This window comes from Mesoplodon bidens (assembly GCF_964165515.1).
Source record: "Mesoplodon bidens genome assembly, contig: HAP1_SCAFFOLD_56, whole genome shotgun sequence".
NCBI lineage: Eukaryota > Metazoa > Chordata > Mammalia > Artiodactyla > Ziphiidae > Mesoplodon > Mesoplodon bidens.
The window spans coordinates 1-144,179 of record NW_027672718.1 but is presented as its reverse complement, the minus strand read 5'-3'; the positions used below and the strand labels follow the sequence as shown (position 1 = coordinate 144,179).

At 41.0% G+C, this 144,179-nt stretch overlaps 1 pseudogene across 1 annotated transcript; it reads right to left on the bottom strand.

The window, feature by feature from the left end:
- Positions 1-78,301: 78,301 nt before the first annotated feature.
- Positions 78,302-137,733, bottom strand: LOC308609788 (coiled-coil domain-containing protein 150-like; annotated as a pseudogene). Its single transcript has 11 exons — positions 137,407-137,733; positions 133,601-133,729; positions 132,544-132,713; positions 131,394-131,487; positions 130,429-130,598; positions 129,382-129,508; positions 117,358-117,427; positions 117,106-117,267; positions 116,296-116,382; positions 78,999-79,109; positions 78,302-78,710 (listed from the first exon to the last, which is right to left on the bottom strand). The product of its transcript is annotated as a coiled-coil domain-containing protein 150-like (transcript).
- Positions 137,734-144,179: the final 6,446 nt, after the last annotated feature.

Below are 144,179 nucleotides of genomic sequence, written 5' to 3'. Positions count from 1 at the left end.
GTAGTAAGTCAGAAACTGAAAGACACATATCGTATGATATCACTTATAGGTGTTACCTAAAACTTGATACCAGTGAAGATATTTCCATGGAGAAGGGCAATCACAGATTCATTAAACAAACTTATGGTTCACCAATGGAAAGGTGTGAGGATTGGATTCATTACGATATTGGGGTTAACAGACAGATACAAACACAGGTGAAATATATAATCACCAAAGACCTACGGAATACCAAGAGAAGACTACTCAACATTCTGTCATAACGTACATGGGAAAAGGATCCCAGGAAGAACAGACATATGTATATGTGTAAAAGAAACACATCTTGCACACCAAAAACAAGCCAAACGTTGTAATCAAACTTGCTGTAATATAAAATAAAAAAATTAAATTCAAAACACGAACAAGAAGTAGTGAGACAAACTTGAGGGGCTTTCTCCTGGCCCATTCCGTTCTAAATTCCAATCTAGAACGTGAATTCCATTGAGGCTCTGCTGCCCTAGTAACCAGATTTGGTAAGGGAGAACTGCTGCCACCTTGTGGCCGTTTCACACAACAGCAGCTTTAATCCCAGCGCTAATGGTCAGTGGATATTCAAAATCATGACAGGCCTGTAAATGACACCTGCCCTGAAAACAAATCCTGGGGTCATATATCGACCAAAAAATTCAAAAGACGTCCATATTTCAAAATGACAGTTTCAAGAGGCATATTTTATGCACATTAGTGTGCTGCTTCTTTTGCTTTCTTTCTTTCTTGGTTAAAAAAACGGGAATGGAAAAAGGCAACCCGCAGAATGGGCGAAAACGGTCACAAAAGAATCAATGGACAAAGGTTTAATCTCCAATATATATAAACAGCTCATGCAGCTTAATATTAATAAAACAAACAACCCAATACACAAATGGGCAGAAGATCTAAATAGACGTTTCTTCCAAGAAGACACAGAGATGGCCAAGACGCACATGAAAAGCTGCTCAACATCACTAATTATTAGAGAAATGCAAATCAAAACTACAATGAGGTATGACCTCACTCCTGTTAGAATCGGGATCATCAGAAAATCTACAAACAACAAATTCTGGGGACGGTGTGGACAAAAGGAACCCTCTTCCGCTATTGGTGGGCATGTAAATTGATACAGTCACTATGGAGAACAGTAAGGAGGTTCCTTTAAAAAACTAAAAAGAGAATTACCATAGGATCCAGCAATCCCACTTCTGGGCATATACCCGGAAAAAACCATAAATCACAAAGACACATTCACCACAATGTTCATTGCAGCACTATTTACAATAGCCAGGTAATGGAAGCAACCTAAATGCCCACAGACAGACAAATGGAAAAAGATGTGGTACATATATGAAATGGAATATTACTAAGCCATAAAAAGGAATGAAACTGGGTCATTTGTAGAGAAGTCGATGGATCTAGAGACTGTCATACAGAGTGAAGTAAGTCAGAAAGAGAAAAACAAATATTGTATATTAATGCATATATGTGGAACCTAGAAAAATGGTACAAATGAACTAGTTTGCAGGGCAGAAATAGAGACAGAGGTAGAGAACAAACGTATGGACACCAAGTGGGGGAAGCCATGGGGTGGTGGTGGTGGGATGAGTTGGGAGATTGGGATTGACCTGTATACATGTATATGCATGAAATAGATAACTAAGAATAATCTGCTGTACAAAAAAATAAATAAAATTAAATTTCAAAATTTTTAAAAATAAAATTTAAAAATAAAACAGAAAAAAGTTCTTCCATTCACACAGATGTATTTATATGAATGAATTATTTCCATGCTTATATCAATAAATACATAAAAGAGGAATAAAATCTAACTCGAACCAAAAAAAAAAAATCGGAACCTAACAGTCATACAGAGGAAAACCCTACCAAGTCACTTGCTCCAGCGGTAAACAATTATGAAATTGGTCAGAGGTGGGGAATCACCTCTCATACAGCCAGCAGCCCCGCCCCCCCACGCAAGGAGCGTCCTCATCGCAAAGCTGGGGGACCGTGCCGAGGCCTCTGTGAGTAAACGTGAGCTGAGCCCCAGGCCAGCTGCTGTTGAAATTTTCCCTCCCTTCCCAGGTAAAACACCTGAATATGTACAAGTGCTTGAAAACCTAGAGGAAGGGCCGTGGAGCCACACCAGCGACAGCACGCTGGCCAACTTGGTGCCTGCAGGCCAGCCAGGATGGTCCTGGCCCCGGGCGCTCTTCTGGAAGATTTCCATTTCCCTGCCTGAGATACCCCTCCTGTCCCGGCCCCCACTCCTTTTTTTCCTTCCTCACCTCAGCCCGGAGAGAAAGTCCAGTGAAAGTTATGGGTGACACATCCTCTTCTTTACAGGTGGCAGCCTGGCAACTCCTGCAGAAAGTCCAGCAGAGCCCCACTCACACCGGGCCACCCACAAAGCCGTGGACCCTCACACCCTCCCACCAGCACAGCCCCGAGACTGCTGACGGGGCAGAGAATATGGAGTCAGGCACAGCTGCAGGGGCTATTGCTGCCTGGAGTGCTGTTTATATGGACCTCAACCCAGGCACACCTGGGGAGGGCTTGCCGGCAGGGTCAGGCTGCCCAGGTCAGCTAATCCTCAGCCCTCAGGGAATCACATTGCAGAAAATGGACCTCGCTAAGACAGAATATTAGCCAAGGAAAAAAAGGACACAATGCCATTTGCAGCACCGTAGATGAGTCTAGAGGTAATCACGTGACTTGTAGTAAGTCAGAAAGTGAAAGACACATATCGTATGATATCACTTATAGGTGTTACCTAAAAATTGATACCAGGGCAGATATTTCCATGGAGAAGGGCAATCACAGATTCATTGAACAAACTTATGGTTCACCAATGGAAAGGTGTGAGGATTGGATTCATTACGATATTGGGGTTAACAGACAGATACAAACACAGGTGAAATATATAATCACCAAAGACCTACGGAATACCAAGAGAAGACTACTCAACATTCTGTCATAACGTACATGGGAAAAGGATCCCAGGAAGAACAGACATATGTATATGTGTAAAAGAAACACATCTTGCACACCAAAAACAAGCCAAACGTTGTAATCAAACTTGCTGTAATAAAAAATAAAAAAATTAAATTCAAAACACGAACAAGAAGTAGTGAGACAAACTTGAGGGGCTTTCTCCTGGCCCATTCCGTTCTAAATTCCAATCTAGAACGTGAATTCCATTGAGGCTCTGCTGCCCTAGTAACCAGATTTGGTAAGGGAGAACTGCTGCCACCTTGTGGCCGTTTCACACAACAGCAGCTTTAATCCCAGCGCTAATGGTCAGTGGATATTCAAAATCATGACAGGCCTGTAAATGACACCTGCCCTGAAAACAAATCCTGGGGTCATATATCGACCAAAAAATTCAAAAGACGTCCATATTTCAAAATGACAGTTTCAAGAGGCATATTTTATGCACATTAGTGTGCTGCTTCTTTTGCTTGCTTTCTTTCTTGGTTAAAAAAACGGGAATGGAAAAAGGCAACCCTCAGAATGGGCGAAAACGGTCACAAAAGAATCAATGGACAAAGGTTTAATCTCCAATATATATAAACAGCTCATGCAGCTTAATATTAATAAAACAAACAACCCAATACACAAATGGGCAGAAGATCTAAATAGACGTTTCTTCCAAGAAGACACAGAGATGGCCAAGACGCACATGAAAAGCTGCTCAACATCACTAATTATTAGAGAAATGCAAATCAAAACTACAATGAGGTATGACCTCACTCCTGTTAGAATCGGGATCATCAGAAAATCTACAAACAACAAATTCTGGGGACGGTGTGGACAAAAGGAACCCTCTTCCGCTATTGGTGGGCATGTAAATTGATACAGTCACTATGGAGAACAGTAAGGAGGTTCCTTTAAAAAACTAAAAAGAGAATTACCATAGGATCCAGCAATCCCACTTCTGGGCATATACCCGGAAAAAACCATAAATCACAAAGACACATTCACCACAATGTTCATTGCAGCACTATTTACAATAGCCAGGTAATGGAAGCAACCTAAATGCCCAAATGGAAAAAGATGTGGTACATATATGAAAACAGACAAATGGAAAAAGATGTGGTACATATATGAAATGGAATATTACTAAGCCATAAAAAGGAATGAAACTGGGTCATTTGTAGAGAAGTCGATGGATCTAGAGACTGTCATACAGAGTGAAGTAAGTCAGAAAGAGAAAAACAAATATTGTATATTAATGCATATATGTGGAACCTAGAAAAATGGTACAAATGAACTAGTTTGCAGGGCAGAAATAGAGACAGAGGTAGAGAACAAACGTATGGACACCAAGTGGGGGAAGCCATGGGGTGGTGGTGGTGGGATGAGTTGGGAGATTGGGATTGACCTGTATACATGTATATGCATGAAATAGATAACTAAGAATAATCTACTGTACAAAAAAATAAATAAAATTAAATTTCAAAATTTTTAAAAATAAAATTTAAAAATAAAACAGAAAAAAGTTCTTCCATTCACACAGATGTATTTATATGAATGAATTATTTCCATGCTTATATCAATAAATACATAAAAGAGGAATAAAATCTAACTCGAACCAAAAAAAAAAAAACGGAACCTAACAGTCATACAGAGGAAAACCCTACCAAGTCACTTGCTCCAGCGGTAAACAATTATGAAATTGGTCAGAGGTGGGGAATCACCTCTCATACAGCCAGCAGCCCCGCCCCCCCACGCAAGGATCGTCCTCATCGCAAAGCTGGGGGACCGTGCCGAGGCCTCTGTGAGTAAACGTGAGCTGAGCCCCAGGCCAGCTGCTGTTGAAATTTTCCCTCCCTTCCCAGGTAAAACACCTGAATATGTACAAGTGCTTGAAAACCTAGAGGAAGGGCCGTGGAGCCACACCAGCGACAGCACGCTGGCCAACTTGGTGCCTGCAGGCCAGCCAGGATGGTCCTGGCCCCGGGCGCTCTTCTGGAAGCTTTCCATTTCCCTGCCTGAGATACCCCTCCTGTCCCGGCCCCCACCCCTTTTTTTCCTTCCTCACCTCAGCCCGGAGAGAAAGTCCAGTGAAAGTTATGGGTGACACATCCTCTTCTTTACAGGTGGCAGCCTGGCAACTCCTGCAGAAAGTCCAGCAGAGCCCCACTCACACCGGGCCTCCCACAAAGCCGTGGACCCTCACACCCTCCCACCAGCACAGCCCCGAGACTGCTGACGGGGCAGAGAATATGGAGTCAGGCACAGCTGCAGGGGCTATTGCTGCCTGGAGTGCTGTTTATATGGACCTCAACCCAGGCACACCTGGGGAGGGCTTGCCGGCAGGGTCAGGCTGCCCAGGTCAGCTAATCCTCAGCCCTCAGGGAATCACATTGCAGAAAATGGACCTCGCTAAGACAGAATATTAGCCAAGGAAAAAAAGGACACAATGCCATTTGCAGCACGGTAGATGAGTCTAGAGGTAATCACGTGACTTGTAGTAAGTCAGAAAGTGAAAGACACATATCGTATGATATCACTTATAGGTGTTACCTAAAAATTGATACCAGGGCAGATATTTCCATGGAGAAGGGCAATCACAGATTCATTGAACAAACTTATGGTTCACCAATGGAAAGGTGTGAGGATTGGATTCATTACGATATTGGGGTTAACAGACAGATACAAACACAGGTGAAATATATAATCACCAAAGACCTACGGAATACCAAGAGAAGACTACTCAACATTCTGTCATAACGTACATGGGAAAAGGATCCCAGGAAGAACAGACATATGTATATGTGTAAAAGAAACACATCTTGCACACCAAAAACAAGCCAAACGTTGTAATCAAACTTGCTGTAATATAAAATAAAAAAATTAAATTCAAAACACGAACAAGAAGTAGTGAGACAAACTTGAGGGGCTTTCTCCTGGCCCATTCCGTTCTAAATTCCAATCTAGAACGTGAATTCCATTGAGGCTCTGCTGCCCTAGTAACCAGATTTGGTAAGGGAGAACTGCTGCCACCTTGTGGCCGTTTCACACAACAGCAGCTTTAATCCCAGCGCTAATGGTCAGTGGATATTCAAAATCATGACAGGCCTGTAAATGACACCTGCCCTGAAAACAAATCCTGGGGTCATATATCGACCAAAAAATTCAAAAGACGTCCATATTTCAAAATGACAGTTTCAAGAGGCATATTTTATGCACATTAGTGTGCTGCTTCTTTTGCTTTCTTTCTTTCTTGGTTAAAAAAACGGGAATGGAAAAAGGCAACCCTCAGAATGGGCGAAAACGGTCACAAAAGAATCAATGGACAAAGGTTTAATCTCCAATATATATAAACAGCTCATGCAGCTTAATATTAATAAAACAAACAACCCAATACACAAATGGGCAGAAGATCTAAATAGACGTTTCTTCCAAGAAGACACAGAGATGGCCAAGACGCACATGAAAAGCTGCTCAACATCACTAATTATTAGAGAAATGCAAATCAAAACTACAATGAGGTATGACCTCACTCCTGTTAGAATCGGGATCATCAGAAAATCTACAAACAACAAATTCTGGGGACGGTGTGGACAAAAGGAACCCTCTTCCGTTATTGGTGGGCATGTAAATTGATACAGTCACTATGGAGAACAGTAAGGAGGTTCCTTTAAAAAACTAAAAAGAGAATTACCATAGGATCCAGCAATCCCACTTCTGGGCATATACCCGGAAAAAACCATAAATCACAAAGACACATTCACCACAATGTTCATTGCAGCACTATTTACAATAGCCAGGTAATGGAAGCAACCTAAATGCCCAAATGGAAAAAGATGTGGTACATATATGAAAACAGACAAATGGAAAAAGATGTGGTACATATATGAAATGGAATATTACTAAGCCATAAAAAGGAATGAAACTGGGTCATTTGTAGAGAAGTCGATGGATCTAGAGACTGTCATACAGAGTGAAGTAAGTCAGAAAGAGAAAAACAAATATTGTATATTAATGCATATATGTGGAACCTAGAAAAATGGTACAAATGAACTAGTTTGCAGGGCAGAAATAGAGACAGAGGTAGAGAACAAACGTATGGACACCAAGTGGGGGAAGCCATGGGGTGGTGGTGGTGGGATGAGTTGGGAGATTGGGATTGACCTGTATACATGTATATGCATGAAATAGATAACTAAGAATAATCTACTGTACAAAAAAATAAATAAAATTAAATTTCAAAATTTTTAAAAATAAAATTTAAAAATAAAACAGAAAAAAGTTCTTCCATTCACACAGATGTATTTATATGAATGAATTATTTCCATGCTTATATCAATAAATACATAAAAGAGGAATAAAATCTAACTCGAACCAAAAAAAAAAAAAACGGAACCTAACAGTCATACAGAGGAAAACCCTACCAAGTCACTTGCTCCAGCGGTAAACAATTATGAAATTGGTCAGAGGTGGGGAATCACCTCTCATACAGCCAGCAGCCCCGCCCCCCCACGCAAGGATCGTCCTCATCGCAAAGCTGGGGGACCGTGCCGAGGCCTCTGTGAGTAAACGTGAGCTGAGCCCCAGGCCAGCTGCTGTTGAAATTTTCCCTCCCTTCCCAGGTAAAACACCTGAATATGTACAAGTGCTTGAAAACCTAGAGGAAGGGCCGTGGAGCCACACCAGCGACAGCACGCTGGCCAACTTGGTGCCTGCAGGCCAGCCAGGATGGTCCTGGCCCCGGGCGCTCTTCTGGAAGCTTTCCATTTCCCTGCCTGAGATACCCCTCCTGTCCCGGCCCCCACCCCTTTTTTTCCTTCCTCACCTCAGCCCGGAGAGAAAGTCCAGTGAAAGTTATGGGTGACACATCCTCTTCTTTACAGGTGGCAGCCTGGCAACTCCTGCAGAAAGTCCAGCAGAGCCCCACTCACACCGGGCCTCCCACAAAGCCGTGGACCCTCACACCCTCCCACCAGCACAGCCCCGAGACTGCTGACGGGGCAGAGAATATGGAGTCAGGCACAGCTGCAGGGGCTATTGCTGCCTGGAGTGCTGTTTATATGGACCTCAACCCAGGCACACCTGGGGAGGGCTTGCCGGCAGGGTCAGGCTGCCCAGGTCAGCTAATCCTCAGCCCTCAGGGAATCACATTGCAGAAAATGGACCTCGCTAAGACAGAATATTAGCCAAGGAAAAAAAGGACACAATGCCATTTGCAGCACCGTAGATGAGTCTAGAGGTAATCACGTGACTTGTAGTAAGTCAGAAACTGAAAGACACATATCGTATGATATCACTTATAGGTGTTACCTAAAACTTGATACCAGTGAAGATATTTCCATGGAGAAGGGCAATCACAGATTCATTAAACAAACTTATGGTTCACCAATGGAAAGGTGTGAGGATTGGATTCATTACGATATTGGGGTTAACAGACAGATACAAACACAGGTGAAATATATAATCACCAAAGACCTACGGAATACCAAGAGAAGACTACTCAACATTCTGTCATAACGTACATGGGAAAAGGATCCCAGGAAGAACAGACATATGTATATGTGTAAAAGAAACACATCTTGCACACCAAAAACAAGCCAAACGTTGTAATCAAACTTGCTGTAATAAAAAATAAAAAAATTAAATTCAAAACACGAACAAGAAGTAGTGAGACAAACTTGAGGGGCTTTCTCCTGGCCCATTCCGTTCTAAATTCCAATCTAGAACGTGAATTCCATTGAGGCTCTGCTGCCCTAGTAACCAGATTTGGTAAGGGAGAACTGCTGCCACCTTGTGGCCGTTTCACACAACAGCAGCTTTAATCCCAGCGCTAATGGTCAGTGGATATTCAAAATCATGACAGGCCTGTAAATGACACCTGCCCTGAAAACAAATCCTGGGGTCATATATCGACCAAAAAATTCAAAAGACGTCCATATTTCAAAATGACAGTTTCAAGAGGCATATTTTATGCACATTAGTGTGCTGCTTCTTTTGCTTGCTTTCTTTCTTGGTTAAAAAAACGGGAATGGAAAAAGGCAACCCTCAGAATGGGCGAAAACGGTCACAAAAGAATCAATGGACAAAGGTTTAATCTCCAATATATATAAACAGCTCATGCAGCTTAATATTAATAAAACAAACAACCCAATACACAAATGGGCAGAAGATCTAAATAGACGTTTCTTCCAAGAAGACACAGAGATGGCCAAGACGCACATGAAAAGCTGCTCAACATCACTAATTATTAGAGAAATGCAAATCAAAACTACAATGAGGTATGACCTCACTCCTGTTAGAATCGGGATCATCAGAAAATCTACAAACAACAAATTCTGGGGACGGTGTGGACAAAAGGAACCCTCTTCCACTATTGGTGGGCATGTAAATTGATACAGTCACTATGGAGAACAGTAAGGAGGTTCCTTTAAAAAACTAAAAAGAGAATTACCATAGGATCCAGCAATCCCACTTCTGGGCATATACCCGGAAAAAACCATAAATCACAAAGACACATTCACCACAATGTTCATTGCAGCACTATTTACAATAGCCAGGTAATGGAAGCAACCTAAATGCCCACAGACAGACAAATGGAAAAAGATGTGGTACATATATGAAATGGAATATTACTAAGCCATAAAAAGGAATGAAACTGGGTCATTTGTAGAGAAGTCGATGGATCTAGAGACTGTCATACAGAGTGAAGTAAGTCAGAAAGAGAAAAACAAATATTGTATATTAATGCATATATGTGGAACCTAGAAAAATGGTACAAATGAACTAGTTTGCAGGGCAGAAATAGAGACAGAGGTAGAGAACAAACGTATGGACACCAAGTGGGGGAAGCCATGGGGTGGTGGTGGTGGGATGAGTTGGGAGATTGGGATTGACCTGTATACATGTATATGCATGAAATAGATAACTAAGAATAATCTGCTGTACAAAAAAATAAATAAAATTAAATTTCAAAATTTTTAAAAATAAAATTTAAAAATAAAACAGAAAAAAGTTCTTCCATTCACACAGATGTATTTATATGAATGAATTATTTCCATGCTTATATCAATAAATACATAAAAGAGGAATAAAATCTAACTCGAACCAAAAAAAAAAAAACGGAACCTAACAGTCATACAGAGGAAAACCCTACCAAGTCACTTGCTCCAGCGGTAAACAATTATGAAATTGGTCAGAGGTGGGGAATCACCTCTCATACAGCCAGCAGCCCCGCCCCCCCACGCAAGGAGCGTCCTCATCGCAAAGCTGGGGGACCGTGCCGAGGCCTCTGTGAGTAAACGTGAGCTGAGCCCCAGGCCAGCTGCTGTTGAAATTTTCCCTCCCTTCCCAGGTAAAACACCTGAATATGTACAAGTGCTTGAAAACCTAGAGGAAGGGCCGTGGAGCCACACCAGCGACAGCACGCTGGCCAACTTGGTGCCTGCAGGCCAGCCAGGATGGTCCTGGCCCCGGGCGCTCTTCTGGAAGATTTCCATTTCCCTGCCTGAGATACCCCTCCTGTCCCGGCCCCCACTCCTTTTTTTCCTTCCTCACCTCAGCCCGGAGAGAAAGTCCAGTGAAAGTTATGGGTGACACATCCTCTTCTTTACAGGTGGCAGCCTGGCAACTCCTGCAGAAAGTCCAGCAGAGCCCCACTCACACCGGGCCTCCCACAAAGCCGTGGACCCTCACACCCTCCCACCAGCACAGCCCCGAGACTGCTGACGGGGCAGAGAATATGGAGTCAGGCACAGCTGCAGGGGCTATTGCTGCCTGGAGTGCTGTTTATATGGACCTCAACCCAGGCACACCTGGGGAGGGCTTGCCGGCAGGGTCAGGCTGCCCAGGTCAGCTAATCCTCAGCCCTCAGGGAATCACATTGCAGAAAATGGACCTCGCTAAGACAGAATATTAGCCAAGGAAAAAAAGGACACAATGCCATTTGCAGCACCGTAGATGAGTCTAGAGGTAATCACGTGACTTGTAGTAAGTCAGAAAGTGAAAGACACATATCGTATGATATCACTTATAGGTGTTACCTAAAAATTGATACCAGGGCAGATATTTCCATGGAGAAGGGCAATCACAGATTCATTGAACAAACTTATGGTTCACCAATGGAAAGGTGTGAGGATTGGATTCATTACGATATTGGGGTTAACAGACAGATACAAACACAGGTGAAATATATAATCACCAAAGACCTACGGAATACCAAGAGAAGACTACTCAACATTCTGTCATAACGTACATGGGAAAAGGATCCCAGGAAGAACAGACATATGTATATGTGTAAAAGAAACACATCTTGCACACCAAAAACAAGCCAAACGTTGTAATCAAACTTGCTGTAATAAAAAATAAAAAAATTAAATTCAAAACACGAACAAGAAGTAGTGAGACAAACTTGAGGGGCTTTCTCCTGGCCCATTCCGTTCTAAATTCCAATCTAGAACGTGAATTCCATTGAGGCTCTGCTGCCCTAGTAACCAGATTTGGTAAGGGAGAACTGCTGCCACCTTGTGGCCGTTTCACACAACAGCAGCTTTAATCCCAGCGCTAATGGTCAGTGGATATTCAAAATCATGACAGGCCTGTAAATGACACCTGCCCTGAAAACAAATCCTGGGGTCATATATCGACCAAAAAATTCAAAAGACGTCCATATTTCAAAATGACAGTTTCAAGAGGCATATTTTATGCACATTAGTGTGCTGCTTCTTTTGCTTTCTTTCTTTCTTGGTTAAAAAAACGGGAATGGAAAAAGGCAACCCTCAGAATGGGCGAAAACGGTCACAAAAGAATCAATGGACAAAGGTTTAATCTCCAATATATATAAACAGCTCATGCAGCTTAATATTAATAAAACAAACAACCCAATACACAAATGGGCAGAAGATCTAAATAGACGTTTCTTCCAAGAAGACACAGAGATGGCCAAGACGCACATGAAAAGCTGCTCAACATCACTAATTATTAGAGAAATGCAAATCAAAACTACAATGAGGTATGACCTCACTCCTGTTAGAATCGGGATCATCAGAAAATCTACAAACAACAAATTCTGGGGACGGTGTGGACAAAAGGAACCCTCTTCCGCTATTGGTGGGCATGTAAATTGATACAGTCACTATGGAGAACAGTAAGGAGGTTCCTTTAAAAAACTAAAAAGAGAATTACCATAGGATCCAGCAATCCCACTTCTGGGCATATACCCGGAAAAAACCATAAATCACAAAGACACATTCACCACAATGTTCATTGCAGCACTATTTACAATAGCCAGGTAATGGAAGCAACCTAAATGCCCAAATGGAAAAAGATGTGGTACATATATGAAAACAGACAAATGGAAAAAGATGTGGTACATATATGAAATGGAATATTACTAAGCCATAAAAAGGAATGAAACTGGGTCATTTGTAGAGAAGTCGATGGATCTAGAGACTGTCATACAGAGTGAAGTAAGTCAGAAAGAGAAAAACAAATATTGTATATTAATGCATATATGTGGAACCTAGAAAAATGGTACAAATGAACTAGTTTGCAGGGCAGAAATAGAGACAGAGGTAGAGAACAAACGTATGGACACCAAGTGGGGGAAGCCATGGGGTGGTGGTGGTGGGATGAGTTGGGAGATTGGGATTGACCTGTATACATGTATATGCATGAAATAGATAACTAAGAATAATCTACTGTACAAAAAAATAAATAAAATTAAATTTCAAAATTTTTAAAAATAAAATTTAAAAATAAAACAGAAAAAAGTTCTTCCATTCACACAGATGTATTTATATGAATGAATTATTTCCATGCTTATATCAATAAATACATAAAAGAGGAATAAAATCTAACTCGAACCAAAAAAAAAAAAAACGGAACCTAACAGTCATACAGAGGAAAACCCTACCAAGTCACTTGCTCCAGCGGTAAACAATTATGAAATTGGTCAGAGGTGGGGAATCACCTCTCATACAGCCAGCAGCCCCGCCCCCCCACGCAAGGATCGTCCTCATCGCAAAGCTGGGGGACCGTGCCGAGGCCTCTGTGAGTAAACGTGAGCTGAGCCCCAGGCCAGCTGCTGTTGAAATTTTCCCTCCCTTCCCAGGTAAAACACCTGAATATGTACAAGTGCTTGAAAACCTAGAGGAAGGGCCGTGGAGCCACACCAGCGACAGCACGCTGGCCAACTTGGTGCCTGCAGGCCAGCCAGGATGGTCCTGGCCCCGGGCGCTCTTCTGGAAGCTTTCCATTTCCCTGCCTGAGATACCCCTCCTGTCCCGGCCCCCACCCCTTTTTTTCCTTCCTCACCTCAGCCCGGAGAGAAAGTCCAGTGAAAGTTATGGGTGACACATCCTCTTCTTTACAGGTGGCAGCCTGGCAACTCCTGCAGAAAGTCCAGCAGAGCCCCACTCACACCGGGCCTCCCACAAAGCCGTGGACCCTCACACCCTCCCACCAGCACAGCCCCGAGACTGCTGACGGGGCAGAGAATATGGAGTCAGGCACAGCTGCAGGGGCTATTGCTGCCTGGAGTGCTGTTTATATGGACCTCAACCCAGGCACACCTGGGGAGGGCTTGCCGGCAGGGTCAGGCTGCCCAGGTCAGCTAATCCTCAGCCCTCAGGGAATCACATTGCAGAAAATGGACCTCGCTAAGACAGAATATTAGCCAAGGAAAAAAAGGACACAATGCCATTTGCAGCACCGTAGATGAGTCTAGAGGTAATCACGTGACTTGTAGTAAGTCAGAAACTGAAAGACACATATCGTATGATATCACTTATAGGTGTTACCTAAAACTTGATACCAGTGAAGATATTTCCATGGAGAAGGGCAATCACAGATTCATTAAACAAACTTATGGTTCACCAATGGAAAGGTGTGAGGATTGGATTCATTACGATATTGGGGTTAACAGACAGATACAAACACAGGTGAAATATATAATCACCAAAGACCTACGGAATACCAAGAGAAGACTACTCAACATTCTGTCATAACGTACATGGGAAAAGGATCCCAGGAAGAACAGACATATGTATATGTGTAAAAGAAACACATCTTGCACACCAAAAACAAGCCAAACGTTGTAATCAAACTTGCTGTAATAAAAAATAAAAAAATTAAATTCAAAACACGAACAAGAAGTAGTGAGACAAACTTGAGGGGCTTTCTCCTGGCCCATTCCGTTCTAAATTCCAATCTAGAACGTGAATTCCATTGAGGCTCTGCTGCCCTAGTAACCAGATTTGGTAAGGGAGAACTGCTGCCACCTTGTGGCCGTTTCACACAACAGCAGCTTTAATCCCAGCGCTAATGGTCAGTGGATATTCAAAATCATGACAGGCCTGTAAATGACACCTGCCCTGAAAACAAATCCTGGGGTCATATATCGACCAAAAAATTCAAAAGACGTCCATATTTCAAAATGACAGTTTCAAGAGGCATATTTTATGCACATTAGTGTGCTGCTTCTTTTGCTTGCTTTCTTTCTTGGTTAAAAAAACGGGAATGGAAAAAGGCAACCCTCAGAATGGGCGAAAACGGTCACAAAAGAATCAATGGACAAAGGTTTAATCTCCAATATATATAAACAGCTCATGCAGCTTAATATTAATAAAACAAACAACCCAATACACAAATGGGCAGAAGATCTAAATAGACGTTTCTTCCAAGAAGACACAGAGATGGCCAAGACGCACATGAAAAGCTGCTCAACATCACTAATTATTAGAGAAATGCAAATCAAAACTACAATGAGGTATGACCTCACTCCTGTTAGAATCGGGATCATCAGAAAATCTACAAACAACAAATTCTGGGGACGGTGTGGACAAAAGGAACCCTCTTCCGCTATTGGTGGGCATGTAAATTGATACAGTCACTATGGAGAACAGTAAGGAGGTTCCTTTAAAAAACTAAAAAGAGAATTACCATAGGATCCAGCAATCCCACTTCTGGGCATATACCCGGAAAAAACCATAAATCACAAAGACACATTCACCACAATGTTCATTGCAGCACTATTTACAATAGCCAGGTAATGGAAGCAACCTAAATGCCCACAGACAGACAAATGGAAAAAGATGTGGTACATATATGAAATGGAATATTACTAAGCCATAAAAAGGAATGAAACTGGGTCATTTGTAGAGAAGTCGATGGATCTAGAGACTGTCATACAGAGTGAAGTAAGTCAGAAAGAGAAAAACAAATATTGTATATTAATGCATATATGTGGAACCTAGAAAAATGGTACAAATGAACTAGTTTGCAGGGCAGAAATAGAGACAGAGGTAGAGAACAAACGTATGGACACCAAGTGGGGGAAGCCATGGGGTGGTGGTGGTGGGATGAGTTGGGAGATTGGGATTGACCTGTATACATGTATATGCATGAAATAGATAACTAAGAATAATCTGCTGTACAAAAAAATAAATAAAATTAAATTTCAAAATTTTAAAAAATAAAATTTAAAAATAAAACAGAAAAAAGTTCTTCCATTCACACAGATGTATTTATATGAATGAATTATTTCCATGCTTATATCAATAAATACATAAAAGAGGAATAAAATCTAACTCGAACCAAAAAAAAAAAAACGGAACCTAACAGTCATACAGAGGAAAACCCTACCAAGTCACTTGCTCCAGCGGTAAACAATTATGAAATTGGTCAGAGGTGGGGAATCACCTCTCATACAGCCAGCAGCCCCGCCCCCCCACGCAAGGAGCGTCCTCATCGCAAAGCTGGGGGACCGTGCCGAGGCCTCTGTGAGTAAACGTGAGCTGAGCCCCAGGCCAGCTGCTGTTGAAATTTTCCCTCCCTTCCCAGGTAAAACACCTGAATATGTACAAGTGCTTGAAAACCTAGAGGAAGGGCCGTGGAGCCACACCAGCGACAGCACGCTGGCCAACTTGGTGCCTGCAGGCCAGCCAGGATGGTCCTGGCCCCGGGCGCTCTTCTGGAAGATTTCCATTTCCCTGCCTGAGATACCCCTCCTGTCCCGGCCCCCACTCCTTTTTTTCCTTCCTCACCTCAGCCCGGAGAGAAAGTCCAGTGAAAGTTATGGGTGACACATCCTCTTCTTTACAGGTGGCAGCCTGGCAACTCCTGCAGAAAGTCCAGCAGAGCCCCACTCACACCGGGCCTCCCACAAAGCCGTGGACCCTCACACCCTCCCACCAGCACAGCCCCGAGACTGCTGACGGGGCAGAGAATATGGAGTCAGGCACAGCTGCAGGGGCTATTGCTGCCTGGAGTGCTGTTTATATGGACCTCAACCCAGGCACACCTGGGGAGGGCTTGCCGGCAGGGTCAGGCTGCCCAGGTCAGCTAATCCTCAGCCCTCAGGGAATCACATTGCAGAAAATGGACCTCGCTAAGACAGAATATTAGCCAAGGAAAAAAAGGACACAATGCCATTTGCAGCACCGTAGATGAGTCTAGAGGTAATCACGTGACTTGTAGTAAGTCAGAAAGTGAAAGACACATATCGTATGATATCACTTATAGGTGTTACCTAAAAATTGATACCAGGGCAGATATTTCCATGGAGAAGGGCAATCACAGATTCATTGAACAAACTTATGGTTCACCAATGGAAAGGTGTGAGGATTGGATTCATTACGATATTGGGGTTAACAGACAGATACAAACACAGGTGAAATATATAATCACCAAAGACCTACGGAATACCAAGAGAAGACTACTCAACATTCTGTCATAACGTACATGGGAAAAGGATCCCAGGAAGAACAGACATATGTATATGTGTAAAAGAAACACATCTTGCACACCAAAAACAAGCCAAAGGTTGTAATCAAACTTGCTGTAATAAAAAATAAAAAAATTAAATTCAAAACACGAACAAGAAGTAGTGAGACAAACTTGAGGGGCTTTCTCCTGGCCCATTCCGTTCTAAATTCCAATCTAGAACGTGAATTCCATTGAGGCTCTGCTGCCCTAGTAACCAGATTTGGTAAGGGAGAACTGCTGCCACCTTGTGGCCGTTTCACACAACAGCAGCTTTAATCCCAGCGCTAATGGTCAGTGGATATTCAAAATCATGACAGGCCTGTAAATGACACCTGCCCTGAAAACAAATCCTGGGGTCATATATCGACCAAAAAATTCAAAAGACGTCCATATTTCAAAATGACAGTTTCAAGAGGCATATTTTATGCACATTAGTGTGCTGCTTCTTTTGCTTTCTTTCTTTCTTGGTTAAAAAAACGGGAATGGAAAAAGGCAACCCTCAGAATGGGCGAAAACGGTCACAAAAGAATCAATGGACAAAGGTTTAATCTCCAATATATATAAACAGCTCATGCAGCTTAATATTAATAAAATAAACAACCCAATACACAAATGGGCAGAAGATCTAAATAGACGTTTCTTCCAAGAAGACACAGAGATGGCCAAGACGCACATGAAAAGCTGCTCAACATCACTAATTATTAGAGAAATGCAAATCAAAACTACAATGAGGTATGACCTCACTCCTGTTAGAATCGGGATCATCAGAAAATCTACAAACAACAAATTCTGGGGACGGTGTGGACAAAAGGAACCCTCTTCCGCTATTGGTGGGCATGTAAATTGATACAGTCACTATGGAGAACAGTAAGGAGGTTCCTTTAAAAAACTAAAAAGAGAATTACCATAGGATCCAGCAATCCCACTTCTGGGCATATACCCGGAAAAAACCATAAATCACAAAGACACATTCACCACAATGTTCATTGCAGCACTATTTACAATAGCCAGGTAATGGAAGCAACCTAAATGCCCAAATGGAAAAAGATGTGGTACATATATGAAAACAGACAAATGGAAAAAGATGTGGTACATATATGAAATGGAATATTACTAAGCCATAAAAAGGAATGAAACTGGGTCATTTGTAGAGAAGTCGATGGATCTAGAGACTGTCATACAGAGTGAAGTAAGTCAGAAAGAGAAAAACAAATATTGTATATTAATGCATATATGTGGAACCTAGAAAAATGGTACAAATGAACTAGTTTGCAGGGCAGAAATAGAGACAGAGGTAGAGAACAAACGTATGGACACCAAGTGGGGGAAGCCATGGGGTGGTGGTGGTGGGATGAGTTGGGAGATTGGGATTGACCTGTATACATGTATATGCATGAAATAGATAACTAAGAATAATCTACTGTACAAAAAAATAAATAAAATTAAATTTCAAAATTTTTAAAAATAAAATTTAAAAATAAAACAGAAAAAAGTTCTTCCATTCACACAGATGTATTTATATGAATGAATTATTTCCATGCTTATATCAATAAATACATAAAAGAGGAATAAAATCTAACTCGAACCAAAAAAAAAAAAACGGAACCTAACAGTCATACAGAGGAAAACCCTACCAAGTCACTTGCTCCAGCGGTAAACAATTATGAAATTGGTCAGAGGTGGGGAATCACCTCTCATACAGCCAGCAGCCCCGCCCCCCCACGCAAGGAGCGTCCTCATCGCAAAGCTGGGGGACCGTGCCGAGGCCTCTGTGAGTAAACGTGAGCTGAGCCCCAGGCCAGCTGCTGTTGAAATTTTCCCTCCCTTCCCAGGTAAAACACCTGAATATGTACAAGTGCTTGAAAACCTAGAGGAAGGGCCGTGGAGCCACACCAGCGACAGCACGCTGGCCAACTTGGTGCCTGCAGGCCAGCCAGGATGGTCCTGGCCCCGGGCGCTCTTCTGGAAGCTTTCCATTTCCCTGCCTGAGATACCCCTCCTGTCCCGGCCCCCACCCCTTTTTTTCCTTCCTCACCTCAGCCCGGAGAGAAAGTCCAGTGAAAGTTATGGGTGACACATCCTCTTCTTTACAGGTGGCAGCCTGGCAACTCCTGCAGAAAGTCCAGCAGAGCCCCACTCACACCGGGCCTCCCACAAAGCCGTGGACCCTCACACCCTCCCACCAGCACAGCCCCGAGACTGCTGACGGGGCAGAGAATATGGAGTCAGGCACAGCTGCAGGGGCTATTGCTGCCTGGAGTGCTGTTTATATGGACCTCAACCCAGGCACACCTGGGGAGGGCTTGCCGGCAGGGTCAGGCTGCCCAGGTCAGCTAATCCTCAGCCCTCAGGGAATCACATTGCAGAAAATGGACCTCGCTAAGACAGAATATTAGCCAAGGAAAAAAAGGACACAATGCCATTTGCAGCACCGTAGATGAGTCTAGAGGTAATCACGTGACTTGTAGTAAGTCAGAAAGTGAAAGACACATATCGTATGATATCACTTATAGGTGTTACCTAAAAATTGATACCAGGGCAGATATTTCCATGGAGAAGGGCAATCACAGATTCATTGAACAAACTTATGGTTCACCAATGGAAAGGTGTGAGGATTGGATTCATTACGATATTGGGGTTAACAGACAGATACAAACACAGGTGAAATATATAATCACCAAAGACCTACGGAATACCAAGAGAAGACTACTCAACATTCTGTCATAACGTACATGGGAAAAGGATCCCAGGAAGAACAGACATATGTATATGTGTAAAAGAAACACATCTTGCACACCAAAAACAAGCCAAAGGTTGTAATCAAACTTGCTGTAATAAAAAATAAAAAAATTAAATTCAAAACACGAACGAGAAGTAGTGAGACAAACTTGAGGGGCTTTCTCCTGGCCCATTCCGTTCTAAATTCCAATCTAGAACGTGAATTCCATTGAGGCTCTGCTGCCCTAGTAACCAGATTTGGTAAGGGAGAACTGCTGCCACCTTGTGGCCGTTTCACACAACAGCAGCTTTAATCCCAGCGCTAATGGTCAGTGGATATTCAAAATCATGACAGGCCTGTAAATGACACCTGCCCTGAAAACAAATCCTGGGGTCATATATCGACCAAAAAATTCAAAAGACGTCCATATTTCAAAATGACAGTTTCAAGAGGCATATTTTATGCACATTAGTGTGCTGCTTCTTTTGCTTTCTTTCTTTCTTGGTTAAAAAAACGGGAATGGAAAAAGGCAACCCTCAGAATGGGCGAAAACGGTCACAAAAGAATCAATGGACAAAGGTTTAATCTCCAATATATATAAACAGCTCATGCAGCTTAATATTAATAAAATAAACAACCCAATACACAAATGGGCAGAAGATCTAAATAGACGTTTCTTCCAAGAAGACACAGAGATGGCCAAGACGCACATGAAAAGCTGCTCAACATCACTAATTATTAGAGAAATGCAAATCAAAACTACAATGAGGTATGACCTCACTCCTGTTAGAATCGGGATCATCAGAAAATCTACAAACAACAAATTCTGGGGACGGTGTGGACAAAAGGAACCCTCTTCCGCTATTGGTGGGCATGTAAATTGATACAGTCACTATGGAGAACAGTAAGGAGGTTCCTTTAAAAAACTAAAAAGAGAATTACCATAGGATCCAGCAATCCCACTTCTGGGCATATACCCGGAAAAAACCATAAATCACAAAGACACATTCACCACAATGTTCATTGCAGCACTATTTACAATAGCCAGGTAATGGAAGCAACCTAAATGCCCACAGACAGACAAATGGAAAAAGATGTGGTACATATATGAAATGGAATATTACTAAGCCATAAAAAGGAATGAAACTGGGTCATTTGTAGAGAAGTCGATGGATCTAGAGACTGTCATACAGAGTGAAGTAAGTCAGAAAGAGAAAAACAAATATTGTATATTAATGCATATATGTGGAACCTAGAAAAATGGTACAAATGAACTAGTTTGCAGGGCAGAAATAGAGACAGAGGTAGAGAACAAACGTATGGACACCAAGTGGGGGAAGCCATGGGGTGGTGGTGGTGGGATGAGTTGGGAGATTGGGATTGACCTGTATACATGTATATGCATGAAATAGATAACTAAGAATAATCTACTGTACAAAAAAATAAATAAAATTAAATTTCAAAATTTTTAAAAATAAAATTTAAAAATAAAACAGAAAAAAGTTCTTCCATTCACACAGATGTATTTATATGAATGAATTATTTCCATGCTTATATCAATAAATACATAAAAGAGGAATAAAATCTAACTCGAACCAAAAAAAAAAAAACGGAACCTAACAGTCATACAGAGGAAAACCCTACCAAGTCACTTGCTCCAGCGGTAAACAATTATGAAATTGGTCAGAGGTGGGGAATCACCTCTCATACAGCCAGCAGCCCCGCCCCCCCACGCAAGGAGCGTCCTCATCGCAAAGCTGGGGGACCGTGCCGAGGCCTCTGTGAGTAAACGTGAGCTGAGCCCCAGGCCAGCTGCTGTTGAAATTTTCCCTCCCTTCCCAGGTAAAACACCTGAATATGTACAAGTGCTTGAAAACCTAGAGGAAGGGCCGTGGAGCCACACCAGCGACAGCACGCTGGCCAACTTGGTGCCTGCAGGCCAGCCAGGATGGTCCTGGCCCCGGGCGCTCTTCTGGAAGCTTTCCATTTCCCTGCCTGAGATACCCCTCCTGTCCCGGCCCCCACCCCTTTTTTTCCTTCCTCACCTCAGCCCGGAGAGAAAGTCCAGTGAAAGTTATGGGTGACACATCCTCTTCTTTACAGGTGGCAGCCTGGCAACTCCTGCAGAAAGTCCAGCAGAGCCCCACTCACACCGGGCCTCCCACAAAGCCGTGGACCCTCACACCCTCCCACCAGCACAGCCCCGAGACTGCTGACGGGGCAGAGAATATGGAGTCAGGCACAGCTGCAGGGGCTATTGCTGCCTGGAGTGCTGTTTATATGGACCTCAACCCAGGCACACCTGGGGAGGGCTTGCCGGCAGGGTCAGGCTGCCCAGGTCAGCTAATCCTCAGCCCTCAGGGAATCACATTGCAGAAAATGGACCTCGCTAAGACAGAATATTAGCCAAGGAAAAAAAGGACACAATGCCATTTGCAGCACCGTAGATGAGTCTAGAGGTAATCACGTGACTTGTAGTAAGTCAGAAATTGAAAGACACATATCGTATGATATCACTTATAGGTGTTACCTAAAAATTGATACCAGGGCAGATATTTCCATGGAGAAGGGCAATCACAGATTCATTGAACAAACTTATGGTTCACCAATGGAAAGGTGTGAGGATTGGATTCATTACGATATTGGGGTTAACAGACAGATACAAACACAGGTGAAATATATAATCACCAAAGACCTACGGAATACCAAGAGAAGACTACTCAACATTCTGTCATAACGTACATGGGAAAAGGATCCCAGGAAGAACAGACATATGTATATGTGTAAAAGAAACACATCTTGCACACCAAAAACAAGCCAAACGTTGTAATCAAACTTGCTGTAATAAAAAATAAAAAAATTAAATTCAAAACACGAACGAGAAGTAGTGAGACAAACTTGAGGGGCTTTCTCCTGGCCCATTCCGTTCTAAATTCCAATCTAGAACGTGAATTCCATTGAGGCTCTGCTGCCCTAGTAACCAGATTTGGTAAGGGAGAACTGCTGCCACCTTGTGGCCGTTTCACACAACAGCAGCTTTAATCCCAGCGCTAATGGTCAGTGGATATTCAAAATCATGACAGGCCTGTAAATGACACCTACCCTGAAAACAAATCCTGGGGTCATATATCGACCAAAAAATTCAAAAGACGTCCATATTTCAAAATGACAGTTTCAAGAGGCATATTTTATGCACATTAGTGTGCTGCTTCTTTTGCTTTCTTTCTTTCTTGGTTAAAAAAACGGGAATGGAAAAAGGCAACACTCAGAATGGGCGAAAACGGTCACAAAAGAATCAATGGACAAAGGTTTAATCTCCAATATATATAAACAGCTCATGCAGCTTAATATTAATAAAACAAACAATCCAATACACAAATGGGCAGAAGATCTAAATAGACGTTTCTTCCAAGAAGACACAGAGATGGCCAAGACGCACATGAAAAGCTGCTCAACATCACTAATTATTAGAGAAATGCAAATCAAAACTACAATGAGGTATGACCTCACTCCTGTTAGAATCGGGATCATCAGAAAATCTACAAACAACAAATTCTGGGGACGGTGTGGACAAAAGGAACCCTCTTCCGCTATTGGTGGGCATGTAAATTGATACAGTCACTATGGAGAACAGTAAGGAGGTTCCTTTAAAAAACTAAAAAGAGAATTACCATAGGATCCAGCAATCCCACTTCTGGGCATATACCCGGAAAAAACCATAAATCACAAAGACACATTCACCACAATGTTCATTGCAGCCCTATTTACAATAGCCAGGTAATGGAAGCAACCTAAATGCCAACAGACAGACAAATGGAAAAAGATGTGGTACATATATGAAATGGAATATTACTAAGCCATAAAAAGGAATGAAACTGGGTCATTTGTAGAGAAGTCGATGGATCTAGAGACTGTCATAGAGAGTGAAGTAAGTCAGAAAGAGAAAAACAAATATTGTATATTAATGCATATATGTGGAACCTAGAAAAATGGTACAAATGAACTAGTTTGCAGGGCAGAAATAGAGACAGAGGTAGAGAACAAACGTATGGACACCAAGTGGGGGAAGCCATGGGGTGGTGGTGGTGGGATGAGTTGGGAGATTGGGATTGACCTGTATACATGTATATGCATAAAATAGATAACTAAGAATAATCTACTGTACAAAAAAATAAATAAAATTAAATTTCAAAATTTTTAAAAATAAAATTTAAAAATAAAACAGAAAAAAGTTCTTCCATTCACACAGATGTATTTATATGAATGAATTATTTCCATGCTTATATCAATAAATACATAAAAGAGGAATAAAATCTAACTCGAACCAAAAAAAAAAAAACGGAACCTAACAGTCATATAGAGGAAAACCCTACCAAGTCAATTGCTCCAGCGGTAAACAATTATGAAATTGGTCAGAGGTGGGGAATCACCTCTCATACAGCCAGCAGCCCCGCCCCCCCACGCAAGGAGCGTCCTCATCGCAAAGCTGGGGGACCGTGCCGAGGCCTCTGTGAGTAAACGTGAGCTGAGCCCCAGGCCAGCTGCTGTTGAAATTTTCCCTCCCTTCCCAGGTAAAACACCTGAATATGTACAAGTGCTTGAAAACCTAGAGGAAGGGCCGTGGAGCCACACCAGCGACAGCACGCTGGCCAACTTGGTGCCTGCAGGCCAGCCAGGATGGTCCTGGCCCCGGGCGCTCTTCTGGAAGCTTTCCATTTCCCTGCCTGAGATACCCCTCCTGTCCCGGCCCCCACTCCTTTTTTTCCTTCCTCACCTCAGCCCGGAGAGAAAGTCCAGTGAAAGTTATGGGTGACACATCCTCTTCTTTACAGGTGGCAGCCTGGCAACTCCTGCAGAAAGTCCAGCAGAGCCCCACTCACACCGGGCCTCCCACAAAGCCGTGGACCCTCACACCCTCCCACCAGCACAGCCCCGAGACTGCTGACGGGGCAGAGAATATGGAGTCAGGCACAGCTTCAGGGGCTATTGCTGCCTGGAGTGCTGTTTATATGGACCTCAACCCAGGCACACCTGGGGAGGGCTTGCCGGCAGGGTCAGGCTGCCCAGGTCAGCTAATCCTCAGCCCTCAGGGAATCACATTGCAGAAAATGGACCTCGCTAAGACAGAATATTAGCCAAGGAAAAAAAGGACACAATGCCATTTGCAGCACCGTAGATGAGTCTAGAGGTAATCACGTGACTTGTAGTAAGTCAGAAAGTGAAAGACACATATCGTATGATATCACTTATAGGTGTTACCTAAAAATTGATACCAGGGCAGATATTTCCATGGAGAAGGGCAATCACAGATTCATTAAACAAACTTATGGTTCACCAATGGAAAGGTGTGAGGATTGGATTCATTACGATATTGGGGTTAACAGACAGATACAAACACAGGTGAAATATATAATCACCAAAGACCTACGGAATACCAAGAGAAGACTACTCAACATTCTGTCATAACGTACATGGGAAAAGGATCCCAGGAAGAACAGACATATGTATATGTGTAAAAGAAACACATCTTGCACACCAAAAACAAGCCAAACGTTGTAATCAAACTTGCTGTAATAAAAAATAAAAAAATTAAATTCAAAACACGAACAAGAAGTAGTGAGACAAACTTGAGGGTCTTTCTCCTGGCCCATTCCGTTCTAAATTCCAATCTAGAACGTGAATTCCATTGAGGCTCTGCTGCCCTAGTAACCAGATTTGGTAAGGGAGAACTGCTGCCACCTTGTGGCCGTTTCACACAACAGCAGCTTTAATCCCAGCGCTAATGGTCAGTGGATATTCAAAATCATGACAGGCCTGTAAATGACACCTGCCCTGAAAACAAATCCTGGGGTCATATATCGACCAAAAAATTCAAAAGACGTCCATATTTCAAAATGACAGTTTCAAGAGGCATATTTTATGCACATTAGTGTGCTGCTTCTTTTGCTTTCTTTCTTTCTTGGTTAAAAAAACGGGAATGGAAAAAGGCAACCCTCAGAATGGGCGAAAACGGTCACAAAAGAATCAATGGACAAAGGTTTAATCTCCAATATATATAAACAGCTCATGCAGCTTAATATTAATAAAACAAACAACCCAATACACAAATGGGCAGAAGATCTAAATAGACGTTTCTTCCAAGAAGACACAGAGATGGCCAAGACGCACATGAAAAGCTGCTCAACATCACTAATTATTAGAGAAATGCAAATCAAAACTACAATGAGGTATGACCTCACTCCTGTTAGAATCGGGATCATCAGAAAATCTACAAACAACAAATTCTGGGGACGGTGTGGACAAAAGGAACCCTCTTCCGCTATTGGTGGGCATGTAAATTGATACAGTCACTATGGAGAACAGTAAGGAGGTTCCTTTAAAAAACTAAAAAGAGAATTACCATAGGATCCAGCAATCCCACTTCTGGGCATATACCCGGAAAAAACCATAAATCACAAAGACACATTCACCACAATGTTCATTGCAGCACTATTTACAATAGCCAGGTAATGGAAGCAACCTAAATGCCCACAGACAGACAAATGGAAAAAGATGTGGTACATATATGAAATGGAATATTACTAAGCCATAAAAAGGAATGAAACTGGGTCATTTGTAGAGAAGTCGATGGATCTAGAGACTGTCATACAGAGTGAAGTAAGTCAGAAAGAGAAAAACAAATATTGTATATTAATGCATATATGTGGAACCTAGAAAAATGGTACAAATGAACTAGTTTGCAGGGCAGAAATAGAGACAGAGGTAGAGAACAAACGTATGGACACCAAGTGGGGGAAGCCATGGGGTGGTGGTGGTGGGATGAGTTGGGAGATTGGGATTGACCTGTATACATGTATATGCATGAAATAGATAACTAAGAATAATCTGCTGTACAAAAAAATAAATAAAATTAAATTTCAAAATTTTAAAAAATAAAATTTAAAAATAAAACAGAAAAAAGTTCTTCCATTCACACAGATGTATTTATATGAATGAATTATTTCCATGCTTATATCAATAAATACATAAAAGAGGAATAAAATCTAACTCGAACCAAAAAAAAAAAACGGAACCTAACAGTCATACAGAGGAAAACCCTACCAAGTCACTTGCTCCAGCGGTAAACAATTATGAAATTGGTCAGAGGTGGGGAATCACCTCTCATACAGCCAGCAGCCCCGCCCCCCCACGCAAGGAGCGTCCTCATCGCAAAGCTGGGGGACCGTGCCGAGGCCTCTGTGAGTAAACGTGAGCTGAGCCCCAGGCCAGCTGCTGTTGAAATTTTCCCTCCCTTCCCAGGTAAAACACCTGAATATGTACAAGTGCTTGAAAACCTAGAGGAAGGGCCGTGGAGCCACACCAGCGACAGCACGCTGGCCAACTTGGTGCCTGCAGGCCAGCCAGGATGGTCCTGGCCCCGGGCGCTCTTCTGGAAGATTTCCATTTCCCTGCCTGAGATACCCCTCCTGTCCCGGCCCCCACTCCTTTTTTTCCTTCCTCACCTCAGCCCGGAGAGAAAGTCCAGTGAAAGTTATGGGTGACACATCCTCTTCTTTACAGGTGGCAGCCTGGCAACTCCTGCAGAAAGTCCAGCAGAGCCCCACTCACACCGGGCCTCCCACAAAGCCGTGGACCCTCACACCCTCCCACCAGCACAGCCCCGAGACTGCTGACGGGGCAGAGAATATGGAGTCAGGCACAGCTGCAGGGGCTATTGCTGCCTGGAGTGCTGTTTATATGGACCTCAACCCAGGCACACCTGGGGAGGGCTTGCCGGCAGGGTCAGGCTGCCCAGGTCAGCTAATCCTCAGCCCTCAGGGAATCACATTGCAGAAAATGGACCTCGCTAAGACAGAATATTAGCCAAGGAAAAAAAGGACACAATGCCATTTGCAGCACCGTAGATGAGTCTAGAGGTAATCACGTGACTTGTAGTAAGTCAGAAAGTGAAAGACACATATCGTATGATATCACTTATAGGTGTTACCTAAAAATTGATACCAGGGCAGATATTTCCATGGAGAAGGGCAATCACAGATTCATTGAACAAACTTATGGTTCACCAATGGAAAGGTGTGAGGATTGGATTCATTACGATATTGGGGTTAACAGACAGATACAAACACAGGTGAAATATATAATCACCAAAGACCTACGGAATACCAAGAGAAGACTACTCAACATTCTGTCATAACGTACATGGGAAAAGGATCCCAGGAAGAACAGACATATGTATATGTGTAAAAGAAACACATCTTGCACACCAAAAACAAGCCAAAGGTTGTAATCAAACTTGCTGTAATAAAAAATAAAAAAATTAAATTCAAAACACGAACAAGAAGTAGTGAGACAAACTTGAGGGGCTTTCTCCTGGCCCATTCCGTTCTAAATTCCAATCTAGAACGTGAATTCCATTGAGGCTCTGCTGCCCTAGTAACCAGATTTGGTAAGGGAGAACTGCTGCCACCTTGTGGCCGTTTCACACAACAGCAGCTTTAATCCCAGCGCTAATGGTCAGTGGATATTCAAAATCATGACAGGCCTGTAAATGACACCTGCCCTGAAAACAAATCCTGGGGTCATATATCGACCAAAAAATTCAAAAGACGTCCATATTTCAAAATGACAGTTTCAAGAGGCATATTTTATGCACATTAGTGTGCTGCTTCTTTTGCTTTCTTTCTTTCTTGGTTAAAAAAACGGGAATGGAAAAAGGCAACCCTCAGAATGGGCGAAAACGGTCACAAAAGAATCAATGGACAAAGGTTTAATCTCCAATATATATAAACAGCTCATGCAGCTTAATATTAATAAAATAAACAACCCAATACACAAATGGGCAGAAGATCTAAATAGACGTTTCTTCCAAGAAGACACAGAGATGGCCAAGACGCACATGAAAAGCTGCTCAACATCACTAATTATTAGAGAAATGCAAATCAAAACTACAATGAGGTATGACCTCACTCCTGTTAGAATCGGGATCATCAGAAAATCTACAAACAACAAATTCTGGGGACGGTGTGGACAAAAGGAACCCTCTTCCGCTATTGGTGGGCATGTAAATTGATACAGTCACTATGGAGAACAGTAAGGAGGTTCCTTTAAAAAACTAAAAAGAGAATTACCATAGGATCCAGCAATCCCACTTCTGGGCATATACCCGGAAAAAACCATAAATCACAAAGACACATTCACCACAATGTTCATTGCAGCACTATTTACAATAGCCAGGTAATGGAAGCAACCTAAATGCCCAAATGGAAAAAGATGTGGTACATATATGAAAACAGACAAATGGAAAAAGATGTGGTACATATATGAAATGGAATATTACTAAGCCATAAAAAGGAATGAAACTGGGTCATTTGTAGAGAAGTCGATGGATCTAGAGACTGTCATACAGAGTGAAGTAAGTCAGAAAGAGAAAAACAAATATTGTATATTAATGCATATATGTGGAACCTAGAAAAATGGTACAAATGAACTAGTTTGCAGGGCAGAAATAGAGACAGAGGTAGAGAACAAACGTATGGACACCAAGTGGGGGAAGCCATGGGGTGGTGGTGGTGGGATGAGTTGGGAGATTGGGATTGACCTGTATACATGTATATGCATGAAATAGATAACTAAGAATAATCTACTGTACAAAAAAATAAATAAAATTAAATTTCAAAATTTTTAAAAATAAAATTTAAAAATAAAACAGAAAAAAGTTCTTCCATTCACACAGATGTATTTATATGAATGAATTATTTCCATGCTTATATCAATAAATACATAAAAGAGGAATAAAATCTAACTCGAACCAAAAAAAAAAAAACGGAACCTAACAGTCATACAGAGGAAAACCCTACCAAGTCACTTGCTCCAGCGGTAAACAATTATGAAATTGGTCAGAGGTGGGGAATCACCTCTCATACAGCCAGCAGCCCCGCCCCCCCACGCAAGGAGCGTCCTCATCGCAAAGCTGGGGGACCGTGCCGAGGCCTCTGTGAGTAAACGTGAGCTGAGCCCCAGGCCAGCTGCTGTTGAAATTTTCCCTCCCTTCCCAGGTAAAACACCTGAATATGTACAAGTGCTTGAAAACCTAGAGGAAGGGCCGTGGAGCCACACCAGCGACAGCACGCTGGCCAACTTGGTGCCTGCAGGCCAGCCAGGATGGTCCTGGCCCCGGGCGCTCTTCTGGAAGCTTTCCATTTCCCTGCCTGAGATACCCCTCCTGTCCCGGCCCCCACCCCTTTTTTTCCTTCCTCACCTCAGCCCGGAGAGAAAGTCCAGTGAAAGTTATGGGTGACACATCCTCTTCTTTACAGGTGGCAGCCTGGCAACTCCTGCAGAAAGTCCAGCAGAGCCCCACTCACACCGGGCCTCCCACAAAGCCGTGGACCCTCACACCCTCCCACCAGCACAGCCCCGAGACTGCTGACGGGGCAGAGAATATGGAGTCAGGCACAGCTGCAGGGGCTATTGCTGCCTGGAGTGCTGTTTATATGGACCTCAACCCAGGCACACCTGGGGAGGGCTTGCCGGCAGGGTCAGGCTGCCCAGGTCAGCTAATCCTCAGCCCTCAGGGAATCACATTGCAGAAAATGGACCTCGCTAAGACAGAATATTAGCCAAGGAAAAAAAGGACACAATGCCATTTGCAGCACCGTAGATGAGTCTAGAGGTAATCACGTGACTTGTAGTAAGTCAGAAAGTGAAAGACACATATCGTATGATATCACTTATAGGTGTTACCTAAAAATTGATACCAGGGCAGATATTTCCATGGAGAAGGGCAATCACAGATTCATTGAACAAACTTATGGTTCACCAATGGAAAGGTGTGAGGATTGGATTCATTACGATATTGGGGTTAACAGACAGATACAAACACAGGTGAAATATATAATCACCAAAGACCTACGGAATACCAAGAGAAGACTACTCAACATTCTGTCATAACGTACATGGGAAAAGGATCCCAGGAAGAACAGACATATGTATATGTGTAAAAGAAACACATCTTGCACACCAAAAACAAGCCAAAGGTTGTAATCAAACTTGCTGTAATAAAAAATAAAAAAATTAAATTCAAAACACGAACGAGAAGTAGTGAGACAAACTTGAGGGGCTTTCTCCTGGCCCATTCCGTTCTAAATTCCAATCTAGAACGTGAATTCCATTGAGGCTCTGCTGCCCTAGTAACCAGATTTGGTAAGGGAGAACTGCTGCCACCTTGTGGCCGTTTCACACAACAGCAGCTTTAATCCCAGCGCTAATGGTCAGTGGATATTCAAAATCATGACAGGCCTGTAAATGACACCTGCCCTGAAAACAAATCCTGGGGTCATATATCGACCAAAAAATTCAAAAGACGTCCATATTTCAAAATGACAGTTTCAAGAGGCATATTTTATGCACATTAGTGTGCTGCTTCTTTTGCTTTCTTTCTTTCTTGGTTAAAAAAACGGGAATGGAAAAAGGCAACCCTCAGAATGGGCGAAAACGGTCACAAAAGAATCAATGGACAAAGGTTTAATCTCCAATATATATAAACAGCTCATGCAGCTTAATATTAATAAAATAAACAACCCAATACACAAATGGGCAGAAGATCTAAATAGACGTTTCTTCCAAGAAGACACAGAGATGGCCAAGACGCACATGAAAAGCTGCTCAACATCACTAATTATTAGAGAAATGCAAATCAAAACTACAATGAGGTATGACCTCACTCCTGTTAGAATCGGGATCATCAGAAAATCTACAAACAACAAATTCTGGGGACGGTGTGGACAAAAGGAACCCTCTTCCGCTATTGGTGGGCATGTAAATTGATACAGTCACTATGGAGAACAGTAAGGAGGTTCCTTTAAAAAACTAAAAAGAGAATTACCATAGGATCCAGCAATCCCACTTCTGGGCATATACCCGGAAAAAACCATAAATCACAAAGACACATTCACCACAATGTTCATTGCAGCACTATTTACAATAGCCAGGTAATGGAAGCAACCTAAATGCCCACAGACAGACAAATGGAAAAAGATGTGGTACATATATGAAATGGAATATTACTAAGCCATAAAAAGGAATGAAACTGGGTCATTTGTAGAGAAGTCGATGGATCTAGAGACTGTCATACAGAGTGAAGTAAGTCAGAAAGAGAAAAACAAATATTGTATATTAATGCATATATGTGGAACCTAGAAAAATGGTACAAATGAACTAGTTTGCAGGGCAGAAATAGAGACAGAGGTAGAGAACAAACGTATGGACACCAAGTGGGGGAAGCCATGGGGTGGTGGTGGTGGGATGAGTTGGGAGATTGGGATTGACCTGTATACATGTATATGCATGAAATAGATAACTAAGAATAATCTACTGTACAAAAAAATAAATAAAATTAAATTTCAAAATTTTTAAAAATAAAATTTAAAAATAAAACAGAAAAAAGTTCTTCCATTCACACAGATGTATTTATATGAATGAATTATTTCCATGCTTATATCAATAAATACATAAAAGAGGAATAAAATCTAACTCGAACCAAAAAAAAAAAAACGGAACCTAACAGTCATACAGAGGAAAACCCTACCAAGTCACTTGCTCCAGCGGTAAACAATTATGAAATTGGTCAGAGGTGGGGAATCACCTCTCATACAGCCAGCAGCCCCGCCCCCCCACGCAAGGAGCGTCCTCATCGCAAAGCTGGGGGACCGTGCCGAGGCCTCTGTGAGTAAACGTGAGCTGAGCCCCAGGCCAGCTGCTGTTGAAATTTTCCCTCCCTTCCCAGGTAAAACACCTGAATATGTACAAGTGCTTGAAAACCTAGAGGAAGGGCCGTGGAGCCACACCAGCGACAGCACGCTGGCCAACTTGGTGCCTGCAGGCCAGCCAGGATGGTCCTGGCCCCGGGCGCTCTTCTGGAAGCTTTCCATTTCCCTGCCTGAGATACCCCTCCTGTCCCGGCCCCCACCCCTTTTTTTCCTTCCTCACCTCAGCCCGGAGAGAAAGTCCAGTGAAAGTTATGGGTGACACATCCTCTTCTTTACAGGTGGCAGCCTGGCAACTCCTGCAGAAAGTCCAGCAGAGCCCCACTCACACCGGGCCTCCCACAAAGCCGTGGACCCTCACACCCTCCCACCAGCACAGCCCCGAGACTGCTGACGGGGCAGAGAATATGGAGTCAGGCACAGCTGCAGGGGCTATTGCTGCCTGGAGTGCTGTTTATATGGACCTCAACCCAGGCACACCTGGGGAGGGCTTGCCGGCAGGGTCAGGCTGCCCAGGTCAGCTAATCCTCAGCCCTCAGGGAATCACATTGCAGAAAATGGACCTCGCTAAGACAGAATATTAGCCAAGGAAAAAAAGGACACAATGCCATTTGCAGCACCGTAGATGAGTCTAGAGGTAATCACGTGACTTGTAGTAAGTCAGAAATTGAAAGACACATATCGTATGATATCACTTATAGGTGTTACCTAAAAATTGATACCAGGGCAGATATTTCCATGGAGAAGGGCAATCACAGATTCATTGAACAAACTTATGGTTCACCAATGGAAAGGTGTGAGGATTGGATTCATTACGATATTGGGGTTAACAGACAGATACAAACACAGGTGAAATATATAATCACCAAAGACCTACGGAATACCAAGAGAAGACTACTCAACATTCTGTCATAACGTACATGGGAAAAGGATCCCAGGAAGAACAGACATATGTATATGTGTAAAAGAAACACATCTTGCACACCAAAAACAAGCCAAACGTTGTAATCAAACTTGCTGTAATAAAAAATAAAAAAATTAAATTCAAAACACGAACGAGAAGTAGTGAGACAAACTTGAGGGGCTTTCTCCTGGCCCATTCCGTTCTAAATTCCAATCTAGAACGTGAATTCCATTGAGGCTCTGCTGCCCTAGTAACCAGATTTGGTAAGGGAGAACTGCTGCCACCTTGTGGCCGTTTCACACAACAGCAGCTTTAATCCCAGCGCTAATGGTCAGTGGATATTCAAAATCATGACAGGCCTGTAAATGACACCTACCCTGAAAACAAATCCTGGGGTCATATATCGACCAAAAAATTCAAAAGACGTCCATATTTCAAAATGACAGTTTCAAGAGGCATATTTTATGCACATTAGTGTGCTGCTTCTTTTGCTTTCTTTCTTTCTTGGTTAAAAAAACGGGAATGGAAAAAGGCAACACTCAGAATGGGCGAAAACGGTCACAAAAGAATCAATGGACAAAGGTTTAATCTCCAATATATATAAACAGCTCATGCAGCTTAATATTAATAAAACAAACAATCCAATACACAAATGGGCAGAAGATCTAAATAGACGTTTCTTCCAAGAAGACACAGAGATGGCCAAGACGCACATGAAAAGCTGCTCAACATCACTAATTATTAGAGAAATGCAAATCAAAACTACAATGAGGTATGACCTCACTCCTGTTAGAATCGGGATCATCAGAAAATCTACAAACAACAAATTCTGGGGACGGTGTGGACAAAAGGAACCCTCTTCCGCTATTGGTGGGCATGTAAATTGATACAGTCACTATGGAGAACAGTAAGGAGGTTCCTTTAAAAAACTAAAAAGAGAATTACCATAGGATCCAGCAATCCCACTTCTGGGCATATACCCGGAAAAAACCATAAATCACAAAGACACATTCACCACAATGTTCATTGCAGCCCTATTTACAATAGCCAGGTAATGGAAGCAACCTAAATGCCAACAGACAGACAAATGGAAAAAGATGTGGTACATATATGAAATGGAATATTACTAAGCCATAAAAAGGAATGAAACTGGGTCATTTGTAGAGAAGTCGATGGATCTAGAGACTGTCATAGAGAGTGAAGTAAGTCAGAAAGAGAAAAACAAATATTGTATATTAATGCATATATGTGGAACCTAGAAAAATGGTACAAATGAACTAGTTTGCAGGGCAGAAATAGAGACAGAGGTAGAGAACAAACGTATGGACACCAAGTGGGGGAAGCCATGGGGTGGTGGTGGTGGGATGAGTTGGGAGATTGGGATTGACCTGTATACATGTATATGCATAAAATAGATAACTAAGAATAATCTACTGTACAAAAAAATAAATAAAATTAAATTTCAAAATTTTTAAAAATAAAATTTAAAAATAAAACAGAAAAAAGTTCTTCCATTCACACAGATGTATTTATATGAATGAATTATTTCCATGCTTATATCAATAAATACATAAAAGAGGAATAAAATCTAACTCGAACCAAAAAAAAAAAAACGGAACCTAACAGTCATATAGAGGAAAACCCTACCAAGTCAATTGCTCCAGCGGTAAACAATTATGAAATTGGTCAGAGGTGGGGAATCACCTCTCATACAGCCAGCAGCCCCGCCCCCCCACGCAAGGAGCGTCCTCATCGCAAAGCTGGGGGACCGTGCCGAGGCCTCTGTGAGTAAACGTGAGCTGAGCCCCAGGCCAGCTGCTGTTGAAATTTTCCCTCCCTTCCCAGGTAAAACACCTGAATATGTACAAGTGCTTGAAAACCTAGAGGAAGGGCCGTGGAGCCACACCAGCGACAGCACGCTGGCCAACTTGGTGCCTGCAGGCCAGCCAGGATGGTCCTGGCCCCGGGCGCTCTTCTGGAAGCTTTCCATTTCCCTGCCTGAGATACCCCTCCTGTCCCGGCCCCCACTCCTTTTTTTCCTTCCTCACCTCAGCCCGGAGAGAAAGTCCAGTGAAAGTTATGGGTGACACATCCTCTTCTTTACAGGTGGCAGCCTGGCAACTCCTGCAGAAAGTCCAGCAGAGCCCCACTCACACCGGGCCTCCCACAAAGCCGTGGACCCTCACACCCTCCCACCAGCACAGCCCCGAGACTGCTGACGGGGCAGAGAATATGGAGTCAGGCACAGCTTCAGGGGCTATTGCTGCCTGGAGTGCTGTTTATATGGACCTCAACCCAGGCACACCTGGGGAGGGCTTGCCGGCAGGGTCAGGCTGCCCAGGTCAGCTAATCCTCAGCCCTCAGGGAATCACATTGCAGAAAATGGACCTCGCTAAGACAGAATATTAGCCAAGGAAAAAAAGGACACAATGCCATTTGCAGCACCGTAGATGAGTCTAGAGGTAATCACGTGACTTGTAGTAAGTCAGAAAGTGAAAGACACATATCGTATGATATCACTTATAGGTGTTACCTAAAAATTGATACCAGGGCAGATATTTCCATGGAGAAGGGCAATCACAGATTCATTAAACAAACTTATGGTTCACCAATGGAAAGGTGTGAGGATTGGATTCATTACGATATTGGGGTTAACAGACAGATACAAACACAGGTGAAATATATAATCACCAAAGACCTACGGAATACCAAGAGAAGACTACTCAACATTCTGTCATAACGTACATGGGAAAAGGATCCCAGGAAGAACAGACATATGTATATGTGTAAAAGAAACACATCTTGCACACCAAAAACAAGCCAAACGTTGTAATCAAACTTGCTGTAATAAAAAATAAAAAAATTAAATTCAAAACACGAACAAGAAGTAGTGAGACAAACTTGAGGGTCTTTCTCCTGGCCCATTCCGTTCTAAATTCCAATCTAGAACGTGAATTCCATTGAGGCTCTGCTGCCCTAGTAACCAGATTTGGTAAGGGAGAACTGCTGCCACCTTGTGGCCGTTTCACACAACAGCAGCTTTAATCCCAGCGCTAATGGTCAGTGGATATTCAAAATCATGACAGGCCTGTAAATGACACCTGCCCTGAAAACAAATCCTGGGGTCATATATCGACCAAAAAATTCAAAAGACGTCCATATTTCAAAATGACAGTTTCAAGAGGCATATTTTATGCACATTAGTGTGCTGCTTCTTTTGCTTTCTTTCTTTCTTGGTTAAAAAAACGGGAATGGAAAAAGGCAACCCTCAGAATGGGCGAAAACGGTCACAAAAGAATCAATGGACAAAGGTTTAATCTCCAATATATATAAACAGCTCATGCAGCTTAATATTAATAAAACAAACAACCCAATACACAAATGGGCAGAAGATCTAAATAGACGTTTCTTCCAAGAAGACACAGAGATGGCCAAGACGCACATGAAAAGCTGCTCAACATCACTAATTATTAGAGAAATGCAAATCAAAACTACAATGAGGTATGACCTCACTCCTGTTAGAATCGGGATCATCAGAAAATCTACAAACAACAAATTCTGGGGACGGTGTGGACAAAAGGAACCCTCTTCCGTTATTGGTGGGCATGTAAATTGATACAGTCACTATGGAGAACAGTATGGAGGTTCCTTTAAAAAACTAAAAAGAGAATTACCATAGGATCCAGCAATCCCACTTCTGGGCATATACCCGGAAAAAACCATAAATCACAAAGACACATTCACCACAATGTTCATTGCAGCACTATTTACAATAGCCAGGTAATGGAAGCAACCTAAATGCCCACAGACAGACAAATGGAAAAAGAAGTGGTACATATATGAAATGGAATATTACTAAGCCATAAAAAGGAATGAAACTGGGTCATTTGTAGAGAAGTCGATGGATCTAGAGACTGTCATACAGAGTGAAGTAAGTCAGAAAGAGAAAAACAAATATTGTATATTAATGCATATATGTGGAACCTAGAAAAATGGTACAAATGAACTAGTTTGCAGGGCAGAAATAGAGACAGAGGTAGAGAACAAACGTATGGACACCAAGTGGGGGAAGCCATGGGGTGGTGGTGGTGGGATGAGTTGGGAGATTGGGATTGACCTGTATACATGTATATGCATGAAATAGATAACTAAGAATAATCTGCTGTACAAAAAAATAAATAAAATTAAATTTCAAAATTTTTAAAAATAAAATTTAAAAATAAAACAGAAAAAAGTTCTTCCATTCACACAGATGTATTTATATGAATGAATTATTTCCATGCTTATATCAATAAATACATAAAAGAGGAATAAAATCTAACTCGAACCAAAAAAAAAAAAACGGAACCTAACAGTCATACAGAGGAAAACCCTACCAAGTCACTTGCTCCAGCGGTAAACAATTATGAAATTGGTCAGAGGTGGGGAATCACCTCTCATACAGCCAGCAGCCCCGCCCCCCCACGCAAGGAGCGTCCTCATCGCAAAGCTGGGGGACCGTGCCGAGGCCTCTGTGAGTAAACGTGAGCTGAGCCCCAGGCCAGCTGCTGTTGAAATTTTCCCTCCCTTCCCAGGTAAAACACCTGAATATGTACAAGTGCTTGAAAACCTAGAGGAAGGGCCGTGGAGCCACACCAGCGACAGCACGCTGGCCAACTTGGTGCCTGCAGGCCAGCCAGGATGGTCCTGGCCCCGGGTGCTCTTCTGGAAGCTTTCCATTTCCCTGCCTGAGATACCCCTCCTGTCCCGGCCCCCACTCCTTTTTTTCCTTCCTCACCTCAGCCCGGAGAGAAAGTCCAGTGAAAGTTATGGGTGACACATCCTCTTCTTTACAGGTGGCAGCCTGGCAACTCCTGCAGAAAGTCCAGCAGAGCCCCACTCACACCGGGCCTCCCACAAAGCCGTGGACCCTCACACCCTCCCACCAGCACAGCCCCGAGACTGCTGACGGGGCAGAGAATATGGAGTCAGGCACAGCTGCAGGGGCTATTGCTGCCTGGAGTGCTGTTTATATGGACCTCAACCCAGGCACACCTGGGGAGGGCTTGCCGGCAGGGTCAGGCTGCCCAGGTCAGCTAATCCTCAGCCCTCAGGGAATCACATTGCAGAAAATGGACCTCGCTAAGACAGAATATTAGCCAAGGAAAAAAAGGACACAATGCCATTTGCAGCACCGTAGATGAGTCTAGAGGTAATCACGTGACTTGTAGTAAGTCAGAAAGTGAAAGACACATATCGTATGATATCACTTATAGGTGTTACCTAAAAATTGATACCAGGGCAGATATTTCCATGGAGAAGGGCAATCACAGATTCATTGAACAAACTTATGGTTCACCAATGGAAAGGTGTGAGGATTGGATTCATTACGATATTGGGGTTAACAGACAGATACAAACACAGGTGAAATATATAATCACCAAAGACCTACGGAATACCAAGAGAAGACTACTCAACATTCTGTCATAACGTACATGGGAAAAGGATCCCAGGAAGAACAGACATATGTATATGTGTAAAAGAAACACATCTTGCACACCAAAAACAAGCCAAAGGTTGTAATCAAACTTGCTGTAATAAAAAATAAAAAAATTAAATTCAAAACACGAACGAGAAGTAGTGAGACAAACTTGAGGGGCTTTCTCCTGGCCCATTCCGTTCTAAATTCCAATCTAGAACGTGAATTCCATTGAGGCTCTGCTGCCCTAGTAACCAGATTTGGTAAGGGAGAACTGCTGCCACCTTGTGGCCGTTTCACACAACAGCAGCTTTAATCCCAGCGCTAATGGTCAGTGGATATTCAAAATCATGACAGGCCTGTAAATGACACCTGCCCTGAAAACAAATCCTGGGGTCATATATCGACCAAAAAATTCAAAAGACGTCCATATTTCAAAATGACAGTTTCAAGAGGCATATTTTATGCACATTAGTGTGCTGCTTCTTTTGCTTGCTTTCTTTCTTGGTTAAAAAAACGGGAATGGAAAAAGGCAACCCTCAGAATGGGCGAAAACGGTCACAAAAGTATCAATGGACAAAGGTTTAATCTCCAATATATATAAACAGCTCATGCAGCTTAATATTAATAAAACAAACAACCCAATACACAAATGGGCAGAAGATCTAAATAGACGTTTCTTCCAAGAAGACACAGAGATGGCCAAGACGCACATGAAAAGCTGCTCAACATCACTAATTATTAGAGAAATGCAAATCAAAACTACAATGAGGTATGACCTCACTCCTGTTAGAATCGGGATCATCAGAAAATCTACAAACAACAAATTCTGGGGACGGTGTGGACAAAAGGAACCCTCTTCCGCTATTGGTGGGCATGTAAATTGATACAGTCACTATGGAGAACAGTAAGGAGGTTCCTTTAAAAAACTAAAAAGAGAATTACCATAGGATCCAGCAATCCCACTTCTGGGCATATACCCGGAAAAAACCATAAATCACAAAGACACATTCACCACAATGTTCATTGCAGCACTATTTACAATAGCCAGGTAATGGAAGCAACCTAAATGCCCACAGACAGACAAATGGAAAAAGATGTGGTACATATATGAAATGGAATATTACTAAGCCATAAAAAGGAATGAAACTGGGTCATTTGTAGAGAAGTCGATGGATCTAGAGACTGTCATAGAGAGTGAAGTAAGTCAGAAAGAGAAAAACAAATATTGTATATTAATGCATATATGTGGAACCTAGAAAAATGGTACAAATGAACTAGTTTGCAGGGCAGAAATAGAGACAGAGGTAGAGAACAAACGTATGGACACCAAGTGGGGGAAGCCATGGGGTGGTGGTGGTGGGATGAGTTGGGAGATTGGGATTGACCTGTATACATGTATATGCATAAAATAGATAACTAAGAATAATCTACTGTACAAAAAAATAAATAAAATTAAATTTCAAAATTTTTAAAAATAAAATTTAAAAATAAAACAGAAAAAAGTTCTTCCATTCACACAGATGTATTTATATGAATGAATTATTTCCATGCTTATATCAATAAATACATAAAAGAGGAATAAAATCTAACTCGAACCAAAAAAAAAAAAACGGAACCTAACAGTCATATAGAGGAAAACCCTACCAAGTCAATTGCTCCAGCGGTAAACAATTATGAAATTGGTCAGAGGTGGGGAATCACCTCTCATACAGCCAGCAGCCCCGCCCCCCCACGCAAGGAGCGTCCTCATCGCAAAGCTGGGGGACCGTGCCGAGGCCTCTGTGAGTAAACGTGAGCTGAGCCCCAGGCCAGCTGCTGTTGAAATTTTCCCTCCCTTCCCAGGTAAAACACCTGAATATGTACAAGTGCTTGAAAACCTAGAGGAAGGGCCGTGGAGCCACACCAGCGACAGCACGCTGGCCAACTTGGTGCCTGCAGGCCAGCCAGGATGGTCCTGGCCCCGGGCGCTCTTCTGGAAGCTTTCCATTTCCCTGCCTGAGATACCCCTCCTGTCCCGGCCCCCACTCCTTTTTTTCCTTCCTCACCTCAGCCCGGAGAGAAAGTCCAGTGAAAGTTATGGGTGACACATCCTCTTCTTTACAGGTGGCAGCCTGGCAACTCCTGCAGAAAGTCCAGCAGAGCCCCACTCACACCGGGCCTCCCACAAAGCCGTGGACCCTCACACCCTCCCACCAGCACAGCCCCGAGACTGCTGACGGGGCAGAGAATATGGAGTCAGGCACAGCTTCAGGGGCTATTGCTGCCTGGAGTGCTGTTTATATGGACCTCAACCCAGGCACACCTGGGGAGGGCTTGCCGGCAGGGTCAGGCTGCCCAGGTCAGCTAATCCTCAGCCCTCAGGGAATCACATTGCAGAAAATGGACCTCGCTAAGACAGAATATTAGCCAAGGAAAAAAAGGACACAATGCCATTTGCAGCACCGTAGATGAGTCTAGAGGTAATCACGTGACTTGTAGTAAGTCAGAAAGTGAAAGACACATATCGTATGATATCACTTATAGGTGTTACCTAAAAATTGATACCAGGGCAGATATTTCCATGGAGAAGGGCAATCACAGATTCATTAAACAAACTTATGGTTCACCAATGGAAAGGTGTGAGGATTGGATTCATTACGATATTGGGGTTAACAGACAGATACAAACACAGGTGAAATATATAATCACCAAAGACCTACGGAATACCAAGAGAAGACTACTCAACATTCTGTCATAACGTACATGGGAAAAGGATCCCAGGAAGAACAGACATATGTATATGTGTAAAAGAAACACATCTTGCACACCAAAAACAAGCCAAACGTTGTAATCAAACTTGCTGTAATAAAAAATAAAAAAATTAAATTCAAAACACGAACAAGAAGTAGTGAGACAAACTTGAGGGGCTTTCTCCTGGCCCATTCCGTTCTAAATTCCAATCTAGAACGTGAATTCCATTGAGGCTCTGCTGCCCTAGTAACCAGATTTGGTAAGGGAGAACTGCTGCCACCTTGTGGCCGTTTCACACAACAGCAGCTTTAATCCCAGCGCTAATGGTCAGTGGATATTCAAAATCATGACAGGCCTGTAAATGACACCTGCCCTGAAAACAAATCCTGGGGTCATATATCGACCAAAAAATTCAAAAGACGTCCATATTTCAAAATGACAGTTTCAAGAGGCATATTTTATGCACATTAGTGTGCTGCTTCTTTTGCTTTCTTTCTTTCTTGGTTAAAAAAACGGGAATGGAAAAAGGCAACCCTCAGAATGGGCGAAAACGGTCACAAAAGAATCAATGGACAAAGGTTTAATCTCCAATATATATAAACAGCTCATGCAGCTTAATATTAATAAAACAAACAACCCAATACACAAATGGGCAGAAGATCTAAATAGACGTTTCTTCCAAGAAGACACAGAGATGGCCAAGACGCACATGAAAAGCTGCTCAACATCACTAATTATTAGAGAAATGCAAATCAAAACTACAATGAGGTATGACCTCACTCCTGTTAGAATCGGGATCATCAGAAAATCTACAAACAACAAATTCTGGGGACGGTGTGGACAAAAGGAACCCTCTTCCGTTATTGGTGGGCATGTAAATTGATACAGTCACTATGGAGAACAGTATGGAGGTTCCTTTAAAAAACTAAAAAGAGAATTACCATAGGATCCAGCAATCCCACTTCTGGGCATATACCCGGAAAAAACCATAAATCACGAAGACACATTCACCACAATGTTCATTGCAGCACTATTTACAATAGCCAGGTAATGGAAGCAACCTAAATGCCCACAGACAGACAAATGGAAAAAGAAGTGGTACATATATGAAATGGAATATTACTAAGCCATAAAAAGGAATGAAACTGGGTCATTTGTAGAGAAGTCGATGGATCTAGAGACTGTCATACAGAGTGAAGTAAGTCAGAAAGAGAAAAACAAATATTGTATATTAATGCATATATGTGGAACCTAGAAAAATGGTACAAATGAACTAGTTTGCAGGGCAGAAATAGAGACAGAGGTAGAGAACAAACGTATGGACACCAAGTGGGGGAAGCCATGGGGTGGTGGTGGTGGGATGAGTTGGGAGATTGGGATTGACCTGTATACATGTATATGCATGAAATAGATAACTAAGAATAATCTGCTGTACAAAAAAATAAATAAAATTAAATTTCAAAATTTTTAAAAATAAAATTTAAAAATAAAACAGAAAAAAGTTCTTCCATTCACACAGATGTATTTATATGAATGAATTATTTCCATGCTTATATCAATAAATACATAAAAGAGGAATAAAATCTAACTCGAACCAAAAAAAAAAAAACGGAACCTAACAGTCATACAGAGGAAAACCCTACCAAGTCACTTGCTCCAGCGGTAAACAATTATGAAATTGGTCAGAGGTGGGGAATCACCTCTCATACAGCCAGCAGCCCCGCCCCCCCACGCAAGGAGCGTCCTCATCGCAAAGCTGGGGGACCGTGCCGAGGCCTCTGTGAGTAAACGTGAGCTGAGCCCCAGGCCAGCTGCTGTTGAAATTTTCCCTCCCTTCCCAGGTAAAACACCTAAATATGTACAAGTGCTTGAAAACCTAGAGGAAGGGCCGTGGAGCCACACCAGCGACAGCACGCTGGCCAACTTGGTGCCTGCAGGCCAGCCAGGATGGTCCTGGCCCCGGGTGCTCTTCTGGAAGCTTTCCATTTCCCTGCCTGAGATACCCCTCCTGTCCCGGCCCCCACTCCTTTTTTTCCTTCCTCACCTCAGCCCGGAGAGAAAGTCCAGTGAAAGTTATGGGTGACACATCCTCTTCTTTACAGGTGGCAGCCTGGCAACTCCTGCAGAAAGTCCAGCAGAGCCCCACTCACACCGGGCCTCCCACAAAGCCGTGGACCCTCACACCCTCCCACCAGCACAGCCCCGAGACTGCTGACGGGGCAGAGAATATGGAGTCAGGCACAGCTGCAGGGGCTATTGCTGCCTGGAGTGCTGTTTATATGGACCTCAACCCAGGCACACCTGGGGAGGGCTTGCCGGCAGGGTCAGGCTGCCCAGGTCAGCTAATCCTCAGCCCTCAGGGAATCACATTGCAGAAAATGGACCTCGCTAAGACAGAATATTAGCCAAGGAAAAAAAGGACACAATGCCATTTGCAGCACCGTAGATGAGTCTAGAGGTAATCACGTGACTTGTAGTAAGTCAGAAAGTGAAAGACACATATCGTATGATATCACTTATAGGTGTTACCTAAAAATTGATACCAGGGCAGATATTTCCATGGAGAAGGGCAATCACAGATTCATTGAACAAACTTATGGTTCACCAATGGAAAGGTGTGAGGATTGGATTCATTACGATATTGGGGTTAACAGACAGATACAAACACAGGTGAAATATATAATCACCAAAGACCTACGGAATACCAAGAGAAGACTACTCAACATTCTGTCATAACGTACATGGGAAAAGGATCCCAGGAAGAACAGACATATGTATATGTGTAAAAGAAACACATCTTGCACACCAAAAACAAGCCAAAGGTTGTAATCAAACTTGCTGTAATAAAAAATAAAAAAATTAAATTCAAAACACGAACAAGAAGTAGTGAGACAAACTTGAGGGGCTTTCTCCTGGCCCATTCCGTTCTAAATTCCAATCTAGAACGTGAATTCCATTGAGGCTCTGCTGCCCTAGTAACCAGATTTGGTAAGGGAGAACTGCTGCCACCTTGTGGCCGTTTCACACAACAGCAGCTTTAATCCCAGCGCTAATGGTCAGTGGATATTCAAAATCATGACAGGCCTGTAAATGACACCTGCCCTGAAAACAAATCCTGGGGTCATATATCGACCAAAAAATTCAAAAGACGTCCATATTTCAAAATGACAGTTTCAAGAGGCATATTTTATGCACATTAGTGTGCTGCTTCTTTTGCTTTCTTTCTTTCTTGGTTAAAAAAACGGGAATGGAAAAAGGCAACCCTCAGAATGGGCGAAAACGGTCACAAAAGAATCAATGGACAAAGGTTTAATCTCCAATATATATAAACAGCTCATGCAGCTTAATATTAATAAAACAAACAACCCAATACACAAATGGGCAGAAGATCTAAATAGACGTTTCTTCCAAGAAGACACAGAGATGGCCAAGACGCACATGAAAAGCTGCTCAACATCACTAATTATTAGAGAAATGCAAATCAAAACTACAATGAGGTATGACCTCACTCCTGTTAGAATCGGGATCATCAGAAAATCTACAAACAACAAATTCTGGGGACGGTGTGGACAAAAGGAACCCTCTTCCGCTATTGGTGGGCATGTAAATTGATACAGTCACTATGGAGAACAGTAAGGAGGTTCCTTTAAAAAACTAAAAAGAGAATTACCATAGGATCCAGCAATCCCACTTCTGGGCATATACCCGGAAAAAACCATAAATCACAAAGACACATTCACCACAATGTTCATTGCAGCACTATTTACAATAGCCAGGTAATGGAAGCAACCTAAATGCCCACAGACAGACAAATGGAAAAAGATGTGGTACATATATGAAATGGAATATTACTAAGCCATAAAAAGGAATGAAACTGGGTCATTTGTAGAGAAGTCGATGGATCTAGAGACTGTCATACAGAGTGAAGTAAGTCAGAAAGAGAAAAACAAATATTGTATATTAATGCATATATGTGGAACCTAGAAAAATGGTACAAATGAACTAGTTTGCAGGGCAGAAATAGAGACAGAGGTAGAGAACAAACGTATGGACACCAAGTGGGGGAAGCCATGGGGTGGTGGTGGTGGGATGAGTTGGGAGATTGGGATTGACCTGTATACATGTATATGCATGAAATAGATAACTAAGAATAATCTACTGTACAAAAAAATAAATAAAATTAAATTTCAAAATTTTTAAAAATAAAATTTAAAAATAAAACAGAAAAAAGTTCTTCCATTCACACAGATGTATTTATATGAATGAATTATTTCCATGCTTATATCAATAAATACATAAAAGAGGAATAAAATCTAACTCGAACCAAAAAAAAAAAAACGGAACCTAACAGTCATACAGAGGAAAACCCTACCAAGTCACTTGCTCCAGCGGTAAACAATTATGAAATTGGTCAGAGGTGGGGAATCACCTCTCATACAGCCAGCAGCCCCGCCCCCCCACGCAAGGAGCGTCCTCATCGCAAAGCTGGGGGACCGTGCCGAGGCCTCTGTGAGTAAACGTGAGCTGAGCCCCAGGCCAGCTGCTGTTGAAATTTTCCCTCCCTTCCCAGGTAAAACACCTGAATATGTACAAGTGCTTGAAAACCTAGAGGAAGGGCCGTGGAGCCACACCAGCGACAGCACGCTGGCCAACTTGGTGCCTGCAGGCCAGCCAGGATGGTCCTGGCCCCGGGCGCTCTTCTGGAAGCTTTCCATTTCCCTGCCTGAGATACCCCTCCTGTCCCGGCCCCCACCCCTTTTTTTCCTTCCTCACCTCAGCCCGGAGAGAAAGTCCAGTGAAAGTTATGGGTGACACATCCTCTTCTTTACAGGTGGCAGCCTGGCAACTCCTGCAGAAAGTCCAGCAGAGCCCCACTCACACCGGGCCTCCCACAAAGCCGTGGACCCTCACACCCTCCCACCAGCACAGCCCCGAGACTGCTGACGGGGCAGAGAATATGGAGTCAGGCACAGCTGCAGGGGCTATTGCTGCCTGGAGTGCTGTTTATATGGACCTCAACCCAGGCACACCTGGGGAGGGCTTGCCGGCAGGGTCAGGCTGCCCAGGTCAGCTAATCCTCAGCCCTCAGGGAATCACATTGCAGAAAATGGACCTCGCTAAGACAGAATATTAGCCAAGGAAAAAAAGGACACAATGCCATTTGCAGCACCGTAGATGAGTCTAGAGGTAATCACGTGACTTGTAGTAAGTCAGAAATTGAAAGACACATATCGTATGATATCACTTATAGGTGTTACCTAAAAATTGATACCAGGGCAGATATTTCCATGGAGAAGGGCAATCACAGATTCATTGAACAAACTTATGGTTCACCAATGGAAAGGTGTGAGGATTGGATTCATTACGATATTGGGGTTAACAGACAGATACAAACACAGGTGAAATATATAATCACCAAAGACCTACGGAATACCAAGAGAAGACTACTCAACATTCTGTCATAACGTACATGGGAAAAGGATCCCAGGAAGAACAGACATATGTATATGTGTAAAAGAAACACATCTTGCACACCAAAAACAAGCCAAACGTTGTAATCAAACTTGCTGTAATAAAAAATAAAAAAATTAAATTCAAAACACGAACGAGAAGTAGTGAGACAAACTTGAGGGGCTTTCTCCTGGCCCATTCCGTTCTAAATTCCAATCTAGAACGTGAATTCCATTGAGGCTCTGCTGCCCTAGTAACCAGATTTGGTAAGGGAGAACTGCTGCCACCTTGTGGCCGTTTCACACAACAGCAGCTTTAATCCCAGCGCTAATGGTCAGTGGATATTCAAAATCATGACAGGCCTGTAAATGACACCTACCCTGAAAACAAATCCTGGGGTCATATATCGACCAAAAAATTCAAAAGACGTCCATATTTCAAAATGACAGTTTCAAGAGGCATATTTTATGCACATTAGTGTGCTGCTTCTTTTGCTTTCTTTCTTTCTTGGTTAAAAAAACGGGAATGGAAAAAGGCAACACTCAGAATGGGCGAAAACGGTCACAAAAGAATCAATGGACAAAGGTTTAATCTCCAATATATATAAACAGCTCATGCAGCTTAATATTAATAAAACAAACAATCCAATACACAAATGGGCAGAAGATCTAAATAGACGTTTCTTCCAAGAAGACACAGAGATGGCCAAGACGCACATGAAAAGCTGCTCAACATCACTAATTATTAGAGAAATGCAAATCAAAACTACAATGAGGTATGACCTCACTCCTGTTAGAATCGGGATCATCAGAAAATCTACAAACAACAAATTCTGGGGACGGTGTGGACAAAAGGAACCCTCTTCCGCTATTGGTGGGCATGTAAATTGATACAGTCACTATGGAGAACAGTAAGGAGGTTCCTTTAAAAAACTAAAAAGAGAATTACCATAGGATCCAGCAATCCCACTTCTGGGCATATACCCGGAAAAAACCATAAATCACAAAGACACATTCACCACAATGTTCATTGCAGCCCTATTTACAATAGCCAGGTAATGGAAGCAACCTAAATGCCAACAGACAGACAAATGGAAAAAGATGTGGTACATATATGAAATGGAATATTACTAAGCCATAAAAAGGAATGAAACTGGGTCATTTGTAGAGAAGTCGATGGATCTAGAGACTGTCATAGAGAGTGAAGTAAGTCAGAAAGAGAAAAACAAATATTGTATATTAATGCATATATGTGGAACCTAGAAAAATGGTACAAATGAACTAGTTTGCAGGGCAGAAATAGAGACAGAGGTAGAGAACAAACGTATGGACACCAAGTGGGGGAAGCCATGGGGTGGTGGTGGTGGGATGAGTTGGGAGATTGGGATTGACCTGTATACATGTATATGCATAAAATAGATAACTAAGAATAATCTACTGTACAAAAAAATAAATAAAATTAAATTTCAAAATTTTTAAAAATAAAATTTAAAAATAAAACAGAAAAAAGTTCTTCCATTCACACAGATGTATTTATATGAATGAATTATTTCCATGCTTATATCAATAAATACATAAAAGAGGAATAAAATCTAACTCGAACCAAAAAAAAAAAAACGGAACCTAACAGTCATATAGAGGAAAACCCTACCAAGTCAATTGCTCCAGCGGTAAACAATTATGAAATTGGTCAGAGGTGGGGAATCACCTCTCATACAGCCAGCAGCCCCGCCCCCCCACGCAAGGAGCGTCCTCATCGCAAAGCTGGGGGACCGTGCCGAGGCCTCTGTGAGTAAACGTGAGCTGAGCCCCAGGCCAGCTGCTGTTGAAATTTTCCCTCCCTTCCCAGGTAAAACACCTGAATATGTACAAGTGCTTGAAAACCTAGAGGAAGGGCCGTGGAGCCACACCAGCGACAGCACGCTGGCCAACTTGGTGCCTGCAGGCCAGCCAGGATGGTCCTGGCCCCGGGCGCTCTTCTGGAAGCTTTCCATTTCCCTGCCTGAGATACCCCTCCTGTCCCGGCCCCCACTCCTTTTTTTCCTTCCTCACCTCAGCCCGGAGAGAAAGTCCAGTGAAAGTTATGGGTGACACATCCTCTTCTTTACAGGTGGCAGCCTGGCAACTCCTGCAGAAAGTCCAGCAGAGCCCCACTCACACCGGGCCTCCCACAAAGCCGTGGACCCTCACACCCTCCCACCAGCACAGCCCCGAGACTGCTGACGGGGCAGAGAATATGGAGTCAGGCACAGCTTCAGGGGCTATTGCTGCCTGGAGTGCTGTTTATATGGACCTCAACCCAGGCACACCTGGGGAGGGCTTGCCGGCAGGGTCAGGCTGCCCAGGTCAGCTAATCCTCAGCCCTCAGGGAATCACATTGCAGAAAATGGACCTCGCTAAGACAGAATATTAGCCAAGGAAAAAAAGGACACAATGCCATTTGCAGCACCGTAGATGAGTCTAGAGGTAATCACGTGACTTGTAGTAAGTCAGAAAGTGAAAGACACATATCGTATGATATCACTTATAGGTGTTACCTAAAAATTGATACCAGGGCAGATATTTCCATGGAGAAGGGCAATCACAGATTCATTGAACAAACTTATGGTTCACCAATGGAAAGGTGTGAGGATTGGATTCATTACGATATTGGGGTTAACAGACAGATACAAACACAGGTGAAATATATAATCACCAAAGACCTACGGAATACCAAGAGAAGACTACTCAACATTCTGTCATAACGTACATGGGAAAAGGATCCCAGGAAGAACAGACATATGTATATGTGTAAAAGAAACACATCTTGCACACCAAAAACAAGCCAAACGTTGTAATCAAACTTGCTGTAATAAAAAATAAAAAAATTAAATTCAAAACACGAACAAGAAGTAGTGAGACAAACTTGAGGGGCTTTCTCCTGGCCCATTCCGTTCTAAATTCCAATCTAGAACGTGAATTCCATTGAGGCTCTGCTGCCCTAGTAACCAGATTTGGTAAGGGAGAACTGCTGCCACCTTGTGGCCGTTTCACACAACAGCAGCTTTAATCCCAGCGCTAATGGTCAGTGGATATTCAAAATCATGACAGGCCTGTAAATGACACCTGCCCTGAAAACAAATCCTGGGGTCATATATCGACCAAAAAATTCAAAAGACGTCCATATTTCAAAATGACAGTTTCAAGAGGCATATTTTATGCACATTAGTGTGCTGCTTCTTTTGCTTTCTTTCTTTCTTGGTTAAAAAAACGGGAATGGAAAAAGGCAACCCTCAGAATGGGCGAAAACGGTCACAAAAGAATCAATGGACAAAGGTTTAATCTCCAATATATATAAACAGCTCATGCAGCTTAATATTAATAAAACAAACAACCCAATACACAAATGGGCAGAAGATCTAAATAGACGTTTCTTCCAAGAAGACACAGAGATGGCCAAGACGCACATGAAAAGCTGCTCAACATCACTAATTATTAGAGAAATGCAAATCAAAACTACAATGAGGTATGACCTCACTCCTGTTAGAATCGGGATCATCAGAAAATCTACAAACAACAAATTCTGGGGACGGTGTGGACAAAAGGAACCCTCTTCCGTTATTGGTGGGCATGTAAATTGATACAGTCACTATGGAGAACAGTATGGAGGTTCCTTTAAAAAACTAAAAAGAGAATTACCATAGGATCCAGCAATCCCACTTCTGGGCATATACCCGGAAAAAACCATAAATCACAAAGACACATTCACCACAATGTTCATTGCAGCACTATTTACAATAGCCAGGTAATGGAAGCAACCTAAATGCCCACAGACAGACAAATGGAAAAAGAAGTGGTACATATATGAAATGGAATATTACTAAGCCATAAAAAGGAATGAAACTGGGTCATTTGTAGAGAAGTCGATGGATCTAGAGACTGTCATACAGAGTGAAGTAAGTCAGAAAGAGAAAAACAAATATTGTATATTAATGCATATATGTGGAACCTAGAAAAATGGTACAAATGAACTAGTTTGCAGGGCAGAAATAGAGACAGAGGTAGAGAACAAACGTATGGACACCAAGTGGGGGAAGCCATGGGGTGGTGGTGGTGGGATGAGTTGGGAGATTGGGATTGACCTGTATACATGTATATGCATGAAATAGATAACTAAGAATAATCTGCTGTACAAAAAAATAAATAAAATTAAATTTCAAAATTTTTAAAAATAAAATTTAAAAATAAAACAGAAAAAAGTTCTTCCATTCACACAGATGTATTTATATGAATGAATTATTTCCATGCTTATATCAATAAATACATAAAAGAGGAATAAAATCTAACTCGAACCAAAAAAAAAAAAACGGAACCTAACAGTCATACAGAGGAAAACCCTACCAAGTCACTTGCTCCAGCGGTAAACAATTATGAAATTGGTCAGAGGTGGGGAATCACCTCTCATACAGCCAGCAGCCCTGCCCCCCCACGCAAGGAGCGTCCTCATCGCAAAGCTGGGGGACCGTGCCGAGGCCTCTGTGAGTAAACGTGAGCTGAGCCCCAGGCCAGCTGCTGTTGAAATTTTCCCTCCCTTCCCAGGTAAAACACCTGAATATGTACAAGTGCTTGAAAACCTAGAGGAAGGGCCGTGGAGCCACACCAGCGACAGCACGCTGGCCAACTTGGTGCCTGCAGGCCAGCCAGGATGGTCCTGGCCCCGGGCGCTCTTCTGGAAGCTTTCCATTTCCCTGCCTGAGATACCCCTCCTGTCCCGGCCCCCACTCCTTTTTTTCCTTCCTCACCTCAGCCCGGAGAGAAAGTCCAGTGGAAGGTATGGGTGACACATCCTCTTCTTTACAGGTGGCAGCCTGGCAACTCCTGCAGAAAGTCCAGCAGAGCCCCACTCACACCGGGCCTCCCACAAAGCCGTGGACCCTCACACCCTCCCACCAGCACAGCCCCGAGACTGCTGACGGGGCAGAGAATATGGAGTCAGGCACAGCTGCAGGGGCTATTGCTGCCTGGAGTGCTGTTTATATGGACCTCAACCCAGGCACACCTGGGGAGGGCTTGCCGGCAGGGTCAGGCTGCCCAGGTCAGCTAGTCCTCAGCCCTCAGGGAATCACATTGCAGAAAATGGACCTCGCTAAGACAGAATATTAGCCAAGGAAAAAAAGGACACAATGCCATTTGCAGCACCGTAGATGAGTCTAGAGGTAATCACGTGACTTGTAGTAAGTCAGAAAGTGAAAGACACATATCGTATGATATCACTTATAGGTGTTACCTAAAAATTGATACCAGGGCAGATATTTCCATGGAGAAGGGCAATCACAGATTCATTAAACAAACTTATGGTTCACCAATGGAAAGGTGTGAGGATTGGATTCATTACGATATTGGGGTTAACAGACAGATACAAACACAGGTGAAATATATAATCACCAAAGACCTACGGAATACCAAGAGAAGACTACTCAACATTCTGTCATAACGTACATGGGAAAAGGATCCCAGGAAGAACAGACATATGTATATGTGTAAAAGAAACACATCTTGCACACCAAAAACAAGCCAAACGTTGTAATCAAACTTGCTGTAATAAAAAATAAAAAAATTAAATTCAAAACACGAACAAGAAGTAGTGAGACAAACTTGAGGGGCTTTCTCCTGGCCCATTCCGTTCTAAATTCCAATCTAGAACGTGAATTCCATTGAGGCTCTGCTGCCCTAGTAACCAGATTTGGTAAGGGAGAACTGCTGCCACCTTGTGGCCGTTTCACACAACAGCAGCTTTAATCCCAGCGCTAATGGTCAGTGGATATTCAAAATCATGACAGGCCTGTAAATGACACCTGCCCTGAAAACAAATCCTGGGGTCATATATCGACCAAAAAATTCAAAAGACGTCCATATTTCAAAATGACAGTTTCAAGAGGCATATTTTATGCACATTAGTGTGCTGCTTCTTTTGCTTTCTTTCTTTCTTGGTTAAAAAAACGGGAATGGAAAAAGGCAACCCTCAGAATGGGCGAAAACGGTCACAAAAGAATCAATGGACAAAGGTTTAATCTCCAATATATATAAACAGCTCATGCAGCTTAATATTAATAAAACAAACAACCCAATACACAAATGGGCAGAAGATCTAAATAGACGTTTCTTCCAAGAAGACACAGAGATGGCCAAGACGCACATGAAAAGCTGCTCAACATCACTAATTATTAGAGAAATGCAAATCAAAACTACAATGAGGTATGACCTCACTCCTGTTAGAATCGGGATCATCAGAAAATCTACAAACAACAAATTCTGGGGACGGTGTGGACAAAAGGAACCCTCTTCCGTTATTGGTGGGCATGTAAATTGATACAGTCACTATGGAGAACAGTATGGAGGTTCCTTTAAAAAACTAAAAAGAGAATTACCATAGGATCCAGCAATCCCACTTCTGGGCATATACCCGGAAAAAACCATAAATCACAAAGACACATTCACCACAATGTTCATTGCAGCACTATTTACAATAGCCAGGTAATGGAAGCAACCTAAATGCCCACAGACAGACAAATGGAAAAAGAAGTGGTACATATATGAAATGGAATATTACTAAGCCATAAAAAGGAATGAAACTGGGTCATTTGTAGAGAAGTCGATGGATCTAGAGACTGTCATACAGAGTGAAGTAAGTCAGAAAGAGAAAAACAAATATTGTATATTAATGCATATATGTGGAACCTAGAAAAATGGTACAAATGAACTAGTTTGCAGGGCAGAAATAGAGACAGAGGTAGAGAACAAACGTATGGACACCAAGTGGGGGAAGCCATGGGGTGGTGGTGGTGGGATGAGTTGGGAGATTGGGATTGACCTGTATACATGTATATGCATGAAATAGATAACTAAGAATAATCTGCTGTACAAAAAAATAAATAAAATTAAATTTCAAAATTTTTAAAAATAAAATTTAAAAATAAAACAGAAAAAAGTTCTTCCATTCACACAGATGTATTTATATGAATGAATTATTTCCATGCTTATATCAATAAATACATAAAAGAGGAATAAAATCTAACTCGAACCAAAAAAAAAAAAACGGAACCTAACAGTCATACAGAGGAAAACCCTACCAAGTCACTTGCTCCAGCGGTAAACAATTATGAAATTGGTCAGAGGTGGGGAATCACCTCTCATACAGCCAGCAGCCCCGCCCCCCCACGCAAGGAGCGTCCTCATCGCAAAGCTGGGGGACCGTGCCGAGGCCTCTGTGAGTAAACGTGAGCTGAGCCCCAGGCCAGCTGCTGTTGAAATTTTCCCTCCCTTCCCAGGTAAAACACCTGAATATGTACAAGTGCTTGAAAACCTAGAGGAAGGGCCGTGGAGCCACACCAGCGACAGCACGCTGGCCAACTTGGTGCCTGCAGGCCAGCCAGGATGGTCCTGGCCCCGGGCGCTCTTCTGGAAGATTTCCATTTCCCTGCCTGAGATACCCCTCCTGTCCCGGCCCCCACTCCTTTTTTTCCTTCCTCACCTCAGCCCGGAGAGAAAGTCCAGTGAAAGTTATGGGTGACACATCCTCTTCTTTACAGGTGGCAGCCTGGCAACTCCTGCAGAAAGTCCAGCAGAGCCCCACTCACACCGGGCCTCCCACAAAGCCGTGGACCCTCACACCCTCCCACCAGCACAGCCCCGAGACTGCTGACGGGGCAGAGAATATGGAGTCAGGCACAGCTTCAGGGGCTATTGCTGCCTGGAGTGCTGTTTATATGGACCTCAACCCAGGCACACCTGGGGAGGGCTTGCCGGCAGGGTCAGGCTGCCCAGGTCAGCTAATCCTCAGCCCTCAGGGAATCACATTGCAGAAAATGGACCTCGCTAAGACAGAATATTAGCCAAGGAAAAAAAGGACACAATGCCATTTGCAGCACCGTAGATGAGTCTAGAGGTAATCACGTGACTTGTAGTAAGTCAGAAAGTGAAAGACACATATCGTATGATATCACTTATAGGTGTTACCTAAAAATTGATACCAGGGCAGATATTTCCATGGAGAAGGGCAATCACAGATTCATTGAACAAACTTATGGTTCACCAATGGAAAGGTGTGAGGATTGGATTCATTACGATATTGGGGTTAACAGACAGATACAAACACAGGTGAAATATATAATCACCAAAGACCTACGGAATACCAAGAGAAGACTACTCAACATTCTGTCATAACGTACATGGGAAAAGGATCCCAGGAAGAACAGACATATGTATATGTGTAAAAGAAACACATCTTGCACACCAAAAACAAGCCAAACGTTGTAATCAAACTTGCTGTAATAAAAAATAAAAAAATTAAATTCAAAACACGAACAAGAAGTAGTGAGACAAACTTGAGGGGCTTTCTCCTGGCCCATTCCGTTCTAAATTCCAATCTAGAACGTGAATTCCATTGAGGCTCTGCTGCCCTAGTAACCAGATTTGGTAAGGGAGAACTGCTGCCACCTTGTGGCCGTTTCACACAACAGCAGCTTTAATCCCAGCGCTAATGGTCAGTGGATATTCAAAATCATGACAGGCCTGTAAATGACACCTGCCCTGAAAACAAATCCTGGGGTCATATATCGACCAAAAAATTCAAAAGACGTCCATATTTCAAAATGACAGTTTCAAGAGGCATATTTTATGCACATTAGTGTGCTGCTTCTTTTGCTTGCTTTCTTTCTTGGTTAAAAAAACGGGAATGGAAAAAGGCAACCCTCAGAATGGGCGAAAACGGTCACAAAAGAATCAATGGACAAAGGTTTAATCTCCAATATATATAAACAGCTCATGCAGCTTAATATTAATAAAACAAACAACCCAATACACAAATGGGCAGAAGATCTAAATAGACGTTTCTTCCAAGAAGACACAGAGATGGCCAAGACGCACATGAAAAGCTGCTCAACATCACTAATTATTAGAGAAATGCAAATCAAAACTACAATGAGGTATGACCTCACTCCTGTTAGAATCGGGATCATCAGAAAATCTACAAACAACAAATTCTGGGGACGGTGTGGACAAAAGGAACCCTCTTCCGTTATTGGTGGGCATGTAAATTGATACAGTCACTATGGAGAACAGTATGGAGGTTCCTTTAAAAAACTAAAAAGAGAATTACCATAGGATCCAGCAATCCCACTTCTGGGCATATACCCGGAAAAAACCATAAATCACAAAGACACATTCACCACAATGTTCATTGCAGCACTATTTACAATAGCCAGGTAATGGAAGCAACCTAAATGCCCACAGACAGACAAATGGAAAAAGAAGTGGTACATATATGAAATGGAATATTACTAAGCCATAAAAAGGAATGAAACTGGGTCATTTGTAGAGAAGTCGATGGATCTAGAGACTGTCATACAGAGTGAAGTAAGTCAGAAAGAGAAAAACAAATATTGTATATTAATGCATATATGTGGAACCTAGAAAAATGGTACAAATGAACTAGTTTGCAGGGCAGAAATAGAGACAGAGGTAGAGAACAAACGTATGGACACCAAGTGGGGGAAGCCATGTGGTGGTGGTGGTGGGATGAGTTGGGAGATTGGGATTGACCTGTATACATGTATATGCATGAAATAGATAACTAAGAATAATCTGCTGTACAAAAAAATAAATAAAATTAAATTTCAAAATTTTAAAAAATAAAATTTAAAAATAAAACAGAAAAAAGTTCTTCCATTCACACAGATGTATTTATATGAATGAATTATTTCCATGCTTATATCAATAAATACATAAAAGAGGAATAAAATCTAACTCGAACCAAAAAAAAAAAAACGGAACCTAACAGTCATACAGAGGAAAACCCTACCAAGTCACTTGCTCCAGCGGTAAACAATTATGAAATTGGTCAGAGGTGGGGAATCACCTCTCATACAGCCAGCAGCCCCGCCCCCCCACGCAAGGAGCGTCCTCATCGCAAAGCTGGGGGACCGTGCCGAGGCCTCTGTGAGTAAACGTGAGCTGAGCCCCAGGCCAGCTGCTGTTGAAATTTTCCCTCCCTTCCCAGGTAAAACACCTGAATATGTACAAGTGCTTGAAAACCTAGAGGAAGGGCCGTGGAGCCACACCAGCGACAGCACGCTGGCCAACTTGGTGCCTGCAGGCCAGCCAGGATGGTCCTGGCCCCGGGCGCTCTTCTGGAAGATTTCCATTTCCCTGCCTGAGATACCCCTCCTGTCCCGGCCCCCACTCCTTTTTTTCCTTCCTCACCTCAGCCCGGAGAGAAATTCCAGTGGAAGGTATGGATGACACATCCTCTTCTTTACAGGTGGCAGCCTGGCAACTCCTGCAGAAAGTCCAGCAGAGCCCCACTCACACCGGGCCTCCCACAAAGCCGTGGACCCTCACACCCTCCCACCAGCACAGCCCCGAGACTGCTGACGGGGCAGAGAATATGGAGTCAGGCACAGCTGCAGGGGCTATTGCTGCCTGGAGTGCTGTTTATATGGACCTCAACCCAGGCACACCTGGGGAGGGCTTGCCGGCAGGGTCAGGCTGCCCAGGTCAGCTAATCCTCAGCCCTCAGGGAATCACATTGCAGAAAATGGACCTCGCTAAGACAGAATATTAGCCAAGGAAAAAAAGGACACAATGCCATTTGCAGCACCGTAGATGAGTCTAGAGGTAATCACGTGACTTGTAGTAAGTCAGAAAGTGAAAGACACATATCGTATGATATCACTTATAGGTGTTACCTAAAAATTGATACCAGGGCAGATATTTCCATGGAGAAGGGCAATCACAGATTCATTGAACAAACTTATGGTTCACCAATGGAAAGGTGTGAGGATTGGATTCATTACGATATTGGGGTTAACAGACAGATACAAACACAGGTGAAATATATAATCACCAAAGACCTACGGAATACCAAGAGAAGACTACTCAACATTCTGTCATAACGTACATGGGAAAAGGATCCCAGGAAGAACAGACATATGTATATGTGTAAAAGAAACACATCTTGCACACCAAAAACAAGCCAAACGTTGTAATCAAACTTGCTGTAATAAAAAATAAAAAAATTAAATTCAAAACACGAACAAGAAGTAGTGAGACAAACTTGAGGGGCTTTCTCCTGGCCCATTCCGTTCTAAATTCCAATCTAGAACGTGAATTCCATTGAGGCTCTGCTGCCCTAGTAACCAGATTTGGTAAGGGAGAACTGCTGCCACCTTGTGGCCGTTTCACACAACAGCAGCTTTAATCCCAGCGCTAATGGTCAGTGGATATTCAAAATCATGACAGGCCTGTAAATGACACCTGCCCTGAAAACAAATCCTGGGGTCATATATCGACCAAAAAATTCAAAAGACGTCCATATTTCAAAATGACAGTTTCAAGAGGCATATTTTATGCACATTAGTGTGCTGCTTCTTTTGCTTTCTTTCTTTCTTGGTTAAAAAAACGGGAATGGAAAAAGGCAACCCTCAGAATGGGCGAAAACGGTCACAAAAGAATCAATGGACAAAGGTTTAATCTCCAATATATATAAACAGCTCATGCAGCTTAATATTAATAAAACAAACAACCCAATACACAAATGGGCAGAAGATCTAAATAGACGTTTCTTCCAAGAAGACACAGAGATGGCCAAGACGCACATGAAAAGCTGCTCAACATCACTAATTATTAGAGAAATGCAAATCAAAACTACAATGAGGTATGACCTCACTCCTGTTAGAATCGGGATCATCAGAAAATCTACAAACAACAAATTCTGGGGACGGTGTGGACAAAAGGAACCCTCTTCCGTTATTGGTGGGCATGTAAATTGATACAGTCACTATGGAGAACAGTATGGAGGTTCCTTTAAAAAACTAAAAAGAGAATTACCATAGGATCCAGCAATCCCACTTCTGGGCATATACCCGGAAAAAACCATAAATCACAAAGACACATTCACCACAATGTTCATTGCAGCACTATTTACAATAGCCAGGTAATGGAAGCAACCTAAATGCCCACAGACAGACAAATGGAAAAAGAAGTGGTACATATATGAAATGGAATATTACTAAGCCATAAAAAGGAATGAAACTGGGTCATTTGTAGAGAAGTCGATGGATCTAGAGACTGTCATACAGAGTGAAGTAAGTCAGAAAGAGAAAAACAAATATTGTATATTAATGCATATATGTGGAACCTAGAAAAATGGTACAAATGAACTAGTTTGCAGGGCAGAAATAGAGACAGAGGTAGAGAACAAACGTATGGACACCAAGTGGGGGAAGCCATGTGGTGGTGGTGGTGGGATGAGTTGGGAGATTGGGATTGACCTGTATACATGTATATGCATGAAATAGATAACTAAGAATAATCTGCTGTACAAAAAAATAAATAAAATTAAATTTCAAAATTTTAAAAAATAAAATTTAAAAATAAAACAGAAAAAAGTTCTTCCATTCACACAGATGTATTTATATGAATGAATTATTTCCATGCTTATATCAATAAATACATAAAAGAGGAATAAAATCTAACTCGAACCAAAAAAAAAAAAACAGAACCTAACAGTCATACAGAGGAAAACCCTACCAAGTCACTTGCTCCAGCGGTAAACAATTATGAAATTGGTCAGAGGTGGGGAATCACCTCTCATACAGCCAGCAGCCCCGCCCCCCCACGCAAGGAGCGTCCTCATCGCAAAGCTGGGGGACCGTGCCGAGGCCTCTGTGAGTAAACGTGAGCTGAGCCCCAGGCCAGCTGCTGTTGAAATTTTCCCTCCCTTCCCAGGTAAAACACCTGAATATGTACAAGTGCTTGAAAACCTAGAGGAAGGGCCGTGGAGCCACACCAGCGACAGCACGCTGGCCAACTTGGTGCCTGCAGGCCAGCCAGGATGGTCCTGGCCCCGGGCGCTCTTCTGGAAGATTTCCATTTCCCTGCCTGAGATACCCCTCCTGTCCCGGCCCCCACTCCTTTTTTTCCTTCCTCACCTCAGCCCGGAGAGAAATTCCAGTGGAAGGTATGGGTGACACATCCTCTTCTTTACAGGTGGCAGCCTGGCAACTCCTGCAGAAAGTCCAGCAGAGCCCCACTCACACCGGGCCTCCCACAAAGCCGTGGACCCTCACACCCTCCCACCAGCACAGCCCCGAGACTGCTGACGGGGCAGAGAATATGGAGTCAGGCACAGCTGCAGGGGCTATTGCTGCCTGGAGTGCTGTTTATATGGACCTCAACCCAGGCACACCTGGGGAGGGCTTGCCGGCAGGGTCAGGCTGCCCAGGTCAGCTAATCCTCAGCCCTCAGGGAATCACATTGCAGAAAATGGACCTCGCTAAGACAGAATATTAGCCAAGGAAAAAAAGGACACAATGCCATTTGCAGCACCGTAGATGAGTCTAGAGGTAATCACGTGACTTGTAGTAAGTCAGAAAGTGAAAGACACATATCGTATGATATCACTTATAGGTGTTACCTAAAAATTGATACCAGGGCAGATATTTCCATGGAGAAGGGCAATCACAGATTCATTGAACAAACTTATGGTTCACCAATGGAAAGGTGTGAGGATTGGATTCATTACGATATTGGGGTTAACAGACAGATACAAACACAGGTGAAATATATAATCACCAAAGACCTACGGAATACCAAGAGAAGACTACTCAACATTCTGTCATAACGTACATGGGAAAAGGATCCCAGGAAGAACAGACATATGTATATGTGTAAAAGAAACACATCTTGCACACCAAAAACAAGCCAAACGTTGTAATCAAACTTGCTGTAATAAAAAATAAAAAAATTAAATTCAAAACACGAACAAGAAGTAGTGAGACAAACTTGAGGGGCTTTCTCCTGGCCCATTCCGTTCTAAATTCCAATCTAGAACGTGAATTCCATTGAGGCTCTGCTGCCCTAGTAACCAGATTTGGTAAGGGAGAACTGCTGCCACCTTGTGGCCGTTTCACACAACAGCAGCTTTAATCCCAGCGCTAATGGTCAGTGGATATTCAAAATCATGACAGGCCTGTAAATGACACCTGCCCTGAAAACAAATCCTGGGGTCATATATCGACCAAAAAATTCAAAAGACGTCCATATTTCAAAATGACAGTTTCAAGAGGCATATTTTATGCACATTAGTGTGCTGCTTCTTTTGCTTTCTTTCTTTCTTGGTTAAAAAAACGGGAATGGAAAAAGGCAACCCTCAGAATGGGCGAAAACGGTCACAAAAGAATCAATGGACAAAGGTTTAATCTCCAATATATATAAACAGCTCATGCAGCTTAATATTAATAAAACAAACAACCCAATACACAAATGGGCAGAAGATCTAAATAGACGTTTCTTCCAAGAAGACACAGAGATGGCCAAGACGCACATGAAAAGCTGCTCAACATCACTAATTATTAGAGAAATGCAAATCAAAACTACAATGAGGTATGACCTCACTCCTGTTAGAATCGGGATCATCAGAAAATCTACAAACAACAAATTCTGGGGACGGTGTGGACAAAAGGAACCCTCTTCCGTTATTGGTGGGCATGTAAATTGATACAGTCACTATGGAGAACAGTATGGAGGTTCCTTTAAAAAACTAAAAAGAGAATTACCATAGGATCCAGCAATCCCACTTCTGGGCATATACCCGGAAAAAACCATAAATCACAAAGACACATTCACCACAATGTTCATTGCAGCACTATTTACAATAGCCAGGTAATGGAAGCAACCTAAATGCCCACAGACAGACAAATGGAAAAAGAAGTGGTACATATATGAAATGGAATATTACTAAGCCATAAAAAGGAATGAAACTGGGTCATTTGTAGAGAAGTCGATGGATCTAGAGACTGTCATACAGAGTGAAGTAAGTCAGAAAGAGAAAAACAAATATTGTATATTAATGCATATATGTGGAACCTAGAAAAATGGTACAAATGAACTAGTTTGCAGGGCAGAAATAGAGACAGAGGTAGAGAACAAACGTATGGACACCAAGTGGGGGAAGCCATGGGGTGGTGGTGGTGGGATGAGTTGGGAGATTGGGATTGACCTGTATACATGTATATGCATGAAATAGATAACTAAGAATAATCTGCTGTACAAAAAAATAAATAAAATTAAATTTCAAAATTTTAAAAAATAAAATTTAAAAATAAAACAGAAAAAAGTTCTTCCATTCACACAGATGTATTTATATGAATGAATTATTTCCATGCTTATATCAATAAATACATAAAAGAGGAATAAAATCTAACTCGAACCAAAAAAAAAAAAACGGAACCTAACAGTCATACAGAGGAAAACCCTACCAAGTCACTTGCTCCAGCGGTAAACAATTATGAAATTGGTCAGAGGTGGGGAATCACCTCTCATACAGCCAGCAGCCCCGCCCCCCCACGCAAGGAGCGTCCTCATCGCAAAGCTGGGGGACCGTGCCGAGGCCTCTGTGAGTAAACGTGAGCTGAGCCCCAGGCCAGCTGCTGTTGAAATTTTCCCTCCCTTCCCAGGTAAAACACCTGAATATGTACAAGTGCTTGAAAACCTAGAGGAAGGGCCGTGGAGCCACACCAGCGACAGCACGCTGGCCAACTTGGTGCCTGCAGGCCAGCCAGGATGGTCCTGGCCCCGGGCGCTCTTCTGGAAGATTTCCATTTCCCTGCCTGAGATACCCCTCCTGTCCCGGCCCCCACTCCTTTTTTTCCTTCCTCACCTCAGCCCGGAGAGAAAGTCCAGTGAAAGTTATGGGTGACACATCCTCTTCTTTACAGGTGGCAGCCTGGCAACTCCTGCAGAAAGTCCAGCAGAGCCCCACTCACACCGGGCCTCCCACAAAGCCGTGGACCCTCACACCCTCCCACCAGCACAGCCCCGAGACTGCTGACGGGGCAGAGAATATGGAGTCAGGCACAGCTGCAGGGGCTATTGCTGCCTGGAGTGCTGTTTATATGGACCTCAACCCAGGCACACCTGGGGAGGGCTTGCCGGCAGGGTCAGGCTGCCCAGGTCAGCTAATCCTCAGCCCTCAGGGAATCACATTGCAGAAAATGGACCTCGCTAAGACAGAATATTAGCCAAGGAAAAAAAGGACACAATGCCATTTGCAGCACCGTAGATGAGTCTAGAGGTAATCACGTGACTTGTAGTAAGTCAGAAAGTGAAAGACACATATCGTATGATATCACTTATACGTGTTACCTAAAAATTGATACCAGGGCAGATATTTCCATGGAGAAGGGCAATCACAGATTCATTGAACAAACTTATGGTTCACCAATGGAAAGGTGTGAGGATTGGATTCATTACGATATTGGGGTTAACAGACAGATACAAACACAGGTGAAATATATAATCACCAAAGACCTACGGAATACCAAGAGAAGACTACTCAACATTCTGTCATAACGTACATGGGAAAAGGATCCCAGGAAGAACAGACATATGTATATGTGTAAAAGAAACACATCTTGCACACCAAAAACAAGCCAAACGTTGTAATCAAACTTGCTGTAATAAAAAATAAAAAAATTAAATTCAAAACACGAACAAGAAGTAGTGAGACAAACTTGAGGGGCTTTCTCCTGGCCCATTCCGTTCTAAATTCCAATCTAGAACGTGAATTCCATTGAGGCTCTGCTGCCCTAGTAACCAGATTTGGTAAGGGAGAACTGCTGCCACCTTGTGGCCGTTTCACACAACAGCAGCTTTAATCCCAGCGCTAATGGTCAGTGGATATTCAAAATCATGACAGGCCTGTAAATGACACCTGCCCTGAAAACAAATCCTGGGGTCATATATCGACCAAAAAATTCAAAAGACGTCCATATTTCAAAATGACAGTTTCAAGAGGCATATTTTATGCACATTAGTGTGCTGCTTCTTTTGCTTTCTTTCTTTCTTGGTTAAAAAAACGGGAATGGAAAAAGGCAACCCTCAGAATGGGCGAAAACGGTCACAAAAGAATCAATGGACAAAGGTTTAATCTCCAATATATATAAACAGCTCATGCAGCTTAATATTAATAAAACAAACAACCCAATACACAAATGGGCAGAAGATCTAAATAGACGTTTCTTCCAAGAAGACACAGAGATGGCCAAGACGCACATGAAAAGCTGCTCAACATCACTAATTATTAGAGAAATGCAAATCAAAACTACAATGAGGTATGACCTCACTCCTGTTAGAATCGGGATCATCAGAAAATCTACAAACAACAAATTCTGGGGACGGTGTGGACAAAAGGAACCCTCTTCCGTTATTGGTGGGCATGTAAATTGATACAGTCACTATGGAGAACAGTATGGAGGTTCCTTTAAAAAACTAAAAAGAGAATTACCATAGGATCCAGCAATCCCACTTCTGGGCATATACCCGGAAAAAACCATAAATCACAAAGACACATTCACCACAATGTTCATTGCAGCACTATTTACAATAGCCAGGTAATGGAAGCAACCTAAATGCCCACAGACAGACAAATGGAAAAAGAAGTGGTACATATATGAAATGGAATATTACTAAGCCATAAAAAGGAATGAAACTGGGTCATTTGTAGAGAAGTCGATGGATCTAGAGACTGTCATACAGAGTGAAGTAAGTCAGAAAGAGAAAAACAAATATTGTATATTAATGCATATATGTGGAACCTAGAAAAATGGTACAAATGAACTAGTTTGCAGGGCAGAAATAGAGACAGAGGTAGAGAACAAACGTATGGACACCAAGTGGGGGAAGCCATGGGGTGGTGGTGGTGGGATGAGTTGGGAGATTGGGATTGACCTGTATACATGTATATGCATGAAATAGATAACTAAGAATAATCTGCTGTACAAAAAAATAAATAAAATTAAATTTCAAAATTTTAAAAAATAAAATTTAAAAATAAAACAGAAAAAAGTTCTTCCATTCACACAGATGTATTTATATGAATGAATTATTTCCATGCTTATATCAATAAATACATAAAAGAGGAATAAAATCTAACTCGAACCAAAAAAAAAAAAAACGGAACCTAACAGTCATACAGAGGAAAACCCTACCAAGTCACTTGCTCCAGCGGTAAACAATTATGAAATTGGTCAGAGGTGGGGAATCACCTCTCATACAGCCAGCAGCCCCGCCCCCCCACGCAAGGAGCGTCCTCATCGCAAAGCTGGGGGACCGTGCCGAGGCCTCTGTGAGTAAACGTGAGCTGAGCCCCAGGCCAGCTGCTGTTGAAATTTTCCCTCCCTTCCCAGGTAAAACACCTGAATATGTACAAGTGCTTGAAAACCTAGAGGAAGGGCCGTGGAGCCACACCAGCGACAGCACGCTGGCCAACTTGGTGCCTGCAGGCCAGCCAGGATGGTCCTGGCCCCGGGCGCTCTTCTGGAAGATTTCCATTTCCCTGCCTGAGATACCCCTCCTGTCCCGGCCCCCACTCCTTTTTTTCCTTCCTCACCTCAGCCCGGAGAGAAAGTCCAGTGAAAGTTATGGGTGACACATCCTCTTCTTTACAGGTGGCAGCCTGGCAACTCCTGCAGAAAGTCCAGCAGAGCCCCACTCACACCGGGCCTCCCACAAAGCCGTGGACCCTCACACCCTCCCACCAGCACAGCCCCGAGACTGCTGACGGGGCAGAGAATATGGAGTCAGGCACAGCTGCAGGGGCTATTGCTGCCTGGAGTGCTGTTTATATGGACCTCAACCCAGGCACACCTGGGGAGGGCTTGCCGGCAGGGTCAGGCTGCCCAGGTCAGCTAATCCTCAGCCCTCAGGGAATCACATTGCAGAAAATGGACCTCGCTAAGACAGAATATTAGCCAAGGAAAAAAAGGACACAATGCCATTTGCAGCACCGTAGATGAGTCTAGAGGTAATCACGTGACTTGTAGTAAGTCAGAAAGTGAAAGACACATATCGTATGATATCACTTATACGTGTTACCTAAAAATTGATACCAGGGCAGATATTTCCATGGAGAAGGGCAATCACAGATTCATTGAACAAACTTATGGTTCACCAATGGAAAGGTGTGAGGATTGGATTCATTACGATATTGGGGTTAACAGACAGATACAAACACAGGTGAAATATATAATCACCAAAGACCTACGGAATACCAAGAGAAGACTACTCAACATTCTGTCATAACGTACATGGGAAAAGGATCCCAGGAAGAACAGACATATGTATATGTGTAAAAGAAACACATCTTGCACACCAAAAACAAGCCAAACGTTGTAATCTACATGCTGTAATAAAAAATAAAAAAATTAAATTCAAAACACGAACAAGAAGTAGTGAGACAAACTTGAGGGGCTTTCTCCTGGCCCATTCCGTTCTAAATTCCAATCTAGAACGTGAATTCCATTGAGGCTCTGCTGCCCTAGTAACCAGATTTGGTAAGGGAGAACTGCTGCCACCTTGTGGCCGTTTCACACAACAGCAGCTTTAATCCCAGCGCTAATGGTCAGTGGATATTCAAAATCATGACAGGCCTGTAAATGACACCTACCCTGAAAACAAATCCTGGGGTCATATATCGACCAAAAAATTCAAAAGACGTCCATATTTCAAAATGACAGTTTCAAGAGGCATATTTTATGCACATTAGTGTGCTGCTTCTTTTGCTTTCTTTCTTTCTTGGTTAAAAAAACGGGAATGGAAAAAGGCAACCCTCAGAATGGGCGAAAACGGTCACAAAAGAATCAATGGACAAAGGTTTAATCTCCAATATATATAAACAGCTCATGCAGCTTAATATTAATAAAACAAACAACCCAATACACAAATGGGCAGAAGATCTAAATAGACGTTTCTTCCAAGAAGACACAGAGATGGCCAAGACGCACATGAAAAGCTGCTCAACATCACTAATTATTAGAGAAATGCAAATCAAAACTACAATGAGGTATGACCTCACTCCTGTTAGAATCGGGATCATCAGAAAATCTACAAACAACAAATTCTGGGGACGGTGTGGACAAAAGGAACCCTCTTCCGTTATTGGTGGGCATGTAAATTGATACAGTCACTATGGAGAACAGTATGGAGGTTCCTTTAAAAAACTAAAAAGAGAATTACCATAGGATCCAGCAATCCCACTTCTGGGCATATACCCGGAAAAAACCATAAATCACAAAGACACATTCACCACAATGTTCATTGCAGCACTATTTACAATAGCCAGGTAATGGAAGCAACCTAAATGCCCACAGACAGACAAATGGAAAAAGAAGTGGTACATATATGAAATGGAATATTACTAAGCCATAAAAAGGAATGAAACTGGGTCATTTGTAGAGAAGTCGATGGATCTAGAGACTGTCATACAGAGTGAAGTAAGTCAGAAAGAGAAAAACAAATATTGTATATTAATGCATATATGTGGAACCTAGAAAAATGGTACAAATGAACTAGTTTGCAGGGCAGAAATAGAGACAGAGGTAGAGAACAAACGTATGGACACCAAGTGGGGGAAGCCATGGGGTGGTGGTGGTGGGATGAGTTGGGAGATTGGGATTGACCTGTATACATGTATATGCATGAAATAGATAACTAAGAATAATCTGCTGTACAAAAAAATAAATAAAATTAAATTTCAAAATTTTAAAAAATAAAATTTAAAAATAAAACAGAAAAAAGTTCTTCCATTCACACAGATGTATTTATATGAATGAATTATTTCCATGCTTATATCAATAAATACATAAAAGAGGAATAAAATCTAACTCGAACCAAAAAAAAAAAAAACGGAACCTAACAGTCATACAGAGGAAAACCCTACCAAGTCACTTGCTCCAGCGGTAAACAATTATGAAATTGGTCAGAGGTGGGGAATCACCTCTCATACAGCCAGCAGCCCCGCCCCCCCACGCAAGGAGCGTCCTCATCGCAAAGCTGGGGGACCGTGCCGAGGCCTCTGTGAGTAAACGTGAGCTGAGCCCCAGGCCAGCTGCTGTTGAAATTTTCCCTCCCTTCCCAGGTAAAACACCTGAATATGTACAAGTGCTTGAAAACCTAGAGGAAGGGCCGTGGAGCCACACCAGCGACAGCACGCTGGCCAACTTGGTGCCTGCAGGCCAGCCAGGATGGTCCTGGCCCCGGGCGCTCTTCTGGAAGATTTCCATTTCCCTGCCTGAGATACCCCTCCTGTCCCGGCCCCCACTCCTTTTTTTCCTTCCTCACCTCAGCCCGGAGAGAAAGTCCAGTGAAAGTTATGGGTGACACATCCTCTTCTTTACAGGTGGCAGCCTGGCAACTCCTGCAGAAAGTCCAGCAGAGCCCCACTCACACCGGGCCTCCCACAAAGCCGTGGACCCTCACACCCTCCCACCAGCACAGCCCCAAGACTGCTGACGGGTCAGAGAATATGGAGTCAGGCACAGCTGCAGGGGCTATTGCTGCCTGGAGTGCTGTTTATATGGACCTCAACCCAGGCACACCTGGGGAGGGCTTGCCGGCAGGGTCAGGCTGCCCAGGTCAGCTAATCCTCAGCCCTCAGGGAATCACATTGCAGAAAATGGACCTCGCTAAGACAGAATATTAGCCAAGGAAAAAAAGGACACAATGCCATTTGCAGCACCGTAGATGAGTCTAGAGGTAATCACGTGACTTGTAGTAAGTCAGAAAGTGAAAGACACATATCGTATGATATCACTTATACGTGTTACCTAAAAATTGATACCAGGGCAGATATTTCCATGGAGAAGGGCAATCACAGATTCATTGAACAAACTTATGGTTCACCAATGGAAAGGTGTGAGGATTGGATTCATTACGATATTGGGGTTAACAGACTGATACAAACACAGGTGAAATATATAATCACCAAAGACCTACGGAATACCAAGAGAAGACTACTCAACATTCTGTCATAACGTACATGGGAAAAGGATCCCAGGAAGAACAGACATATGTATATGTGTAAAAGAAACACATCTTGCACACCAAAAACAAGCCAAACGTTGTAATCAAACTTGCTGTAATAAAAAATAAAAAAATTAAATTCAAAACACGAACGAGAAGTAGTGAGACAAACTTGAGGGGCTTTCTCCTGGCCCATTCCGTTCTAAATTCCAATCTAGAACGTGAATTCCATTGAGGCTCTGCTGCCCTAGTAACCAGATTTGGTAAGGGAGAACTGCTGCCACCTTGTGGCCGTTTCACACAACAGCAGCTTTAATCCCAGCGCTAATGGTCAGTGGATATTCAAAATCATGACAGGCCTGTAAATGACACCTGCCCTGAAAACAAATCCTGGGGTCATATATCGACCAAAAAATTCAAAAGACGTCCACATTTCAAAATGACAGTTTCAAGAGGCATATTTTATGCACATTAGTGTGCTGCTTCTTTTGCTTGCTTTCTTTCTTGGTTAAAAAAACGGGAATGGAAAAAGGCAACCCTCAGAATGGGCGAAAACGGTCACAAAAGAATCAATGGACAAAGGTTTAATCTCCAATATATATAAACAGCTCATGCAGCTTAATATTAATAAAACAAACAACCCAATACAAAAATGGGCAGAAGATCTAAATAGACGTTTCTTCCAAGAAGACACAGAGATGGCCAAGACGCACATGAAAAGCTGCTCAACATCACTAATTATTAGAGAAATGCAAATCAAAACTACAATGAGGTATGACCTCACTCCTGTTAGAATCGGGATCATCAGAAAATCTACAAACAACAAATTCTGGGGACGGTGTGGACAAAAGGAACCCTCTTCCGTTATTGGTGGGCATGTAAATTGATACAGTCACTATGGAGAACAGTATGGAGGTTCCTTTAAAAAACTAAAAAGAGAATTACCATAGGATCCAGCAATCCCACTTCTGGGCATATACCCCGAAAAAACCATAAATCACAAAGACACATTCACCACAATGTTCATTGCAGCACTATTTACAATAGCCAGGTAATGGAAGCAACCTAAATGCCCACCTACAGACGAATGGATAAAAATGTGGTACATATATGAAATGGAATATTACTAAGCCATAAAAAGGAATGAAACTGGGTCATTTGTAGAGAAGTCGATGGATCTAGAGACTGTCATACAGAGTGAAGTAAGTCAGAAAGAGAAAAACAAATATTGTATATTAATGCATATATGTGGAACCTAGAAAAATGGTACAAATGAACTAGTTTGCAGGGCAGAAATAGAGACAGAGGTAGAGAACAAACGTATGGACACCAAGTGGGGGAAGCCATGGGGTGGTGGTGGTGGGATGAGTTGGGAGATTGGGATTGACCTGTATACATGTATATGCATGAAATAGATAACTAAGAATAATCTGCTGTACAAAAAAATAAATAAAATTAAATTTCAAAATTTTTAAAAATAAAATTTAAAAATAAAACAGAAAAAAGTTCTTCCATTCACACAGATGTATTTATATGAATGAATTATTTCCATGCTTATATCAATAAATACAGAAAAGAGGAATAAAATCTAACTCGAACCAAAAAAAAAAAAAACGGAACCTAACAGTTATAGAGAGGAAAACCCTACCAAGTCACTTGCTCCAGCGGTAAACAATTCTGAAATTGGTCAGAGGTGAGGAATCATCTCTCATACAGCCAGCAGCCCCGCCCCCCCACGCAAGGAGCGTCCTCATCGCAAAGCTGGGGGACCATGCCGAGGCCTCTGTGAGTAAACGTGAGCTGAGCCCCAGGCCAGCTGCTGTTGAAATTTTCCCTCCCTTCCCAGGTAAAACACCTGAATATGTACAAGTGCTTGAAAACCTAGAGGAAGGGCCGTGGAGCCACACCAGCGACAGCACGCTGGCCAACTTGGTGCCTGCAGGCCAGCCAGGATGGTCCTGGCCCCGGGCGCTCTTCTGGAAGCTTTCCATTTCCCTGCCTGAGATACCCCTCCTGTCCCGGCCCCCACTCCTTTTTTTCCTTCCTCACCTCAGCCCGGAGAGAAAGTCCAGTGAAAGTTATGGGTGACACATCCTCTTCTTTACAGGTGGCAGCCTGGCAACTCCTGCAGAAAGTCCAGCAGAGCCCCACTCACACCGGGCCTCCCACAAAGCCGTGGACCCTCACACCCTCCCACCAGCACAGCCCCGAGACTGCTGACGGGGCAGAGAATATGGAGTCAGGCACAGCTGCAGGGGCTATTGCTGCCTGGAGTGCTGTTTATATTGACCTCAACCCAGGCACACCTGGGGAGGGCTTGCCGGCAGGGTCAGGCTGCCCAGGTCAGCTAATCCTCAGCCCTCAGGGAATCACATTGCAGAAAATGGACCTCGCTAAGACAGAATATTAGCCAAGGAAAAAAAGGACACAATGCCATTTGCAGCACCGTAGATGAGTCTAGAGGTAATCACGTGACTTGTAGTAAGTCAGAAAGTGAAAGACACATATCGTATGATATCACTTATAGGTGTTACCTAAAACTTGACACCAGTGAAGATATTTCCACAGAGAAGGGCAATCACACATTCATTAAACAAACTTATGTTTCGCCAATGGAAAGGTGTGAGGATTGGATACATTAGGATATTGGGGTTAACAGATATATACAAACACAGGTGAAATATATAATCACCAAACACCTACGGAATACCAAGAGAAGACTACTCAACATTCTGTCATAACGTACATGGGAAAAGGGTCCCAGGAAGAACAGACATATGTATATGTGCAAAAGAACCACATCTTGCACACCTACAACAACCCAAACATTGTAATCAAACTGGCTGTGATAAAAAGTAAAAATTAAATTAAAGCAGTGAACAAGAAGCCGTGAGACAAACATAAGGGGCATTTTCCTGGCACATTCCATTCTAAATTACAACCTAGAACACGACTTCCACTGAGGCTCTGTTGCCCTAGTAACCAGATTTGGTAAAGGAGAAATGCTGCCACCTTGTGGCCGTTTCACACAACAGCAGCTGTACGCCCAGCGCTAATAGTCAGTAGATATTCAAAGTAATTGGCAGGCCTGTAAATGACACCTGCCCTGAAAACAAATCCTGGGTTCGTATATCGACCCAAAATTTTAAAAGACGTCCATATTTCAAAACGAGAGTTTCTAGAGGCATATTTTATGCACATCTCTGTTCTGCTTCTTTTTCTTTCTTTATTTTTTTGCTAAAATACGGGAATGGAAAAAGGCACCCCTCAGAATGGGAGAAAATATTTCTAAAAGAATCAATGGACAAAGGTTTAATCTCCAATATATATAAACAGCTCATGCAGCTTAATATTAAAAAAAACAAACAACCCAATAGAAAAATGGGTAGAAGATCTAAATAGACATTTCTTCAAAGAACATGCAGAGATGGACAGGACGCACATGAAAAGCTGCTCAACATCACTAACTATTAGAGAAATGCAAATCAAAACTACAATGAGGTATCACCTCACATCTGTTTGAATGGGCATCATCAGAAAATCTACAAACAACCAATGCTGGGGAGGGTGTGGACATAAGCAACCCTCTTCCACCATTGGTGGGAATGTAAATTGATACAGTCACTATGGAGAACAGTATGGAGGTTCTTTAAAAATCTAAAAATAGAATTACCATATGATCCAGCAATCCCACTTCTGGGCATATACCCAGAGAAAACCATAAATCCAAAAGACACATTCACCACAATGTTCACTGCAGCACTATTTACAATAACCACGTAATGGAAGCAACCTAAATGCCCACAGACAGACGAATGGATAAAGAGGTGGTACATATATAAAAAGGAATATTACTCAGCCATACAAAGGAATGAATCTGGGTCATTTGTAGAGATGTCGATGGATCTAGAGACTGTCATACAGAGTGAAGTAAGTCAGAAAGAGAAAAACAAATATTGTTTATTAATGCATATATGTGGAACCTAGAAAAATGGTAGAGATGAACCGGTTTGCAGGGCAGAAATAGAGACACAGAGGTAGAGAACAAACGTATGGACACCAAGGGGGTGAAGCCACGGGGTGGTGGTGGTGGGGTGCGTTGGGAGATTGGGATTGACCTGTATACATGTATATGTATAAAATAGATAACTAATAATAACCTGCTGTATAAAAAATAAATAAAATTAAATTTCAAAATTTCCAAAAATAAATAAAATTGAAAAATAAAACAGAAAAAAGTTCTTCCCTTCCCACAGATGTATTTATATGAATGAATTATTTCCATGCTTATATCTATAAATACATAAAAGAGAAATAAAATCTACCTTGAACCAAAAAAGAAAAAAAAAACAGAACCCACCAGTTATACAGAGGAAAACGCTATCAGGGCACTTGCTCCAGTGGTAAACAATTCTGAAGTTGGTCAGAGGTGGGAAATCACCTCCCACGCAGCCAGCAGGACCCCGCAAGAAGCGTCCTCATTGCAAACCTGGGGGACAGTGCCGAGGCGTCTGTGCGTAAACGTGAGGGGAGCCCCAGGTCAGCTGCTGCTGAACTGTTCCCACCCTTCCCAGGGAAAACACCTGAATATGTACAAGGACTTGAAAGCCTAGAGGAAGGGCCGTGGAGCCACACCAGCGACAGCACGCAGGCCGACTTGGTGCCTGCTGGCCAGCCAGGATGCTCCTGGCCCCGGGCGCTCTTCTGGAAGCTTTCCATTTCCCTGCCTGAGATACCCCTCCTGTCCCGGCCCCCACTGCTTTTTTCCTTCCTCACCTCTGCCCGGGGAGAAATCCCAGCGGAAGGTATGGGTGACACATCCTCTTCTTGAGCAGGTGGCAGCCTGGCAACTCCTGCAGAATCTCCAGCAGAGCCCCACTCACATCGGACCACCCACAAAGCCGTGGCCCCTCACACCCTCCCACCAGCACAGCCCCGAGACTGCTGACGGGGCAGAGAATATGGCGTCAGGCATACCTCAGTGCCTCTTGCTGCCTGGAGTGGTGTTTATATTGACCTCAACACAGGCACACCTGGGCAGGGCTGGTCGGCAGGGTCAGGCTGCCCAGGTCAGCCAATCCTCAAACCTCAGGGGCTCACATTGCAGAATATGGACCTCGCTGAACCGGCTAGGTCCAAGGAACAGGTGTGGGCTCCTACGAGTCAGGATAGACATGGGGCTGCAGCTCCGGCTTGTTTTCTCATCATTTTATCTGGCCCATGAGTGGGAGACAACTTCAAGAAGACACTCTCTTAATGAGAGGAACCCAGGAGTCAGGGAGAGGAGGCGTGATGGGTGGAGACAGAGGCCTGGTGCCCTGTCTGCAGTGGAAGTCTCTGGAAGACCAGGCAGAGGGAGGCCGCACAGAGTGACGCCCAGGGTCACAGACCTGTCGGAGATGCTGTTTGTTAGTTCAAGTCCTGCTCTGACGTGCTCTGTGTCAGCTCTGAGAGACAGGCCATCTGGGGTGCTCTGAAATGAGGGCTATGTGCACGATTCCTGTGTTCCCAGCCCTGCTGTCCTACCTGCCCACGGGAGCTACGTATCCTGGGAGGGGCCTGATCATGAGAGCCCCATGGGCTGCTGGGTAGTTGCACAGGTGAGCTCCGTAAGCTGGGAGTGGCCTGACCATGAGAGCCCCGTGGGCTGCTGGGGACCTGCCCAGGTGAGCCCCATATCCTGGGAGGGGCCTGACCACGAGAGCCCCATGGGCTGCTGGGTCGTTGCGCAGGTGAGCTCCATAACCTGGCATTGCCCTGACCACGTCAGCCCCGTGGGCTGCTGGGGACCTGGTAAAGGATGTTAGGACAGTCAGTGAAGTCACCGAGGATATACATCCAGTCGTTCCTAATTCCTACACCCTGCTGGTCATTCTACCATCCACCACGACATGGTTTTCTGTATTAGACTTCAATGATGCCTTCTTCTGTATTCCATTGGTCCCAGAAAGGCTCTGCTGCCCTAGTAACCCGATTTGGGAATGGAGAAATACCGCCACCTTGTGGCCATTTCCCACAACAGCAGCTTTAAACCCAGTGCTAATGGTCACTAAATATTCACACTCATTGCAGGCCTGTGAATGACACCTGCCCTCAAAAACAATCCTGGGGTCGAAAATGGACCCAAAAATTCAAAAGAGGGCAACCATCCAAGAAGACTATTTCAAGAGGTTAATTGTACTCTCCGTTTTTTTCTGTTTTTCTGTTTAAGAAATTTAAAAAGGCATGGAAAAAGGCTGAACATTAGGAATAATTAAAGATATGCAAATCCAAATGACAAAAACCTATCAGCTCACACCAGTCAGAATGGCCATCAGCAAAAATTCTGCAAACAATACATGCTGAAGGGGTTTTGGAGAAATGCCTACCATGTGGAATCCCCCCAAAAAAGTTCAAACTCATAGAAACAGAGATTAGAAAAGTGATTTCCAGGGCTTGGGAGGTAGAGGAAATAGGAAGCAGTTGGGAAAAGGGTACAAAATTTCAGCTATAAGATAATGTATAACATGATGATTGTGGTTGAAAATGCTGTCTTGTATAACTAAAATTTACTAACAGTGGAAATTAAATGCTGTCACCAAATTTTTTTAAAAAAGATGTGAGGTGATGGATGTGTTAATTAGCAAGACGAGAAGAATCTTTCACAGTGAATATCAAATTATTACAATGTATACTTTAAATATCTTATAATTTAATGTCAGTTATACCTCAATAAAGCTGATCAAAAAATTACCAAAGAAATAGCTATGGTCTCAGAATCCCCAAGGGTAAAAGACTTTACAGACAGTCTAACTGGAACAAAATCAATTAGAGTTCAGATGGATTCTTCCTAGATTTTCATAAATTTCATTTTGTACTGACGTGAAAAGGTTAGGCCATGCTCTAGGGGTGTTAAAAACATGGCACTGCCTGTCCCTTAAATCAGTAGAAGCCGTGGCTTAGTCTCCTTGCTTCAGAAAAATTACAGTCGTCAAGAAATTAGTCAAAGCATCTTCAGATCTTGTGTTAGGCTCACCTTTAAATCTGATGTTACCACAGGCAGTAAATCTCTATTGCTAAAGGAAATCACTCATCATTTTTCTACTAGTTAACTAAATAATTATAAACTATTGCTGCTTTCTTTTTCTTATATTACCATCTACTGGTATAATATTCTTTGAATATACAGAGTAGTTACAATAATTGTTTTAATGTCCTTGTCTGTCAACTCTAATGTTTGTGTTAGTTCTGGGTCAATTTTGATTTTCTCATTATGGGCCCTATTTTCCTGCTTCTTTGCATGCCTGATAACTTTGCCAGAAATCGTGATTCTACCTTGATGGGTACCATAATTTTGTATCCTTCTAAATATTCTTAAGCTCTGTTTTGGAACACAGTTACTTGGAAATGGGTCATTTGGGGCCACGCTGTTAAGACGTGTTAGGAGCAGAGCTGTGTTGACTCCAGGGCTCACTATTCACTACTACGGAGGCCAGGCCCTGTTGTTTACTACCCAGTGCCCGGAAATCACAAGATTTCCAATTCTGGCTGGTGAGAACTGGTACTGCACGCGCGTGTGTGTGTGTGTGCGTATGTGTGCGTGCGTGCGTGTATGTGTGCGTGCATGTGCATGCTGGGCACTGTCACTTCTAACCCTTTTGGATGGCCTTTTCTCCAGCCTTAGGTAGATTCCTCAAAGGCATGTGCTGCCCAGTACTCAGCTCAGTACTCAGAGAGGACCTTGTGGGCGTCTCTGTGCGGCTCTCTCCTCTCCCGTCCTGTGTCCTGGAACGCTTGCAGCCTGTGTCTCCCTGGACTCTCAATTCTCATTCCTTAACCCAGGGAACCCATCCTGATTTCCACTCCTTGCATCACAGGCTGAACTCCCTCAAGGCTGTAAGTCGAGGCAACAATAGGGCTCACCTCACTTGTTCCCTTTCTTTCAGGGATGAGAGTGCTTTGTTGCTTGATGTCCAGTCCCTTAAAAACCATTGTTTCATATTTTGTCTGTTTTTTTGTTATTTCAAATGAAAGTAGAGGGTCACAATAGAAGCTAGTATATATGATAGATACTCTAAACGTACTATAGAAACACTTCTAAAGTATCATAGAAATGCTTTAACAAATCATCCCACTAAATAGGCTGTTTTAACTATAATCTTGACTAGAAATGATCACCAGTCTAACTCTATAATTCTCCTCTTGTTCTGGATGAGGATATTAATATTCTTGGCATGTGACTGTTACGACAACACTCATTTGCAACCCATTAAGATTGATCATCTCTCCTGTGCAGCAATTGGGATCTTTGTTCCTATGCATATTTCAGGACCAAGGTTTTCAGTGCCACCCCAGGACCAGGTTAATTGTTCTCTGGGGCTCTTAGTTAGGCTGTTTCAAGATTCTGACTCCCCAATACCATCAAATTGACAATACCTCCTTACCTCCAAAGGGATAAATACTATAGGAGTTAGACAACTTAAGGAGGCTTTTACCAGCCTGCCAATCAGTGAGTCCCTCACTCTTGAAAGTCAGACACAGAAATGGATGCCCTCCAAGAAACTTGCCTCTGAATGTCAATTAATCAACAATAGTCTCACTCAAGTACTACACATCTGCAGATGATGTCAACCCACTTAAACCTCTGAAACTCTTCCAGTGCTTGAACTCCATGCTTTCTCAAAACCCTATATAAGATCAGCAGTTTGCTCTGATCAGGGGGGCCACTGTCTGACTAACATCTCTCCCCTACCACAGTAAGCAATAAATTCAGTGGTGTTTTTTTTATTTTTTAGTATTTTGTTCTATTTTTAAAATTTATTTATTTTGGGCTGCATTGGGTATTCGTTGCTGTGCGTGGCTTTCTCTAGTTGCAGAGACCAGGGGCTACTCTTTGTTGCAGTGCATGGGCTTCTCATTGTGGTGCCTTCTCTTGTTGTGGAGCATGGGCTTTAGGTGTGCGGGCTGCAGTAGTTGCAGCATGCGGACTCAGTAGTTGCAGCACGCAGGCCCTAGAGTGCAGGCTTCAGTATTTGTGGCACATGGGCTTAGTTGCTCTGCGGCATGTGGGATCTTCCTGGACCAGGGATTGAACCTATGTCTCCTGCATTGGCAGGTGGATTACTAAACACTGCACCACCAGGGAAGTCCCCAGCTGTGTTTTTTTATATTAGATATTGAGTGCTGGGCTCATCAACCTCTGAGTCTTATATTTGATATTCTAATTTTATAATTGCTCATTTGATTTAGGTCCTAATACTATTATCAGCAGCTACCATTACTTGAGCATCAAGTAAGCCAGGTATTATGCCAGCTGTTTACATACTTTAAATCTGGATTACTTAATCTGAAATGAGAAGATAAAGCTGAATTTATTGCTTACTATAGTAAGGGAGAGCTACATTGGTCAGGCATAATCTCCTGGAACAGAGTTGAATAAACTTCTTTGTAAATGTCCAAGGAACCAGCAAATACAACCTCTGAGATATCTTATATACGAATAGAGATATGGTCTTATAAAAGGTGTGCTAGTAATTACCCAGCATAGAAGGGTATATGTTTACTAGACAGTGGGAGAGTTTTTACCACTTTTCAGGTGATCGTATTTCCAGGGAGTATCTACTAGGTGTTAGACTAGGACATTGCACTGAAATAAAGTATCATATCATTTAGTTGCCAAATCATCCAGTACCTCATTAAATGCTTTTTGATAAAATTTACTTAAAACAATAGCCAAGTATCATGCAACAGCATCTCCTATCATACAACACATTAATATAAATTTACTGGGTGGAAAATGGGGAAAGGGACAAAAAAGATGGGGTGGTTCTGTATTGATATCAAAGAGTTCATAAAAGGATAAACTCAGGTCCAAAATCTTCAGTCCACATCAAAGACTTCATGTCCTGATGACGGTGGAAACAGCCCAGCCCTAGTTGCTGGGCTCAGGGAATCAGGGTGATGTAGCTGTTCTAAGTGAAGAAGCTCCTCTGTCAAGGACACCACCTCTCTTTAGTTCAGAATGACACTTCTTGGGCACAAGTCTAAGATTCAGTTTATTCTCCCATCGATGTAGAGCAGACTGATCGGATATGCTGCTGTGCCTTTTATCTTGGTCCTATTGGAAAGAAAACACACCCCAAAACTGTTAGAAACTAACTGCAGAGCTGAGGACCTATTTTGTCTTTATGGATGTCATTTTCTTTTCAAGATAGGTGGTTCTAAACTAGACAGCTTGGGAGAGGTAGAAGTTTTAAGAAAGAAATTCAGTTCATTGGTTTTCCAAACAGCAGTTTAAAGAGATCTACAGATTAGTGGAGAGTAGCTGGATGAAGAGAGAACTTGTGTAATTAGAAATCTGAGAAGGAACAAATCCAGAATTGCTTAAGACACACAAATATTCCACCTCTTTCCGCCACCTGTCTTCCCTCTGCAACGGGTTTTTGGTCAGCTCAAGTTGTAGGCCATCGCGTTTGCACTTAAACCAGCGCCAAGCTTGTTCCAGGTTAGCTGTTATCTGCACATACAAATGTTCTCATTAAAATTTACAACAAAGGAACACTTAATCATTTTGTGTATTAGTTCAAGAGACTCTTTTTTTTGCGGTACATGGGCCTCTCACTGTTGTGGCCTCCCCCGTTGCGGAGCACAGGCTCCGGACACGCAGGCTCAGCGGCCATGGCTCACGGGCCCAGCCGCTCCGCGGCGTGTGGGATCTTCCCGGACCGGGGCACGAACCCGTGTCCCCTGCATCAGCAGGCGGACTCTCAACCACTGTGCCACCAGGGAAGCCTGAGACTCTTTCTTTTTACACTGTATAATTTAAAATCTTTATTTCCCCACACAATTAGAAAATGGGCTTCATATTAGTTAAACTGGAAGTTTTCTTCCTATAGTTGCCAGTTCAAGAGACTTTACCTAGATATTAAAAGACTCAAATTCTAACTTCATGGTCTTTGCCACCTGTTTGCATAATACACATCCTCCTATAGATGAGAGAATAATTTCTGAATATGGAGTTAAACAATGAATGCAAACCTGCTGATTTTCATGCATTTGTTAATATTTCCTGGATGTGAACTGAGGTGAGAGGGCTCGGGAGAAAGTTAAGATAGGAGTGAAAGTACAAGATGGCATTGAAAATTCGAGTGGTAGTTCAAACCACACTTTGAGTTCTGCTCTCTGAGACTAAACACTTCTCCAAAGTCCCTGAACTGTAAAGCCTAGATTTTCCTGCTGTGCTTTATAAAGGTAATAGAACGAATTAGTAAAAACACTGGACCAGCTTAGTGTAAGTGGTATTTTTTATTTCCTTTATCAAAATATTTTATACTTTAGCTCCTAAGCACAAACTTCCAAATGATCTGTTAGACTTGAAAACAGTCCCTCTAATAGTCTGCCTTTGAAGATGATCTAGAATCAGTATTCATTTACTTGACAAATATTTATTGAGTGCCTATATGTGCCTAGCACTTTTCTATGTATTTGGGATATTTTGTTATTTTGAAGGTAGAGCCAACAGGTTTTTATTATATATAAAGGTTGCTTCAAAATAGCTGTAGAACATATCCTCTGAAATAAAAAGTAAAATGACTGGTTTTCCCCCTTTGATTATTTATGTTTCATGGACAGCATTTTCATGTTTTGACTCTGAGGTCTCAGAGTCTAGTGTATTTCTCTCTTGCTTGGGGGAAGGCAAGTTCGATGAGACCAGGGGCTTCTTCTGGCTTATGCAGCCTATAGCTCCATCACCTAGCACGGTACAAGCCATATAATAGGTCCTTTATAAATTTGTGCTACTATGTACTTGTCCCATATTAACCAGGTCACAGTGTGAGTACAAAATAGTGAGACAAGAAAATAGAGCTCTGCTTGTCATTTAACTTTTAGAAAGCTACAAAGCTAAAGTAGTTTCCAGGTCTGTTTGTGTATCCTGACGACAGACACACTCCCATCCACCCCCAAACCAAACCCCACTTTTCTCTTTATCAGAAGTGGAGGGAAAGTTGCTTGAAATGACATTCATTGTACATCATGTCTCCTCTTGTATGGTGAATGAGAATGGAGCCAACGTTTATTGAAACTTACTCCAAGCCATCTATCAGAGTAACAGTGGTAGGTAATAACTTCCTGACTATTATACAAGTGGTAACTGATGAGTTACAGAAAGTAAATGTAACTTCCTTAAGGGCCCAGTAAGTGTCATTGTTGGCAAACTCACAAGAGACGAGTCCATATTCCTTTTAATTAATTAATTAATTAATTAAAGCATCTTTATTGGAGTATAATTGCTTTACAGTGGTGTTAGGTTCTGCTTTATAACAAACTGAATCCGTTATACATATACATATGTCCCCATATCTCTTCCCTCTTGTGTCACCCTCCCTCCCACCCTCCCTATCCCACCCCTCTAGGTGGTCACAAAGCACTGAGCTGATCTCCCTGTGCTATGCAGCTGCTTCCCACTAGCTATCTATTTTACGTTTGGTAGTGTGTATATGTCCAAGCCACTCTCTCACTTCGTCCCAGCTTACCCTTCTCCCTCCCTGTATTCTCAAGTCCATTCTCTAGTAGGTCTGTGTCTTTATTCCCGTCTTGCCCTTAGGTTCTTCATGACCTTTTTTGTTCTTTTTTTTTAGATTCCATATATATGTGTTAGCATATGGTATCTGATTTTCTCTTTCTGACTTACTTCACTCTTTATGACAGACTCTAGGTCCATCCATCTCAGTACAAATAACTCAATTTTGTTTACTTTTATGGCGAGTAATATTCCATTGTATATATGTGCCACATCTTCTTTGTCCATTCATCTGTCGATGGACACTTAGGTTGCTTCCATGTCCTGGCTATTGTAAATAGAGCTGCAATGAACATTGTGGTACATGACTCTTTTTGAATTATGGTTTTCTCAGGGTATATGCCCAATAGTGGGATTGCTGGGTCATATGCTAGTTCTATTTTTAGGTTTTTAAGGAATCTCCATACTGTTCTCTATAGTGGCTGTATCAATTTACATTCCCACCAACAGTGCAAGAGGGTTCCCTTTTCTCCACACCCTCTCCAGCATTTATTATTTGTAGATTTTTTTTTTTTGCAGTACACGGGCCTGTCACTGTTGTGGCCTCTCCTGTTGTGGAGCACAGGCTCTGGACGTGCAGGCTCAGCGGCCATGGCTCACGGGCCCAACTGCTCCGTGGCATGTGGGATCTTCCCAGACCGGGGCATGAACCCATGTCCCATGTATCGGCAGGTGGACTCTCAACCACTGCACCGCAAGGGAAGGCCAATTGTGTGTAGATTTTTTGATGATGGCCATTCAGACTGGTGTGAGGTGATACCTCACTGTAGTTTCGATTTGCATTTCTCTAATGATTAGTGATGTTGAGCATCTTTTCATGTGTTTGTTCACCATCTGTATCTTCTTAGGAGAAATGTCTCTTTAGGTCTTCTGCCCATTTTTGGATTGCATTTTCTGTTTTTTTGATATTGAGCTGCATGAGCCTCTTGTATATTTTGGAGATTAATCCTTTGTCAGTTGCTTCATTTGCAAATATTTTCTCCCATTCTGAGGGTGGTCTTTTCATCTTGTTTGTGGTTTCCTTTGCTGTGCAAAAGATTTTAAGTTTCATTCGGTCCCATTTGTTTTTGTTTCTGTTTCCATTTCTCTAGGAGGTGGGTCAAAAAGGATCTTGCTGTGATTTATGTCTTAGAGTGTTCTGCCTATGTTTTCCTCTAAGAGTTTGATAGTGTCTGGCCTTACATTTAGGTCTTTAATCCATTTTGAGTTTATTTTTGTGTATGGTGTTAGGGAGTGTTCTAATTTCATTCTTTTACATGCAGCTCTCCAGGTTTCCCAGCACTACTTATTGAAGAGGCTGTCTTTTATCCACTGTATATTCTTGCCTCCTTTGTCAAAGATAAGGTGACCATATGTGAGTGGATTTATCTCAGGGCTTCCTATCCTGTTCCATTGATCTATATTTCTCTTTTTGTGCCAGTACCATACTGTCTTGATAACTTTAGCTTTGTAGTATAGTCTGAAGTCTGGGAGCCTGATTCCTCCAGCTCTGTCTTTCTTTCTCAAGATTGCTTTGGCTATTGGGGTCTTTTGTGTTTCCATACAAATTGTGAAGTTTGTAAGTTGCTTTGGGTAGTATAGTCATATTCACAAATGTTGATTCTTGCAATCCAAGAACATGGTATACCTCTCCATCTGTTTGTATCATCTTTAACTTCTTTCATCAGTGTCTTATAGTTTTCTGCATACAGGGCTTTTGTCTCCTTAGGTAGGTTTCTTCCTAGGTATTTTATTCTTTTTGTTGCAATGGTAAATGGGAGTGTTTCCTTAATTTCACTTTCAGATTTTTCATCATTATTGTATAGGAATGCTAGAGATTTCTTTGCATTAATTTTGTATCCTGCTACACTACCAAATTCATTGATTAGCTCTATTAGTTTTCTGGTAGCATCTTTAGGATTCTCTATGTATAGTATCATGTCATCTGCAAAAAGTAATGTTTTACTTCTTTTTTTCTGATTTTCATTCCATTTTTTTCTTTTTTCTTCTCTGATAGCTGTGGCTAAAGCTTCCAAAACTATGCTGAATAATAGTGGTAAGAGTCGGCAACCTTGTCTTCTTCCTGATCTTAGAGGAAATGGTTTCAGTTTTTCCCCATTGAGGACGATATGCCTACTTTCTGGAGGGTTTTTATCATAAATGGGTTTTGAATTTTGTCAAAAGCTTTCTCTGTATCTATTGAGATGGTCATATGGTTTTTCTCCTTCAGTTTGTTAATATGTTGTATCACATTGATTGATTTGTGTATATTGAAGAATCCTTGCATTCCTTGGATAAACCCCACTTGATCATGGTGTATGATCCTTTTAACGTGCTGTAGGGATTCTGTTTGCTAGTATTTTGTTGAGGATTTTTTCATCTATGTTCATGAGCAATATTGGCCTGTAGTTTTCTTTCTTTGTGACATCTTTGTCTGGTTTTGATATCAGGGTGATGGTGGCCTCACAGAATGAGTTTGGGCGTGTTCCTCCCTCTGCTATATTTTGGAAGAGTTTGAGAAGGATAGGTGTTAGTTCTTCTCTAAATGTTTGATAGAATTCATCTGTGGATCCATCTGGTCCTGGGCTTTTGTTTATTGGAAGATTTTTAATCACAGTTTCAATTTCAGTGCTTGTGATTGGACTCTTCATATTTTCTCTTTCTTCCTGGTTCAGTCTTGGAAGGTTGTGCATTTCTAAGAATTTGTCCATTTCTTCCAGGTTGTCCATTTTATTGGCATAGAGTTGCTTGTAGTAATCTCTCATGACCCTTTGTATTTCTGCAGTGTCAGTTGTTACTACTCCTTTTTCATTTTTAATTCTATTGATTTGTGTCTTCTTCCTTTTTTTCTTGATGAGTCTGGCTAATGGTTTATCAATTTTGTTTATCTTCTCAAAGAACCAGCTTTTAGTTTTATTGATCTTTGCTACTGTTTCCTTCATTTCTTTTTCATTTATTTCTCATCTTTATGATTTCTTTCCTTCTGCTAACTTTGGGGATATTTTGTTCTTCCTTCTCTAATTGCTTTAGGTGTAAGGTTAAGTCATTTATTTGAGATGTCTCTTGTTTCTTGAGGTAGGATTTTTTTTGCTATAAACTTCCCTCTTAGCACTGCTTCTGCTGCATCCCATAGGTTTTGTGTCATCATTTTCATTGTCATTTGTTTCTAGGTATTTTTTTGATTTACTCTTTGATTTCTTCAGTGATCTCTTGGTTATTTAGCTGTGTATTGTTTAGCCACCATGTATTTTTATTTCTTACAGATTTTTTCCTGTAGTTAATTGATATCCAGTCTCATAGCGTTGTGGTCAGAAAAGATACTTGATACGATTTCAATTTTCTTAAATTTACTGAGGATTGATCTGTGACCCAAGATATGATCTATTCTGAGTGTTCCATGAGCACTTGAGAAGAAAGTATATTCTGTTGTTTTTGGATGGAATGTCCTATAAATGTCAGTTAAGTACATCTTGTTTAATGTATCATTTGAAACTTGTGTTTCCTTATTTCTTTCCAGTTTGGATTATCTGTTCATTGGTGAAAGTGGGGTGTTAAAGTCCCCTGCTGTGATTGTGTTGCTCTTGATTTCCCCTTGTATGGCTGTTAGCATTTGCCTTATGTTTTGAGGTGCTCCTATGATGGGTGTATATTTACAATTGTTATATCTTCTTCTTGGATCAATCTCTTGATCATTATGTAGTGTCCTTGTCTCTTGTAATAGTCTTGATTTTAAAGTCTATTTTGTCTGATATGAGAATTGCTACTCCAGCTTTCTTTTGCTTTCCATTTGCATGCAATATCTTTTTCTATCCCCTCACTTTCAGTCTGTATGTGTCCCTAGGTCTGAAGTGGCTCTCTTGTAGACAGCATATATGTGGGTCTTGTTTTTGTATCCATTCAGCCAGTCAGTGTCTTTTGGTGGGAGCATTTAATCCATTTACATTTAAGGTAATTATTGATATGTATGCTACTATTACCATTTTCTTAATTGTTTTGGGTTTGTTATTGTAGGTCTTTCCCTTCTCTTGTGTTTCCTGCCTAGAGAAGTTCCTTTAGCATTTGTTGTAAAGCTGGTTTGGTGGTGCTGCATTCTCTTAGCTTTTGCTTATCTATAAAGGTTTTAATTTCTCTGTTGAATCTGAATGACATCCTTTCTTGGTAGAGTAATATTGGTTGTAGGTTTTTCCCTTTCACCACTTTAATTATGTTCTGCCATTCCCTTTTGGGTTGCAGAGTTTCTGCTGAAAAATCAGCTGTTAACCTTATGGGGATTCCCTTGTATGTTATTTGTTGCTTTTCCTTTGCTGCTTTTAACATTTTTTCCTTGTATTTAAATTTTGATAGTTTGATTAATGTGTCTCGGCATGTTTCTCTTTGGGTTTATCATGTGTGGTACTCTCTGTGCTTCCTGGACTTGATTGACTATTTCATTTCCCATGTTAGGGAGGTTCTCAACTATAATCTCTTCAAATATTTTCTGAGTCCCTTTCTTTTCTCTTCTTCTTCTGGGACCCCTATATTTCGAATGTTGGTGTGTTTAATGTTGTCCCAGAGGTCTCTGAGACTGCCCTCAATTCTTTTCATTCTTTTATTCTGCTCCCTGGCAGTTATTTCCACCATCTTATCTTCCAGCTCACTTATCCATTCTTTTTCCTCAGTTATTCTGCTACTGATTTCTTCTAGAGTATTTCTAATTTCAGTAACTGTTTGTTTGTTTGCTCTTTAATTCTTCTAGATCCTTGTTAAATGTTTCTTGTAATTTCTCCATTCTGTTTCCGAGATTTTGGATCACCTTTACTGTCATTACTCTGAATTCTTTTTCAGGTAGCTTGCCTATTTCATCTTCACTTATTTGTCTTTTAGGTTTTCACCTTGTTCCTTCATCTATAACATTTTTTTTGTCATTTCATTTTTGTTTTGATGGGTGGTGCTGTATTCCTATCTATCTTACTGGTTGTCTGGCCTGAGACGTCCAGCACTGGAGTTTGCAGGCAGTTGGATAGAGCCGGGTCTTGGTGCTGAGATGAGGACCTCCAGGATGCCTGACTCCCATTAATATTCCCTGGGGTTTGAGGTTCTCTGTTAGTGCAGCAGACTTGGAGCTCCCACCACAGGAGCTCGGGCCTCACCTCTGTCCTGGGAACCAAGATCTTGCAAGTTTTGTGGTATTGTAAAAAAGAAAAAGAAAAAGGAAAAAAAGGACCAGAGCAGCACAATATCAAAGAATAAAAAAGAAAAGAAAATTAGAAAGATAAAAAATATATTAGGAAATATAAAACTATAATTGAAACAACTACAACAAGGTAAAATAAAACCACAACAGAAAAAGGGGGGTGGGTACAAGCCAAAAGGAGAGAACAATAACAAAGTGTAAAGAATAAAAAAAAAATTAGAAAAATTAAAGATTAGGAAATATAAAAATAGAAGAGAATCAACAATGAGTCAACAAGGTAAAACAGAACGCCAAACTAAGAGAGGAAAAAAAAAGCCTTAGCTATGGGGTGGTGGGGTTTAGGCAGGGGTGGAACTTAGGCAGGGGCGAGTTTTAAGGTGGGGCAAGACCTAGGCTCAGAACTCTCATAGCAGGAAAAGGCACTGGGGGTGGGGCCTAGGTGGGGTGATGTTCAAGTGTGGGGCAGAACCTATGCTTAGGACCTGGGTGGAAGGAAGGGAGGGCCTCTGCAGTGTGGAGTTCTAGAGTTTGGAGGTAAGGCCCTGAGTGAGGTTGTGTGGGTGGGGATTAGGCCCAGTGCCCTGGACGGGGTCTCTGAGTATAGAGGTGAGGGCCTGGGTGGGGGGTGTAGGGGCAGGGCTTGGGCTCTGCGTAGTAGGAGGGAGGCTCTAAGGATTAGGCCCAGGAGCCCAACAGGGAAAGTGCTGGCCCTGTTTCCTTCCATTCCTCTGTGCGCTCCACCACTGTCTCCTCCAGGGTCTCCCCCGTTGCTGCAGGACCCCTAGCCGTGGGTGTGTCCCACAGGGTGTAGGTACTCCTCCCCTCGCCCAGCCAACCCTCAGGGGTGCCAGTCACACAGGTCCAGCCTTTACTTTTCATCCCCCTTCCATCCGACTCCCTCAGGACCCGCACAGCTGGAGGGGGCCTCAGTGAGCAAAGGGTCAGGCCCGGGATCTCAGCAGGCTCCCAGTGGCCCAAGTGGGCAGGGGAAACCTGGTCCTGATCCATTTTGATCCTCTGTCCTCCCATTGGTACCAAAATTTCCCCCTACAGGCATGGAATTCCTAACCCTCCCCTACCTGCCCGTCAGGTGCCAGTCTAGTCCCACCTCAGCTTCTCCTCCCCCTTCACTCCCACCCACGCTCCAGGTCCTACCTGGTCTCTGGGGGTTCCTCCCGTCCCCTTAGGTGTCCGTGGTCCCCCAGGTGCCCTCGTTGTGAGGAGACGCGAATTCCGCGTCCTCCTAGTGCACCGTCTTCACCCTGCCCCCCCATATTCTTTTTAATATACCATTCTGACAGTCATATTATCATGTAACTTAATGGCTACAAAAGGGATAAACTGGCAGCAATGTCACTGTGATACCTTTATCTTAATAATCTCTTCTTTTTTGAATTTTATTTATTTATTATACAGCACGTTCTTATTGGTTATCTATTTTATACATATTAGTGTAGATATGTCAATCCCAATTCCAGGGATTTCTGGAATTTCAGGGGCTTGGACGACCAAGTTAATATTAGTCAATATCAATCAATCTTTTAGCATTCTATGATGTCTCATCAAGACACAGAATCTTAATCTAAAACTATTCTTTATAACGGAGGCTATACTAAGGTATTGGTTCTTGCCTTTTGCACTCCTGACAACTGTGTTACTGAAGGATATTACACGGACTAGTGTTTCAGGGTCATCGTGTCTGAGGAAGCTTGTCTAAGTCTTCATGTCCGTGGGTCTGCCTTACCTGTTCTGATTCCACACTAGCTTCTTTCAGTTTATCCTCTGTTGCCTCTTTACATTTCTTCAGGTGTCTAACTGTTTCTTCCAATTCCTGAAAACGTGATACAGAGATCTTTGACAAACTCCCAACGTACTATATATGGAAGAAAAAGCTTCAATATTGTAATAAATGAGCAACCAAATTATGAAAGTATGATGGGGTACTTTCTAACTCCAGGTGCTACCAGACTATAGGATAAAAACTATTATTTTCAGTTGAACCTACAGTATACATTTGTGTATATGATTATAGATTTTGATTTACAGATTCTCCTGAGAAAAGATGATTAACATCTCTTTCCAGAACTGGAGAATACTTTTCATAGCAGACAATCTCTGTTGGAAGGCAAGAGCAACGTCTTGTACAATCACTGTGGAAGAGACAGCTGGGGAGCCAGAATGTGACACTGGCAGCTAATGAGAAACCAAACACTGATGCAGCAGTATCTCTGCGGGTCAAAGAGTCTCCCCCCCACCTCACCCCAGGCAATCTGCCCACTTCCCAGGTGTAGCTGTAATTCCCAGAGAACACATGGTGGTGGTGTGGCTCTGAAACCATCTTCCCAAGACATCACTGCCTGCCTGGATCCTCATCAGATACTAAGTAGGAGAGGAGAGTTAGGGTTTCTCATACAACATTCCTCCTCTCTATGTTCTGAGCATTATTCGCCTTAGCTGATAAGTGGAACTTAATTTGGGCCTTTTGATCCTTTATTTTCTCCTTGCTGCTGTTCAGTACCTTTTCCAAATCTGTGAGTTTCTGCCGCAGCTCCCGGTTGGTCCGGGATACTTCCACTTCTCTGAAGTTGCTTTCATCAAGGGCTTTTTTCAGCTGTGGGATACAAAGGGACAATTAGAACATTTTAACCTCCCATTCAGTAAGAGAAGCTTATGTTTAGCTGTGTCCCTATATTTTGTTCTCTTTGGACCTTTCTTTTAAAAAGGAGGTTAAGTGATGGGACTTCCCTGGTGGTCCAGTGGCTAAGACTCTGTGCTCCCAATGCATGGGGGCCGGGTTTGTACCCTGGTCAGGGAACTAGATCCTGTGTGCCACAACTAAAGATCCTGTGTGCTGCAACTAAGACCTGGCACAGCCAAATAAATAGATATTTTTAAAAGGAGGGTAAGTGAGGCAATATTAAGAAGTAGATTTGTGGAGAAACACTCTCAGTGATTTTCATAATTTTTAACACTAAAGAACACAATTATTCTTAGAACAGATAATGTAAATGTATGTGCGTCATTTGCTTTTTAAGAGCATGGCTTTGGAATCAGACAGAAGTTAAAATCTCAGCTTCACCACACACTAGTCAAGTAATTTCAGATAATTAACTTCCCTAAGCTAAAGATTCATCATTGGAAAAGTATGAGAAAAGCCTACTTCATAGAATTCATGTAACAGTTAAACAAGAGGAGGCAGAGAAGGAATATAGAGCCTGGCAAATACTAATTGCTCAGTGCTCATTGCTGTGCATTAAAGGTTTTTTTTTTTCTTTAAAAGCTTAAGCTCGTCTCTTTCTGTCACTTGTGACCTCACGTATGGAGAAGTGAAAATAAATTATATGGAGTTTATGTAAATACACCTGTCAGTTATTGACTATCCTTGCCTGTATTTTTATAATCTTGCTTTTTTTTTCTCTTGAGGTATAGTTGATTTATGATATTATATTTGATTTAGGTGTATGACATAGTGATTAAAATTTTTTATAGATTATACTCATTATTATAAAATACTGGCTATATTCCCTGTGCTGTACAATATATCCTTGTAGCTTATTTACATAGTAGTTTATAATTCTTATGAATATTGATTTTGTTTAGAAATTTTAATAAACTTGTCTAGTGGAAAAATAACATAGTGATTACTATTGAAAACAAGAAAACAGGCCCACAATGAAGTCACTTATGCTAAACCTTATGTCACCAAACTGAGACTTAATTACAGTTTTGGCTCTCCCAGAAAAGGACTCTTAAACCAGTCAATCAGGAATGGCCTGAACAACATTAGGTGAGTAATCTGCCTGACAGACCCCTGCCATCCATAAAGGAAGTAACTCTGCTACTAGTAACTAATCTACTTTTTTGCCTAGTATAACTTCCTTGTTCCTGCTCCCCTCTGCCTATAAAAGTCTTTCACTTTATACAACTCCTCAGAGCGCCTTTCTATTGCAATCGATTGCATACTGCCTGATTCAAATTGATTTTTGTTCAAATACACTCTTAATTTTATTATTCCTCAATTTATCTTTTAACGGTACTGAAATCATTTTACAGTGTTCCCCCTCTTCCTCATATGCCCTTAAATGAGTACCACTGGATTTGTAGGAAGAAGAGACGGCAGCTCTCCTCCCCCTTCACTCCCCTGCACGCCCCAGGTCCTCCCTGGTCTCTGGGGGTTCCTCCCGTCCCCTTAGGTGTCCGTGGTCCCACAGGTGCCCTCGTTGTGAGGAGACGCGAATTCCGCGTCCTCCTAGTGCACCGTCTTCACCCCGCCCCCCCATATTCCTTTTAATATACCATTCTGACAGTCATATTATCATGTAACTTAATGGCTACAAGAGGGATAAACTGGCAGCAATGTCACTGTGATACCTTTAGCTTAAGAATCTCTTCTTTTTTGAATTTTATTTATTTATTATACAGCACGTTCTTATTGGTTATCTATTTTATACATATTAGTGTAGATATGTCAATCCCAATTCCAGGGATTTCTGGAATTTCAGGGGCTTGGACGACCAAGTTAATATTAGTCAATGTCAATCAATCATTTAGCATTTTATGATGTCTCATCAACACACAGAATCTTAATCTAAAACTATTCTTTATCACGGAGGCTATACTAAGGTATTGGTTCTTGCCTTTTGCACTCCTGACAACTGTGTTACTGGAGGATATTACACGGACTTGTGTTTCAGGGTCATCGTGTCTGAGGAATCTTGTCTAAGTCTTCATGTCCATGGGTCTGCCTTACCTGTTCTGATTCCACACTAGCTTCTTTCAGTTTATCCTCTGTTGCCTCTTTACATTTCTTCAGGTGTCTAACTGTTTCTTCCAATTCCTGAAAACGTGATACAGGGACTTTTGACAAACTCCCAATGTAGTATATATGGAAGAAACAGCTTCAATATTGTAATAAATGAGGAACCAAATTATGAAAGTATGATGGGGTACTTTCTAACTCCAGGTGCTACCAGACTATAGGATAAAAACTGTTATTTTCAGTTGAACCTCCAGTATACATTTGTGTATATGATTATAGATTTTGATTTACAGATTCTCCTGAGAAAAGATGATTAACATCTCTTTCCAGAACTGGAGAATACTTTTCATAGCAGACAATCTCTGTTGGAAGGCAAGAGCAACGTCTTGTACAATCACTGTGGAAGAGACAGCTGGGGAGCCAGAATGAGACACTGGAAGCTAATGAGAAACCAAACACTGATGCAGCAGTATCTCTGCGGGTCAAAGAGTCTCCCCCCCACCTCACCCCAGGCAATCTGCCCACTTCCCAGGTGTAGCTGTAATTCCCAGAGAACACATGGTGGTGATGGGGCTCTGAAACCATCTTCCCCAGACACCACTGCCTGCCTGGATCCTCATCAGATACTAAGGAGGAGAGGAGAGTTAGGGTTTCTCATACAACCTTCCTCCTCTCTATGTTCTGAGCATTATTCGCCTTAGCTGATAAGTGGAACTTAATTTGGGCCTTTTGATCCTTTATTTTCTCCTTGCTGCTGTTCAGTACCTTTTCCAACTCTGTGAGTTTCTGCCGCAGCTCCCGGTTGGTCCGGGATACTTCCACTTCTCTGAAGTTGCTTTCATCAAGGGCTTTCTTCAGCTGTGGGATACAAAGGGACAATTAGAACATTTTAACCTTCCATTCAGTAAGAGAAGCTTATGTTTAGCTGTGTCCCTATATTTTGTTCTCTTTGGACCTTTCTTTTAAAAAGGAGGTTAAGTGATGGGACTTCCCTGGTGGTCCAGTGGCTAAGACTCTGTGCTCCCAATGCATGGGGGCCGGGTGTGATCCCTGGTCAGGGAACTAGATCCTGTGTGCCACAACTAAAGATCCTGTGTGCTGCAACTAAGACCTGGCACAGCCAAATAAATAGATATTTTTAAAAGGAGGGTAAGTGAGGCAATATTAAGAAGTAGATTTGTGGAGAAACACTCTCAGTGATTTTCATAATTTTTAACACTAAAGAACACAATTTTTCTTAGAACAGATAATGTAAATGTATGTGCATCATTTGCTTTCTAAGAGCATGGCTTTGGAATCAGACAGAAGTTAAAATCTCAGCTTCAACACACACTAGTCAAGTAATTTCAGATAATTAACTTCCCTAAGCTTCAGTTTCATCATTGGAAAAGTATGAGAATAGCCTACTTCATAGGATTCATGTAACAGTTAAACAAGAGGAGGCAGAGAAGGAATATAGAGCCTGGCACACACTAATTGCTCAGTGCTCATTGCAGTGCGTTAAAGGTTTTTTTTTTTTAAAAAAAAAAACGTAACATCGTGACCTCATATATGGAGAAGTGAAAATAAATTATATGGAGTTTATGTAAATACACCTGTCAGTTATTGACTATCCTTGCATATATTTTTATAATATTGATTTTGTCTATTGAGGTATAGTTGATTTATGATATCATATTAGTATTAGGTGTAGGACATAGTGATTAAAATTTTTTATAGATTATACTCCAGTTATTATAAAATACTGGCTATATTCCCTGTGCTGTACAATATATCCTTGTAGCTTATTTACATAGTAGTTTATACTTCTTAAGAATATTGATTTTTGTTTAGAAATTTTAATAAACTTGTCTACTGGAAAAACAACATAGTGATTACTATTGAAAACAAGACAACAGGCCCACAATGAAGTCACTTATGCTAAACCTTATGTCACCTGAGACTTAATTACAGTTTTGGCTCTCCGAGAAAAGGACTCTTAAACCAGTCAATCAGGAATGGCCTGATCAGCATTAGGTGAGTAATCTGCCTGACAGACCCCTGCCGTCCCTTAAAGGAAGTAACTCTGCTACTAGTAACTAATCTACGTTTTTGCCTAGTATAAATTCCTTCTTCCTGCTCCCCTCTGCCTATAAAAGTCTTTCATTTTATACAACTCCTCAGAGCGCCTTTCTATTGCAATCGATTGCATACTGCCTGATTCAGATTGATTTTTGTTCAAATAAACTCTTAATTTTATTATTCCTCAATTTATCTTTTAACAGTACTGAAATCATTTTACAGAGTTCCCCCTCTTCCTCATATGCCCTTAAATGAGTACCACTGGATTTGTAGGGAGAAGAGACGGCAGCTCTCCTCCCCCTTCACTCCCCCACACGCCCCAGGTCCTACCTGGTCTCTGGGGTTTCCTCCCGCCCCCTTAGGTGTCCGCGGTCCCCCAGGTGCCCTCGTTGTGAGGAGACGCGAATTCCGCGTCCTCCTAGTGCACCGTCTTCACCCCGCTCCCCCATATTCCTTTTAATATACCATTCTGACAGTCATATTATCATGTAACTTAATGACTACAAAAGGGATAAACTGGCAGCAATGTCACTGTGATAACTTTAGCTTAAGAATCTCTTCTTTTTTGAATTTTATTTATTTATTATACAGCACGTTCTTATTGGTTATCTATTTTATACATATTAGTGTAGATATGTCAATCCCAATTCCAGGGATTTCCGGAATTTCAGGGGCTTGGACGACCAAGTTAATATTAGTCAATGTCAATCAATCTTTTAGCATTCTATGATGTCTCATCAAGACACAGAATCTTAATCTAAAACTATTTTTTATAATGGAGGCTATACTAAGGTATTGGTTCTTGCTTTTTGCACTCCTGACAACTGTGTTACTGAAGGATATTACACGGACTTGTGTTTCAGGGTCATCGTGTCTGAGGAAGCTTGTCTAAGTCTTCATGTCCATGGGTCTGCCTTACCTGTTCTGATTCCACACTAGCTTCTTTCAGTTTATCCTCTGTTGCCTCTTTACATTTCTTCAGGTGTCTAACTGTTTCTTCCAATTCCTGAAAACGTGATACAGAGATTTTTGACAAACTCCCAATGTACCATATATGGAAGAAAAGGCTTCAATATTGTAATAAATGAGCAATCAAATTATGAAAGTATGATGGGGTACTTTCTAACTCCAGATGCTACCAGACTATAGGATAAAAACTATTATTTTCAGTTGAACCTACAGTATACATTTCTGTATATGATTATGGATTTTGATATACAGATTCTCCTGAGAAAAGATGATTAACATCTCTTTCAAGAACTGGAGAATACTTTTCATAGCAGACAATCTCTGTTGGAAGGCAAGAGCAACGTCTTGTACAATCACTGTGGAAGAGACAGCTGGGGAGCCAGAATGTGACACTGGCAGCTAATGAGAAACCAAACACTGATGCAGCAGTATCTCTGTGGGAAAAGGAGTCTCCACCCCTCCCCCCAGGCAATCTGCCCACTTCCCAGGTGTAGCTCTAATTCCAAGAGAACACATGGTGGTGGTGGGGCTCTGAAACCATCTTCCCCAGACACCACTCCCTGCCTGGATCCTCATCAGATACTAAGGAGGAGAGGAGAGTTAGGGTTTCTCATACAACCTTCTTCCTCTCTATGTTCTGAGCATTATTCGCCTTAGCTGATAAGAGGAACGTATTTTGGGCCTTTTGATCCTTTATTTTCTCCTTGATGCTGTTCATTATATTTTCCACCTCTGTAAGTGTCTGCCGCAGCTTCCGGTTGGTCTGGGATACTTCCACTTCTCTGAAGTTGCTTTCATCAAGGGCTTTCTTCAGCTGTGGGATACAAAGGGTAAATTAGAACATTTTAACCTTCCACTCAGTAATAGAAGTTTATGTTTAGCTGTGTCCCTATATTTTGTTCTCTTTGGACCTTTCTTTTTAAAAGGAGGTTAAGTGATGGGACTTCCCTGGTGGTCCAGTGGCTAAGACTCTGTGCTCCCAATGCATGGGGGCCGGGTGTGATGCCTGGTCAGGGAACTAGATCCTGTGTGCCACAACTAAAGATCCTGTGTGCTGCAACTAAGACCTGGCACAGCCAAATAAATAGATATTTTAAAAAGGAGGTGTATATATGTCCATGCCTCTCTTTCGCTTTGTCACAGATTACCCTTCCCCCTCCCCATATCCTCAAGTCCATTCTCAAGTAGGTCTGTGTCTTTATTCCCGTTTTGCCCATATGTTCTTCATGACATTTTTTTTTTAATTCCGCCGCAGAGCACAGGGAGATGAGCTTGGTGCTTTGTGTTCGCCTGGAGGGGTGGGATGGGGAGGGTGGGAGGGAGGGAGACGCATGGGGGAGGGGATGTGGGAGCAGATGTATATGTATGACTGATTCACTTTGTTATAAAGCAGAAACTAATTAAAAAAAATAAAAAGGAGGGTAAGTGAGGCAATATTTAGAAGTAGATTTGTGGAGAAACACTCAGTGATTTACATAATTTTTAACACTACAGAACACAATTTTTCTTAGAACAGATAATGTAAATGTATGTGCGTCATTTGCTTTCTAAGAGCATGGCTTTGGAATCAGACAGAAGTTAAAATCTCAGCTTCACCACACACTACTCAAGTAATTTCAGATAATTAACTTCCCTAAGCTTCAGGTTCATCATTGGAAAAGTTTGAGAATAGCCTACTTCATAGGATTCATGTAACAGTTAAACAAGAGGAGGCAGAGAAGGAATATAGAGCCTGGCACACACTAATTGCTCAGTGCTCATTGCAGTGCGTTAAAGGTTTTTTTTTTTTTTTTTTTTTAATAAAAAAACGTAACATCGTGACCTCATATATGGAGAAGTGAAAATAAATTATATGGAGTTTATGTAAATACACCTGTCAGTTATTGACTATCCTTGCATATATTTTTATAATATTGATTTTGTCTATTGAGGTATAGTTGATTTATGATATCATATTAGTATTAGGTGTAGGACATAGTGATTAAAAATTTTTATAGATTATACTCCAGTTATTATAAAATACTGGCTATATTCCCTGTGCTGTACAATATATGCTTGTAGCTTATTTACATAGTAGTTTATACTTCTTATGAATAGTGCTTTTTGTTTAGAAATTTTAATAAACTTGTCTACTGGAAAAATAACATAGTGATTACTATTGAAAACAAGACAACAGGCCCACAATGAAGTCACTTATGCTAAACCTTATGTCACCAAACTGAGACTTAATTACAGTTTTGGCTCTCCCAGAAAAGGACTCTTAAACCAGTCAATCAGGAATGGCCTGATCAGCATTAGGTGAGTAATCTGCCTGACAGACCCCTGCCATCCCTTAAAGGAAGTAACTCTGCTACTAGTAACTAATCTACGTTTTTGCCTAGTATAAATTCCTTGTTCCTGCTCCCCTCTGCCTATAAAAGTCTTTCATTTTATACAACTCCTCAGAGCGCCTTTCTATTGCAATCGATTGCATACTGCCTGATTCAGATTGATTTTTGTTCAAATAAACTCTTAATTTTATTATTCCTCAATTTATCTTTTAACAGTACTGAAATCATTTTACAGAGTTCCCCCTCTTCCTCATATGCCCTTAAATGAGTACCACTGGATTTGTAGGGAGAAGAGACGGCAGCTCTCCTCCCCCTTCACTCCCCCCCACGTCCCAGGTCCTACCTGGTCTCTGGGGGTTCCTCCCGTCCCCTTAGGTGTCCGTGGTCCCACAGGTGCCCGCGTTGTGAGGAGACGCGAATTCCGCGTCCTCCTAGTGCACCGTCTTCACCCCGCCCCCCCATATTCCTTTTAATATACCATTCTGACAGTCATATTATCATGTAACTTAATGGCTACAAAAGGGATAAACTGCCAGCAATGTCACTGTGATAACTTTAGCCTAAGAATCTCCTCTTTTTTGAATTTTATTTATTTATTATACAGCACGTTCTTATTGGTTATCTATTTTATACATATTAGTGTAGATATGTCAATCCCAATTCCAGGGATTTCTGGAATTTCAGGGGCTTGGACGACCAAGTTAATATTAGTCAATATCAATCAATCTTTTAGCATTCTATGATGTCTCATCAAGACACAGAATCTTAATCTAAAACTATTCTTTATAACGGAGGCTATACTAAGGGATTGGTTCTTGCCTTTTGCACTCCTGACAACTGTGTTACTGGAGGATATTACACGGACTTGTGTTTCAGGGTCATCGTGTCTGAGGAAGCTTGTCTAAGTCTTCATGTCCGTGGGTCTGCCTTACCTGTTCTGATTCCACACTAGCTTCTTTCAGTTTATCCTCTGTTGCCTCTCTACATTTCTTCAGGTGTCTAACTGTTTCTTCCAATTCCTGAAAACGTGATACAGAGATTTTCGACAAACTCCCAATGTACCATATATGGAAGAAAAGGCTTCAATATTGTAATAAATGAGCAATCAAATTATGAAAGTATGATGGGGTACTTTCTAACTCCAGGTGCTACCAGACTATAGGATAAAAACTATTATTTTCAGTTGAACCTACAGTATACATTTGTGTATATGATTATGGATTTTGATATACAGATTCTCCTGAGAAAAGATGATTAACATCTCTTTCAAGAACTGGAGAATACCTTTCATAGCAGACAATCTCTGTTGGAAGGCAAGAGCAACGTCTTGTACAATCACTGTGAAAGAGACAGCTGGGGAGCCAGAATGTGACACTGGCAGCTAATGAGAAACCAAACACTGATGCAGCAGTATCTCTGCGGGACAGAGTCTCCCCCCACCTCCTCCCAGGCAATCTGCCCACTTCCGAGGTGTAGCTGTAATTCCTAGAGAACACATGGTGGTGGTGGGGCTCTGAAACCATCTTCCCCAGACACCACTCCCTGCCTGGATCCTCATCAGATACTAAGGAGGAGAGGAGAGTTAGGGTTTCTCATACAACCTTCTTCCTCTCTATGTTCTGAGCATTATTCGCTTTAGCTGATAAGAGGAACGTAATTTGGGCCTTTTGATCCTTTATTTTCTCCTTGATGCTGTTCATTATATTTTCCACCTCTGTAAGTGTCTGCCGCAGCTTCCGGTTGGGCTGGGATACTTCCACTTCTCTGAAGTTGCTTTCATCAAGGGCTTTCTTCAGCTGTGGGATACAAAGGGAAAATTAGAACATTTTAACCTTCCACTCAGTAAGAGAAGTTTATGTTTAGCTGTGTCCCTATATTTTGTTCTCTTTGGACCTTTCTTTTTAAAAGGAGGTTAAGTGATGGGACTTCCCTGGTGGTCCAGTGGCTAAGACTCTGTGCTCCCCATGCATGGGGGCCGGGTGTGATCCCTGGTCAGGGAACTAGATCCTGTGTGCCACAACTAAAGATCCTGTGTGCTGCAACTAAGACCTGGCACAGCCAAATAAATAGATATTTTAAAAAGGAGGTGTATATATGTCCATGCCTCTCTTTCGCTTTGTCACAGATTACCCTTCCCCCTCCCCATATCCTCAAGTCCATTCTCAAGTAGGTCTGTGTCTTTATTCCCGTTTTGCCCATAGGTTCTTCATGACATTTTTTTTTTAATTCTGCCGCAGAGCACAGGGAGATGAGCTTGGTGCTTTGTGTTCGCCTGGAGGGGTGGGATGGGGAGGGTGGGAGGGAGGGAGATGCATGGGGGAGGGGATGTGGGAGCAGATGTATATGTATGACTGATTCACTTTGTTATAAAGCAGAAACTAATTAAAAAAAATAAAAAGGAGGGTAAGTGAGGCAATATTTAGAAGTAGATTTGTGGAGAAACACTCTCAGTGATTTTCATAATTTTTAACACTAAAGAACACAATTTTTCTTAGAACAGATAATGTAAATGTATGTGCGTCATTTGCTTTCTAAGAGCATGGCTTTGGAATCAGACAGAAGTTAAAATCTCAGCTTCACCACACACTAGTCAAGTAATTTCAGATAATTAACTTCCCTAAGCTTCAGGTTCATCATTGGAAAAGTATGAGAATAGCCTACTTCATAGGATTCATGTAACAGTTAAACAAGAGGAGGCAGAGAAGGAATATAGAGCCTGGCACACACTAATTGCTCAGTGCTCATTGCAGTGCGTTAAAGGTTTTTTTTTTTTTTAAAAAAAAAAACGTAACATCGTGACCTCATATATGGAGAAGTGAAAATAAATTATATGGAGTTTATGTAAATACACCTGTCAGTTATTGACTATCCTTGCATATATTTTTATAATATTGATTTTGTCTATTGAGGTATAGTTGATTTATGATATTATATTAGTATTAGGTGTAGGACATAGTGATTAAAAATTTTTATAGATTATACTCCAGTTATTATAAAATACTGGCTATATTCCCTGTGCTGTACAATATATCCTTGTAGCTTATTTACATAGTAGTTTATACTTCTTATGAATATTGCTTTTTGTTTAGAAATTTTAATAAACTTGTCTACTGGAAAAATAACATAGTGATTACTATTCAAAACAAGACAACAGGCCCACAATGAAGTCACTTATGCTAAACCTTATGTCACCAAACTGAGACTTAATTACAGTTTTGGCTCTCCCAGAAAAGGACTCATAAACCAGTCAATCAGGAATGGCCTGATCAGCATTAGGTGAGTAATCTGCCTGACAGACCCCTGCCATCCCTTAAAGGAAGTAACTCTGCTACTAGTAACTAATCTACGTTTTTGCCTAGTATAAATTCCTTGTTCCTGCTCCCCTCTGCCTATAAAAGTCTTTCATTTTATACAACTCCTCAGAGCGCCTTTCTATTGCAATCGATTGCATACTGCCTGATTCAGATTGATTTTTGTTCAAATAAACTCTTAATTTTATTATTCCTCAATTTATCTTTTAACAGTACTGAAATCATTTTACAGAGTTCCCCCTCTTCCTCATATGCCCTTAAATGAGTACCACTGGATTTGTAGGGAGAAGAGACGGCAGCTCTCCTCCCCCTTCACTCCCCCCCACGTCCCAGGTCCTACCTGGTCTCTGGGGGTTCCTCCCGTCCCCTTAGGTGTCCGTGGTCCCACAGGTGCCCTCGTTGTGAGGAGACGCGAATTCCGCGTCCTCCTAGTGCACCGTCTTCACCCCGCCCCCCCATATTCCTTTTAATATACCATTCTGACAGTCATATTATCATGTAACTTAATGGCTACAAAAGGGATAAACTGCCAGCAATGTCACTGTGATACCTTTAGCCTAAGAATCTCCTCTTTTTTGAATTTTATTTATTTATTATACAGCACGTTCTTATTGGTTATCTATTTTATACATATTAGTGTAGATATGTCAATCCCAATTCCAGGGATTTCTGGAATTTCAGGGGCTTGGACGACCAAGTTAATATTAGTCAATATCAATCACTCTTTTAGCATTCTATGATGTCTCATCAAGACACAGAATCTTAATCTAAAACTATTCTTTATAACGGAGGCTATACTAAGGTATTGGTTCTTGCCTTTTGCACTCCTGACAACTGTGTTACTGGAGGATATTACACGGACTTGTGTTTCAGGGTCATCGTGTCTGAGGAAGCTTGTCTAAGTCTTCATGTCCGTGGGTCTGCCTTACCTGTTCTGATTCCACACTAGCTTCTTTCAGTTTATCCTCTGTTGCCTCTTTACATTTCTTCAGGTGTCTAACTGTTTCTTCCAATTCCTGAAAACGTGATACAGAGATTTTCGACAAACTCCCAATGTACCATATATGGAAGAAAAGGCTTCAATATTGTAATAAATGAGCAATCAAATTATGAAAGTATGATGGGGTACTTTCTAACTCCAGGTGCTACCAGACTATAGGATAAAAACTATTATTTTCAGTTGAACCTACAGTATACATTTGTGTATATGATTATGGATTTTGATATACAGATTCTCCTGAGAAAAGATGATTAACATCTCTTTCAAGAACTGGAGAATACTTTTCATAGCAGACAATCTCTGTTGGAAGGCAAGAGCAACGTCTTGTACAGTCACTGTGGAAGAGACAGCTGGGGAGCCAGAATGTGACACTGGCAGCTAATGAGAAACCAAACACTGATGCAGCAGTATCTCTGCGGGACAGAGTCTCCCCCCACCTCCCCCCAGGCAATCTGCCCACTTCCGAGGTGTAGCTGTAATTCCTAGAGAACACATGGTGGTGGTGGGGCTCTGAAACCATCTTCCCCAGACACCACTCCCTGCCTGGATCCTCATCAGATACTAAGGAGGAGAGGAGAGTTAGGGTTTCTCATACAACCTTCTTCCTCTCTATGTTCTGAGCATTATTCGCTTTAGCTGATAAGAGGAACGTAATTTGGGCCTTTTGATCCTTTATTTTCTCCTTGATGCTGTTCATTATATTTTCCACCTCTGTAAGTGTCTGCCGCAGCTTCCGGTTGGTCTGGGATACTTCCACTTCTCTGAAGTTGCTTTCATCAAGGGCTTTCTTCAGCTGTGGGATACAAAGGGAAAATTAGAACATTTTAACCTTCCACTCAGTAAGAGAAGTTTATGTTTAGCTGTGTCCCTATATTTTGTTCTCTTTGGACCTTTCTTTTTAAAAGGAGGTTAAGTGATGGGACTTCCCTGGTGGTCCAGTGGCTAAGACTCTGTGCTCCCAATGCATGGGGGCCGGGTGTGATCCCTGGTCAGGGAACTAGATCCTGTGTGCCACAACTAAAGATCCTGTGTGCTGCAACTAAGACCTGGCACAGCCAAATAAATAGATATTTTAAAAAGGAGGTGTATATATGTCCATGCCTCTCTTTCGCTTTGTCACAGATTACCCTTCCCCCTCCCCATATCCTCAAGTCCATTCTCAAGTAGGTCTGTGTCTTTATTCCCGTTTTGCCCATAGGTTCTTCATGACATTTTTTTTTAATTCCGCCGCAGAGCACAGGGAGATGAGCTTGGTGCTTTGTGTTCGCCTGGAGGGGTGGGATGGGGAGGGTGGGAGGGAGGGAGATGCATGGGGGAGGGGATGTGGGAGCAGATGTATATGTATGACTGATTCACTTTGTTATAAAGCAGAAACTAATTAAAAAAAATAAAAAGGAGGGTAAGTGAGGCAATATTTAGAAGTAGATTTGTAGAGAAACACTCAGTGATTTTCATAATTTTTAACACTAAAGAACACAATTTTTCTTAGAACAGATAATGTAAATGTATGTGCGTCATTTGCTTTCTAAGAGCATGGCTTTGGAATCAGACAGAAGTTAAAATCTCAGCTTCACCACACACTAGTCAAGTAATTTCAGATAATTAACTTCCCTAAGCTTCAGGTTCATCATTGGAAAAGTATGAGAATAGCCTACTTCATAGGATTCATGTAACAGTTAAACAAGAGGAGGCAGAGAAGGAATATAGAGCCTGGCACACACTAATTGCTCAGTGCTCATTGCAGTGCGTTAAAGGTTTTTTTTTTTTTTAAAAAAAAAAACGTAACATCGTGACCTCATATATGGAGAAGTGAAAATAAATTATATGGAGTTTATGTAAATACACCTGTCAGTTATTGACTATCCTTGCATATATTTTTATAATATTGATTTTGTCTATTGAGGTCTAGTTGATTTATGATATTATATTAGTATTAGGTGTAGGACATAGTGATAAAAATTTTTATAGATTATACTCCAGTTATTATAAAATACTGGCTATATTCCCTGTGCTGTACAATATATCCTTGTAGCTTATTTACATAGTAGTTTATACTTCTTATGAATATTGCTTTTTGTTTAGAAATTTTAATAAACTTGTCTACTGGAAAAATAACATAGTGATTACTATTGAAAACAAGACAACAGGCCCACAATGAAGTCACTTATGCTAAACCTTATGTCACCAAACTGAGACTTAATTACAGTTTTGGCTCTCCCAGAAAAGGACTCTTAAACCAGTCAATCAGGAATGGCCTGATCAGCATTAGGTGAGTAATCTGCCTGACAGACCCCTGCCATCCCTTAAAGGAAGTAACTCTGCTACTAGTAACTAATCTACGTTTTTGCCTAGTATAAATTCCTTGTTCCTGCTCCCCTCTGCCTATAAAAGTCTTTCATTTTATACAACTCCTCAGAGCGCCTTTCTATTGCAATCGATTGCATACTGCCTGATTCAGATTGATTTTTGTTCAAATAAACTCTTAATTTTATTATTCCTCAATTTATCTTTTAACAGTACTGAAATCATTTTACAGAGTTCCCCCTCTTCCTCATATGCCCTTAAATGAGTACCACTGGATTTGTAGGGAGAAGAGACGGCAGCTCTCCTCCCCCTTCACTCCCCCCCACGTCCCAGGTCCTACCTGGTCTCTGGGGGTTCCTCCCGTCCCCTTAGGTGTCCGTGGTCCCACAGGTGCCCTCGTTGTGAGGAGACGCGAATTCCGCGTCCTCCTAGTGCACCGTCTTCACCCCGCCCCCCCATATTCCTTTTAATATACCATTCTGACAGTCATATTATCATGTAACTTAATGGCTACAAAAGGGATAAACTGCCAGCAATGTCACTGTGATACCTTTAGCCTAAGAATCTCCTCTTTTTTGAATTTTATTTATTTATTATACAGCACGTTCTTATTGGTTATCTATTTTATACATATTAGTGTAGATATGTCAATCCCAATTCCAGGGATTTCTGGAATTTCAGGGGCTTGGACGACCAAGTTAATATTAGTCAATATCAATCAATCTTTTAGCATTCTATGATGTCTCATCAAGACACAGAATCTTAATCTAAAACTATTCTTTATAACGGAGGCTATACTAAGGGATTGGTTCTTGCCTTTTGCACTCCTGACAACTGTGTTACTGGAGGATATTACACGGACTTGTGTTTCAGGGTCATCGTGTCTGAGGAAGCTTGTCTAAGTCTTCATGTCCGTGGGTCTGCCTTACCTGTTCTGATTCCACACTAGCTTCTTTCAGTTTATCCTCTGTTGCCTCTTTACATTTCTTCAGGTGTCTAACTGTTTCTTCCAATTCCTGAAAACGTGATACAGACATTTTCGACAAACTCCCAATGTACCATATATGGAAGAAAAGGCTTCAATATTGTAATAAATGAGCAATCAAATTATGAAAGTATGATAGGGTACTTTCTAACTCCAGGTGCTACCAGACTATAGGATAAAAACTATTATTTTCAGTTGAACCTACAGTATACATTTGTGTATATGATTATGGATTTTGATATACAGATTCTCCTGAGAAAAGATGATTAACATCTCTTTCAAGAACTGGAGAATACTTTTCATAGCAAACAATCTCGGTTGGAAGGCAAGAGCAACGTCTTGTACAATCACTGTGGAAGAGACAGCTGGGGAGCCAGAATGTGACACTGGCAGCTAATGAGAAACCAAACACTGATGCAGCAGTATCTCTGCGGGACAGAGTCTCCCCCCACCTCCCCCCAGGCAATCTGCCCACTTCCGAGGTGTAGCTGTAATTCCTAGAGAACACATGGTGGTGGTGGGGCTCTGAAACCATCTTCCCCAGACACCACTCCCTGCCTGGATCCTCATCAGATACTAAGGAGGAGAGGAGAGTTAGGGTTTCTCATACAACCTTCTTCCTCTCTATGTTCTGAGCATTATTCGCTTTAGCTGATAAGAGGAACGTAATTTGGGCCTTTTGATCCTTTATTTTCTCCTTGATGCTGTTCATTATATTTTCCACCTCTGTAAGTGTCTGCCGCAGCTTCCGGTTGGGCTGGGATACTTCCACTTCTCTGAAGTTGCTTTCATCAAGGGCTTTCTTCAGCTGTGGGATACAAAGGGAAAATTAGAACATTTTAACCTTCCACTCAGTAAGAGAAGTTTATGTTTAGCTGTGTCCCTATATTTTGTTCTCTTTGGACCTTTCTTTTTAAAAGGAGGTTAAGTGATGGGACTTCCCTGGTGGTCCAGTGGCTAAGACTCTGTGCTCCCAATGCATGGGGGCCGGGTGTGATCCCTGGTCAGGGAACTAGATCCTGTGTGCCACAACTAAAGATCCTGTGTGCTGCAACTAAGACCTGGCACAGCCAAATAAATAGATATTTTAAAAAGGAGGTGTATATATGTCCATGCCTCTCTTTCGCTTTGTCACAGATTACCCTTCCCCCTCCCCATATCCTCAAGTCCATTCTCAAGTAGGTCTGTGTCTTTATTCCCGTTTTGCCCATAGGTTCTTCATGACATTTTTTTTTAATTCTGCCGCAGAGCACAGGGAGATGAGCTTGGTGCTTTGTGTTCGCCTGGAGGGGTGGGATGGGGAGGGTGGGAGGGAGGGAGATGCATGGGGGAGGGGATGTGGGAGCAGATGTATATGTATGACTGATTCACTTTGTTATAAAGCAGAAACTAATTAAAAAAATAAAAAGGAGGGTAAGTGAGGCAATATTTTGAAGTAGATTTGTGGAGAAACACTCAGTGATTTTCATAATTGTTAACACTAAAGAACACAATTTTTCTTAGAACAGATAATGTAAATGTATGTGCGTCATTTGCTTTCTAAGAGCATGGCTTTGGAATCAGACAGAAGTTAAAATCTCAGCTTCACCACACACTAGTCAAGTAATTTCAGATAATTAACTTCCCTAAGCTTCAGGTTCATCATTGTAAAAGTATGAGAACAGCCTACTTCATAGGATTCATGTAACAGTTAAACAAGAGGAGGCAGAGAAGGAATATAGAGCCTGGCACACACTAATTGCTCAGTGCTCATTGCAGTGTGTTAAAGGTTTTTTTTTTTTTTTAAAAAAAAAAACGTAACATCGTGACCTCATATATGGAGAAATGAAAATAAATTATATCGAGTTTGTGTAAATACACCTGTCAGTTATTGACTATCCTTGAATGTATTTTTATAATGTTGCTTTATTTTCTCCTGAGGTATAATTGATTTATGATATTATATTAGATTTAGGTGTATGACATAGTGATTAAAAATTTTTATAGATTATACTCCAGTTATTATAAAATACTGGCTATATTCCCTGTGCTGTACAATATATGCTTGTAGCTTATTTACATAGTAGTTTATAATTCTTATGAATATTCCTTTATGTTTAGAAATTTTAATAAACTTGTCTCGTGGAAAAACAACATAGTGATTACTATTGAAAACAAGACAACAGGCCCACAATGAAGTCACTTATGCTAAACCTTATGTCACCAAACTGAGACTTAATTACAGTTTTGGCTCTCCCAGAAAAGGACTCTTAAACCAGTCAATCAGGAATGGCCTGATCAGCATTAGGTGAGTAATCTGCCTGACAGACCCCTGCCATCCCTTAAAGGAAGTAACTCTGCTACTAGTAACTAATCTACGTTTTTGCCTAGTATAAATTCCTTGTTCCTGCTCCCCTCTGCCTATAAAAGTCTTTCATTTTATACAACTCCTCAGAGCGCCTTTCTATTGCAATCGATTGCATACTGCCTGATTCAGATTGATTTTTGTTCAAATAAACTCTTAATTTTATTATTCCTCAATTTATCTTTTAACAGTACTGAAATCATTTTACAGAGTTCCCCCTCTTCCTCATATGCCCTTAAATGAGTACCACTGGATTTGTAGGGAGAAGAGACGGCAGCTCTCCTCCCCCTTCACTCCCCCACACGCCCCAGGTCCTACCTGGTCTCTGGGGTTTCCTCCCGCCCCCTTAGGTGTCCGCGGTCCCCCAGGTGCCCTCGTTGTGAGGAGACGCGAATTCCGCGTCCTCCTAGTGCACCGTCTTCAACCCGCCCCCCCATATTCCTTTTAATATACCATTCTGACAGTCATATTATCATGTAACTTAATGACTACAAAAGGGATAAACTGGCAGCAATGTCACTGTGATACCTTTAGCTTAAGAATCTCTTCTTTTTTGAATTTTATTTATTTATTATACAGCACGTTCTTATTGGTTATCTATTTTATATATATTAGTGTAGATATGTCAATCCCAATTCCAGGGATTTCTGGAATTTCAGGGGCTTGGACGACCAAGTTAATATTAGTCAATGTCAATCAATCTTTTAGCATTCTATGATGTCTCATCAAGACACAGAATCTTAATCTAAAACTATTCTTTATAACGGAGGCTATACTAAGGTATTGGTTCTTGCCTTTTGCACTCCTGGCAACTGTATTACTGAAGGATATTAAACGGACTTGTGATTCAGGGTCATCGTGTCTGAGGAAGCTTGTCTAAGTCTTCATGTCCGATGGTCTGCCTTACCTGTTCTGATTCCACACTAGCTTCTTTCAGTTTATCCTCCTTTGCCTCTTTACATTTCTTCAGGTGTCTAGCTGTTTCTTCCAATTCCTGAAAACGTGATACAGAGATTTTTGACAAACTCCCAATGTACCATATATGGAAGAAAAGGCTTCAATATTGTAATAAATGAGCAATCAAATTATGAAAGTATGATGGGGTACTTTCTAACTCCAGGTGCTACCAGACTATAGGATAAAAACTATTATTTTCAGTTGAACCTACAGTATACATTTCTGTATATGATTATAGATTTTGATATACAGATTCTCCTCAGAAAAGATGATTAACATCTCTTTCCAGAACTGGAGAATACTTTTCATAGCAGACAATCTCTGTTGGAAGGCAAGAGCAACGTCTTGTACAATCACTGTGAAAGAGACAGCTGGGGAGCCAGAATGTGACACTGGCAGCTAATGAGAAACCAAACACTGATGCAGCAGTATCTCTGCGGGACAAAGAGTCTCCCCCCCACCTCACCCCAGGCAATCTGCCCACTTCACAGGTGTAGCTGTAATTCCCAGAGAACACATGGTGGTGGTGGGGCTCTGAAACCATCTTCCCCAGACACCACTCCCTGCCTGGATCCTCATCAGATACTAAGGAGGAGAGGAGAGTTAGGGTTTCCCATACAACTTTCCTCCTCTCTATGTTCTGAGCATTATTCGCCTTAGCTGATAAGTGGAACTTAATTTGGGCCTTTTGATCCTTTATTTTCCCCTTGCTGCTGTTCAGTACCTTTTCCAACTCTGTGAGTTTCTGCCGCAACTCCCGGTTGGTCCGGGATACTTCCACTTCTCTGAAGTTGCTTTCATCAAGGGCTTTCTTCAGCTGTGGGATACAAAGCAAAATTAGAACATTTTAACCTTCCATTCAGTATGAGAAGCTTATGTTTAGCTGTGTCCCTATATTTTGTTCTCTTTGGACCTTTCTTTTAAAAAGGAGGTTAAGTGATGGGACCTCCCTGGTGGTCCAGTGGCTAAGACTCTGTGCTCCCAATGCATGGGGGCCGGGTTTGATCCCTGGTCAGGGAACTAGATCCTGTGTGCCACAACTAAAGATCCTGTGTGCTGCAACTAAGACCTGGCACAGCCAAATAAATAGATATTTTAAAAAGGAGGGTAAGTGAGGCAATATTAAGAAGTAGATTTGTGGAGAAACACTCTCAGTGATTTTCATAATTTTTAACACTAAAGAACACAATTTTTCTTAGAACAGATAATGTAAATGTATGTTCATCATTTGCTTTCTAAGAGCATGGCTTTGGAATCAGACAGAAGTTAAAATCTCAGCTTCACCACACACTACTCAAGTAATTTCAGATAATTAACTTCTCTAAGCTAAAGATTCATCATTGGAAAAGTATGAGAATAGCCTACTTCATAGGATTCATGTAACAGTTAAACAAGAGGAGGCAGAGAAGGAATATAGAGCCTGGCACACACTAATTGCTCAGTGCTCATTGCTGTGCTTTAAAGGTTTTTTTTTATTTTTTTAAAGCTTAAGCTCGTCTCTTTCTGTCACTTGTGACCTCATGTATGGAGAAATGAAAATAAATTATATCGAGTTTGTGTAAATACACCTGTCAGTTATTGACTATCCTTGAATGTATTTTTATAATGTTGCTTTATTTTCTCCTGAGGTATAATTGATTTATGATATTATATTAGATTTAGGTGTATGACATAGTGATTAAAAATTTTTATAGTTTATACTCCAGTTATTATAAAATACTGGCTATATTCCCTGTGCTGTACAATATATGCTTGTAGCTTATTTACATAGTAGTTTATACTTCTTATGAATATTCCTTTATGTTTAGAAATTTTAATAAACTTGTCTCGTGGAAAAACAACATAGTGATTACTATTGAAAACAAGACAACAGTCCCACAATGAAGTCACTTATGCTAAACCTTATGTCACCAAACTGAGACTTAATTACAGTTTTGGCTCTCCCAGAAAAGGACTCTTAAACCAGTCAATCAGGAATGGCCTGATCAGAATTAGGTGAGTAATCTGCCTGACAGACCCCTGCCATCCCTTAAAGGAAGTAACTCTGCTACTAGTAACTAATCTACTTTTTTGCCTAGTATAACTTCCTTGTTCCTGCTCCCCTCTGCCTATAAAAGTCTTTCATTTTATACAACCCCTCAGAGCGCCTTTCTATTGCAATCGATTGCATACTGCCTGATTCAGATTGATTTTTGTTCAAATAAACTCTTAATTTTATTATTCCTCAATTTATCTTTTAACAGTACTGAAATCATTTTACAGAGTTCCCCCTCTTCTTCATATGCCCTTAAATGAGTACCACTGGATTTGTAGGGAGAAGAGACGGCAGCTCTCCTCCCCCTTCACTCCCCCCCACGTCCCAGGTCCTACCCGGTCTCTGGGGGTTCCTCCCATCCCCTTAGGTGACCGTGGTTCCCCAGGTGCCCTCGTTGTGAGGAGACGCGAATTCCGCATCCTCCTAGTGCACCGTCTTCACCTTGCCCCCCCATATTCCTTTTAATATACCATTCTGACAGTCATATTATCATGTAACTTAATGGCTACAAAAGGGATAAACTGGCAGCAATGTCACTGTGATACCTTTAGCCTAAGAATCTCCTCTTTTATGAATTTTATTTATTTATTATACAGCACGTTCTTATTGGTTATCTATTTTATACATATTAGTGTAGATATGTCAATCCCAATTCCAGGGATTTCTGGAATATCAGGGGCTTGGACGACCAAGTTAATATTAGTCAATGTCAATCAATATTATCACATTGATGATGTCTCATCAAGACACAGAATCTTAATCTAAAACTATTCTTTATAACAGAGGCTATACTAAGGTATTGGTTCTTGCCTTTTGCACTCCTGAAAACTGTGTTACTGAAGGATATTACACAGACTTGTGTTTCAGTGTCATCGTGTCTGAGGAAGCTTGTCTAAGGCTTCATGTCCATGGGTCTGCCTTACCTGTTCTGATTCCACACTAGCTTCTTTCAGTTTATCCTCTGTTGCCTCTTTACATTTCTTCAGGTGTCTAACTGTTTCTTCCAATTCCTGAAAACGTGATACAGAGATCTTTGACAAACACTCAACGTACTATATATGGAAGAAAAAGCTTCAATATTGTAATAAATGAGGAACCAAATTATGAAAGTATGATGGGGTACTTTCTAACTCCAGGTGCTACCAGAGTATAGTATAAAAACTATTATTTTCATTTGAAGCTACAGTATACATTTGTGTATATGATTATAGATTTTGATTTACAGATTCTCCTGAGAAAAGATGATTAACATCTCTTTCCAGAACTGGAGAATACTTTTCATAGCAGACAATCTCGGTTGGAAGGCAAGAGCAACGTCTTGTACAATCACTGTGGAAGAGACAGCTGGGGAGCCAGAATGTGACACTGGCAGCTAATGAGAAACCAAACACTGATGCAGCAGTATCTCTGCGGGACAAACAGTCTCCCACCCACCTCCCCCCAGGCAATCTGCCCACTTCCCAGGTGTAACTGTAATTCCAAGAGAACACATGTTGGTGGTGGGGCTCTGAAACCATCTTCCCCAGACACCACTGCCTGCCTGGATCCTCATCAGATACTAGGGAGGAGAGGAGAGTTAGGGTTTCTCATACAACCTTCCTCCTCTCTATGTTCTGAGCATTATTCGCCTTAGCTGATAAGTGGAACTTAATTTGGGCCTTTTGATCCTTTATTTTCTCCTTGCTGCTGTTCTGTACCTTTTCCAACTCTGTGAGTTTCTGCCGCAGCTCCCGGTTGGTCCGGGATACTTCCACTTCTCTGAAGTTGCTTTCATCAAGGGCTTTCTTCAGCTGTGGGATACAAAGGGACAATTAGAACATTTTAACCTTCCATTCAGTAAGAGAAGCTTATGTTTAGCTGTGTCCCTATATTTTGTTCTCTTTGGACCTTTCTTTTAAAAAGGAGGTTAAGTGATGGGACTTCCCTGGTGGTCCAGTGGCTAAGACTCTGTGCTCCCAATTCATGGGGGCCGGGTTTGATCCCTGGTCAGGGAACTAGATCCTGTGTGCCACAACTAAAGATCCTGTGTGCTGCAACTAAGACCTGGCACAGCCAAATAAATAGATATTTTAAAAAGGAGGGTAAGTGAGGCAATAATAAGTAGATTTGTGGAGAAACACTCTCAGTGATTTTCATAATTTTTAACACTAAAGAAAACAATTTTTCTTAGAACAGATTATATAAATGTATGTTCGTCATTTGCTTTCTAAGAGCATGGCTTTGGAATCAGACAGAAGTTAAAATCTCAGCTTCACCACACACTAGTCAAGTAATTTCAGATAATTAACTTCCCTAAGCTGAAGATTCATCATGGGAAAAGTATGAGAATAGCCTACTTCATAGGATTCATGTAACAGTAAAACAAGAGGAGGCAGAGAAGGAATATAGTGCCTGGCAATTACTAATTGCTCAGTGCTCATTGCTGTGCTTTAAAGGTTTTTTTTTTTTTTTAAAGCTTAAGCTCGTCTCTTTCTGTCACTTGTTACCTCACATATGGAGAAGTGAATATAAATTATATGGAGTTTATGTAAATACACCTGTCAGTTATTGCCTAACCTTGCATATATTTTTATAATCTTGCTTTTTTTTCTCTTGAGGTATTGTTCATTTATGACATTATATTAGATTTAGGTGTATGACATAGTGATTAAAAATTTTTATAGATTATACTCCAGTTATTATAAAATACTGGCTATATTCCCTGTGCTGTACAATATATCCTTGTAGCTTATTTACATAGTAGTTTATACTTCTTATGAATATTGCTTTATGTTTAGAAATTTTAATAAACTTGTCTACTGGAAAAATAACATAGTGATTACTATTCAAAACAAGACAACAGGCCCACAATGAAGTCACTTATGCTAAACCTTATGTCACCAAACTGAGACTTAATTACAGTTTTGGCTCTCCCAGAAAAGGACTTTTAAACCAGTCAATCAGGAATGGCCTGATCAGCATTAGGTGAGTAATCTGCCTGACAGACCCCTGCCATCCCTTAAAGGAAGTAACTCTGCTACTAGTAACTAATCTACTTTTTTGCCTAGTATAACTTCCTTGTTCCTGCTCCCCTCTGCCTATAAAAGTCTTTCATTTTATACAACCCCTCAGAGCGCCGTTCTACTGCAATCGATTGCATACTGCCTGATTCAAATTGATTTTTGTTCAAATAATCTCTTAATTTTATTATTCCTCAATTTATCTTTTAACAGTACTGACATCATTTTACAGAGTTCCCCCTCTTCCTCATATGCCCTTAAATGAGTACCACTGGATTTGTAGGAAGAAGAGACGGCAGCTCTCCTCCCCGCTTATTCCCCCCCACGCCCCAGGTCCTACCTGGTCTCTGGGGGTTCCTCCCATCCCCTTAGGTGACCGTGGTCCCCCAGGTGCCCTCGTTGTGAGGAGACGCGTATTCTGCTTCCTCCTAGTGCACCGTCTACACCCCGCCCCCCCATATTCCTTTTAATATACCATTCTGACAGTCATATTATCATGTAACTTAATGACTACAAAAGGGATAAACTGCCAGCAATGTCACTGTGATACCTTTAGCTTAAGAATCTCTTCTTTTTTGAATTTTATTTATTTATTATACAGCACGTTTCTATTGGTTATCTATTTTATACATATTAGTGTAGATATGTCAATCCCAATTCCAGGGATTTCTGGAATTTCAGGGCTTGGACGACCAAGTTAATATTAGTCAATGTCAATCAATCTTTTAGTATTCTATGATGTCTCATCAAGACACAGAATCTTAATCTAAAACTATTCTTTATAACGGACGCTATACTAAGGTATTGGTTCTTGCCTTTTGCACTCCTGACAACTGTGTTACTGAAGGATATTACACGGTCTTGTGTTTCAGGGTCATCGTGTCTGAGGAAGCTTGTCTAAGTCTTCATGTCCGTGGGTCTGCCTTACCTGTTCTGATTCCACACTAGCTTCTTTCAGTTTATCCTCTGTTGCCTCTTTACATTTCTTCAGGTGTCTAACTGTTTCTTCCAATTCCTGAAAACGTGATAGAGAGATTTTTGAAAAACTCCCAATGTACTATATATGGAAGAAAAGGCTTCAATATTGTAATAAATGAGCAATCAAATTATGAAAGTATGATGGGGTACTTTCTAACTCCAGATGCTACCAGACTATAGGATAAAAACTATTATTTTCAGTTGAACCTACAGTATACATTTGTGTATATGATTATGGATTTTGATATACAGATTCTCCTGAGAAAAGATGATTAACATCTCTTTCCAGAACTGGAGAATACTTTTCATAGCAGACAATCTCTGTTGGAAGGCAAGAGCAAAGTCATGTACAGTCACTGTGGAAGAGACAGCTGGGGAGCCAGAATGTGACACTGGCAGCTAATGAGAAACCAAACACTGATGCAGCAGTATCTCTGTGGGAAAAAGTGTCTCCCCCCCTCCCCCCAGGCAATCTGCCCACTTCCCAGGTGTAGCTCTAATTCCAAGAGAACACATGATGGTGGTGGGGCTCTGAAAACATCTTCCCCAGACACCACTCCCTCCCTGGATCCTTATCAGATACTAAGGAGGAGAGGAGAGTTAGGGTTTCTCATACAACCTTCTTTCTCTCTATGTTCTGAGCATTATTCGCCTTAGCTGATAAGAGGAATGTAATTTGCGCCTTTTGATCCTTTATTTTCTCCTTGATGCTGTTCATTATATTTTCCATCTCTGTGAGTGTCTGCCGCAGCTCCCGGTTGGTCTGGGATACTTCCACTTCCCTGAAGCTGCTTTCATCAAGGGCTTTCTTCAGCTGTGGGATACAAAGGGAAAATTAGAACATTTTAACCTTCCACTCAGTAAGAGAAGCTTATGTTTAGCTGTATCCCTATATTTTCTTCTCTTTGGACCTTTCTTTGTAAAAGGAGGTTAAGTGATGGGACTTCCCTGGTGGTCCAGTGGCTAAGACTCTGTGCTCCCAATGCATGGGGGCCGGGTTTGATCCCTGGTCAGGGAACTAGATCCTGTGTGCCACAACTAAAGATCCTGTGTGCTGCAACTAAGACCTGGCACAGCCAAATAAATAGATATTTTAAAAAGGAGTTTAAGTGAGGCAATATTAAGAAGTAGATTTGTGGAGAAACACTCACAGTGATTTTCATAATTTTTAACACTAAAGAACACAATTTTTCTTAGAACAGATAATGCAAATGTATGTGCGTCATTTGCTTTCTAAGAGCATGGCTTTGGAATCAGACAGAAGTTAAAATCTCAGCTTCACCACACACTAGTCAAGTAATTTCAGATAATTAACTTCCCTAAGCTTCAGGTTCATCATTGGAAAAGTATGAGAACAGCCTACTTCATAGGATTCATGTAACAGTTAAACAAGAGGAGGCAGAGAAGGAATATAGAGCCTGGCACACACTAATTGCTCAGTGCTCATTGCTGTGCTTTAAAGGTTTTTTTTTTTTTTAAAAAAAACTTAACCTCGTGACCTCATATATGGATAAGTGAAAATAAATTATATGGAGTTTATGTAAATATACCTGTCAGTTATTGACTACCGTTGCATATATTTTTATAATATTTATTTTGTCTATTGAGGTATAGTTAATTTATGATATTATATTAGTATTAGGTGTAGTACATAGTGATTAAAAATTTTTATAGATTATACTCCAGTTATTATAAAATACTGGCTATATTCCCAGTGCTGTACAATATATCCTTGTAGCTTATTTACATAGTAGTTTATACTTCTTATGAATATTGCTTTTTGTTTAGAAATTTTAATAAACTTGTCTACTGGAAAAATAACATAGTGATTACTATTCAAAACAAGACAACAGGCCCACAATGAAGTCACTTATGCTAAACCTCATGTCACCAAACTGATACTTAATTACAGTTTTGGCTCTCCCAGAAAAGGACTCTTAAACCAGTCAATCAGGAATGGCCTGATCAGCATTAGGTGAGTAATCTGCCTGACAGACCCCTGCCGTCCCTTAAAGGAAGTAACTCTGCTACTAGTAACTAATCTACTTTTTTGCCTAGTATAAATTCCTTGTTCCGGCTCCCCTCTGCCTATAAAAGTCTTTCATTTTATACAACTCCTCAGAGCTCCTTTCTATTGCAATAGATTGCATACTGCCTGATTCAGATTGATTTTTGTTCAAATAAACTCTTAATTTTATTATTCCTCAATTTATCTTTTAACAGCAGTGAAATCATTTTACAGAGTTCCCCCTCTTCCTCATATGCCCTTAAATGAGTACCACTGGATTTGTAGGAAGAAGAGACGGCAGCTCTCCTCCCCCTTTACGCCCCCCCACGCCCCAGGTCCTACCTGGTCTCTGGGGGTTCCTCCCATCCCCTTAGGTTACCGTGGTCCCCCAGGTGCCCTCGTTGTGAGGAGACGCGTATTCTGCGTCCTGTTAGTGCACCGTCTTCACCCCGCCCCCCCATATTCCTTTTAATATACCATTCTGACAGTCATATTATCATGTAAATTAATGACTACAAAAGGGATAAACTGGCAGCAATGTCACTGTGATAACTTTAGCCTAAGAATCTCTTCTTTTTTGTATTTTATTTATTTATTATACAGCAGGTTCTTATTGGTTATCTATTTTATACATATTAGTGTAGATATGTCAATCCCAATTCCAGGGATTTCTGGAATTTCAGGGGCTTGGACGACCAAGTTAATATTAGTCAATGTGAATAATCTATTAGCATTCTATGATGTCTCATCAAGACACAGAATCTTAATCTAAAACTATTCTTTATAACGGAGGCTATACTAAGGGATTGGTTCTTGCCTTTTGCACTCCTGACAACTGTGTTACTGGAGGATATTACACGGACTTGTGTTTCAGGGTCATCGTGTCTGAGGAAGCTTGTCTAAGTCTTCATGTCCGTGGGTCTGCCTTACCTGTTCTGATTCCACACTAGCTTCTTTCAGTTTATCCTCTGTTGCCTCTTTACATTTCTTCAGGTGTCTAACTGTTTCTTCCAATTCCTGAAAACGTGATACAGAGATTTTTGACAAACTCCCAATGTACTATATATGGAAGAAAAAGCTTCAATATTGTAATAAATGAGGAACCAAATTATGAAAGTATGATGGGGTACTTTCTAACTCCAGGTGCTACCAGACTATAGGATAAAAACTATTATTTTCAGTTGAACCTACAGTATACATTTGTGTATATGATTATATATTTTGATTTACAGATTCTCCTGAGAAAAGATGATTAACATCTCTTTCCAGAAATGGAGAATACTTTTCATAGCAGACAATCTCTGTTGGAAGGCAGAGTTTGATGGTCTCTTGAAATCCCTTTTTAGTAATAAAATGTGTTTTTCATTAGGTTGGGAGTAGATAAAAGTCCTGTAATGGCAACAGATGTATCTGAGCTACGGGGAAGAACTAAGGGGTGTAAAGTTCCTGAAAGTCTATGAAGTTCACAAGTCTTACTTAGTAGCTAGTACTTTGCATATGTGAGCTTTAGCCGTTCTTTAAAATGAGTATCATTTTTATTAAGTTGAACATGAAGACGAGGTGCCATAGTCAAAGCTCCAGGCTTCATTCCTAGATATGATTCTAAGGACTTAGCTAAGATGAACGACTTGTAAGTTTGTCTTCTTCTATAGAGCCTAGAAAAGCCAGGTGCCCTCATGCTGGGTTTTGCACATGGCCTTTGCTGGTAATCTCTGAGATGAATCTTAGGAACCCTTTTACCTGGCAGTGATGCTCCAGCTCCCACCTCCTCTTCTGCTCTGCCTCGAGTTGCAGCTCTTGCTGTTTATTCTGAGCTGACAGATCATGTTTGCTCTTGGCCAACAGCTGCATCTCCTGCTGTAGGTTAGTCATTTCAGATACACATTTCTGGATACTCAGTGACTGGTAGGGCACAAAGAGGGAGACGGTTGGTGAACCTGTCCAAGTTTTGGATTTCATGTGAATGGTAAACTGTGTGTGGAAATCATCTACCCGTTCATCGCCTTTTTTTCTGATACTGATCCTTAATTAGCTCCATTTGGCTCAATTCTGTTTCTATTTGCTGAATGTAAATGTGGAAATTACATAGAAAGATGATCAGTGGAAAAACTGGCTTGCTCTTTTTGCCTATAGGCTGACAGAAAGAATCCCACATGAGATCCACTGTTACCAGTTCCTGCTGGGCTCTCCTACCCATCCAGCCCCCTGAACCCGAAAGAGCAAAGTCGTGTACAATCACTGTGGAAGAGACAGCTGGGGAGCCAGAATGTGACACTGGCAGCTAATGAGAAACCAAACACTGATGCAGCAGTATCTCTGCGGGACAAAGAGTCTCCCCGCACCTCACACAAGGCACCCTGCCCACTTCCCAGGTGTAGCTGTAATTCCCAGAGAACACATGGTGGTGGTGGGGCTCTGAAACCATCTTCACCAGACACCACTCCCCCCTGCCTGGATCCTCTTCAGATACTAAGGAGGAGAGGAGAGTTAGGGTTTCTCATACAACCTTCCTCCTCTCTATGTTCTGAGCATTATTCGCCTTAGCTGATAAGAGGAACTTAATTTGGGCCTTTTGATCCTTTATTTTCTCCTTGCTACCATTCAGTACCTTTTCCAACTCTGTGAGATTCTGCCGCAGCTCCTGGTTAGTCCGGGATACTTCCACTTCTCTGAAGTTGCTTTCATCAAGGGCTTTCTTCAGCTGTGGAATACAAAGGTTAAATTAGAACATTTTAACCTTCCATTCAGTAAGAGAAGCTTATGTTTAGCTGTGTCCCTATATTTTGTTCTCTTTGGACCTTTCTTTTAAAAAGGAGGTTAAGTGATGGGACTTCCCTGGTGGTCCAGTGGCTAAGACTCTGTGCTCCCAATGCATGGGGGCCGGGTTTGATCCCTGGTCAGGGAACTAGATCCTGTGTGCCACAACTAAAGATCCTGTGTGCTGCAACTAAGACCTGGCACAGCCAAATAAATAGATATTTTAAAAAGGAGGGTAAGTGAGGCAATATTAAGAAGTAGATTTGTGGAGAAACACTCTCAGTGATTTTCATAATTTTAAAACTAAAGAACACAATTTTTCTTAGAACAGATAATGTAAATGTATGTGCGTCATTTGCTTTCTAAGAGCATGGCTTTGGAATCAGACAGAAGTTAAAATCTCAGCTTCACCACACACTAGTCAAGTAATTTCAGATAATTAACTTCTCTAAGCTAAAGATTCATCATTGGAAAAGTGTGAGAATAGCCTACTTCATAGGATTCATGTAACAGTTAAACAAGAGGAGGCAGAGAAGGAATATAGAGCCTGGCACACACTAATTGCTCAGTGCTCATTGCTGTGCTTTAAAGGTTTTTTTTTTTTTTTTTTTAAAGCTTAAGCTCGTCTCTTTCTGTCACTTGTGACCTCATGTATGGAGAAATGAAAATAAATTATATCGAGTTTATGTAAATACACCTGTCAGTTATTGACTATCCTTGAATGTATTTTTATAATCTTGCTTTTTTTTTCTCTTGAGGTATAGTTGATTTATGATATTATATTAGATTTAGGTGTATGACATAGTGATTAAAAATTTTTATAGATTATACTCCAGTTATTATAAAATACTGGCGATATTCCCTGTGCTGTACAATATATCCTTGTAGCTTATTTACATAGTAGTTTATAATTCTTATGAATATTCCTTTATGTTTGGAAATTTTAATAAACTTGTCTAGTGGAAAAATAACATAGTGATTACTATTGAAAACAAGAAAACAGGCCCACAATGAAGTCACTTATGCTAAACCTTATGTCACCAAACTGAGACTTAATTACAGTTTTGTCTCTCCCAGAAAAGGACTCTTAATCCAGTCAATCAGAAATGGCCTGATCAGCATTAGGTGAGTAATCTGCCTGACAGACCCCTGCCGTCCCTTAAAGGAAGTAACTCTGCTACAAGTAACTAATCTACTTTTTTGCCTAGTATAACTTCCTTGTTCCTGCTCCCCTCTGCCTACAAAAGTTTTTCATTTTATACAACTCCTCAGAGCGCCTTTCTATTGCAATCGATTGCATACTGCCTGACTCAAATTGATTTTTGTTCAAATAAGCTCTTAATTTTATTATTCCTCAATTTATCTTTTAACAGTACTGAAATCATTTTACAGAGTTCCCCCTCTTCCTCATATGCCCTTAAATGAGTACCACTGGATTTGTAGGGAGAAGAGACGGCAGCTCTCCTCCCCCTTCACACTCCCCCATGCCCCGTGTCCTACCTGGTCTCTGGGGGTTCCTCCTGTCACCTTTAGTGTCCGTGGTCCCCCAGGTGCCCTCGTTGTCAGCACACGCGAATTCCGCATCCTCCTAGTGCACCGTATTCACCACGCCCCCCCCATTCCTTTTAATATACCATTCTGACAGTCATATTATCATGTAACTTAAAGGCTATAAAGGGGATAAACTGGCAGCAATTTCACTGTGATACCTTTAGCTTAAGAATCTCTTCTTTGGGCCTCCCTGGTGGCGCAGTGGTTGAGAGTCCGCCTGCAGATGCAGGGGATACGGGTTCGTGCCCCGGTCTGGGAGGATCCCATATGCCGCGGAGCGGCTGGGCCCGTGAGCCATGGCCGCTGGGCCTGCGCATCCGGAGCCTGTGCTCCGCAACGGGAGAGGCCACAACAGTGAGAGGCCCGCATACCACAAAAAAAAGAAAAAAAAAAGAATCTCTTCTTTTTTGAATTTTATTTATTTATTATACAGCACATTCTTATTGGTTATCTATTTTATACATATTAGTGTAGATATGTCAATCCCAATTCCAGGGTTTTCTGGAATTTCAGGGACTTGGACGACCAAGTTAATATTAGTCAATGTGAATAATCTATTAGCATTCTATGATGTCTCATCAAGACACAGAATCTTAATCTAAAACTATTCTTTATAACGGAGGCTATACTAAGGGATTGGTTCTTGCCTTTTGCACTCCTGACAACTGTGTTACTGGAGGATATTACACGGACTTGTGTTTCAGGGTCATCGTGTCTGAGGAAGCTTGTCTAAGTCTTCATGTCCGTGGGTCTGCCTTACCTGTTCTGATTCCACACTAGCTTCTTTCAGTTTATCCTCTGTTGCCTCTTTACATTTCTTCAGGTGTCTAACTGTTTCTTCCAATTCCTGAAAACGTGATACAGAGATTTTTGACAAACTCCCAATGTACTATATATGGAAGAAAAAGCTTCAATATTGTAATAAATGAGGAACCAAATTATGAAAGTATGATGGGGTACTTTCTAACTCCAGGTGCTACCAGACTATAGGATAAAAACTATTATTTTCAGTTGAACCTACAGTATACATTTGTGTATATGATTATAGATTTTGATTTACAGATTCTCCTGAGAAAAGATGATTAACATCTCTTTCCAGAAATGGAGAATACTTTTCATAGCAGACAATCTCTGTTGGAAGGCAAGAGTTTGATGGTCTCTTGAAGTCCCTTTTCCTTAATTAAATGTGCTTTCATTAGGTTGGGAGTAGATAAAATTCCTGTAATGGCAACAGATGTATCTGAGCTATGGGGAAGAACCAAGTGGTGTAAAGTTCCTGAAAGACTATGAAGTTCACAAGTCTTACTTAGTAACTAGTTCTTTGCATATGTGAGCTTTAGCCATTCTTCAAAAATGAGTATCATTTTTATTAAGTTTAACATGAAGATGAGGTGTCATTGTCAAAGCTCCAGGCTTCATTCCTAGATATGATTCTAAGGACTTAGCTAAGATGAATGACTTGTAAGTTTGTCTTCTTCTATAGAGCCTAGAAAAGCCAGGTGCCCTCATGCTGGGTTTTGCACATGGCCTTTGCTGGTAATCTCTGAGATGAATCTTTGGAATCCTTTTACCTGGCACCGATGCTCCAGCTCCCACCTCCTCTTCTGCTCTGCCTCGAGCTGCAGCTCTTGCTGTTTCTTCTGAGCTGACAGATCATGTTGGATCTTGGCAAATGGCTGCATCTCCTGCTGTAGGTTAGTCATTTCAGATACACATTTCTGGATACTCAGTGACTGGTAGGGCACAAAGAGGGAGACGGTTGGTGAACCTGTCCAAGTTTGGGATTTCCTGTGAATGGTAAACTGTGTGTGGAAATAATCTACCTGTTCATAACTTTTTTTCTGATACTGATCCTTATTTAACTCCATTTGGCTCAATTCTGTTTCTATTTGCTGAAAGTAAATGTGGAAATAACATAGAAAGATGATCAGTGGAGAAACTGGCTTGCTCTTTTTGCCTATAGGCTGACAGAAAGAATCCCACATGTGATCCACAGTTACCAGTTTCTGCTGGGCTCTCCTTCCCATCCAGCCCCCTGAACCCGAAAGAGCTAAGTCTTGTACAATCACTGTGGAAGAGACATCTGGGGAGCCAGAATGTGACACTGGCAGCTAATGAGAAACCAAACAATGATGCAGCAGTATCTCTGCGGGACAAAGAGTCTCCCCCCACCTCACCCCGGGCAATCTGCCCACTTCCCAGGTGTAGCTCTAATTCCCAGAGAACACATGGTGGTGGTGGGGCTCTGAAACCATCTTCACCAGACACCACTCCCTGCCTGGATCCTCATCAGATACTAAGGAGGAGAGGAGAGTTAGGGTTTCTCATACAACCTTCTTCGTCTCTATGTTCTGTGCATTATTCGCCTTAGCTGATAAGAGGAACTTAATTTGGGCCTTTTGATCCTTTATTTTCTCCTTGATGCTGTTCATTATATTTTCCATCTCTGTAAGTGACTGCCGCAGCTCCCGGTTGGTCCGGGATACTTCCACTTCTCTGAAGTTGCTTTCATCAAGGGCTTTCTTTAGCTGTGGGATACAAAGGGAAAATTAGAACATTTTAACCTTCCATTCAGTAAGAGAAGTTTATGTTTAGCTGTGTCCCTATATTTTGTTCTCTTTGGACCTTTCTTTTTAAAAGGAGGTTAAGTGATGGGACTTCCCTGGTGGTCCAGTGGCTAAGACTCTGTGCTCCCAATGCATGGGGGCCGGGTTTGATCCCTGGTCAGGGAACTAGATCCTGTGTGCCACAACTAAAGATCCCGTGTGCTGCAACTAAGACCTGCACAGCCAAATAAATAGATATTTTAAAAAGGAGGGTAAGTGAGGCAATAATAAGAAGTAGATTTGTGGAGAAACACTCTCAGTGATTTTCATAATTTTTAACACTAAAGAACACAATTTTTCTTAGAACAGATAATGTAAATGTATGTGCGTCATTTGCTTTCTAAGAGCATGGCTTTGGAATCAGATAGAAGTTAAAATCTCAGCTTCACCACACACTAGTCAAGTAATTTCAGCTAATTAACTTCCCTAAGCTTCAGGTTCATTATTGGAAAAGTATGAGAATAGCCTACTTCATAGGATTCATGTAACAGTTAAACAAGAGGAGGCAGAGAAGGAATATAGAGCCTGGCACACACTAATTGCTCAGTGCTCATTGCTGTGCTTTAAAGGTTTTTTTTTTTTTTTAAAAAAAAACGTAACCTCGTGACCTCATATATGGAGAAGTGAAAATAAATTATATGGAGTTTATGTAAATACACCTGTCAGTTATTGACTATCCTTGCATATATTTTTATAATATTTATTTTGTCTATTGAGGTATAGTTAATTTATGATATTATATTAGTTTTAGGTGTAGGACAGTGATTAAAAATTTTTATAGATTATACTCCAGTTATTATAAAATACTGGCTATATTCCCTGTGCTGTACAATATATCCTTGTAGCTTATTTACATAGAAGTTTATACTTCTTATGAATATTGCTTTTTGTTTAGAAATTTTAATAAACTTGTCTACTGGAAAAATAACATAGTGATTACTATTGAAAACAAGACAACAGGCCCCCAATGAAGTCACTTATGCTAAACCTCATGTCACCAAACTGAGACTTAATTACAGTTTTGGCACTCCCAGAAAAGGACTCTTAAACCAGTCAATCAGGAATGGCCTGATCAGCATTAGGTGAGTAATCTGCCTGACAGACCCCTGCCATCCCTTAAAGGAAGTAACTCTGCTACTAGTAACTAATCTACTTTTTTGCCTAATATAACTTACTTGTTCCTGCTCCCCTCTGCCTATAAAAGTCTTTCATTTTATACAACTCCTCGGAGCGCCTTTCTATTGTAATCGATTGCATACTGCCTGATTCAGATTGATTTTTGTTCAAATAAGGTCTTAATTTTATTATTCCTCAATTTATCTTTTAACAGTAATGAAATCATTTTACAGAGTTCCCCCTCTTCCTCATATGCCCTTAAATGAGTACCACTGGATTTGTAGGGAGAAGAGACGGCAGCTCTCCTCCCCCTTCACTCCCCCCAACACCCAAGGTCCTACCTGGTCTCTGGGGGTTCCTCCCATCCCCTTAGTTGTCCGTGGTCCCCCAGGTGCCCTCGTTGTAAGGAGACGCGAATTCCCCGTCCTCCTAGTGCACCGTCTTCACCACGCCCCCCCATATTCCTTTTAATATACCATTCTGACAGTCATATTATCATGTAACTTAATGACTACAAAAGGGATAAACTGGCAGCAATGTCACTGTGATAACGTTAGCTTAAGAATCTCTTCTTTATTGAATTTTATTTATTTATTATACAGCACGTTCTTATTGGTTATCTATTTTATACATATTAGTGTAGATATGTCAATCCCAATTCCAGGGATTTCTGGAATTTCAGGGGCTTGGACGACCAAGTTAATATTAGTCAATATCAATCAATCTTTTAGCATTCTATGATGTCTCAGCAAGACACAGAATCTTAATCTAAAACTATTCTTTATAACGGAGGGTATACTAAGGTATTGGTTCTTGCCTTTTGCACTCCTGACAACTGTGTTACTGAAGGATATTACACGGACTTGTGTTTCAGGGTCATCGTGTCTGAGGAAGCTTGTCTAAGTCTTCATGTCCGTGGGTCTGCCTTACCTGTTCTGATTCCACACTAGCTTCTTTCAGTTTATCATCCGTTGCCTCTTTACATTTCTTCAGGTGTCTAACTGTTTCTTCCAATTCCTGAAAACGTGATACAGAGATTTTTGAAAATCTCCCAATGTACTATATATGGAAGAAAAAGCTTCAATATTGTAATAAATGAGCAAGCAAATTATGAAAATATGATGGGGTACTTTCTAACTCCAGGTGCTACCAGACTATAGGATAAAAACTATTATTTTCAGTTGAACCTACAGTATACATTTGTGTATATGATTATAGATTTTGATTTACAGATTCTCCTGAGAAAAGATGATTAACCTCTCTTTCCAGAAATGGAGAATACTTTTCATAGCAGACAATCTCTGTTGGAAGGCAAGAGTTTGATGGTCTCTTGAAGTCACTTTTCCTTAATAAAATGTGCTTTTCAATAGGTTGGGAGTAGATAAAAGTCCTGTAATGGCAACAGATGTATCCGAGCTACGGGGAAGAACCAAGGGCTGTAAAGTTCCTGAAAGATTATGAAGTTCACAAGTGTTACTTAGTAACTAGTACTTTGCATATGTGAGCTTTAGCCGTTCTTTAAAATGAGTATCATTTTTATTAAGTTGAACATGAAGACGAGGTGCCATAGTCAAAGCTCCAGGCTTCATTCCTAGATATGATTCTAAGGACTTAGCTAAGATGAACGACTTGTAAGTTTGTCTTCTTCTATAGAGCCTAGAAAAGCCAGGTGCCCTCATGCTGGGTTTTGCACATGGCCTTTGCTGGTAATCTCTGAGATGAATCTTAGGAATCCTTTTACCTGGCACCGATGCTCCAGCTCCCACCTCCTCTTCTGCTCTGCCTCGAGCTGCAGCTCTTGCTGTTTCTTCTGAGCTGACAGATCATGTTGGCTCTTGGCCAACAGCTGCATCTCCTGCTGTAGGTTAGTCATTTCAGATACACATTTCTGGATACTCAGTGACTGGTAGGGCACAAAGAGGGAGACGGTTGGTGAACCTGTCCAAGTTTGGGATTTCCTGTGAATGGTAAACTGTGTGTGGAAATAATCTACCTGTTCATAACTTTTTTTCTGATACTGATCCTTATTGAACTCCATTTGGCTCAATTCTGTTTCTATTTGCTGAAAGTAAATGTGGAAATAACATAGAAAGATGATCAGTGGAGAAACTGGCTTGCTCTTTTTGCCTATAGGCTGACAGAAAGAATCCCACATGAGATCCACAGTTACCAGTTTCTGCTGGGCTCTCCTTCCCATCCAGCCCCCTGAACCCGAAAGAGCTAAGTCTTGTACAATCACTGTGGAAGAGACAGCTGGGGAGCCAGAATGTGACACTGGCAGCTAATGAGAAACCAAACAATGATGCAGCAGTATCTCTGCGGGACAGAGTCTCCCCCCACCTCACCCCGGGCAATCTGCCCACTTCCCAGGTGTAGCTCTAATTCCCAGAGAACACATGGTGGTGGTGGGGCTCTGAAACCATCTTCACCAGACACCACTGCCTGCCTGGATCCTCATCAGATACTAAGGAGGAGAGGAGAGTTAGGGTTTCTCATACAACCTTCCTCCTCTCTATGTTCTGAGCCTTATTCGCCTTAGCTGATAAGTGGAACTTAATTTGGGCCTTTTGATCCTTTATTTTCTCCTTGATGCTGTTCAGTACCTTTTCCAACTCTGTAAGTGTCTGCCGCAGCTCCCGGTTGGTCCGGGATACTTCCACTTCTCTGAAGTTGCTTTCATCAAGGGCTTTCTTCAGCTGTGGGATACAAAGGGACAATTAGAACATTTTAACCTTCCATTCAGTAAGAGAAGCTTATGTTTAGCTGTGTCCCTATATTTTGTTCTCTTTGGACCTTTCTTTTAAGAAGGAGGTTAAGTGATGGGACTTCCCTGGTGGTCCAGTGGCTAAGACTCTGTGCTCCCAATGCATGGGGGCCGGGTTTGATCCCTGGTCAGGGAACTAGATCCTGTGTGCCACAACTAAAGATCCTGTGTGCTGCAACTAAGACCTGCACAGCCAAATAAATAGATATTTTAAAAAGGAGGGTAAGTGAGGCAATAATAAGAAGTAGATTTGTGGAGAAACACTCTCAGTGATTTTCATAATTTTTAACACTAAAGAACACAATTTTTCTTAAAACAGATAATGTACATGTATGTGCGTCATTTGCTTTCTAAGAGCATGGCTTTGGAATCAGACAGAAGTTAAAATCTCAGCTTCACCACACACTAGTCAAGTAATTTCAGCTAATTAACTTCCCTAAGCTTCAGGTTCATTATTGGAAAAGTATGAGAATAGCCTACTTCATAGGACTCATGTAACTGTTAAACAAGAGGAGGCAGAGAAGGAATATGGAGCCTGGCACACACTAATTGCTCAGTGCTCATTGCTGTGCTTTAAAGGTTTTTTTTTTTTTAAAAGCTTAAGCTCGTCTCTTTCTGTCACTTTTGACCTCATGTATGGAGATGTGAAAATAAATTATATGGAGTTTATGTAAATACACCTGTCAGTTATTGACTATCCTTGCATGTATTTTTACAATATTCCTTTTTTGTCTATTGAGGTATAGTTGATTTATGATATTATATTAGTTTTATGTGTAGGACATAGTGATTAAAAATTTTTATTGATTATACTCCAGTTATTATAAAATACTGGCTATATTCCCTGTGCTGTACAATATATCCTTGTAGCTTATTTACATAGTAGTTTATACTTCTTATGAATATTGCTTTTTGCTTAGAAATTTAAATAAACTTGTCTACTGGAAAAATAACATAGTGATTACTATTCAAAACAAGACAACAGGCCCACAAGGAAGTCACTTATGCTAAACCTTATGTCACCAAACTGAGACTTAATTACAGTTTTGTCTCTCCCAGAAAAGGACTCTTAAACCAGTCAATCAGGAAAGGCCTGATCAGCATTAGGTGAGTAATCTGCCTGAAAGACCCCTGCCATCCCTTAAAGGAAGTAACACTGCTAGTAGTAACTAATCTACTTTTTTGCCTAGTATAACTTCCTTGTTCCTGCTCCCCTCTGCCTATAAATGTCTTTCATTTTATACAACTCCTCAGAGCGCCTTTCTATTGCAATCGATTGCATACTGCCTGACTCAAATTGATTTTTGTTCAAATAAACTCTTAATTTTATTATTCCTCAATTTATCTTTTAACAGTACTGAAATCATTTTACAGAGTTCCCCCTTTTCCTCATATGCCCTTAAATGAGTATCACTGGATTTGTAGGAAGAAGGCACGGCAGCTGAGAAGGAGACAATAGGAGTGTGGTATTCTCTGTGGCTTGTAAGTATTTAACTTGTCAAAGTAAAAAGTCAAAATTGTTACCTTTCTCTTTATTCTTGCTCATTCCCTCAGATCCTAACCTCACACTACAGTGTTAGTCTTTTATTATCACCCAACTAAATTTCTGTTAGATATTCCACCATTTCCTCAATCAGAGCTTTGTCAAAACTGAGTAAGCCCTAAAAACTATCCCTCAAAAGTACCCTGGAAAGCAGTTGTGATGATTTCCATTTTGATTGAGGAAACTGAGACTCAGAAGTGAAGTCATCTGCACAGATAGTAAATTTACACATTGCTAATAAGAGGCAGCGCTGGGAGTCTTAAACAGTGCACCCTGAGCCCACCCCTGCCACTAACTGCTCAAGACATCACACTCATACTGTTCCTTGGTCTCTCCTGCACAAGTTCACCCTCTTTACTGATCCCTGTTAAAAGGATTTAATTTTTAAATATTCTGAACAACTCTCTCTGAATAAAGGTACTTTTAATTTCAGTGTCCATTTTTGTTTCCCACAGAAATTATTTCTATAATATTTTAACACTTATACAGTGCTTTTTCAACTTACAAAGCATCATATAAACGCTTGAATCTGATTTTGTGACTGTGCGCTGTCAAGTGCAATTGCTAAATATGCTAAATTTGGCAAAATACAGACTGGCCACCCCAACCAAGTCTTGGAATTATTTTAATTACTCCCTCCGCTGTGCTTATGATACATTTAGTGTCTGATTTTTCTATTAATTAAAATGGATTTTTGATTTGATTGTTCTCTATTTTCAACAGAAACACTTTGCTTGGCTCTAATCATCTGAAGCCCAGAGTAAATGCTCTAGTTCCCCTTAGCCTCCATGTTTCCAGTTTCTCTTTATTCTTACCTACTCTCCACTGCTAACAGACTAACCGACCTAACATTGTGCTTACAGCCTTCTCAGAAACCTACAGTGCTCTCCTTTTACCTAATACTTTCCATCCAACATTCTGGGAGTCAAGGCCATCTACCAGCTGGTCTCATCTAAGCTAACCCCCTTTTCTCAGAAATTTCCTAAAGTCTCTGTTCTGATCAAGAGAGGAAAATCCTTTTTCTTTGCTCACATGTCCTATTTATTCCTGTAACTAACTTTCTTCATCCTCTTACATAGAGTGTCACAGCCCTGTCAGCTCTGCCAGTCTCAACCCTGTAGAATTTCGTCAAGCTTCCCCTCTTCTTCGATCACCCAACCAGCCTAAAACAAACTTTCCCTTACTTTTGAATTCCTTTAAAATTGTACACAGCTTCTAGCTATCCAGGAAACATCTTCTGATGTCTTCCTAGTTGTCTCATGTAAAGAGTGGAGATGACAATTAAATAAGGGGTAATTTAGCACGGACCACATCTTCTGCTGTTTTTACTTGTGCCTCTTAGGAGCAGGTAGGTGCATGATGGATGCTAGTTAAGTGAATAGAGGAGACAGGTGATTGGCCATCTGCCTAGCAGATGGCAGTCTCCTCCTTCCCACTCAGTTATTATTCTCCAATGGGAAGGCTGTCACCAAGGCATTCCTTCATTGGGCAGATAACTGTATATCAGAAACTTTTTGTGTGTTAAGTTACAAACAGCATAGTGATGTATCTGGCCTCCTGGCAAAATGGGGATTAGAAGAACCAAAGAACAACTGTAGCCATTCTCGGAAATTCTGTGGCTGGTTCTCCTCTTCAAAGGCATTCACCTAGAGGGAGACTTTTGTCACTTGCCTCCATACCTCAGTCACTTCCCGTTGTGCTGCTTTCCTTGCAGTTTCTCTCTCAATTTGAAACTGCTTCCTTAGAGCATCTATGCGTTCAGCATGCAATTCTGCTTCTATTTTGGATTCTTCACTCATCTGTTCTCTGTTTTGAAAAAGAGACATGATAAATCACCTTTAGAAAACATCTTAGTAGGCGTCATTTACCAATGAGAAGCAGATCAGTCACCAGGTAAAAATCACTGATCTGGAACTCATTAACAGAAGAAGAAATAAGCATTTACCTACAGCATTCAAAAACAAAAAGTTATTCAATATAAAGAGATCCACCCAAAAGAGTGAAACACATACTCTTGTTTTAACCAATACTGTGTAGTCTTGAGCCAGCAACATTTCACCAGAATATAAAATTTGTACAGATTACAAATATGAAAACTACCTTCTTTGCTTTAGCTTATACTTGTCTGCTATACCAGTATGTCCACTACATGAAAGGAATAAAGATCCACATGCACAATGCATTTCCCTTGGGTATAAATTTTCATGGGATGTTATTAATATCTAAATCCTATTTGCCTAGATAAAGTTTAACAAAAAAAAACTTTAGTGGGTTGACCTGAACTTGATGGGTTTGACCTCACTAATCTCAGGGAAAAAGTTGAAAACAATGAATGGTTTAGCAGCTGCTTAAATGGAATTATCCCACTCCTGGAGGGGTTATTCCCATCCATCCTTCTGTTTCTACTTTTCCAAATCATGCTTTTAAAGGACACATAAGCTTCTGATAGAAAAGGTTTGGCAGAAACATGTAAGTATCCCTTCCAACTTGGTTTAAAACTTCATGTACAGAAGAAGACTGACACTATATGAGGGAAGAGCTGAAAAGGAGCGTACCCCAGCCAGCTAATATCTGCTCTGCTCAACTATGCCTGCTTCCTTCACATGGCTCTGCTAGGAGTACTAGCTCAATGTAGGGAAAAAGGGTTTAACTGGTTTATGTGAATTAGCCAAACTTTCTCTTCCAGAGGCTCTTCCCTAATTCCACTGTGACTATACTGCCCTTACATGAAGGTTTCCAACTTCCGTAGCTCAAGTTCTTTGCTTTCCAATTTCTCTTGAACAGGATCAAGCTTTGTTTGCAGCTGATGATTTGTCTGGAGAGCTTGCTCCAGGCTCATAGCCAGTTTCCTGTTTTCTTCTCTAGCTACATCTAGAGCTTTTTGTAGAGCCTCCATCTGAAAGAGAGAAGAAAGAAGATTGTTTTTAATTCCACTGTAACAGATACAAGAAGTCCATAACACTCTATATTCACTCTTTAAACGTTGAAACAATAATTATTTGGAACCAGAACCAAAGACTCCAGATGCCTGGAATATATATATGTGAGAACTTATTACAGACAGTCCTTAGGAGACTCGTAGAAGGTGATAGGAAGGGTATGCTCCACTGGTCACTAGAGAGTTTTGGAAAATAGAGCCAACTTACTTATCCTAATTTCTAAGGTTTTAAACCAGTTGAACTCCCCTTCCTGATCCTATGACCCTCTGGTCTCACTGCCTAGAGAGATAAGAACTGGCAACTGTCCCTTGTATATCCTTCTAGAAAAAGCTTTTTATAGGAAATATCTCTATTTTATATGTGTGCATATGTGTAGATACATATTCATGTGTGTATACACCTATAAACATGTGAGTATGCCTCCTTATTAAGTGGGATCACTCTCGTTACTTCTGACTAAAGTTATGTTTTTTTCTAAGCCCTTTAAGTTCACTTGTGCATTAATACATGAAAAGAATGCAGACCATATAAGACAAAGAGAGTTAGGCATAATTATGGTCCTGGTTTGCCAATAAATGGTTCACTGTAAGATCACAGACCCATTTCCCATTTGGAAATATGTCACTGTTCAAAACTCAGACTTGAATGGAAAGGAAATTTACCCGATTGTTTTACTCCATTTTTCCAAAATAGCAATATGCCAATAAAATAAAAAATATCAACGTTATCATCTATAAAAACCTGGCTTCTACCTTACTGTTGTGCTGGGCATCCACGACAAGGATTCTGGACCGCCTCTGGTCCACTTCTGCTTCCAGCTTCTGTACCCGCTGTTGATTTAGAGCCCTGTAAATGAAGGGCACAGGGAGAGTGACCACAGAAAAGTACCATCTAGGAGTGATACCACTGGGAGTTACAGGGCACCTTCCAGGAAGCCCAAATGGCATATGTAGTGGGCTACAGATGCTCAGAATATCTGAGAGTTGGCAGGAGACAATTAGTAGCCTCAGCTTCAGGTTAAGAAACTAATTTTCCTATGGATTAAAACTTGTCCCATTTATGATTCAATTTGGCTTTATATATTAAAGTATCAGTACATGTTAATGACTAACTTATGGGCTGGTAACTTTATACTAAATATATATTACTAGTACAAAAATATATCACCTCTGTATGGACTGGCTTGCTGTTGAGATTTCTGCTTTTTACCCAGAATTTTATTGTGAATAGTAAACAATTTTTAATACCATTCCCTTGACTTTTTTTTTTAAGTTCAGAGGTAATACAGATTCATAATATGTAAAAAAACCAAGCACAATGAAGAATATAAAACTCACTTGTTCTCCCATAACACAGAGGCAATATTCACCACTAATGTATTACAATAGGTCTTACAGGTCTGATTAAACTCAAACCATTTGTTCATTAACCTAAAAGGGAAACTTTTATGTAATTTTTGAAACATTTAAAGGAGTTCACTTACAAAACATGGCTAAAAGTAGTTCTCAGAATGATTCATCTAAAATAAATAAGATACTAATTAATGGATAATTAATTCAAACAGAAGTAGACACTTGGCTTTAATCTTGACAATTATCATTCTGTAGACTCAAGGGCAGGTATAAATGGTGTAGAAAACAGCAAGGATAAAACAGCATATATCACATGAATTTCTAGAATACATACTTATTTACATTGCTACAAAATATGAGAATTTTTGGATATCATTTTTATTTATAATTCCAGATTTTCCTGAATTTGCTAGTTCTTTAAATACCATTTTACTACTTTATTTTCACAAGGGAATCAATAGAAAATGACTGTTTCTTGACTGCACTCTGTTCTTTACTACAACGCTGCAGAATAATACAAGTACAAAGACAGAAAAATAATCTCTGGTACCTTTCTTTCTTGAGGCCTGCAATCTCTGCATCCCTCCGCCCAAGCTCTATTTGCACTTTTTCCAGAGCGCCTTGCATCTTACTGTGAGAAGCCAACACATTCTCCAACATGATTGTAACTTTGCAGTTGTCTTCTTTAGCTTCTGCCAGTTGTTGCTGAAAGTTTCCCACCTAATAGAAAATGAAATAAGACAAAGATATTTGATCCTTTCTGGTTATTTTTCTGCTGAGTCCCATGACTTCTAGAAGAGTATGGAAACCAGGTCCGGTAGAATGCTAAGAGGAATAATTAAAGTATATTTTATATTTATTTTGTTTCTTAAGTTATTTTGACTTTGAAAAAAAGAAAACTAGACCCTAGATCATATGGATCCTATGAAGAGCTCTGCAGTGCATCCTAACTATTGTTGTGTCACAGCACATATATTAACTAGAGACATAAGGACCAACAGCTTCTTGGGTCTAGAGGTGGTCCCAGACTGGCCTGTGCTAGCCCTCCTCAGCTATCTTACCACAGGGTCAGAAGAAGATAACACCATTGAAGCCCATCAGAATTATCTGAGGAAAGAGGACCATAAGTGGAAGCTGCTGAAGAATGATGTGACTCACAGCCCTCTTCAGAGGGGCAAAATCTAGCACCTGCTGTCAAGAATTTTGGGATATTACCCCTCTTCCCACTAAGTACACACACTGTTAAGCAGAAAGCATTTGGTAATTTGACTTAACATAAACTCTTAACAGTGTTATATCACATTAATAATACATAAGTAGGTGGTTATTATTACCAAGGTCAGATGTGTTTCAACAGAAAAAAATAGGACTTTTGATTATTTTAAGACAGGAAGAAAAAAAAACATTGGGAGTTAAATCATGTATTTTTAAAGGAAATATTTTAGAGCTCTTCTAAAGTTATCCTTTCTTTAGGAAAAAAAATCCTCTTCTGATCAATCCTCATTCTGTTTTACTAAAGGTAACAAGTAAAGAAAGAATATGGCTCATGAAAGATTTCAGAAGTGCTTCATTTCAGTAACAGACTTCAGAAAGGATTGATGTCTTGCCTTCTTGTTCTCCCTGTCCTCCAAAGCTTCGAGGTCATGTTTCAACTTCTGACACTCTTTTAGGGCTGCAGCACGACCCTTCACAACTCGTGAGAGCTCAAGTTCTTTCTTTTCAAGAATGGATTTCACCTTAGTAGAAAAAAAGAAATGATAAATGATTCTCCCAAAGCACAGCCAATCAGCAATTAGAATAAGACACAGCAATTTAGAAACCAAATTTAAAATGTTTAATTAAATATGCTCATATATTATTGTAAATAAAAACTAGCTTTAGTAGCTGTTTTTCCCCTTAAAACTACAAAGCAAAAAAATCTGTTAATAAACATGGGCAAATCTCTAATATATGTCAATCTCTATGGCAGCGCAGAATGAAGGTAAGGGAGATGAGACAATGATGCTAAGATGAAAAACACGGGAGAAACTGATTATCACAGAATTTGAAAATATAACGTAAATTCATATCATAAAAGCAAAGGTGAATAACTAGATAGTGTCAAGAAAATAGTGTTACAGAAGTGTTCTAAATACTGTCCTAATCCTAATTAGAAGTATTCGACTTTTACAAATCTGAAACACTTTTAGTATATCTACAGAGTTGTTTCAGATTCATCATACTATTCTAAATACTACTCTTTAAAAAAATATTTTATCTTGAAATACAGAGTCACAGGAGTTTACAAAATTAGTGCAGAGTCCCCATGCACTCATTTCCCTGCTTCTAATGATGACATCTTATATTGTAGTTCAACATTAAAATCAGGAAATAGACTTTAATGAGAAAAACTACACTACAAAACTTACAATTTTCAGTTATTATTTTTTTTTCAGTACACGTGTCTCTCATTGTTGTGGCCTCTCCCATTGCGGAGCAGAGGCTCCGGACATGCAGGCTCAGCGGCCATGGCTCACGGGCCCAGCCGCTCCGTGGCATGTGGGATCTTCCCGGACCGGGGCACGAACCCGCATCCCATGCATCGGTAGGCGGACTCTCAACCACTGCGCCACCAGGGAAGCCCTTCACCATTTTTTTTAACCTGCATTCATCTGTGTATGCACACATGCACATAGCTCTATGTAATTTGACCCCATGCACATATTCCTGTGGTCACGACAACCAAGATACAGAACTGCTCCACTGCCGCAAACAACTCACTTGTGCTACTTCTCTGTGTTCACACCCTCCCCCAAACTCATCCCATGCCCCTGGCAACCAGTAATTTGTTCTCTATCGCTACTGTTTTTGTCATTTCAAGAATGTTATTTGAAACATTTAAAAATAATTAATTTTAGTATAATACATTCACATTTTTTAAAACAGACTTACTGAAATATAGTTGAAATACAATAAGCTATGTATATTTAAAGTGTACAATATTGATATATGTATAAACCATAATCATGATAATGAACACTTCCATTATCCCAAAAGTTCCCTTATGCCTTTTTGTAATTTCCCCCACTTCTATATCTCCCTGTTCCTACACATCCACCCAAGGCTACCACTGACCTGTTTTTCTGTCACAATCAATTCACTTTTATTTCCTAGAATTTTATAGAAATGAAATCATATTTGATGTACTCATTTTTGAATGATTTTCCACTCAGCACAATTATTGTGAGATTCACTCACTCTTCTTTATATATCAATACTTCTTCCTTTCTGTTGCTGAACAGTGTTCTGCTGAACACTGGAGTTGTTCCAGTTTTAAGCTGTTACAAGTAGAGCTGCTCTGGGCAGTGGTATACAGATCTTCGTGTAGATATATGCTTTCATTTATCTTTGGTGAATGCATAGGAGTGGACTGGCTGGGTTGTATGGTAGTAGTATGTCTCACTTTTAAAGAAACTACCAAACTATTTTCCAGAGTGGCCGAGTGATTTGACATTCCCTTCAGCAATGTATGAGAGTTCCTCCACATCTTCACTAACACTTGGGGTAATCAGTTTTTCAATCTTAGACATTCTAATAGTGTGTGGTAGTACTTCACTGCAGTTTTAATTTGCATTTCCCTAATGACTGATGTTTAACATCTTTTCAGGTGCTTATTTATCATCCGTATATCTTTTTTGGTGAAACGTGTGTTCACCAAATAAATAAAATACTTTGCGCCTTTTTTTTCCAGATTGTTTTTCCTTCTTAGTGAGTTTTGAGAGTTTTTAATAAACTGTGGAGACAAGACCTTTATCAGATATGTGATTTGAAAATGTTTTCTTCCCCCAGCCTGTAGCTTTTCATTTTCTTAACAATGTCTTTGAAGAGCATACGTTGTCAATGTTCCATTTTTTTCCTTTATGGATCATGCTTTTTATGTCAAATCTAAGAAATCTTAGTGTAATCCAAGATCACAATGGTTTCATCCTATGTTTCAGAAGTTTTACAGTGTTGTTTTACCTTTAGGGCTTTCATCCATTTTGAGTTAATATTTATATATGGTAAGAGGTATGGATCAAAGGTATTTTGTTGTTGTTTTTTGTTTGTTTCTGCATATGATACCCAATTACTTTAGCACATTTGTTGAAAAGACCATCCTTTCTCTACTTTTACTTCTGTTGAAACTAAAATGTTCATAAAATTTTTCTGGATGGGTAGCACATTCACATTACTCTTAAGGTACAAAAGGATAAAGTGAAAAATCTCCCAGCCACCCAGCTTCCTTCCTCGAAAATAATGTTGCCAATTTATTACGATTCATTTTAGAGAGACTCTATTCAAAAGTGAATACATATGTATACTTCATCGCCCCAACCCTTTTGCACACAAATAGTAAAATACTCTGTATGCTCTTCTGAACCTTGACTGTTTTAACCTAATAATAGATATGTTATGATTAAGATAAATATATCTTCAAACAGTATTCCAAACTATGGATATACCATGATTTATTTAGCCAGCCTCTTACTGATGGACTTTTGGTTGTTTCTAGTCTTTTGCTAATAACAAACAATACTTCAGAAAGTAACCTTGTAAACATGTCTTATGTACAAGCTAGTGTATCTGTAGGAAAGAGTACAACTGTGGGTGTAAAGTGATAAACAAAGCCAAATTGTCCTCCACAGGAAAAGGGCACTCCAAACAGCAGCAAAGAAGAATGCCTTTTCCCCACATCTTCCTCAATATTATACTTCCTTATAACTTTTAACCTGTAACGTTAAAAATACTTTAACGTCTTCTGTAAGGATTCAAGAATAGTACAAAAGATGCTAACTTATAAGGTTTTGAAAACCTATTGGATTTTGTTCTAGAAAAGCACATTAGGAAGAATATAGTTTGTATAATTTTACCAGTGCTTATAAATTATTTATAAAAATGAAAAGGCCACTAGCAAAAGTGCTTACAGGAAGGGTCTAAATTGTAGTTAACTCTAGAAGACAAGCTATAGTACTTTCTATTTTTAAATACCAAACAAAGATGGATGCTCTAGTCAGTTTTCTTTGGGAAGTATTTTCCAGTGTTCAAGTTCTCAGGGCTTCTATTTATGTATTTCTACTTGAAAATCAGGCTTTCCCCATTTTACTGTAAATGTTAAGACTATTAGCATTAATTTTTAAAGTGAAAATTAGATTAAAAATCTCAATGGTTACTCTTAAGCCAAATATGACATTTCTGTGTCCAAATCAAAAACTAAGTATGCAATAGCCAGAATGATGGTTTTGATCTACATCATCAGTTTTTGCTGTTTGTGAAGAAGTTCTTTCCTTGTTGTTACTCACACCTCCGAACGTTATCTTTCTAGATGTTACTACTTTTCTTCATTGTCGTATAAATCTGAAATTTCCTTATGATTTAATTTGTGGCCTTCACTTACCGAATCCCGGTGAAGAAAATTTGGGGACTCATCATTTTTTAATGGTCTTGAGGCAAGAATGTCTATTTTACCTTCCAGTCTTCCCTCCATGGTTTTAATGGCATTCAAAAGAGTCTTTAGAGAGATCCCAGAGTCTCCAATCTCCTGAGAAGACCTCACAGAAGTCAGGGTAGGTGCAAAGGTCACATGGTGTGTAGGGTTTGGCCTAACACTGGGCAAAACAACTGATGAACTTCGTTCCTTTACAGTGTTGACACGGGGCCTATGGCTTTAAAGCAATTTTGAAGATGCAGGCCTCTCTGGAGACTTCCTCCTTCTTGGAAGCATCAGCAATTTAAAAAGACAAAATCAACTAAACCTAGAATTATTTTTCAGTGAGTGCCCCCTTTACTATGAGACACAACACAACGTTCTAAATGAAGCTGGGGTGGAAAATATACTTTAAAATGTGTTCCTTTGCTTTCAGAATGAAGAAAATACTAGTGTAAAGTATGTCCTCATGAAGAAACAAAGCAGATCTAATGAGGTCCCCTTTACCAGTATAGTCAGATTGTTAGAACCCATTTGAAGACACATTCTAGTTGCTTGGTTACCAAGGGTATACATACACAAACGTTATAGTTAAAGAAGTTACACATGCTTACACTGTTAAAAATTCAGAATAAATAATGTGATAAATTTGTAAATCATTGTTAATAGTCTCAGTAGTCTCAGTCTCAATAGCCACCATGCTAACAAGTAAGCACCTTCACTACTAATACCTCCTTCAAGTGCACTATTGCAAGTATATCTTGTTGGCAATGAGTTCTGCATTCGCCTGTAATTAAAAACCCCAAGATACTTGTTCCTCACCTCTGCCAAAAGTTTTAAGGTTCAAATTAAAAAAACACTTCCTCTATGATAGAGATTCTCGATGCTTTCATCATGATGATGTCCCCTATGCATGCTCACAATACAATCTATTTTGTTTCTGAAAGGCATAACCTTCTATTCTATAATAAAGTCTGCCGAGTACATTCCTAATCCTGCAATTAGAGCATGCAAGTTGAATGTCCCAATACTGCTTCAGGCATCTTTATGAACTCTTCTGTGGTTGAGTGGAACCTTGTACATCGAGGGTGTTTAAAATATTTTTGATAAATTGAGTCAAGTGAGAGAATATTCATCTTTCTGGGATCATACGGTGAGGTGGGGAGAAAGTCACCAATTTCTTAAAAGCTAATTAAAACAACATAGAAGCAATCTGTTTTATAGCTATTAATCACACCTGAGCATATTTGCCCTCTAGTGCCTTATTCAACTTGCGTAGATGGTTGTTCTGTGAACTGGTTTCAGTAAAAGGATGTAGTTGTTCTTCTAGCTCCTTAACTTTTGTCTAGAGGGAAAACAGAAGAATAAAAAAACAAGTCTCATTAAAGAAATATATATATACACACACACACACACACACACACACACACACACACACGCCAAAACAGAAAAAAAAAGATGTCACAAGTTTTGCAGAAAAAAATCACAGAAAATCCTTAAAACTTGTAAAAAGCGATCCTGTTTTTCTAATGATGCTATTTCAACTAAAATAGCTATTTCAACAAATAAAATAGGCTATAGCCCTATACATGTACTGAGATAATTCATTTGGTTTATAGCATTTATGGAAACTCCAAATTAACATGACTCATGAATATAACAGTGAGACTTTGTGGGTAAAATATTTCAATTTTAAAGAAATTGTGGTATCTAGTATTCAAAACCCTTTCTGAGTACGGATGATTAGAATTGTCAATATGTAAGGAGACAAGAGTCTTGTGTTTACCCACAGAGAATTACGCAAGTTGAATTAACAGAATTCTTAGAGGCTGGATTATATTTGAAAACTAACTCATAAAGCTGACTACTCACATCTTTCACTTTAAAGAAAAGATGATTTGGGGGAATAAAATCATTAATATTTACTCACAAATCTCCAAATTGTGTGTTTTTCTACATTTTCTTCCTCTTATTCCCAACCCTCTCAATACAAATCGACACTTAACATTACTGAGCTTATCTCTGAATCAGAAAAAAAATTCATCCACAATTTTTAATTTAGATCAACCTTTTCCTCTCTCAGTATCTTTTCTTGTTTCCCACCTCTGAAGGGCAAACTCCTCTTGGTTGTAGCTACTGATTGTTTTCAAGAACTGTTAAAATTTGAGTGCTAATACTTCATTTTTTTTAGAAAGGCTACATGAAAACACATTTTGTCTTAGCAAATCTCTCTTGTTCCATCAGCAGAATCCTTTTTCTCATCTTTGCCTGTTTCTGGTGCTCTTTTCCACAGTGTACAGTATAAAACATGTTCCGTGGCTCCCCCTTAAGTGTATTCACTTAAGGTTCAGAATTAGAATGGCTGCCTCTAAAGAGAGGTATTGATGCAACACTTATTCTCATTTTAAACGTAAGCAAACTGCTGTTAACCTTAGAACTCAGTGGAAAATACTGATGAACACTCAAGAATTTTCGATTTGCCTCTCTTCAAACAAAACACAGAATATCCTTGTTCCACAATATTTCTCAGGTAACTTACGCTACCCCCAGCCTCAGAGTACTCAATAAAATGCCCTGAAACTTGTCAGATGGCATGTTCTCATCTATAAAGCACTTTACTTTTTATACTGGGTTTCTTTTTTGGAAGAATTTCTAATTCAGGACACTGAAATGGGGAAGAACACAGAAGCAAATAAATCCTGCTGCCCTCAGAGATCTGATGTTCCTGTGTCATTAAAATCCAAGTAGCTTCCACAGCTAGCTTACCAGGCAGTCTCGGAAATACCAGTATTTAGGTCAAGGTCATATCCTCCTACTGTTTCAAATGATCTAAATATATATAGATACATATTTTTAAAAAACTGAGGTAGAGTTGATTTATAATATTATGTAAGTTTCAACTATACAACATAGGGATTCACAATTTTTAAAGATTATACTCCATTTATAGTTATTATAAAATATCGGCTATAGTCCATGTAATGTACAATATATCTTTGTAGCTTATTTTATACACAGTAGTCTGTACTTCTTAATCTCCTACCCTAATATTGCCCCTTACATATATTTTCTAGTATAAAACTATAAAAACATAACACTATAGAAACTGTGAGACACCTAAGAAATGGATGAAAAGGAACTTTGTGTGTGTGTGTGTGTGTGTGTGTGTGTGTGTGTGTGTGTGGTTTGCGGGCCTCTCACTGTTGTGGCCTCTCCCATTGCGGAGCACAGGCTCCGGACACGCAGGCTCAGCGGCCATGGCTCACGGGCCCAGCCGCTCCGTGGCACGTGGGATCTTCCCGGACCGGGGCACGAACCCGCGTCCCATGCATCGGTAGGCGGACTCTCAACCACTGCGCCACCAGGGAAGCCCTTCACCATTTTTTTTAACCTGCATTCATCTGTGTATGCACACATGCACATAGCTCTATGTAACTGGACCCCATGCACATATTCCTGTGATCACGACAACCAAGACACAGAACTGCTCCACTGCCGCAAACAACTCACTTGTGCTACTTCTCTGTGTTCACACCCTCCCACAAACTCATCCCATGCCCCTGGCAACCAGTTATTTGTTCTCTATCGCTACTGTTTTTGTCATTTCAAGAATGTTATTTTAAACATTTAAAAATAATTAATTTTAGTATAATACATTCACATTTTTTAAAACAGCCTTACTGAGATATAGTTGAAATACAATAAGCTATGTATATTTAAAGTGTACAATTTTGATATATGTATAAACCATAATCATGATAATGAACACTTCCATTATCCCAAAAGTTCCCTTATGCCTTTTTGTAATTTCCCCCACTTCTATATCTCCCTGTTCCTACACATCCACCCAAGGCTACCACTGACCTGTTTTTCTGTCACAATCAATTCACTTTTATTTCCTAGAATTTTATAGAAATGAAATCATATTTGATGTACTCATTTTTGAATGATTTTCCACTCAGCACAATTATTGTGAGATTCACTCACTCTTCTTTATATATCAATACTTCTTCCTTTCTGTTGCTGAACAGTGTTCTGCTGAACACTGGAGTTGTTCCAGTTTTAAGCTGTTACAAGTAGAGCTGCTCTGGGCAGTTGTATACAGATCTTCGTGTAGATATATGCTTTCATTTATCTTTGGTGAATGCATAGGAGTGGACTGGCTGGGTTGTATGGTAGTAGTATGTCTCACTTTTAAAGAAACTACCAAACTATTTTCCAGAGTGGCCGAGCGATTTTACATTCCCTTCAGCAATGTATGAGAGTTCCTCCACATCTTCACTAACACTTGGGGTAATCAGTTTTTCAATCTTAGACATTCTAATAGTGTGTGGTAGTACCTCACTGCAGTTTTAATTTGCATTTCCCTAATGACTGATGTTTAACATCTTTTCAGGTGCTTATTTATCATCCGTATATCTTTTTTGGTGAAACGTGTGTTCACCAAATAAATAAAATACTTTGCGCCTTTTTTTTCCAGATTGTTTTTCCTTCTTAGTGAGTTTTGAGAGTTTTTAATAAACTGTGGAGACAAGACCTTTATCAGATATGTGATTTGAAAATGTTTTCTTCCCCCAGCCTGTAGCTTTTCATTTTCTTAACAATGTCTTTGAAGAGCATACGTTGTCTATGTTCCATTTTTTTCCTTTATGGATCATGCTTTTGATGTCAAATCTAAGAAATCTTAGTGTAATCCAAGATCACAATGGTTTCATCCTATGTTTCAGAAGTTTTACAGTGTTAAGTTTTACCTTTAGGGCTTTCATCCATTTTGAGTTAATTTTTATATATGGTAAGAGGTATGGATCAAAGGTATTTTGTTGTTGTTTTTTGTTTGTTTCTGCATATGATACCCAATTGCTTTAGCACATTTGTTGAAAAGACCATCCTTTCTCTACTTTTACTTCTGTTGAAACTAAAATGTTCATAAAATTTTTCTGGATGGGTAGCACATTCACATTACTCTTAAGGTACAAAAGGATAAAGTGAAAAATCTCCCAGCCACCCAGCTTCCTTCCTCGAAAATAATGTTGCCAATTTATTACGATTCATTTTAGAGAGACTCTATTCAAAAGTGAATACATATGTATACTTCATCGCCCCAACCCTTTTGCACACAAATAGTAAAATACTCTGTATGCTCTTCTGAACCTTGACTGTTTTAACCTAATAATAGATATGTTATGATTAAGATAAATATATCTTCAAACAGTATTCCAAACTATGGATATACCATGATTTATTTAGCCAGCCTCTTACTGATGGACTTTTGGTTGTTTCTAGTCTTTTGCTAATAACAAACAATACTTCAGAAAGTAACCTTGTAAACATGTCTTATGTACAAGCTAGTGTATCTGTAGGAAAGAGTACAACTGTGGGTGTAAAGTGATAAACAAAGCCAAATTGTCCTCCACAGGAAAAGGGCACTCCAAACAGCAGCAAAGAAGAATGCCTTTTCCCCACATCTTCCTCAATATTATACTTCCTTATAACTTTTAACCTGTAACGTTAAAAATACTTTAACGTCTTCTGTAAGGATTCAAGAATAGTACAAAAGATGCTAACTTATAAGGTTTTGAAAACCTATTGGATTTTGTTCTAGAAAAGCACATTAGGAAGAATATAGTTTTTATAATTTTACCAGTGCTTATAAATTATTTATAAAAATGAAAAGGCCACTAGCAAAAGTGCTTACAGGAAGGGTCTAAATTGTAGTTAACTCTGGAAGACAAGCTATAGTACTTTCTATTTTTAAATACCAAACAAAGATGGATGCTCTAGTCAGTTTTCTTTGGGAAGTATTTTCCAGTGTTCAAGTTCTCAGGGCTTCTATTTATGTATTTCTACTTGAAAATCAGGCTTTCCCCATTTTACTGTAAATGTTAAGACTATTAGCATTAATTTTTAAAGTGAAAATTAGATTAAAAATCTCAATGGTTACTCTTAAGCCAAATATGACATTTCTGTGTCCAAATCAAAAACTAAGTATGCAATAGCCAGAATGATGGTTTTGATCTACATCATCAGTTTTTGCTGTTTGTGAAGAAGTTCTTTCCTTGTTGTTACTCACACCTCCGAACGTTATCTTTCTAGATGTTACTACTTTTCTTCATTGTCGTATAAATCTGAAATTTCCTTATGATTTAATTTGTGGCCTTCACTTACCGAATCCCGGTGAAGAAAATTTGGGGACTCATCATTTTTTAATGGTCTTGAGGCAAGAATGTCTATTTTACCTTCCAGTCTTCCCTCCATGGTTTTAATGGCATTCAAAAGAGTCTTTAGAGAGATCCCAGAGTCTCCAATCTCCTGAGAAGACCTCACAGAAGTCAGGGTAGGTGCAAAGGTCACATGGTGTGTAGGGTTTGGCCTAACACTGGGCAAAACAACTGATGAACTTCGTTCCTTTACAGTGTTGACACGGGGCCTATGGCTTTAAAGCAATTTTGAAGATGCAGGCCTCTCTGGAGACTTCCTCCTTCTTGGAAGCATCAGCAATTTAAAAAGACAAAATCAACTAAACCTAGAATTATTTTTCAGTGAGTGCCCCCTTTACTATGAGACACAACACAACGTTCTAAATGAAGCTGGGGTGGAAAATATACTTTAAAATGTGTTCCTTTGCTTTCAGAATGAAGAAAATACTAGTGTAAAGTATGTCCTCATGAAGAAACAAAGCAGATCTAATGAGGTCCCCTTTACCAGTATAGTCAGATTGTTAGAACCCATTTGAAGACACATTC